We start from the raw sequence: 138,777 nt of genomic DNA, 5'->3' as shown, positions 1-138,777 counted from the left end.
CCCCCGCCCCCGGTGAGAGCTTTCACAGTCCCTTTTCTCAGCACACACCCCCACCAGGAGATTCTGGGGCTCCCTCTCCTTTGCTGCCCCTCATCTCTGCTGTTGCACCTCCACCTGTGGTGTCTCTCCATGGGGCACAGCCCCCCATCACCATGGAGCCCTGACACAGGAGAGCAGCTCCCCTATATCTGGAGATGGGTGTCCAGTATTTGCCACAGAGCATTTGACGAAGGCTTTTGACTTGGTCAGCAGGGATGGTCTGTTCAAACTGCTGCACAAGACAGGCTGTCCTCCACGGTTACTCCAGATGATCCAGTCGTTCCACGAAAACATGAGAGGAACCATCCAATATGACGGCGCATTATCGGATGCTTTCAGAATCAGGAGTGGCGTCAAACAAGGATGCGTGCTTGCTCTGACATTGTTCGGGATCTTCTTCACACTCCTTCTGAAGCATGCCTTTGGATCTTCAACAGAGGGCATCTTGCTGCACACAGGATCTGATGGGAAACTGTTTAACCTTGCAAGGCTGAGAGCTAAGACTAAGGTGCGAGAAGTCCTCATCAGAGACATGCTGTTCGCAGACGATGCTGCTGTAGTGTCTCACACAGAAGACCAGCTTCAAAAACTGCTGGATCGGTTTTCCAAAGCGTGCAAGGACTTTGGGCTTACCATCAGCCTAAAGAAGACAAATGTACTTGGTCAAGATGTTGCTGAATCCCCATCAATCAGCATTGACAAGTATACGTTAGAGGTTGTCCACGAGTACGTTTACCTCGGGTCCACCATCACTAACACCCTGTCGTTGGACACTGAGCTGAACAGGAGGATCGGAAAAGCGGCCACAACTCTGTCCAGACTCAGCAAGAGAGTGTGGAATAACAACAAGCTGTACACTCACACCAAAATGCAAGTCTACAGAGCCTGCATCCTCATCACCCTCCTTTATGGCAGCGAGACTTGGACCCTGTATGACCGCCAGGAAAAGAGGCTGAACTTCTTCCACTTGCGCTGCCTCAGGCGCATCCTTGGAATATCATGGAAGGACAGAGTGACCAACACTGCCGTCCTCGAGCAAGCTGGAATCCCAACCATGCACACCCCCCTCAAGCAGCGTCGGCTCCGCTGGCTTGGCCACGTCCACAGGATGAACGATGGAAGGATTCCAAAAGACATGCTGTATGGTGAGCTAGCCTCTGGCAAAAGAGCCCCCGGACGCCCCCAGTTGTGCTACAAAGATGTCTGCAAGAGAGACCTCAAAGAGGTAGACATTGAGCTGGACAACTGGGAAGAACTAGCAGATGACCGCGGCAGATGGAGGCAGGGGTTACACAAGGGCCTTCAGAAGGGCGAGTTGAAGATCAGACAGCTAGCGAAGGAGAAGCGAGCACACAGAAAGCACAATAAGGACTTGCCAGACACCCACTACATCTGCAAGAGATGCAGCAAGGACTGTCACTCTCGTGTGGGTCTTTATAGTCACAATAGATGCTGTAAATGAAGTCTTACATTGAAACTTTAAAGGGTGCGATCCATAGTCTGTGCAGACTGAAGGATGCCTACTGCTACTGCTGCTTGGGCCAATGCATGGGGCTCTGCAGCTGGGAACTGTCAGTGACTTTTCTGAGATGTGTTGGTCCTTTCTGTAGCCCCCACTGTGGGAGGGCTTTGCCTGGTCCTGGGCTGGGTTCTTTTCTGGGGCTTCCAGAAGCTCTGCCCCTGCCAGTTGAATGTTTCTTGGTCACAGACACAGGCTTCGTCCTGTGCCTGGGGTGGGCCCTGACACTGCTGGACGAGTGTGATGAAGCCAAAGTGCTGTGAGCTCAGTCTGAACCAAGTGGCCTTTGTGTGTTAGATTCCTGAGCCCCCTGGCTTTGGGCCTGGTTCTCCTGCCCAGCACAGGCCACTGTGAGCAGGGCCCTGCATATCTGTGATGTACAGTACCCTTGTGTGTTCAATGGGAACAGAACCCTGAGCTTTGCAGGCAGGGAACTGATCTCAGCTGAAGGATAGGTTTGCTCAGTGCTGGTACATTGGCAGAGGAAAATGATAAGTGTTTAAATCTATTTCAAAAATCCAGGGAAAACCCCAAATGGACTGGAGATGAAGATCTATTTCCCTTAAGACAACCATCTGTGAAGGAGCACCTGGGACTTTTTCAGCTGCAGTCAAATGCTCCACCACGAAGCTGTACTCTATACCAGTGGAAAACGGAGAAAGTTTGGTTATGCTGTAGAGGCAAGTGTGATGGAGTGGGAGGAGTGCATGTGTGAGACTCAGGCTGGATGTGTGTGAGAGAAGCAGAGCAACTCCCAGCAACTAAGGATGACCCTGGGGCTATAACCTAGGCTGGCAGGTAACACCTCTGCCCTGAACAAAGAGGAGGGAAGAGCTGATCTGGCTTTGAATCGGAGGGGGCAGTTAGAAGCTGGAGGGGAGAGGGAGCTTGAAGCCAGCCAGCCGGGCAAGGGGGAAGCTACACCACAGAGAGGAACCCCTCAGGCTTCTTTCCCTAGGATGAGATGGAATGACTTTCTCTGATTGCTGCACTGACTCTTTTGTGAGAAACTGGACCTCTGTCACCTAATAAACTTCCTACTCTACCGGCTGAGTGAAAGTCACTTCTGCCTACGGCCAGGGTGCAGTGCATGGGGACCCCTGAACCCCATCACAGCAACTCTACGTTTCTCAGAAGGAATGCATGTATGCCAGTATCAATAGCCAAGGTAAGCAGGGTGCCAACCTCCAAAGAATCACAGGAGCCCAGAAATTGTTTATCTGCAGGTCCCATGGCGTAATGGCAGTGTTCAGAGCTCTGCATTCTGCAATCTGATTTCAAATCTGTGGGTTTTGCTATAAATCTCTGTCCCTCCAAGGCCTTTCTTCTCCACAGGTACACCTGAGTTGGAGCTTTTTCCTCCTAGTGGATGAGTGAGGCCCTCTGGAGCTCCATCAACAGTATTTTAACTTTAGGGGAACCTTACAGAAAATGGCCTACATTCCCTAACTGCTTCAAAGCCCTCCCTGTGGACCAAGCACAAATCTCGTGCTGCATTTTGTTGGCTGGAAAAATATGCAAGGGGTTGTGGACTTTGTTGTCACTCCACCATTTCCTGTTTGTCAGACCTCTTTCCCTTTTTCAGCCACCCACTTGCCTGGCCACTCTTTCCTCATCCAGCAGCTTAAAGCTGGAAACTAAGAAAAGCGAGTCCTTAAAGGCTTCTCGGCCCACCACCTCAAAGGGTGTCTCAAGTGGGGAGAGGCAATCTCACATCTCAGGGAAGATGAGCGAGCTCAGCAACTTCTGAGTTGGCTGCTTCTTATTGCCTCAAAGAGAAGAAATCAACAGCATACAGGCACCTAAGTGCAGCAAAGGGGACAGCTACTGTTGGTGGATGTTTTTTGTTTCACTAATTACAAAAGTGTTCCCATGTCTCATTGAAAGGTACTGCAGGCTGTCTGATTGCTGGCAGTCGCAGGGGCAGGGAATGCCCGGCTCCAGGCCAGCCATAGAAGCAGGAACACATGCCAGGACACAAATGACATACTGTGTTTTTTGCTGATTTCAGCTTGGAAAGTTCTGTGATTACCAGTGCACCAGAGAATCTCCGCTGTGTTCCTCTGACCCTTCCCTGCAATGCCATCCACCAGTGTGGCATTTGCTGCGACACCTGGATTGGCCAACCTGGAGAAAGTGGTGGTGAGAGGGCCTCAGAGCTGCGTTTCACTCCCTCATCAGGTTGAGCAGTGGACTTTTGGGAACACTCAGCAAGATCTGTGAAGTTGCCTGGATCATAATGGGCACAATGGGGTCTTTTTTCCTCCCCTTGCTGAGGAAGAGCAAGAGAAGAAAGGAAGAGCACGCTAGTGCCTTGGTGTCCCAGAAGGGCTGACAACATCCTTTCCAGGAGCATTTGCCAGCAGTAAGGCACCAAGCAGTCACTAATTGCTCTCTGGCCAAAGTTCAGAAAAGCTCTGCTGAAGCTTGGGATTGAACCAAGGACCTTTAGATCTTCAGTCTAACGCTCTCCCAACTGAGCTACTTCAGCAGCTGTTCACGAGGTTTTCAGGTCATCACCTCAATATTGGAGATGTTTTTCTCAGCTATTGCTGTGATAGCAAGTGTCCTTGGGAGGCAGGAGGAACGTTGGCAGCTTCCTGAGTCAGAAGATTCTGCAGGTGTTTGTCTCTGTCGGAGGGGTTGGAGCAAATGCGGTTATATCTTAATGCTGGGCTGTAGACAATGGATCGTGTGGTGTGTCTGGGATGGAAGCTGGAGGTATGAAGGTAGGCGTATTGGAGATGTTTTTCTCCAATCACAAGGCCTTTTACAGAAGATACTTTACCTACAGCCTGAGTCTCACACATGCACCCACCCCCCCACACACTATCACAATCTGTTTCATTTTTTCACCCCCCATGTGTTACCTGTGGGGGCGCTGAGTGGGTGGGGGAGGGGGCAATGTGTGTGTGTGATGGGAGGCAAGGTCAGGAGCATGGACTTGAAGGCTTTGCCCTCACTGATGTCACTGGCTGGGAATCACAGAGCTATCTTTGCCCCTCAGCCAAAAGAAGCTGTGCCAGGCAAGTGCCCCTGCCCTATCCCACATGTTCAGTCCCAGCCAGACCCAGCCAAAGCCTGCTCCTGAACCTGCCTCCCATCGGCCCCTCACAGACTGACCTGGCAGAGAAGGGGCCAATCCAGCTGGAGCTGCTGTGCTTTCAGAGCAGCTGGAAAGGAGCAGAGCGTGACAGGAGGAGACACAAAGGCTGCAGACCCTGCCCATGGCCCTGCTCTGTACCCACCCAGCAGGGACACATGGGCTGAGCTGTGCTGCTCCCAGGGCAGGGCACCACAGTCCCCTGCTCACCCCAGGAAGCAGATCTGCAGGGGACATGAGTGATCACAGCCCTGTTGGGCCAAACCTGCCCTTCCTGTGTCCCCGGCCAGCCAGTGAGTGGCAGAAAGGTTCCTGCCAGGGTTGAAGTTGGGACATATGAAAAAGTTCCAGGCGTGTTGGGTGAGGCGCCGAGTGGTGAAGGGGATGGACGGCTAATCCATTGTGCTCTGCAGGGCTTGAATTAGTGTGATGGGGTTCTGGGGTCCCCCAAGCTCTGCACCCTGTCCGCAGGCAGGAGAGTCTCTCACTTAGCAGGAGAACAGCGGGTTTATTAGCCGACAGGACACAGCATCGTACAGAGGAGTCAGTGCAGCAGGCAGAGACAGCCAGTCCCATCCATGTTGGGGAGAGGAGGCCCCGAGGGGCCCCCAGAGCCAGGGCCTTGCCCCCTCCTTTGTGTCTCTCTCCCTCAGCCCAGACTCACTGCTTCCCACTCCCAGTTCCAATTCAAACCCCTCAGGCTCCACCTTCTCCTTTGTCTGCAGTACAAAGGTGTTACCTGGTTGTCAGGGTTACGCTCAGCAGGAGCCCCCCACACCCTCTCTGAGCCACACACACACACAGGTATCCCCCACTCCATCACAGTTGGGTGAGGTGCCGAGTGGTGAAGGTGATGGACGGCTAATCCATTGTGCTCTGCAGAGCTTGAATCCCATCCTCACTGAACCTTTATAGGCACCATCCTGCTGAGCTTTGTTGAGTTCCAGTCCTATTGTGTGATGCTATTTCTAGCACAGCTGAGCCTGCTGCCTCCCAGCCCCTGTGCTGGGCAGACTCCAAGCACAGGCCAACACTGTTGTTCACTAGTGTGGGGTGTCTCTGCAGAGGCAGGTCTGGGGCAGGAGAGGGCCAGGAGACAATACACACTGTGAATGGGATTCCCCAGTGCTCAGTGGCCCAGGCCTTAATGCTGAGCCCTTGGCTGCATAGACCTGTGGGTCCGGTCTCAGCGTCTCACTCAGGTCTATGCTGGAAGGGAGTTTAGCCCATGAAAACAGCCCAAGGGCAGGGAAGTGTTTCCCTGGACTCTCTGGCATATCAGTGGGTCTGGCTGCGTTGGAGCCCGGGGGCTCAGGAGCCTCACACAGAAATGCCCTTGGTGCAGGCTGACACACCTAGGCCGTGTCACACTGAGCCAGCAGCAACAGGGACTGACGCAGGCCCAGGAACAAGCGTGTGGCTCTGAGCAGTAAATAGTCACCAGGCAGGGGGCAGAGCTGGGCAGAGGGCCAGGCAGAGTCCTACCACAGAGGGAGCTGCAGAAAGGACCAATGCAGCAGAGAAACAAAGAAACATAACTGCCGAGTCTCACACATTGGCTCAGAGCTACCGAAGCAAGAGACGAGTGAGCCAGGCTGATGCCAGCCCCACAGCCATGGGTCAGCAATTCGCCCTGAGACTGAAGGGGAGAGAGGTCCCGGGAGTGACTCCTTCCCCCAAAAGGCTCATTTGTGAGTTTACCTCTGGGCACCCAGAGGGAACAGACCCCTTGGGGCACAGCCCATGCACAGCACAGTTTAGTAAGCATGAGAAGAAGCACAAAAATCTACCCCACGAGCCCCAGTTTGAACTCTTATTGCCAGAGACAACGACATCTCCACTGCGGCTGCTCTCAGAAAATGGAGCATCCACCAAAATGCTCGCAAGTGGCAAAGTTGTGCAGTTGACGCAACCAGCCCTGTTGCATGTATCTCACCTGCATGGGGCTTTAAACCAAGTACATTGCACGTGTGAAGCAAATATAACAGCCACAAAGCTACAGAAGTTCTATGTGGGTTGGGTTCCCCTCCCATTACGTCCATCCACAAGTCACTGCTTACCCTGGCCCATGTGGGGAGCCCTTCAAAGGCTCAGCTGCCAGAGCAGAGGATGGCAGCTGCACCCAGGAACTGTGACTCCAGCTTTAAGAGTATCATGACCAGTAATCCCTATCACCTTCCTCTGTGTGTCAGTGTGATCTGGGATAAAAAGCAACCGAGAGAGACGGCAGGGGAAGGTTAGGATGTGCTAAAAGCCATCTTTTTGGAATACTGTGTCACAGCCCCCTTTTATTGAAAACATGCTGACATTTTCACTAGGTATGACATATGAGGCTTTTTAAAACTTCCTATGTACTCTTGGTGTAAACTGTTCTGAAACTCAGGAAATGTCAAGAGAGGTTGATGCTCGCGTAGGGTGCCTTTTGTAGGTAGTGTGGCCGAGCGGTCTAAGGCGCTGGCTTTAGGCTCCAGTCTCATTGAAGATGTAGGTTCAAATCCCACCACTGCCATCTCTTTATGAACTGGAAGATGGATAGAAAGCTGCATTGATGGCCAGACCCCAACTGTTGCAACTGACATCTCTGTTTGGAGATGGGTTTCAAGTATCATGTCCTCATGATCAGTTCTCTGTCTTGCAAGGTTCAACATCTTTATTGAAAAGCTGGATGAGGGGCAGGACTACACCCTTAGCAAATTTGCAGATGACCCTAAACTAGGGGAAGAGGTAGATCTGCTGGAGGGTAGGGATAGGCTCCTGAGTGACTTGGATAAATTGCAGGGTGGGGTCAAAAGAAATGTGATGAGGATCAATAAGGACAAATGGGCTGTGGCCACATTTGGCCAAAACCTCAAAATAGCCATGCTAATGGCCAGCTACTCTGCTGATAGGAATAGGGGGATTTCAAAGTCTGCGGGGTCCTTTGGAAACCTGCCTGTGCACCAAAAGGAGATGATGCCAACACCCAACCCCATTGGATGACTTCACCGTAGTTGCCAACACAACAAGATATTGCATCAGGAACTGGATTTGAGAGAAGGTCTGCCAGATCCAAACGACCACCTGTCGAGACTAGAGACCATGTTATGTCGTATTTACAGTGTTTTCGATGTAGGATTTCTGCCAACAGTATAGTGGCTTATTCCATATTTGTTGCTGTAGTTAGATCAGTTTTATTTTAAAATGAAGAGGGCTTCTCAAGAGGGGAGGGAATGTGGTGCTTTAGGTGTAAGACTGCTTGTAACTACTAGAACTGTGAATCCAGGCTGCTGGCAGTCTGGAAACACAGAGAACATGAAGAAGAAGTTAGAAGATTCGCAGGGGCCTTACAGAGAGCTACAAAATGGTGCAGCAGCTTTGTCAAGAGGTCTCACTTTTGGAAATAAAGTGTGTGGAAGTTTGTTAGCGCCTTGCTTGTACGGTACCACAGGCTGGTGGGAGCAGGTCCCTCACAATCCTGGGTGTCCCTGAGGAGCGTCACACTCAGCTTAGAAGATTGAAAAGCTGAGTTCCCTTGTTCCTGCTCTGCCCTGTTTGTGTGCAAAAGGACACTTGCCTCCTCTGTCTGCCTCCACATCAGCTCCAGTAGCTCCGCACCACAGCAGTGGTTCACAATCCGTGACCTGTTTGCAGCTCATTCAGCACCCACTTGTGACATCCTCACAAACACACAGGTAGTATTGGACACAGCCCACATTATGCACTGTGGTTTCATATGCAGCCTACAGTAGTGAACAAGTTGAGAACCATTGTGCTCGAGATGCTCAGAAGAGCCAAGTTTGGGTTAAAATTCCCCTCTGGCTGGTTCACCACCCATTCAGCCCAGCCCAGACTCTGGGAATGGGAAAGAAAGTAACTTCTGGAGGACATGAAATACCCTCAACAAGTTCAGCAGCTCCAGATCAACCAAGAGATTATCAGAGTGAGAATCGGGTGCCAGATAGAGGGGTCTGTAACTGTACCCGCTGAGCCCCAGGGGAGGGAAACCAGCATTCGTTGCTTCTGTGAACTCCAGCACAGACAGAGAACTGCTGCCTGGTTCTTCTTTCCCCTGCAAGTTGTGTAGGGACAGAGGTCATCAATGGCCTTGGAAAGAAGCTGTAACATTTGTAAGTTCTCCTTGGTTGTTTACACAGCTTTTCATTCCTGTGCTGGCTAAAGTAGGGCCAGCCAGCCAGTCAGCTGCTCTGGGACTGTCAATAGGGCTGCAGGGAGTTGCCTCATCAGAGACCTTGGCTTCATTACTTGCTTGCCAGAGGGTGGTCTGGAGGGTTGTTACTCATTTAAACCCTGACAGTCTGACATTGGGATTTCTGAGTGCCCCAGAACACACCTTACTGTCTCCTCTTCACTAGCAAGTAGCCCCTTTTTGCTTTTTTGTCACATGGCTGTCAGTGTGAAGAGGCACAGCTAGGTGAAGTGCAAGTACGGTCCCCCACCCTGCTCATGAACTCTCTGCAGGGAGACACCAGCTAATCTCCTGCTTCTCAGAAATTTTCTTCTTCCTGTAAAGAATGTGCCAAAAGGAGCTTTGTACTGCTGAAGGATTTGGGGAATGTGTCCTCAAATGTAAAGGTGCGCCCATGTAATGCCTTGAAAACAAAGCCTGATGGGAGCAAGTGAAGCAAAGCGTTTTCCTCTCTTGTAAATAGCTTGTTGTTGGAAAGTCACATTTTATGACTTTACCCAATGTAAGAACTGAGGAATCTCACCAGTGCTTGAAGTTGTTGTGGGCTACAGGGCGCTCATGACTGCTGTGTAAGATATGGATTACAGAGGGATCCCTTCATGGAAACATTATGAAGTGAGAAAGGGTAGGACTAGTGGTTGATTCAGCTTGCTGGAAGCCTTTGGGCTATACAGCGGTAAAACTGGTTTGACTATTTCTTCCTCCCGCTGTTAGAAGGTGGACCTAAAAATGGGTCAATAACTATTCTGCTAGAATTCATCCTGGTGAATACGGAGATGCTGTACCTCGATGCAGAGCTGAATGCCACTGTGAACTGAAATCCCCTATGAGCTGGTAGCTGAAGCCCTGGAGTGCTTCAAACACAGGGTTCTGTCTATTGCAAAACCCACAAGACAGGAGAGGGACATCTGGTGTGAGATGCAGCCAGCAGGTGTGAGCAGCAGGTGGGCAGCTGGCAGGGGAAGCAGAACACCAGTGCAGCACAAAGGTTGCATTACCTCCAGTTCAGTGAGGGAATGCAGCAAGGGCCACGTCTACACTAGCCTGTTCCTTTCGGAAGGGGCATGGTAATGAGTGAGGTCGGAAGATGATAATGAGGTGATGCCATCAACGTGCAGTGCCTCATAAGCATAATGGAGCACAAGGAGATTGAAAAGTGCCACTTTCGAATCTTGTACCATTTGTTTGGGGGGGCGGGGCCTGTCGAAAGAACCACCTATTATTCAAATGTCCCTTCTTCCTGTTTCGTTTTATGAAGGGGCGAGTGTAGACAAGTCGAAAGTGATGTGTCAGGGAGTGCAGGGACTGGGAAGACTTGGAAGTGGGGCATTTGAAGTGGATAGGGAGAAAGCTTGGGTGTGTGGATTGGCTCTTTCCAGTATAGGACGGCTGAGCCTGAGAGGCAAAGGGCACGGCTCCATCTACTTGAGCTGGGATACTTACTTGAGGCTTGGTTGTGAACTCTGGGTGTGGTATTTTCCCCAGCTTATGCCATATGACTTTTCTGCCTCTTTCATTAAAAGCTTATTTTCTACACTCAGACTCTGTGCTTGTGAGTGGGGAAGCATTGCCCCTGCGAGGCACCCAGGGCTGTGCAAATTTCCCAGGCTTCTGGGTGGGGGCTCCAGCCGGTTCTATGTGAAATGGATGAAAAGGGACCCCTCAATGTTGAAACAGACCCTGGTTGCTGCCGACTCATTCTGACAAAAGGCTTACATTACACAGCTGTAGACCCTCTTATCAGACTGAGCTCCTTCATGAGTCCCTCAGTAAATCAAAGGGGTGACTATCCTCCAGTCTCTTTCATAGAGTACTAGAAGTGGAAGGGACCTCACGAGGTCAACAAGCCCAGTTCCCTGCACGTTTCCTCGCACAGAGTCCCCAAATGTCAATCAAAACTCCAGTAGCTGAGATTTATTCCCCACAAAAAGATCAGTTGCATGTGTTTCGAGGTGATATTGGTGCAGGAGTCCAGAACTGTTACAAGAGAAAGAAAAGAGAAATTCCGGTCTAATTCCTAAAAGTGCTCATGCTGAGCCAGATTGGAAGGTTTCCCTTCCTCACAACTTCTAGCAGTTTGTGCTTCCTGGGATGCTTTTCTGATTAGGCCACGTCAAAGGCTTCTTTGTCTTTCCAATATTGTTGCTGCCTTCATTGTAGGTACAGGAGGAGAGGAGAAATGATCATGACAATGTCCCTTTCTTTACACGCTCCTCTGGGTGCCAGAAAGATCCTCGGTGTGTCTCAGAGCCAAGCAGCTCATGGTGTCCAGCCCATTGAGCAGCTGCCTTTCATGGCCATTGTGAACCTGTCACCTACATGTCCCTCCCTAGTGAATGACCAGGGATGGTAACTTAACGTCTAGCTGGGTGTGGGTCACTGCTTTGTTGCTACTGCAGAGTTAGTCTCTGGGCGTTTCTCAGATTCTGAACAAAGAAAGAACAAACACAAAGAAAGAGCAAATGTTTTGTCTTCCAAGGTAAGAAACGTACGTTTTTGAGAGAGAAATTTATCCCTTATTGCTTCTACCTACCTGAGTGGCCTAATGGATAAGGCGTGGGCCTCTGAAGCCAAGGATTCTGGGTGCAAATCCTAGCTGGGGTAAAGCCCTTTTTCCTGACTGTCAATCTCAAGATAAATGAAAATGTGGGCTTTTAAAATCAGACAGGGTCACTTCAGCAATTGTGCATCACTGGTGCTCTTGAAGTGCCTGAGGTTGACTTCATGTGAATGAGTTGCTGTATATTCATATCACTGCCTCATTTGTATCTGTCATGGGGTTCAGGCTTCCCCAAGCTCTGCACCCCATCTGCAGGCAGGAGTGACTCTTACTCAGCAGGAGAACAGCAGGTTTATTAGCTGACAGGACACAGCATCTTACAGAAGAGTCAGTACAGCAGGCAGAGGCAGCCAGTCCAATCCATGCTGGTGAGAGGAGGCCCTGAGGGCCCCCAGAACTGGGGCCTTGCCCCCTCCTTTATCTCTCTCCCTCCCAGCCCTGACTAACTGCTTCCCACCTCCCAGTTTCAATGTAAACTCCTTGGGCTCGACCTCCCCCTTTGTCTGCAGTACAAAGGTGTTACCTGGTTGCCAACTTACCCCCAGCAGGAGCCCCACACCCTCTGTGAGACATTCATATAAACACACACACATACCCCCCACATCACAGCATCTTCTGAAGTGGCGCACTCCCATAGCCCCTGCAAAAGAGAGGCTAAAGTGGCCCCACATCCTGCATGTATCAGACAGAAGCTGGGCTGTGGAGAAGGAGAAAGGGGTTGCTTGAGAAGAAGCAGATCCTGAAAATAGGCCACTGTGGGAAAGGAAGAGACTCAAAGCTGTGGGTACCCAAAAGGCTCCTGTTACCACCTGCCTTCAGCCTGAGGAGACGGATGGAGTGAGCTCTCTCCTGCTGGCAGCACAAGCACTCTCCTCTTCCTGCCCTGGGCTTTGCCGTTCCTCTGCATGCAAGTGACAGACACTCTCTTTTGAGTCATTGATCTTCAGACCCCTGCAGGACAAACCCGGCTTCCCCAGCTCCTTTTCCTCCCCACGTCCAGAGTGGTTTTACAAATGGAGTTTAATTAAACTTTCTCTCTTTGGAACAAAAAAAGCAGTAAAGTAGCACTTTAAAGACTAACAAAATAATTTATTAGGTGAGCTTTCATGGGACAGACCCACTTCTTCAGACCAGAGCCATAGCAGAACTCACTCAATATTTAAGGCACAGAGAACCAAAAATAGTCATCAAGGTTGACAAATCAGAAAAAAATCATTATCAACGTCGGCAAATCAGAGAGAAGAGGGCGGAACGGAGGGGGGGGGGGAGTCAAGAATTAGATGAAGCCAAGTATGCAAAAGAGCCCCTAGAGTATCTCAGAAAATTTGCATCCTGAGTGAAACCACATGTTAATGTGTCGAATTTGAATATGAAAGAGTTCATCACGAGCATGGAAATTCTTTCCCAGAACGGCCATTCCCATTGCATGGAGCACCAGTGCTCCACAGAGCAGCCTGGGAATGACTGGCTGAGAATCAGCACACAGGATCATTTCCAGGGCAGAAGGCAATATGCCGCCTCTGTGATAGACCCAACCTGGAAAGCAGCCTATGGAAACTGGAAACACAGAAATGATCGGGGCGCACGGACAGCACAGACAGAATGCCTGTCCACACTGGAGCTGGGGACAGGAGGTGGCTGGCTTATGTCGGTGCACAGCAGCAGCCTGGAGCTGTTTGCTGCCTTTTGACTCTGTGCAGACGAGAAAGGACAACTTGTTTCCAGCCACAGTGGAGGGTGGGGAGAAAAGAAGAGCTCTGCAAAGACGAGGGCCAAGTTATCCCTCCCACCCACCCCATATGCTGTGGCTGGAAGCAGCTCCTGTCCCTTTCCTCCCACACACATTACAAAAATTGCTGCTGGGCACATTCTGATGGGAACCCTGACAGAAATCTGGGCTGGGCGTGTGACCCTGCAGGCTGCGTTCTGCTGGAATCCAACTGAACTTGCTCAAACTTGAGGAATTTTATGGGTGTCCTGTATTCAGCAAACGGAAACATGGTCACTCTCGGAAAAGTGCTGCCTTGGATTGTGGAAGAGACTCCTTGACAAGAACCCAGCCTTGTCTCTTGCAACAGTGTAAGATCTTCTCCAGCTCTAGCAGGGCTGGGTACAGGCACCTGACCCATTGTCATTGCCTCTACAAATACACATCTACATCCTTAGCCGTGCACAGCCTTGCCCTCCGCTTTGGAGCCAAAATCAACAAGCCATAGAACTGTACTGCAAAATCCTGGCCTCCATCTACATAATCTTACAGTCCTTCACCCAGTCCCACTTTCTCCCTCTTCTGCGTACGGCACCTCTGACAGCTGTGCAAAGTGGATCATCATTGCAGTGACTCCTCGGTCAGGGCACAGTCACCGCAGTGGTGTTGCCGTTTTGCACAGGAAGGCAGCCAGAACTTGATTGGCCCTGCACCAAAACATGAGTAAGTAGCAAACCAAACCAAACCGAACAACCCGCTCACCTGAGAGGAGGAGTAACAAATAGACAAATAAGGTCTGGCGTATTGGAGCACTTTCTGTTTTGTCACCTGATAGCAGCAGAGTTATTTCCCCGGATGTATCATTCCATAACCCCAGCTGTGAGCAGGCAGGGAACTCAGGGCTCTGACATCCCCACTCCCACCACATGAATTGTGTTCCATTGACTGGAGGCCTGAGAGCCATGGGATGGCCTGGTGGCACTCAGGGGCTGGCTGACATCTGGTCTCTGGAGGAGCACCTCATGGTATGGCTGCTGCCTGCATGGTCTCAGCTTCCTGATTCAGGGTTTCCAGGTCCTTGCAGCTTTAAGAGCTGATTCCTGCCATGGCAGACCGCACAACTTCCAAGTGGAGGGCTGCAGAATGTCTACACCACTCCTCCTTGTACTGTCTTTGTTTGTACTAGAGCCAAGGAGAAGAACACACATTTCCTGCCAGAGGCCGGGACAACAGTGAAAACTGTCGGGTCAGCTGAGAACAGTAGTGCAAGAATGGAAGCGCCCAGCATGGGGCTTGAACCCATGACCCTGAGATTAAGAGTCTCATGCTCTGCCAACTGAGCTAGCCGGGCCACAAACAAAGCACTCCATACAGCCTATCACAGAGTAGAAAGAGTCAAATGTGCCTGTCACATGGGCAAAAGTCAAACGTGTGTGGCAAAGTGCTCACAAGGGCCGGACTCCAGTCTTTGTTATCTGGGCTGCAGGAGGTGAGATGCAAAGAAAACAGACTGTTGGAGTGAATCTTGGCCAAGCCTCTCACTGGTGCTGCTACATCTCCCGAACACCTCACACACCTATGGCAATTTGTGCCCAACAAATGAATGCTGGCACCATTGATCTCAGCGCAGAGCTGGTGCAGTCAGGAGAACACGTGTCTTTTTCATAAAGACTGAACACGCATTTGAAGAGAGTTTCCTGTGGTAAATTGCCTGTTAGTGACTCTCCAGAGCAAGGGGCATTCGTGGCTCACAGACTGTTGTGCTTTACAACAATGGGCGATGGGACGAGAAAGCAGGACCCTGATTCATTCACTCTTCAGTTCCACTGGGGAGGGCAGCACCTTAACCGAGTGTTTTCCCTGCCTTCAATTTGCTCAGCATCAGCTGGGTCAGGCTCTGACCCGCCCCAGGTGAACGTCGGTCGTCCAGCGCAGTTAGTCAAGAGGGAAGGAGAACGGGACAAAGAGGCTCCTTCTCATGCTCATTTTCCTCACCCTGGTCCCTCTCCAGCCTCATGGGCAGAGCGGAGGAAGGAGACTCCCTGTGGGGAAGCCCCGGGGGTGTCTGAGATGGCCCCAGCCCTGCAGCCTGTCCCACATGGCTGGTGTCAGGGACTCTCTATGAGGTCATCACCTTCCAACTTCTTTTAACCAATCAGCTGAGGTGCTGTAAAAGGCCCTTGTGATGTCACTCCCACACCTGCCCCTGGCCAGCAGGGCTCATGTCCTGCCCCTGGCAGCCCCTTTGCATGGCTGAGCTGCTACCCCTGTGTCACCCCCACTCTCTCAGGGACATTCTGGGGCTCGAGCCGGCTGCACATGGGAACACCAGAGGCTGCTCTGTGCCACAGGCTCTTTGCAGAGATCATCTCATCTGACACCCCTGCAGATCACAGGCCTCCTGTATGGTGCAGTAGGGAGTGTGGCACCAAAGCGCACACCAGACAGGCACTTGGTCTGCACTGGGAGGCGCCCAGGGCTAGAGAAAGCCCCACACCCCCGGGGTGTTTGGAGGACATTAATGCAGTGACAGGAAGGGAAAGGACCCAAAGTCCACACTTCTGGGTCTGTATCATAATTCACATGCAGAACATCTCTGTGCTCAGGTCTGCAGATTTCACAATTTTATTTCTCTCTCAAGCTTAAATTTAATTCTTTGAGCAGTGAGTTCTGAAATTCCTAATCTAGCCAGAGTAATGACCAATAGATAGACAGTTAGATAGATTCCAAACATCAATCAATCAATCTATCGAACTGGGAATACAGCTACAAATCATAAAATTCCTTCCCTTTAATTTTACTTAAATTGAATTCCCCTTTAATTGCAGCAAAGGAGGTTGGACATTAGGAAATATTTCCTGTCAGGGCAGTTCTGGCATCTCCAGGGCCTCTCTGTTCCCTGGCAGCATGGCCCACACAGCACAGAAGGAACACAGGGCTGAGGCTGGGGTCTCAGGTGCCCAGCTCCCATTGCAATGAATGGAATGAAATGGGAAATGCTGAGGTGCCCTATGCAGCTGTGCAGTCAGCATTTGGGTAATCAAGGCCCTGCCACCATCTATTTTGCTGGCAGGGAGCAATCTTGAGCCCTGATGGGAGGAGATTCCAGCATGCACATGTGGTGAGGCTGGCCAGCCTGTTGGGAAGGGGCTTTAGCCATCTCCATCCCTCCTCTCGCTTGGCTACTTACTTCACCTGACTGAGAAGAACTTGGGCCCTGGACACAGCCTGGCCAGCCTTTCCCCACCCCAGGAGATGATGTTGATCACAAGGTTCTTGTCCTGTCCCCACTCTGTTGACCTGACGGCCAAATTCTTGCTGTCCAAAAACACCCTACCAGAGACAGGGTCTCCAGTCCATGTGGCAGAGGAAGGCTTTATGGTCACTACCTCTAAATAAGGGACAGGCTTCCTAGTGGGTCTAGACCAGGTGAGGCTGGGGCTTGCCTGGACCCAGACTCCCAAAGCACAAAGCCAGCCCCCCAGAAGCTCGCACTGCACCACACACCTCCCACACGAAAGAGCAGTAGGAGCACCTGCCAAGTGGCACCTGCCCTCCACAGCAGCTTCATTTTCTCCCCAGTTCTGCTGGCCTCAAAGCTCTAGGAATCAGGGAAGTGATAAACACAGGAGACCACTGCCCCTGCCAATCATGGCCCCCAGCACTTCCGCAGAGTTGTTGTGGAACTCTGCAAATCCTCTTCAGTGACATTCAAGTGTCTAAGTGTCTGGCTGTTCTACACAAGTGGTTCAGAGACGTTCAGGGTGGTGGGACTTCATTCTCCTGCTGGTGTGGGTTGATCAGCAGTAACTACAAATCTTGTGAATGACTTTGGGTTGCAACCTTTCCTCAAGATGTGAGACTGAGTCTTCCCCCCCGACACTCCCTTCCTTCCCTTGGAGGTGGTGGGACTAGAAACCTTCCAGGGCTCTGCTTTCTGAGTTTTCAGCTCTAAGCTACTGCATGAGGAAGAGAGCGGCCAGGCCGGTGGGTTGCTGAACCAGGGGACAGGACAGACCAGCAGGAACTGGTGGAGTGACAACAAAGTCCACAACTAGCTTAATTGTTTTCCAGCCAACAAAGCCCAGTGCAGGTTTGTCATGTCACTGGTGGCGGAAGATGGTGGAGCTTCGGAGGGGCCCCGTCCCCCTAGTAAAACAGTGGCTGGCTCAATGGGAGGAGAAGACGGGAGGGTTTCAGCCACAGCAGTGGCCTCCCTTAGAGCAAATCAGGTGTACATAGAAGCAAGGCCCCTTTGGCTTCATGAAAGGGGAGGGCTTTGGATCAGTGGGGGATGCAGGCCAATTACTGGGAGGGTCCCTAAAAAGTGAGATAATGGAGGAGGCATTCTGGTGGGACTGATTTATCCAGCATGAGGAAAAAGCCCTCACTCAGGTGCACCTGCGGAAAAGAAAACCAAGACCCTGGAGAAAGAGAGATTTCCAGCAAACCTCTGTGCTACCAGGAGGTCCCACATTGACTTGAACTGAGATGAAAAGATTCAGAGTTCTAAATGCTGTCCACTTCACCCTGAGACCTGACATTTGAATCTTTTCTGGGCACCTGTGACTCTTCATTGACTGGTACCCTGCACTCCTTAGCTAGCCAGATTGTCATGTGCTCATTCTTTCTGAGAAAAATAGAGTTGCCTTCACAGAGTAACAAATCTCTCAGAGGTGGAGCGTTTGACTTCAGCTGAAGAGGTGCCACATTTCAGGTGGTTTTCTTCAGGAAAATATATTTTCACCTCCATCTCCAGAACATTCAGGTTTTGCCATGGATGTCTGAAATGGACTTCAATTCTTAAAATTTTCCTCTGCAAATGTACCAGCACTGAGGCAATCTGTCCCTCAGCTGAGATCAGTTCCCAGCCTGCAAGGCTCAGGTTTCTGTTCCATCGAACACACAAGTGGTGGCTGAAGAAAGGACCAACACAGCAGAGAAAAGGCCCTGACAGTTCCCAGCTGCAGAGCACCATGCATTGGCCCAGAGCCTCCAAAGCAAGACATGAATGAGCCAGGTTAACCCCAGACCCACAGCCAGGGGTCAGGAACTTTCCTTGAGAATGAAAGAATGAGCAGTCCATGCAGTGACTCCTGCCCCAAAAGACTCATTTATGAGTAAACCCCGGGGTTCCCACAGAGGCCCGAGTGTAGAGGATGAGGGGTTTCTAACCTGGAACAGCTGCCTGGCATGTCCCCTGCTGCTCAGATAGACCACAAAATAGAACCTAGATCAAGAACAAACACTGAGAGCAAAAAACCACATGAAGAGACCACAAAAACTTTCAGTCCTCAGAATGCACCAAACCAATCCTCCCAACACAGGCTTGCAAGGATGAAGGTGGCCAGCGAGGCTGAATCACTGCCTAGGCTGCACCTGCAGGAAGAGGCTGGGAGCAGAGATTGTCAGCAGGAGCAGAAGGGGCTATAAGTCAGGGATGGAAGCTGGTAACATGAAGGCTGCAGGTAAAGGGCAGCCCCTTGCAGGGCTGAGAGTTCATAGACAGCAGAGCCAAATGAAGGGGAGTTGTAGGAAGCAGTCCAGGAAAGGAGAAGGGAAAGCTGAGAAGGGAAAGCCCAGAAGTGCCAGATGTGGAGTCCATGCTGAGCTGCAACCAGAAGGAGGGATTCCTCCAACAGTCACAGAGGTGTGGCATAGATCTGGCTTGTGGCAGGGAACAAGAGGACTGCCTGGGTCACTGTGGGAGTGACAGTGAATTAAAGGACTGTAGCCCAGAAAGGGGGAAATACCAAGTCATCCAGAAAAAGGCAGAGGCAGAAGCTGGACGTTTGTGGCTTCTGCCAGCAGGTTGTGCTGTCCCAATGACCAGGAGGGACATAGATGTTGGGAGCACATCTTGACAGAGTAATGCCTGAGCTGAGCCATCCAGTAGCAAAAGGCTGCTTCATTGTACTGAGCAAATGAACAGAGGGAAAACATGCAAAGAGACAGCAGTCCCCCCAAATGTCTGGGTAAGATATCAGAGAAAGGCAGAAGAAGGGCTTGAGCCCAGGAGCTCTCCCACCCCTAGAACAACAAGCCACCAACAGCCAGTGCTCTGAGAAGTACTGCACCTAACTTCACCTTTCCAAGGTCATTTCCAAGCTTTCTTCACAGCCCTGAAGCAAGAAACCAACTTCCCACTCGGAACAGGTCACAAACCACTCTGTCAAAACAAAAGTCAGTCAAGTAGCACTTTAAGGAATTGCAAAATAATTCCTGAGGTGAGCTTTCGTGGGACAGACCCACTTCTTCAGAACACAGCCAAACCAGAACAGACTCGATATGTCAGGCAAACAGAACCAAAAACAGTAGTCAAGGAGGACAAATCAGAAAAACATGTTCAAGGTGAGCAAATCAGAGAGTAGAAGAGTATGGGGGGGCAGGGAGGTCAAGAATTAGATTAAGCCAAGTATGCAAACGAGCCCCTTTAGTGACTCAGAAAATATCCATCCCGGTTCAAACCACGTGTTAATGGGCCAAATTCGAATATTAAAGACAACTCAGCTGTTTCCTTTTGAATAGAGGTGCGAAAAATTTTTTTCAGTAACATGCATACTCTTAAGTCATTAATAGAATTGTCCACCACATTAAAAGGTTGACGAACTGGTTTGTGGATCCGGAGTGTTTTGATCTTTGTTTTGTGCCCATTAACCCTTTGTCTAAGGGACTTAGAAGTCTGTCCAATATGCAAGGCATCTGGGCAATGTTGGCGCATGTTGGTAAGAGAAACACAGGGAACACAAAGTCAGGGAGAGCAGCAAACACACTCTGTGGCGGGAGCATCAGGGAGTTCAGCTCAAGACTTCTTGCTCCCTGAGCAACACTCAGCCTTGCAAAACTCATCTTTGGAGGAAAAGCAAACATCACATATCACAGTATTAGACAAAAACAAAACCAACCAACCCCCGCCACACAAACCCCAGCTGCACTTGACTTCTCCTTGCCAAAGCCTTCCCCACCCTTCCTCCTGCCTGGAGGGAGATTCAGCTGGTGCTGCTGGGCTCAGTCATTCACAGCTCTGCCTGGTCTGCGTGACCCCACTCAGCACAAGCTGAGCTTCCTTCTTATAAGGAGATCCTTCCTTATAAGATCCAAATGCCACCAAAGCTGGGCAGCCCAAAGTGTTGGGGCTGGCAGGGAGTCAGGTGTGGGCACATAGCAGAGCTTTATCTGATATTTTGAGGAAAGAAGTAGAAAGAGTAGTGGTACGACTATAGAAAAATAAATGCTCGAGAAATGATAAGATCATGCGAGAGATGATCAAATACACCAGAGAAAGTACGTGTCAGGCAATACATTGACTATGTGAGATTGCATGGAAGGAAGGAAAGTCCACTAAGGAACGGACAACAAACGCGCTACTGACAATACACAAGAAAGGAAGTGCACAGAAGGATTGCCCTAACAAGTCATCTCGGCAAGCTACTGCTGATGATACTGTTGGAGAGACTGAGATAAAAATAAAAGAACATCTAACAGGCAAGCAAGTGGGATTCGGGAAAGATAAAAGGACCATACAGCATATATAGAAACTAAGATTAACATCACAGAAAGCTTGCTGAAAGAACAAGGACATCTGCAACTGTGTCATTGATTGGGAAGGAGTTCTTGAAGAGTTCCATAAGGATTTCAACAGTTTCCACCCCACCATCAACCTTAGTCTGGATGAGTCCACAAAAGAGATCTACCTCCTGAACACTATTGTGCAGAAGATAAGGGATGGTCACATAAATACCACCCTATACTGAAAACCCACAGACCTCTTTGTTGATCTACACACCACCAGATTCCATCCAGAGGAGACTACATGATCCACTGTAGACAGCCTGGCAAGAAGGTACAACCAGATTTGCTCTGTTCCATCAGAGACAAACATGTACAAGACCTTTACTAAGCTTTCCTCAAACTACAATAGCCACCGAAGGAAGTGAGGAAACAGATTGACAGAGCCAGACGGGTACCCAGAAGCCACCTGCTACAAGACAGGTCTCGCAAGGAAAACAAGAGAACACCACTGGCCATCACAAAGAGCCACTACCTAAGGCCTCTCCAACACATCATCCGTGATCTGCAAACCATCCTGGACAATGATCCTTCACTCTCACAGCCCTGGAGAGGCAGGCCTGTCCTCGCCTACAGACAGCCTGCCAACCTGAAACAACTCCTCACCACCAACTAAAGATCACAACACAGTAACTCCAAACTGGGAACCAAGCCCTGCAACAAACCTTGCTGCCAGTTCTTCTCGCATATCTACACCACGAATATCCTCACAGGACCTGAAAGCAACCACACCATAAGGAGCTCCTTTACATGCACATCTACTAATATAATACATGCCATCATGCACCAGCAATACCCCACGGCAATTTACATTGGCCAAACTGGACGGTCTCTATGTAAAAAAGTAAATGGACATAAATCAGAAATGAGAAAGGGTAAATTAAACAAATGTGTGGGAGAGCACTTCAATCTCCCTGGACACTCAGTAACAGATTTAAAAGTTGCAGTCCTACAACAAAGACATTTTAAAAATCAAATCAAGAGAGAAATCTCTGAGCTGCAGTTTATTTGCAAATTTAACTCCATCAACCAAGGATTAAACAGAGACTGGGAGTGGCTGGCTCCTAAAAAAAGCAGCTTCTCTGCCCTGGGTGTGAACAGCTCCATCTCAGACTCTGACAATGGGCCACATCCCCCTGTGTGATCTGACTTGGTTTTTCCTCTTTTGATACAAACTACTGATCATGGGCCATTTCCACCTGGACAGATTAGACCATGTCAGCTCTGCCCCTCCCTTTTACTGGGACCCCACTCTTGGTGTTAGGAGAATCATATTCACACCAACTGAGCGAGCCAGCCTGCACAGTGACAGCTCACAAGGGCCCTTTCAGAAAGGAGCAAGAGGCAGCTGCAGGGTCCCTGGGGCCTCTGGAATTGGCTTGTTACACCTCCCCCACTGCTCAGAATCCCCACAGCAGGTGGGAGAGAAGATGGTCCAAGTGCTCTTTTGTGCCCTTGCACACAGCTGAGCACAGGCACCTCCAAATGGCCCCTCTGCATGGAGAGCTTCCTGGGGAGCAGCCAAGAAGAAGGAAGTGGGGAGGGGTCTCCCATTACCTTGGAAGAAAGGCCAGCAATGGAGAATGTGGGTATCGATCCCACTACCTCTTACATGCTAAGCAAGCACTCTACCATTTGAGCTAATTCCCCCCTGGGGAAGTGAATGTTCTGCCCCAGCCACCTCATTGTTGAGTCCATAGGTCCCTGCAGCTCCCCAGACTCCTTTCCTAACATGACACTTGTAAAACCAGTTCCAACCAGCTGGCTGAGCGGTTTCGACAGTGGTGCTGATAATGTCACAGTGACGGTTTCAAGATCCAGGTGAGACTTTGGGGCCTCTTGACTAAGTGGCCTGGCTGCTGTGGATGGGGAGGTTCCAGCACGCACAGGGAGCCTTGTGGGAGGGCTCTATGGGAATCCCTGCCTGCATCACAATGCCACCGTCACCATGGCATAATTAGCAGCTGTGTCTAAAGAGCTCAGCCAGCCAGCTGGTAGGAACTGGGCTAACAAGGGTCATCTTTGGACAGGAGCCGGGGAGCTGCAGGGACGTATGGAGTCAGCAATGAGGTGACTGGGGCAGAACATCCCATTTTCTAGAGGGTGTTCGCTCAAATAGTAGAGTGCTTGCTCAGCCTGCACAAAGTAGTGGGATCAATACCCGCATTCTCCCATAAAACTGCTGTCCTTGTAACTTCCTGCCCAAGGAATCAAGGGGAGCTGCTTTTGCGGCCCACCCGCCGGAAGCTCACAATGTACAGGGGGTTTGGGTCTGTCTGTGTTCCTATTGGTGTTACTGGGGGGGGTGGGCAGGCATAGCCTGCCCACGGCTAAAAGGCCCCTCTCACACTGAGGGGGGGCCCACTAAAAACACCCAGTCACCAAGTGAATACGGGGGACAACAAAGGAAAAAAAACAGGGACGGGAGTGAGGGTCAAAGGTTTAGAACGAGGGAGCCGGAAGGGGATACCGAGCAGAGCGCCCCGGCCAGCGCCCACCGCTCCTCGAAGGTGTCCAGGGAGTCGGTGGACACCGCCCAGAGGAACTCTGCCCGGATTCGTGAGCGAAGGGAGAAACGGAAGTAGGCCCCACAGTCGCAGGTCGCCCCCTCTGCCAGCCTCCTCTCCCTGGTTTTATAGATGGTCAGTTTGGCCATGGCCAGGAGGAGGCAGACGAGGAGGTCCCGCGACTTTGTGGGGCCGCGGATAGGGTGTGACAGGATAAGGAGGTGCGGGGAAAAGTGCAGCCAGAACCTCAAGAGGAGGTTCTGGAGGAGCCGGAAGAGGGGCTGCAGCCTGGCGCACTCAACGTAGATGTGCGCCAGGTTCTCCCTCATGCCGCAGAAGGTGCAGGTGTCTGGGATGGGGGTGAACCGCGCCAGGTACACGCCCGTGCTCACCGCTCCGTGGAGGATTCTCCAGCTGATGTCCCCGGCGGGCCGCGGGACCAGAGTGGAATAGAGGCTGGCCCACCGGGGCTCCCCACCCTGCGCTGGCGGCAAGAGGTCCCGCCACTTGTGGTCGGGGCGGGACACGAGGGTGGGGAAGTGGAGCGTGTGAAGCACGAGCGCGTACAGAAGATGTCTAGGCGCGGTTCGGAAGGGGACCGGCTGCAAGGTATGCAGCCGGCTGAGGTGGTGGGGGGGAGGGGGGCGGGCAGGATCGCGAAGCCGGGGGCCCACGGAGAGGTCCGGAGGGCTAGGAGTGAGAGGGGGGCGGGGTGCACCCTCTCGCAGGACCCGGCCGAGGTAGACGTGAGCAGTGGGCGGCAGGGCGGCCTTCACCTCCTCGAGTACGCGACGGGGGGAGCGTAGGCTGGAGAGCCCCATGCGCTGGGCGAGCGCCGGGGCCTCCATCCAGTCTCCCCGGTCGTAGTCCAGGAGGTCTCCGACCCTGGTGATTCCACCTAGGACCAACCTCCGGCGCACCACGGGGGACTCCGCCGCCTGCACACGAAGGTGGGGGTTGTGGAGCAGGGGCTCCGCGAGGAGGTCTTCCCCCACGGTGGCCCCCAAGGACCTGGAGGCTGCGAGCAGCCGCCAAGTGCGGAGGAGGTCCTGGTAGAAGGCCGGCAGCTCCGAGAGGCCTCGCGGACGGTCTCTCCAGGATAAATAAAAGAGCTGCCGGTCGTATCGGAGCCCTCGGTGACGGCGGAGGAAAGCGTGCGCCAGCGTACTCCATGCCGGACTATCTGCACTGTTGGCGTCGGTGTTGAGGAGTCCCTGCAGGGCCCGGAGGCGGAAGACATGGACCTGAGTGCGCATGCAAGTCAGGCCCTGTCCTCCCTCCTCCGGGGGGAGGTGGAGTACCCCTGCAGAGACCCAGTGCAGTCCTGGCCAGAAAAACCCCAGGATTGACCTCTGGAGCTGGTCCAGGAACCCAGGGGGTGGGACCAGGGTGCTGAGGCGGTACCAGAGCATGGAAAGGACGAGTTGGTTCAGCACCAGTGCTCTCCCGCGTAGGGAGAGACACTGGAGCAGCCCCGTCCACCTCCGTAACCGCTCAGCGACCCTGCCCTCTAAACCCTGCCAGTTTTCCGGCGGAGAGGGATGCGTGGCGGATAGGAAGACGCCGAGATAGAGCAGCGGACCCGCGCTCCACCGGATGGCCTGAAGCGCGGGCGGGAGGCGGCTCGTCTGCCAGCCAGTCCCGACCACCAGGCCAGAGCTCTTGACCCAGTTGACCCGGGCGGAGGAGGCTGCCGAGTAGGTAGCTTGGCAAGCCTCCAGACGCGCCAGGTCTCCCGGGTCCTGAACCACGAGGAGCACGTCGTCGGCGTACGCCGACAGGACTAGCCGCAGCCCTGCCTCTGGAAGCACCAACCCCATCAACCGCCGACGAAGGAGACAGAGGAAGGGCTCGATGGCCAGAGCGTACAGCTGTCCTGAGAGCGGGCAGCCTTGTCGTACTCCCCGTCCGAAGCTGACCGGAGCGGTCAGGGTCCAGTTGAGCTTGACCATGCACTCCGAGGCAGCGTACAGCACCCGGAGAAACCCGACGAAGCGGGGTCCGAAGCCGAAGGCCTGCAGGGTGCCCAGGAGATACCCGTGGTCCACCCTGTCGAACGCCTTCTCCTGATCCAAGGACAGGAGGGCGAACGACAGGCCGTCCCTACACCCAAGCTCGAGGAGATCCCGGACCAAGGACAGATTATGGAGGATGGTGCGGCCCGGGACGGTGTAGGTCTGGTCGGGGTGGACCACGTCCTGCAGCACGGACCCCAAGCGACGGGAGATGGCTTTAGCAATGATCTTGTAGTCCGTGCTGAGGAGCGAGATGGGACGCCAATTCCTGAGGTCGCGGGGGTCCCCCTTCTTAGGCAGCAGGGTGAGGACCGCACGCCTGCATGACAGGGGGAGGACCCCGCTTTGCAAGGCTTCGGCCCAGACGCTGAGCAGGTCTGGGCCGAGGACGTCCCAAAACACGCGGTAAAACTCCACGGTCAGCCCGTCCATGCCCGGGGATTTGTTGGTGGGCATGAGGCGGAGGGCTTCCGAGAGCTCGGCCAGAGTGAGAGGGAGCTCTAGCCGGTCCCGGTCGCCCGTGCTGACCGACGGCAGTTGGTCCCAGAGCACCCCGCAGGCGTCAGCGTCGGTCGGATCCGGGGAGAAAAGGGTGGCGTAGAAGGCGCGGGCCCTCTCGCGCATCTCCACCGGATCCGTAAGAGGGGTGCCATCCTCCGCAAGAAGGCAGAGGATGTGTTTTTCGGCACCCCTCTTTTTCTCCAGGGCATAGAAGAAGCGGGAGCCGCGGTCCATCTCCCGGAGGAGTTGGATTCGCGACCTCACCAAGGCCCCCTGTGCCCGGAGGGCGTCGAGGGCCCTGAGCTCGTCCCTCTTCTCCCGGTACGTGCCGCAGAGGGATGGATCACTGGGGCTGGTGGCTAGACGCCTCTCCAGCTCAAGGACCTCCCGTTCCAGCTGCCCTATCAGCGCATCCCGCCGCCGGCTGGCCCCCCGAGTATAGTCGCGGCAGAAGAGCCGCGCGCGTACCTTTCCCAGATCCCACCACCGCCGTGCCGAGGGAAAGGCGCGCCGTTGCTCGCGCCAGGCCAGCCAGAACTCCCGGAAGGACGCCACGAAGCCCACGTCCTCCAGCAGGCTGTTATTGAAGTGCCAGTAGGCCGACCCCCGCTTCCCCAACGAGAGGGAAGCCTTCACGGCCACCAGGTGGTGGTCCGAGAAGGGGGCCGGCCGCACGCTGGAGGCGTGGGCCCGGAAGAGGTGGTACCGTGAGATGTAGATGCGGTCCAACCGGGAGTGTACAGATTCATGGCCCACCACTCGGACGCGGGTGAAGCCAGCGTCCTCGTCCGAGTGGTGGCTGCGCCAGACGTCCACCAGGGAGCGACGGATGAGAAGCTCCCTGAGGACGCCCGCAGCGGCCTGGCACTGCTCGGTCCCCGTGCGGTCCCGCTCCTCGAGGGTGCAGTTGAAATCCCCGCCGAGGACCAGGCACTCGCGAGGATCGATGGTGTCGAGGAAGGCTGCCGCCTGCCGGAAGAAGGGGGGTCTCTCCGGGCGGCGTGCCGGGGCATAGACATTGACGAGATGGAGAGGCAGCCCCTCCACCCGCACCCGGAGATACAGCAGGCGGCCGGGCACAACCTCGACGCTCCCCAGCACCTCGGGCCGCAGGTCTGGGGAGAACAGGGTCGCCACCCCGGCCCGGTGGGCCGAAAGGTGACTGAAGTGGACCCCGTCTCCCCACTCCAGCCGCCACTTAGCTTCGGCGGCTGGGGTAGTGTGGGTCTCCTGTAGGAAGGTGACCGAGTACCCCCCCTCCCGAAGGAAGGAGAGCACTCGGCACCTACGGAGACCCGACCCGCAGCCCCCGGCATTCAGAGTGGCAAGGATGATCGGCGCCATGCGGAGGGCTGGGGAGGATCCTCGCCGGAGGGAGTACCGACGGTTCCCGTGGGGCCACGCAGCAAACCGTGACCAACCCCGAAGGTGACGAGGGCGTCACGGAAGCTGCGGGCCCGTTGGTAAGCCGTGGCGTCCCTCCTCCCGGTCCCCGTGCCCTCCTTGAGAAGGGCCCTCACGGATCCCAGGATGGTATGAAAGTCCCCCCAGCGCTGGAGGGCGAGAGCAACCTTGTTCTTGGAGCCACGAATGTCCTCCAAGAACTGGCGCATCTCTCCCACCAGCGCAAGGGGTGCCGAGGCCTCGGGGTCTCCAGTACCCGTCGGCCTTATGTTGCTTTGGGCCCCACGGCCAGAGAAAGGGTTGGGGTGGGGACTGGGGTCTGGTTTTGGGGGGGATGTGGGCGGCAGAGGGAGAGCAGCCCCGGAAGTGCTGGGAGAGGGCGATATAGGGGGGGCCTCCTGAGGGACTATGGTCTCGGGGGCAGGTGTGAGTGGGCAGGGATCAAGGGGAGGGGTGGGAGGAGGAGGGGTGGGGGTGAGGGCAGGGGGGATGAGACTCATCAGAGGAGGGGGAGGTTCATGAGGGGGAGGGGGAGGAGGCAGAGGAGGGAGGGGAGGGTCTGGAGGGGGCAGGGTTGCAAATTCTGTGGCGGGGCGTTGGCTAGGAGAAGGTACGGAAATGATGGCAGGTGATGGGGCTAAGATGGGAGCAGGGGCGGGGGTATGGAGAGAAGGTGTCTCGGGAGGAGGGGCTTCCTCGGACGGTGGGGCGGGGGAGGGGGGCATGGGCGAAGTGCCAACATGCTCGGCAGGAAGTGCCAACTGGTCGAGGGGGTAGGTGTTGGGGTCTTCGGTTCCGGGGCCAAAGGCGGGGGACATGGGGAACTCTGCTTCCCCCAGGGTGCCCAGGGGCTGGCCGGCTCCCGTGGGGAGGTCATCCCTAATTAAGGGGGGGGTCGCCTCCTGGGACGTCCCAAGGCAGAGGGGGGTGGTAATCAAAGGGTCGCTGGTAGATGGGGAGGGGGGGAGTGGAGACAGTGGGGGTGAGTGGATGGACGGCCCACAGACCTCCAGTAGGAGGCTGTCCATGTCCAGGGCCACCGGCGTGAGGCCTAGGGCCTCGACCTCCTGTGAGAGGAAGGCGAGGCCGGGGCTCACCTCCTCCGGATGCTCCGCAGCAGTAGTCTGGGTCGCGGCCGGAGGGGTGTCGGGGGAGGGCGCGGGTGCACAAAAAACCCTCTCGGCTTCCTGAGGCTCTGGCTCCGGGGCAGAGAGGATGTCGCCTTTCTCAGCCGCCACCGCGGCAGCCCCCGTCGCCCCCGGCAGATGATCGGTAGCCGGGGGTTCGGCAGGTGGGCCCGGGCTGGTGGCTCTTTTTAGCGCTTTGCGCGGCGCCTCCACCTCGTCCTCCGACAGGGTGGGGGGCCGGGTGCGCGCATTTTTCTTCTTTCGTTTCCCCCCCACCAGCACCCAGCCCTCCGAGGGGGCGGGCTGGGCAGTAGAGGAGGAGGGGCCAGGGGACAGGGCCGACGAGGAGGGAGGCAGGTAAGAGGGGGGCGGGGCGGCAAGGGGGAGGGACGACCCGCCCCGGGACGGGCCCCCTTCTGGTCCTGCCGCCGGCCCCTCCTCCCTCTCCTCCGCAGGCCCGGCTCTTGTGCCCGCTCGGGCGCCAGCGCCTGCTTCTTCTTGCCCGGCACCATGCGTCCGGGCATCCTCCGACGCCCGAGCGGCGATGGATCCGTCCGGGACGAGAGGAGGAGGGTCGGTCCCGGGGCCTGTCGCGGTCGGGGCGCCGCCGATCCCGTGGCTGACGCCCCCCGGGTCGGAGGAGGTCCCGGGCTCCCCTTCGTGCCGGGCCAGGGGGCAGTCCCTCCGGACGTGCCCCGCCGCCCGGCACATAAAGCACCGGGCCTCCCCCAGGGTATAAAAGACCCGGTACTGGGCCCCTTGATAGGGCACCAGTATAGTCCCCTCCTGGGCCACCCCGCCCAGTGCTGCCGCCGGCGGCAGTTGGACCCGGGCCTGCCGGCGGAAGGAGAGCACGTGCCGTAGGGCGGGGTCTCTACAGCCTAGGGGGAGGGGACTCAGGACCGTCAAAGGCCGGCCCAGGGCGGTGAGGAAGGGCAGAAGGGCAGAGTTGGGAAGGAAGGGTGGAACAGAAGAAAAAACCACCCGCACGCCCAGGTCTTCCAGCGGCTCCAGGGGCACGTGCACGCCCCCAACCGCCAGGCCCCTCTCCACCGCCTCCTGGGCGGCGGCCTCCGAAGCCAGGAAGAAAACGATCTTCCCGAACATCCGGGAGGCCGCCACCACGGCCGCGGGCCCCACCACCCGTGCCAACGCCCGCACGTAGGTCTCCACGTGGGGCGAGGCAGCCACCAGGAGGCAGCGGACTCCGTGCCTCCTGGTGAGCGCGGGGAAGGGGCCGCGACCGTTGGGGATGGTAGTCCCGGCGGAGGCGGCAGGAGTAGGGTGCGAGGCGGCGGCCGCCGCCTGGGCGTATGACCTGGGGGCCGAGAGATCGGGGCCCCCAGGAGCGGTGGAGGGAGCGGGGGGAAGGGAAGAAGGGGAGGCTGCACTCGGTGTTTGGGCAGCCTGGGGGAGAGTCCCCGCCACGGGAGGTTTGGCCTTCCGGGCGGGGCTCTTGCCCTTTCTTTTCCCCTGGCCCCTCCTGCCCTTTTGGGGGGAGGGTTTGGGGCTGGGTCGCCAGGGGGCGCCGCGGCGGAGGCAGTAGGAGCCCCGGAGCCTGCGCCCGCACCCGCAGCCGGCATGGTGGTAGTAGAGTCCTGGGCAGCCCTGGACGAGTGGGCCGCCGTTTCGGGGATAGGAGGGGTCACCCTGGAGGGGAGAGGGAGGGAGGGGTCACCGGATGACCCTCCAGTGGGCGTGGGGGCCATATTGGTGGGTCTTGAGAGGGATAAAGTTTATTGGGGGTGGGGGCCTTTAAGAGAGAGCGGGGGAGGGGGAGGAGAGTGGAAGGGAAGGAAGGAGTGAGGCGTGGCTGCCCCTCCCCCACCGGCCGGGCTGAGGGCCCAGTCAGATGGGGGAAGGGCAGGGCAAGGGCAGTGAGGTCAGGGAAAGGGAGACACAAAAGAAAGGCCACAACTCCCAGCACAAGGTGGTGAGATGGCTCCTGTTTCTGCACCGGGATGTGGAGGGAAGCAAAGTTTGTGTGTGTGTGTGGGTTGGGGGGGGCTCAGGCGCTTAAGTAAACAAAAAGGGGGGGTGGGAGGGGGCGTGGGCACGTGGGGGGGCGGAGGAGGAGGCGCAGCTAACTTAAGGGGGTCGGGGGGGGGCGTTAATGGGGGGAGGGGTGTGCCCACGTGCGCCTGAGGGGTGGGCCCGTAGCAGCTGCTGCTGCAGAGCCTCGAGATGGCAGGGGAGAAGGCAGGGGCAGCTGATTAGAGGGGCCCAGGTGGAGGGGGCCCCAGCGGCGGCTGGGTGTGGGGGGGGGCAGTAGGGGAGGGGGTGGCTGCAGGGGTGGGGCAGGGGCCGCGCCCTAACACCCCACCCCTGGCTATGCAGCCCCCCCCCGGAGCCCCGGTGGAGAGGGGCCTTGCCCAAACTCACCCCTCCCCAAGCCACTCCACAGGAGGCTGTGTGGAGGGAGCCCAACCGCCGCCCTAAGAGAGCCCCCTACCTTCTCCAGGTGGTGAGGATGCAGCAGCTGCTCGCTGGAAGGTGGGCCCAAATGGGGGCCAGTAGTTTCTCCCCCAGAAGATGGAAAAAGCAGGGGGGGGGCCCCCTGCTGTAGGGCAGGGGGCAAGAGGCCCCCACCCTCCACCCACTCAGCAGTTCCTAAAAGAACTGGGTGAGGGTTGGGGGGAGAAAGATAGACCCTGCCTGCCCGAGGCAGGAGGGGGGCTGACCCCAGAAGTGGGGGGGCAGGAAAGGCAGCCCTGGGGGGGCTTCAGGCAGCCAAGGCCGGCCAGCCCCCGGCAGCTCGCCTTCCAACCGTGGGAGGGGGGTCCCACCGGGCTCTCTGTGTTGACTGCTGTGTGCACTGGCACAAGAGAGCACTATCATCATCTTGTCTCCCAGCTGGTGGGAAGAGGAAGTGCTCTCACGTGCAGGCTGGATTTGAAAGAGGAAGTCAGGGCCATGGGCTGCCTCAGGTGAGAGAAAGTGGTGATGCACAGGTGAGCCATGTCCTGATGAGGGAGATACCCCTGGAGCAGGTAGGAACAAGTTGCAGGTGGGTCATTTTGGTGGGCAGGTTTAGCACTGCACATGCAGAAGGTTCTGGAGTTGGGGTGACAGCTGTGGGGTCTGCTCCTGTGGGCTCTGTGTCTGTGGTAGGAGAGCAGCCAGGGCAGCTGCTGCTCCAAGGCCATGTGCTCTGGGTGAGCTGGGAGCAGCTGAGCTCAGGAGCAGGCAGCAGACTGGGGTCCCTCCAAAGGAAGCACATTGCAGCAGGTGGTGATGTTGTTCCCCCTCTGCCAGGGAACATGGGCCATGTTCATGTCGTGCTCAGGGGAAGAGAGGGAGGGGACAGGCAGGGTCCGAGGGGAAAACTGGCAGGGGCCTAGGACAGTGGGTGAGGGGCAGCAGGGTCTGAGGGAATTCCGAGCCAGGCCTCAGGGCAGTGGGGAATGGGAGACAGAGTCTGAGGGGGAGATTCCAGGTTGGGGTTCAGGGTGGTGGGGGAGGGGCTGTGGGGATGCCTGGGTGGGATGCTGAGCAGTGGGGGAGGGACAACAATCTCGCACGAGGAACCACACTGCACCTACAGCTGCCTGTTGCTCCTTTCTGAAAGGGCCCTTGTGAGCTGTTTCTCTGTAGCTTGGATAGTTGAGGTGGGTAGCGCATGGTGCCCATAAAACCAAGGGGTCGAGCCCTTGCTAGGCAGTAGACAAGTGCAGGGTGTTCCTCTGTTACCCTTTGCTGGACTGCTATAGGCAGCAATGTCCAAAGACATGAAGGAAGCTAAGTGGCTTCTGGAGACCTGACCAGAGTCTTGCTCAGGAGGCTTCACTCTGCTTTGCAGGGAGGAGCCCTGTCCTTTAATCCTTTCACTCCATTACCCTTCCTAATGCCTCTTCACTGGGGTGCTGATGAGTGACAACCTGACCTGCAGGGCTTGTTATCTTCTGAGCAGCTGCTGCTGTGCCTGTCACAGCCCTGGATTTATAAGGGGGTTCTACACAACAAAGTTATTTCAAAAAAACTATCCCAGCCTCTGCACAAGCCAACCGCTGATTTGAAATAATTCAGAAATAAATAGGGGACGGCTTATTTTGAAATGGGTAAACCTCCTTGTACAAGTACAAGTAACAGCAGCTGTGTGGAAACGGGCTGCAAAGACAGGGGTAAAACCAAGTTTGAAATAAGCCATAGTGTGTCCATTGGCTGCATCTGAAATTAGCTTCCTGTGTGTAGATGCAGTATTAGGAAATCTTGGTCTTGCCACTCACTGATGCTGCAGTTCTCCCAAACACTTAAAGCAACCAGAGTAATATTACCTAGAGTAAACCTCCTTTAACCAATCGTCTGGATCGGACTCTGACCCTCCCCACACAGACGCTGCCGTCCAGCGCAGTTAGTCGTGGGAAAGGAGAAAGGGCCAAAGAGGATCCTCCTTGCGCTCACGTTCCTCACCATGAATTCTCTCTCCAGTCTCCGGGGCAGAGCTCTCAAGAAGGAGACTCCCTGAGGCAAAGCCCTGCGGGGGGGTCTCTGAGATGGCCCCGGCCCTGCAGCCTGTCCCACCTGGCCATTGTGCTGGACTGTCTGTGAGGTCACCACCTCCCCACCTCCTTTAGCCAATCATCTGAGGTTCTTCCAAAGGCCCTTGTGATGTCACAGACACACCCACCAGTGCCCTGCAGGGCTCATGTCCTGCCCCTGGCAGCCCCCTCTGCAAACGCACCCCAAGGGTCTGCAACAAAAAAGACACATAACAAACACGAAAACCTGAACTCCTCCCATCCTCAGTGTCCTGTGGGATCCTGGCACTGGGGCAGGTGGGGAGAGAGGAGGGGAGACTGGTGGATTCTGACCTGTACACTGCAGAGGGCACAATAAGTGAAAGGAGCATTTTAACTCCTCCCGTCCTCAATGTCCGTTGGGCAGCAACTCCAGCTTCCCGCCGGCACAATGTCTGTGCTGGGGAATGGGAAGGTGGTGTTGTGGGCAGTCCAGCTGTGTGGGTTGGCCCCACAAAAACACATTTTTTTCAAGTGCTACAGGGCTGGTTTTTGGTTTAAGATACAGACTAACACAGTTACCTTCCTATCAGCAAGCTGCAGTTTAACAAGGTGGTTCTTGTGGCTTAGCTGGGTAACATATCTGCTTAAGAACCAGGAGATCACAGGGTAACTCCCAGTGGCTCCCTTTTGTGTGTCTTCCCTAATGTTTCCCTATGTCTGGCTGGGGAGCAGAGAAGACCTCCCTTGGCAATCTCTCTCCCTGCTGGGGAAGGTAAAGGCTGATGGAAAACGAGTGTTGGAAAGAATCTAGTCACAGCCTGGAGCTCGGGAAAAGGCTGTTGTGATGGGTGTGGGGAAGGTGCTGCTGTGGCTGCCAGAAAACAGTCTGTGCCTCACAGCTTTGTGGTTCTGGGGGCTGCCTGTGCCAGCCAGCTCCTCCAGCACGTTTGTAACACAGACACAATTCCCTGTCGGCAGGAGCTCTGTTCTGCCCTGTCTGCGGGAGCAGCTCCTGCCCTCGACCTGCCGCTGCAGAGACACCCCCCAGCCCTGTCCCTGCACACCATGTGCACACACTAGTGAGTGACTGGGGGCATCTCACTCCCAGGCACGCCCAGCTCTGCCCCCACCCCAGTGTTAATTAACCTCTCACCCCAGCTGTCCCCAGTGCTGACCTGACACACCTGAGATCCCTCTTGTAGCTTCCTTTTGCTTCCTCACCAACATTTCCTAACCCTGCTGGGAAGCAAAACCCCTGCAGTGGACATGAATTGTGCAGGTGGGAGACGTTCTGACACAGCCCCTGGGCAGGGCCCAAGGTTTCAGCTGGTGACTGTGCAGTGCAGAGGGAGGAGGAGTTTGGCTGCCAGGGGGGAGAGGTGGCAGGTGTGAAGGGGAACCCGGGCAGGGCTTGTGGCTGAGGGAGGAGGGGAAAAGGGCAGTGGAGGGGTCGGCAGGGTCTGAGGGGACAAGGGGATCAGGGCACTGGGGAGGGGTGGGAGAGACAGGATCTGAGGGACGCACTGCAGGGCCCAGGACAGCTGGCAAGGGGCAGCCGGGGCTGGGGGAACTCCAAGCTGGGCTCAGAGCAGTGGGGGATGGGTGAGAGAGTCTGAAAGGGGAGGCCAGGCTGGTGGGGGAGGGGAGGAAATCTCAGTCCAGTGGCCCCTGCAGCTGCCTGTTGCTCATTTCCAAAAAGGCCCCTTGTGGTATCTTCTGTAATTGGCCGGCTAGCTCAGTTGGTCAGAGCGTGGTGCTAATAACGCCAAGGTCATGGGTTCAAGCCCCATGCTGGCCATGGGCAGGTCTTTTCTGCTTTCCTTCTTGTGGCTGCTCTGGGCAGGAGGCCGAAAGAGCTGAAGGAACCAGGCTGAGAGGCTGGCAGGGAGCAAGTGGGAGTCACCACCCCAGGCAGAGGGAGGGGCTGCAGGGTGGGCCTGGGGGAGGTGAGGATCCCCAGATTCCCAGCTCTGCAACACACACCTCCCACAGGAAGGAGCAGCAGGAGCCCTCTGCCAAGGGCACCAGCCCCTACAGCAGCTCCATTGGCTTTCTCTGCTCCCCATCTCTCCACAAAAGCCTTTGGGCCTCACAGGCTCCCTCCCTGGACACCTGCTACTGCAGCACCACAGGCCCAGGTAACTCACCAGTGGTGCCAGTCCCTGCCTGCCCTGCTCCTCTTCCTGCCTGAGTTCTGCTTCTTCACTCAGGTCCCCCAGCTGCTGCTCTGGTGGGCAGAGGGCTGGGGAAGGCAGAGGAAGGGCCCTTGGGGGTGGGGTGCAGAAGCACAAGGAGCAGGCCCTGGAGGAAGTCCATGATGAGCAGCTTTGGCCATGGGAGCTCAGGTGAGGGGCAGAGAGGTAGAGGTGACAGGGTGGGTGTGGGGGTCTCTGCAGAGATGGGGTTGGCTGGCAGCCCTTGGGGAATGGGGAGAGGCCTGTGGGGAGGGGACGAGAGAGCAGCAGGCTGCTGGGGGCAGAGCTGAGGGGAAGAGGCAGAGCTGGGATAGGAAGAGGTGAAATGGGAGGAGGAGCACAGGTGGCCTCAGAGGGAACAGGCCAAGCAAACCAGATCCCCTCCCACTCCTCAGGACCTTCCAGCACTGGCACCAGCCTCCCCAGTGCAGCTGTCACAGGCCACAGTGGACATTCTGGTGCTTTACGTGATGCCGACAGGCCCTGACCAGAGAGGTGCAGAGTTATTTCAGAAGAGTTTATTCCAGAATTATTCCTCCAAAATAATCTAGTTCACAATAACGCCTTCACGCCACAAGGCAGCCCTGAAATAAACAAAACATGTTTCCAAATGGCACCTCCATGCACAGCAGAGCCTGTTTGTGAGTAGAGACCCTGGAGGCCATGCTGGGGATATCACTGCACAGCAGAGTAGTTTTGGAACACGCTATTCTTGAATAACTGATTTTTTAATAACTCCAATTACCTGCCTATACAGCCCCATTCCAAAATCTCTGTTTTGGAATCTGCACTATCGCGAGGAGAATGAGGTTTCGCAACTTGCAAAAATCTGTCTGCTATTTCTGAATTATTTCAGGAACCTGCCCAGCTCTGTCAGGGTTAGGACCTTATTTGGAAGTTTCAGGGTTTGAGTCCCAGACTGGGAAAGCTGCATTCACCTTGCCTTGTGCATCAGGAACCCAAGAACCCTTCCCATGCCTGGGGCCATGTGCTGCGTCCCAGACTGTCAGGTGAAACCTGAGAAAGTAAAAAAGCCCAATACTGGCTTCTCTAGCTTGCTGTGATCATACAGAGGTTCATACTCTGCATTGTGGCTACAGCAACCTGGTTTCAAATCCAAGTTACAACAGTAATAGTCCCGTGTTTGGGTAGTGCTGCTTTTATTTCACCAGGAGGCTGGTGAAACACTGCAATGCTTTACCTAGAGAGGTGGTGCAATCTTCATCCCTAGAAGTTTTCCAGTCCTGGCTTGAACAGGCCCTGACTGGGATGATTTAGTTGGGGTTGGTCCTGCTTTAGGCTGGGAGCTGGACTGGATGACCTCCTGAAGTCCCTCCAAGACCTAGGATTCTATGATTCTTCCTCGAGTGTCCCCGTGGGTGCTCCACGATAGGTGTCGGGCTCGCCTCAGCGCCGCAGATCGGAAACTTTCCAGCAGTTTCTGCTGGACCGCGCATGTGCTGGCGCGCGCCGCTCCCTTGCGCACCCCCAGCCACGTGCGCGATCTGGTCCCTTCCAGTTCCTTCTTAACCGCCATCGGCTGCAGACGGAATCCGGCCAGGCTGTGGCCAGAGTCAGCGTACTTCGAGTTTTTAGTTAGATTGTTGGTTTCTTTTCTTGCAAAAAAAAAAAAATAATAAAAATAATATATGTAGAAAGATTAGTAAAAGAGAGGGAGGAGCGGTGACAACGCGGGGACGTGAAGGCCAGTAGGCCTCCTGCCGCGGCAGGGTGGGGTCCGTGAGGGGGAACAGACACAGAGACAGTGCTAAGTACCCTATTAACAACTTGAAAGATTCACCGCGATGTCCTCTTCAGGAATCAAAAAGTGTGAATCCTGCCGCGAAGCTATGCCGGCCTCCGATGGGCATAGTCAATGCATTAGGTGCCGGGGGGATCACAAGTTACCCAGAAGTGTTCCTTCTGTGCAAAGCTCACAGCCTTTCCCTTGATGCCATGAGAAATTTCTGAGCTACAGTTCATCTGCAAATTCGACGCCCTCAGCTCCGGCTTAAACAAAGACTGCGAATGGCTGGCTAAATACAGAAGCAGCTTCCCCTCCCTTGGTGTTCACACCTCCAGATCAACTGCTGGTCGTAGGCCTCACCCTTGCTGACTGAGCGAACCTTGTTATCCCCACCCTTGCTCTGGCTTATTTATACCTGGCCCTGCAGATTTCCAAGACCAGCATCTGATGAAGTGAGTCTGCGCTCACGAAAGCTCATGCTCAAAACTTTTCTGTTCGTCCATAAGGTGCCACAGGACCCTTCGTTGCTGTTACCATGACCTCAGTGGCAGCTGGGGGAACCTAGGCCCATTCTCCCTCTGCTTCCAGCCCAGGAGGGACCCTACACGCAGCAGAACTGGGCTTTCCCCTCCCAGCTCTCACTGCTCCTCCCTGGACTGCTTCCTACACCTCCCTCTCCAGTTGGCTGCACTGGCTCTGAACCCTCAGCCACTCCAGGGTCACTCTGTGAATGTCTCATCCCTTTACTCTCCGGACCTCCTTCTGACCCATGGCAGTGGTGCTGGTGTTAGCCTGCCTCACTCATGGCTTGATTTAGGGGGCTCTGGGCCAATGCATGCAGCCAATGCAAGCCCAGCTTCCCCGACACACTCACTGCCATGTGGTGTGTGTGCGCCCAGGGACAGGATTGGAGTCTGGGGTGTCTTTGATATTACTGTAAATTGTTGTAGAGGGACAGTGGAGCTGCACAGGCCAGAGCCCAGATGAGGCCAATTCTCTCTCCCTGTAGTCGGTTGCCCGACAGCACCCGAGGCAGAGGCCCAGGCCAGGCAGCCGCAGGGACATAAGCTCAGCACAGGTGCCCACTGAGTGTGTTTCTACAGGACAGGGTGAGCCCAGGGGAGGAGCAAACAAGTGCACAATAGCACAGGGGGGCTCTTTAAACAGCCACACGTGCCCCTCGGGTGTCCCCAGCCAGCCAAGGAGTGGCAGAAAGGTTCCTGGCAGTGCTCACCTTGGGATGTTTCAAAAGCCCAGGCACCACTCAGGTGAGGTGGCTGAGGGGAAAAGGAGAAGGATTGCGAATGTGTTGTACTCTGCACACCGCATTCAAATCCCATTATTGTTTGGCCTCTCTGGTTCCTTTCCTACTGACGTCTCTTCTGTGGCTCCTGCTTTGTGCACACCCCATCCCTGACCCTGCTGGGTTCCAGCTCCTCTGCTGGGCAGACTCCAAGCACAAGGTAACTGCATGAGGCTGGAGGGGGATGCTTTAATTTTCCATGGCAGGGCCCAACCTATCTCTGATGTCAGCTCAAAAGTGCCACACTCCCCCCTGCTAAGCAGGGCCCCAAACACACCTGGGGAATGTGATGCCTCAGTCAGGCAGAGGGGAAAGGACAGCTGTGACTCAGCTGCAGACAAGGGCATAGGAATCTGCCTGGGAGGGAAGGCCCTTTCCCCAAGGCTGACTCAGGGGCTCTGGTTTCTCCCAGCTGCTGGGCTGGGCTGGGCTGGGCTGTGCAGAGCTGGGAAAGGGGCAGACATTTGCCCTGGGGCAACGAATGTGGCACTCCCCTCTCTCTGGCCTTGACAGCAATCCATCTATTTGCAGCACCTGCCACAGGTCCTCCCAAATTCCCAAAAGGGCTGCTGTGTTCCAGAGACCCAACTTATTGCAGGTATATTAGTGAACCAGCCCAAGAAGAGACCTAGCACCAGGGGGCCTTATTCATCAACCAGGAGGAAAAAGTCCTCACTCACATGCATAAAGAATCCCGCTTGATTTACAGATCAGGAAGAGATTTCCAGTGAACAACCAGAAGGCCCCACTGAGATTTGAACTCAGACCACAAGATTCAGAGTCCTGAGAGCTGCCCATTACACCATAGGACATGCCATTTTTTTTTTTCTGTTCCTCAGCTCCTGTAACTCTTTTTAGGCTGGCACCTTGCAGCACTTGCCACCCTCCAGCTGTTTTGCCACTCAGGACACTGCTTCCTGCCCCATCTCTGCTGCTGTCCTCCCCCAGACATCAATCCCTGCCCTTCTTTCTGCTAATTCCAGAGAGACTAGACAGGTTCATTATTCTTTTAAAGTAACCAGCCTGGAGAGAACTAATGGAGAAGCAGAGACTGGAAAGGCTGGTGGTGATTGTCGAGGAATATCTGGGTGAGGGAGGATACAATAACCCTGGCTCTGAATTCACACACATTTAAAAGTGCGCAGATACATCTGACTGAGTGTGATACATTTTATAGACTCCCAGTGAGCACCTTTTGTTCATATCACTCTCTCTTGTCAGCTGAGGGAAGGGTTTACTAGGGTTATATGCATTGGCAGTAGCAAATGTTGAGGGTTCATCTCCATATGACAAACACACATAGAATAGAAATGCAGAATGTGATGGGAAAGGGAGGTCTTTAGATTTGAACAAAAATCTCTTAAACTGTATATACACAGTCTACCACTGAACTAGACCACCACACAAAGAGTGCCCCTTGGATTCCTTCATCTTCAGCCCCCTGCAGGGCAAACACTGTTTCCCCCAGCTTCCGTCCCTTCCCCAGCTCACAGTGGTTTTACAAATGGGGTTTGATTAAACTTTGTCTGTCCATGCACATGCTACAGCTCATCCCCTGCTTCTCTGGCTTCTCCCACTAACAGAGCTACAGCCGCTTAGGGAGACAGATTACCAGCATGTGTGGGGCAGCTCTCTCTCATCTGCTGGGAGCATCATCAATGATTACAAAAAGAACCTGCTGAAGGACACCCACCAATCAATCAGATGCGGCTGGGTTTGCAATCAGTGGCAGTAACTTCTCTGTCTGGCACTTTTGATGATCCTGCAGCTTGTTTGGGGTTCCTGAATAAAGGAGCTTCTACTGTGCTAAAATGTCAGACCTAGTGACAATGGAAATCTGTTTTCAGAAGGAGGGTGCTGTGACCTGTTGGATAGTCCCCAGGAGAGTTCCAGTGAAATGTAACCCATTAGTCCATTCAGAGTTTGGACTTAAATACTGCAGTGATCAACTGAGGAAGAACTTTGTTCATGAAAGTTTAGGGGTGGTAAAGCCTGCACCCCCCCAACCCCTTATCTAATGAACCAGGAGCAAGCCTCTGGGAAAATCTACCAAACAAGGTAATGTTAGCATTGAGAGTTAACATTAACTGCAACTTCTTGAACCTGTCAGTGTCTGTCACTTCTTCCTCCAGAATGATGGCAGCTGCCTCCTGCAGCTCTCTGAACTCTCCAGCACAGCCCAGAGGTGCTGCAAGGCAGGTGAGAGGCGGCCAGAAAGATTTGTCCAGTCACCACTGGGTGCTGCTTTCCTAATCTCCCCTTACCTGGGAGGTCCATGGCCAGGGGAGCCACAGCGCCTCTCTGGGACTTTTCTCCTAACTTGTTTGGAGTTTGTCAGTGTCAAACAAAGGGATGTGAGAAGAGAGTAACTCTCCCTCTCCTGCCCTGCCCCACCTGGAGAGGTTGCACTGTCACCCTCTGTGCACAGACAGCCCCAGAGCTGGAAGAATCAGATTCTGTTCTTGCAGGCAGAGGCACCACCTTCCCAACACCAGTTACAGCTGTGTTTTCCTGAGCCCTGCTCTGTACCTGAATGTTTCCAGTGCTCCTCTACCATCAGCCTTCACCTTCCCGAGCAATGGCTGGGATTGCCAGGGGAGGGCTCTTCAGTTCCCCAGACACATGTGGGAAAATGTTGTCAAAGGCTTTCCATAAGGCACCACTGGGAGTTGAACCCAGGATCTCCTGTTTACTAGACAGGGGCTTTAGCCAGCTAAGCCATGGTGCCCTCCTTGTTTGTAGTGTGACTCCTGACAGAGAGGTATCTGTGTTAGTCTGTGTCTTCAACCAAAAAGCCGTCCTGCAGCACTTTGAAGGTTGCCAACCTAATTTACCAAGTGATGAACTTTCATGCAGCTGAAACACTGTGATGGATGCCCACAGCAACCCCTTCCCAATGCCCAGCACAGACATTGTGCCCGACGGAAGCCGGAGTTGCACCGAGAGGACAGTGAGGATGAGGGAACAAAAAGGCCCCTTTCACTTACTGTCCCCTCTGCAGTGTGTGGGTCGGACTCCACCAATCTGCCCTCCTCTCTCCCCACCTGCCCCAGTGCCAGGGTCCCACCAGCAGAGCCTGGAGTCCTGCCCCTCCTTTGCTCCCTCAGCCTGACTCCCCCCCTCACTTTCACTCTGTGCTCCCCACACCCTCCTTTCTCCCTGGTCACACCCCAGGGGTGGGGCGAGGAGGGCCCAGCTGTGGGGCAGAGTTATCTCCTGTCTCTCACGGAGTGGGGGATGGGCTGCGCTGCCCCAGCTGGAGCTTTTCAGGGTGAGTGTTTGATGCAGTGTAACTGGAAGAAGATTTTGCCTTTCTGTCTCCTGCCCTTCAGTCCCACTTGTGACCCTCCACACAACCCCTTTGGTTTATTACCAGCCCAGTGCAAATCCCCTGGGGGTGGGGCTGACTTCCCAGCTTTCCCTGTGTGAAACCTTTGAGCAGGGCCAGGGGCTTGGCAGCCAATCAATGGTCTCCCCTGGGCTCTTGGCTTTTCCAGGAGATCCCACCTAGGGCCCGGTACCAGACTCCTCTTACAGGGACCAGCTGCCCTTTGGACCCGCCACACGACAGTCCCTCACCTGCAGGCAGTGTGGAGCTGTGTAGATAGAAGTGGCATTGGGAGCCCAGCTCGAAAGCGCCCTCAGGCCAAGTCTTTCAGTGTCCTTCACCCCGAGGAGAGGCGATATCTGCCCCTTCCCCACCCGCCTGGTGCTTCGGTGTCACCTCAGTCTGATGGTGCAGGAGTGGGGGTGCACAAGGGCTTGTGCACAGGAGACAGGTGGGTGGACGCCCAGCTGGTGCTCCGGGAATGGAGGTCTATGAGGATTCCCCCTGCCTTGTTGCTGGACCCCTCCTCTGCCGTCCCGAGGGGTGGCTCCTTGGGTGGGCCCTGGGGTGCTGGGCTGGCCTCCGGGGTGGACTCCAGCTCCAAGACCTGCTGGGATTCCTCTGCTGCTGTTTTCAATGTACCCTGGGGGCAGCAGGTGTCTCGGGGCCCAGGATGGCCCTGAGCTTCCTGTAACAGAGGCAAGCAATGGGGGCAGCCCCAGACTGGCTGGCCAAGTCCTGGGTCCAGGCATAACCCTTCCACAACTGCTTCACCTTGCTATGGACATGATCCGGCATGCGGGCAGGGTGACTCCAGGTGGCCAGGCCCTCGGCCAGTCAGGTGAATGCTTCTGCTTTCCGCTCCATGCTCCCCATCACATGGAGCACGTCCTCCTCACCCCAGAGCCCCAGCAGGTCTCAGAGCTCGACCTCCAACCAGGAGGTGTCCCACCTCTTTTTGTCCCCCGCTTGGCTGCTGGGGGTCCCTGGGTCCCCTCATGGGGGCAGCCTGGGGGCACTCAGGGGGCTGGATCAATGCCATGGTGCTGGGTGGTTGGGTCGAGGTTGGTGGAGGGCTTGCAGGGCTAGCATGTGCGTGTGCTGCTGCCTGCATGCTCTCAGCTTCCTGCCACAGGAAATCCGGGTCCGTGGTGCTTAAAGGGCTGCTGCGCGCAGTAATCATAGAGCTGCACAGGGGCTGGACAGCACATCTCAACCCCTCAGCTGATTGCTGCCATGGAGGACCCTGCTATTTCGAAGTAACAGGATGTGGATCGTCTACACACGCCCGACTTTGACGTTCAACATTGAAGTAGGGCGCGATTCCCATCTTTGGATGAGAATAGTGATTTCGATGTCTTGCCACCTCACTTACATTTCAACGTCGAAATAGCAGATGGTGCATAGAATCACAACACTTAGACACAACACACTATTTTAACATTTTGCCTGTTTCTTTTACGTTGCCAGCTAGTGTAGACACACTCTGAGGGTGATAGAAATATGAATTACTCCTCTCTGGAGCTGAGGACAAGAAGACACTTTTCCTGCCTAGGGCCAGGAGCTCAAAGGAGAGAGAGAGAGAGAGAGCAGAGCCTTGGCTGGGCATCTCTTTGCATCATGATTCTAGCTCGTTCAAATCGCTCTTTTGAAGCAGGGGCTTCGGAACAGGCTCCTTTGTTTATAGCTGCTGAATGTCGAAATAGCAGAGCAGTATTTCCAAATTAATGTTGTGTGTTACTGAGCTATATTGGAATCAGCTACTGTGGAATACCTCGTCTGCAATTGCTTATTCAGGAGTAAAGCTGCTGTGCAGACAAAGCCTTTAGGTCCCTTAGGAAGAGCCATGAGCAGTCATGGGGATTTTGTGGCCTCTGGAATGAGATTGGTGGATTAGAAAGTATTCCTTTCGCAGAGGAATTTGCTCGAATGGTAGAGCGCTTGCTTTATAAGCAGGAAGAAGCGGGATCAATACCCTCATTCTCCACAAGCACTTGCATTTCTTTTCCAAGACAGGGTCAGATGAGAAGCTAACCTTCACCTGTGTCCCCTTCTTCTTCCTACCCAATAGCCCCCTGTAAAAAGAGGAGCCCATTTGGGTTAGAAAGCTGCTGGACCCCAGCCTCCTTGTCCTTACATATTTCTGTTTAAAACACAGGTTAACCTCCTGGTAATAAAGCAAAGGGGTTGTGTGGAGGGTCACAAGTGGGACTGAAGGGCAGGAGACAGAAAGGCAAAATCTTATTCTTCTAGTTACACTGCATCAAACACTCACCCTGAAAATCTCCAGCTGGGGCAGCGCAGCCCATCCCCCACTCCGTGAGAGACAGGAGAAAACTCTGCCCCACAGCTGGGCCCTCCTCGCCCCACCCCTGGGGTGTGAAGAGGGAGAAAGGAGGGTGTGGGGAGCACAGAGTGAAAGTGAGGGGGGGAGTCAGGCTGAGGGAGCAAAGGAGGGGCAGGACTCCAGGCTCTGCTGGTGGGACCCTGGCACTGGGGCAGGTGGGGAGAGAGGAGGGTAGATTGGTGGAGTCCGACCCACACACTGCAGAGGGGACAGTAAGTGAAAGGGGCCTTTTTGTTCCCTCATCCTCACTGTCCTCTCGGTGCAACTCCAGCTTCCGTCGGGCACAATGTCTGTGCTGGGCATTGGGAAGGGGTTGCTGTGGGCATCCAGCACAGTGTTTCAGCTGCATGAAAGTTCATCACTTGATAAATTAGGTTGGCAACCTTCAAAGTGCTGCAGGGCTGCTTTTTGGTTGAAGACACAGACTAACACAGATACCTCTATGTCAGGAGCCACAACCTACACAAGGGGGGGCACCATGGCTTAGTTGGCTAAAGCCCCTGTCTAGTAAACAGGAGATCCTGGGTTCAACTCCCAGTGGTGCCTTATGGAAAGCCTTTGACAATGTTTTCCAACATGTGTCTGGGGAACTGAAGAGCCCTCCCCTGGCAATCCCAGCCATTGCTGGGGAAGGTGAAGGCTGATGGTAGAGGAGCACTGGAAAGCATCCAGGTACAGAGTAGAGCTCAGGAAAACACAGCTGTAACTGGTGTGGGGAAGGTGGTGCCTCTGCCTGCAAGAACAGAATCTGATTCTTCCAGCTCTGGGGCTGTCTGTGCACAGAGGGTGACAGTGCAACCTCTCCAGGTGGGGCAGGGCAGGAGAGGGAGAGTTACTCTCTTCTCACATCCCTTTGTTTGACACTGACAAACTCCAAACAAGTTAGGAGAAAAGTCCCAGAGAGGCACTGTGGGTCCCCTGGCCATGGACCTCCCAGGTGCATGGGGATTAGGAAAGCAGCACCCAGTGGTGCCTGGCCAAATATTTCTGGCTGCCTCTCACCTGCTTTGCAGCCCCACTGGGCTCTGCTGGAGAGTTCAGAGAGCTGCAGGAGGCAGCTGCCATCATTCTGGAGGAAGAAGTAACAGACACTGACAGGTCTAACATTATCTTGTTTGGTAGATTTTCCCAGAGGCTTGCTCCTGGTTCATTAGATAAGGGGTTGGGGGGTGCAGGCTTTACCACCCCTAAACTTTCATGAACAAAGTTCTTCCTCAGTTGATCACTGCAGTATTTAAGTCCAAACTCTGAATGGACTAATGGGTTCCATTTCACTGGAACTCTCCTGGGGACTATCCAACAGGTCACAGCACTCTCCTTCTGAAAACAGATTTACATTGTCACTAGGTCTGACATTTTAGCACAGTAGAAGCTCCTTTATTCAGCCACCCCAAGCAAGCTACAGGATCATCAAAAGTGCCAGACAGAGAAGTTACTGCCACTGATTGCAAACCCAGCCGCATCTGATTGATTGGTGGGTGTCCTTCAGTAGGTTCTTTTTGTAATCATTGATGATGCTCCAAGCAGATGAGAGAGAGCTGCCCCACACATGCTGGTAATCTGTCTCTCTAAGTGGCTGTAGCTCTCTTAGTGGGAGAAGCCAGAAAAGCAGGGGATGAGCTGTAGTATGTGCATGGACAGACAAAGTTTAATCAAACCCCATTTGTAAAACCACTGTGGGCCGGGGAAGGGACAGAAGCTGGGGGAAACAGTGTTTGCCCTGCAGGGGGCTGAAGATGAAGGAATCCAAGGGGCACTCTTTGTGTGGTGGTCTAGTTCAGTGGTAGACTGTCTAAATACAGTTTAAGAGATTTTTGTTCAAATCTAAACACCTCCCTTTCCCATCACATTCTGCATTTCTATTCTATGTGTGTTTGTCATATGGAGATGAACCTTGAACATTTGCTACTGCCAATGCATATAACCCTAGCAAGCCCTTCCCTCAGCTGACATTAGAGTGATATGAACAAAGAGGTGCTCACTGGGAGTCTATAAAATGTATCACATTCAGTCAGATGTATCTGCGCACTTTTAAATGTGTGTGAATTCAGAGCCAGGCTTATTGTATCCTCCCTCACCCAGATATTCCTCGACAATCACCACCAGCCTTTCTAGTCTCTGCTTCTCTGTTAGTTCTCTCCAGGCTGGTTACTTAAAAGAATAATGAACCTGTCTAGTGTCTCTGGAATTAGCAGAAAGAAGGGCAGGGATTGATGTCTGGGGGAGGACAGCAGCAGAGATGGGGCAGGAAGCAGTGTCCTAAGTGGCGAAACAGCTGGAGGGTGGCAAGCGCTGCAAGGTGCCAGCCTAAAAAGAGTTACAGGAGCTGAGGAACAAAAAAAAAGTGGCAGGTCCTATGGTGTAATGGTCAGCACTCAGGACTCTGAATCCTGTGATCTGAGTTCAAATCTCAGTGGGACCTTCTGGCTTTTCACTGGAAATCTCTTCCATGTCTGTAAATCAAGGGGGATTCTTCATGCATGTGAGTGAGGATGACTTCCTCTTGGTTGATGAATGAGGTCCTGTGGAGCTCTGTCTCCTGTTGGGCTGGTTCACTAATATACCTGCAATAAGTTGGGCCTCTAGAACACAGCAGCCCTTTTAGGAATTCAGGAGGATCTGTGGCAGGTGCTGCAACTAGATGGATTGCTGTCAAGGCCAGAGAGAGGGGAGTGCCACATTCATTTCCCCAGGGCAAATGTCTGCCCCTTTCCCAGCTCTGCACAGCCCAGCCCAGCAGCTGGGAGAAACCAGAGCCCCTAAGTCAGCCTTGGGGAAAGGGCCTTTCCTCCCAGGCAGATTCCTATGCCCCTGTCTGCAGCTGAGTCACAGCTGTCCTTTCCCCTCTGCCTGGCTGAGGCATCACATTCCCCAGGTGTGTTTGGGGCCCTGCTTAGCAGGGGGGAGTGCGGCACTTTTGAGCTGACATCAGAGATAGGTTGGGCCCTGCCATGGAAAATTAAAGCTTCCCCCTCCAGCCTCATGCAGTTACCTTGTGCTTGGAGTCTGCCCAGCAGAGGAGCTGGAAGCCAGCAGGGTCAGGGATGGGGTGTGCACAAAGCAGGAGGCACAGAAGAGACTTCAGTAGGAAAGGAAGCAGAAAGGCCAAACAATAACAGGATTTGAATGCAGTGTGCAGAGTACAACACATTAGCAATCCTTTTCCTTTTCCCCTCAGCCACCTCACCTGAGTGGTGCCTGGGCTTTTGAAACATCCCAAGGTGAGCACTGCCAGGAACCTTTCTGCCACTCCTTGGCTGGCTGGGGACACAGGAGGGGCGGGTGTGGCTGTTTAAAAAGGCTCCCGGTGCTATTGTGCACTTGTTTGCTCCTCCCCTGGGCTCACCTTGTCCCACAGACACACACTCAGTGGGCACCTGTGCTGAGCTTTTGTCCCTGAAGCTGCCTGGCCTGGGCCTCTGCCTCGGGTGCTGTAGGGCAACCGACAACAGGGAGAGAGAATTGGCCTCATCTGGGCTCTGGCCTGTGCAGCTCCACTGTCCCTCTACAACCATTTACAGTAATATCATTGACACCCCAGACTCCAATCCTGTCCCTGAGCGCACACACACCACATGGCAGTGAGTGTGCCAGGGAAGCTGGGCTTGCATTGGCTGCATGCATTGGCCCGGAACCCCCTAAATCAAGACATGAGTGAGGCAGGCTAACACCAGCACCACTGCCATGGGTCAGAAGGAGGTCCGGAGAGTAAAGGGATGAGACACTCACAGAGTGACACTGGAGCTGAACTGAGATCTTTGGGAGCTGGGTGGAAGAAGTGTCTGGGAAATCCCAAAGCAGTAGTGCTGTGACATGGAGCCTCTCATCAGGAGCAGGTGCGTCCACCCTGGTGTGTGAGGGTTGCGACCTGGCACTAAGGGATGTGACCTTGAGACAGATTAAAGATCTCAGGATGTGGAAGTTGGTGTTAAGCAGAAGTGCGTTGCATCTAATGGTGGGCAGTCTGGAGTCCCCAGAGATGTAGCACAGGGAAACTGGGACATTGCAGAAAAGGAAGTCGAGAGTAACCACTCTGCTTTGTGGCAAACACCAGACACCAACCTCTGGACATAGCTTAGAAGGCCAGACCGCTTTCCATTGCACCCCACACCTCTGGCACACAGAGGCTAGGGACACCCAGCGTATGAGCTCCCCTCTCTCACTCTCCTGGCTAAGAACCATCCATGTCCCTCTCCCTTTATGTACTGGGACAGAGTTGTGCCCCTCACTCCACAGTGACACACCTCTGGGCCCCAGAATTCAAGGAAACAGTTCCAGAACTATGAGAAAGATCCCTGCAGGGCAGAACATTTTGAAGAGAGACACAGACGGACAGTCAGACAGACAGAGAGACAGACAGATTATTTGGGTTCTTTTTTATGTACCTCTTTTGTTCCAGAGCCTTCGGGTGTGTTCACCCAAGGGGCCGCCGGGGTCAGGACATGAGCCCTGCAGAGCAGGGGTGGGTGTGGCAGTGACATCACAAGGGCCTTTTGCAGAGCAGTCACTGATTGGTTAAAGGAGGTGGGGAGGTGGTGACCTCACAGACAGTGCAGAACAATGGCCAGGTGGGACAGGCTGCAGGACAGGGGCCTTCTCAGAGTCCCCCCCAGGGCTTTGCTGCAGGGAGTCTTTTTCTTGAGAGCTCTGCCCTGGAGGCTGGGGAGAGAATTCAGGGTGAGGAAGATGAGCGTGAGGAGAAGCCTCTTTGGTGTGTTCTCCTTCCCCACCACTAACTGCGCTGGATGGCAGACGTCCCTGTGGGGAAGGTCGAGTCTGATCCAGCTGGTGCTGGGCAAATTGAAGGCAGGAAAACAACAGCTTAAGGTTCTGCAATCCCCAATGGAACCGCACAGTAAATGAATCAGGATTCTCCTTCCAGCTCCCTTGGCCCAGAGCTGGAAAGCGCAACAGTCTGTGAGCCACTAATGCCTTTTTCTCTGCAGCAGGGCTACCAGGCCATCTGCCACAGAAAAGTCTCTTGTAATGTGCAGTGCAGCTGTACATGAAAAAGAGACCTGTTCTACCGACTGCACTGGCTCCGCGCTGAGGTCAATTTTGTCAGCCTTAATTTGTTGTGTCGATATTGCGGGAGGTGTAGGAAGTGTTGGGGACAGCTGCAGCACCAGTGAGCGGCAAGATCAAGATTTCCAAATACAGCGTCTACGCACAGGAAGCCTATTTCAGATGCAGCCATTGGACGCACTACGGCTGATTTCAAAATGGGCTCCAGTCCCTGTCTTAGCAGCCCCTGTTCCCCAGAGCTGCTCTTACTCGTACAATGAGGTTTACGCCTTTCAAAATAAGCCAACCCCAATTTATTTCTGAATTATTTCAAAGCAGCGGTTGCCTTGTGTAGACGCTGGGATAGTTATTTTGAAATAGCTTTGCTGTGTAGAACCCCCTTATGAACCCAGGGCTGTGACAGGCACAGCAGCAGCTGCTCAGAAGACACCCAGCACTGCAAGTCACGTTGTCACTCACCAGCATCCCAGCGACAGGGGATTTGGAATGGTAACTGAGTGAGGGGAATACAGGGCAGAGCCTCCCCCACACCCAGCAAAGCATCTGCATCCTGCCACCTCCTCTCAGGTGGACTCTGGCCTGCTCCCTACAAGCCACTCAACACCTTTCCTTGATCTTTGGCCCTTGCTATCTCTAGCAGTCAAGCAAACGGGAACAGACCAGCACCCTGAAGCTGTCTAGGAGGTAGCAAAGGGCTTAGTGTTAACCAAACAAGCCAGCCAACCCACAGAGGACCAGGCTTCTCCGAGGTGCTTTCAGAAAGGAGCAACTGGCAGTTGCAAGGACAGTATTACCCCTGCAGTGAGATCGCTGTCCCTCCCCCCCAGCTCAGCATCCCACCTGCGCATTCCCAAACCCCCTCCCCCCACCATCCTGAGCCCCAACCTGGCTCCTCCCCCCCCCCGCCCCAGTCTGTGTCTCCCATTCCCCACTGCCCTGAGCCCTGGCTAGGAATTCCCTCAGACCCAGCTGCACCTCACCCCCTGTCCTAGGCCCCTGCCGGGTGTTTCCTCAGACCCTGCCTATCCCCTACCCCCACTGCCCCGAGAACGACACTAACAAGGCCCATGTTCCCTGGCAGAGGGGTCACAGCATCACCACCTGCTGCAACGTGCTTCCAACGGAGGCACCCCAGTCTGCTGCGTGCTCCTGAGCTCAGCTGCTGCCAGCTCACCCAGAGCACAGGGCCCTAGACCAGCAGCTGCCCTGTCTGTTCTCCTACCACAGACACAGAGCCCACAGGAGCAGACCCCACAGCTGTCACCCCAACCCCAGAACCTCTGTGTATGCAGCACTGAGCCTGCCCACCAAATGCCACACCTGCAACTCGTTCCTACCTGCTGCAGGGGTATCTCCGCATGAGGTAAATGGCTCACTTGTGTATCACCACTTTCTCTCAGCCGAGGCAGTCCATGGCCACGGCCTCCTCTGTCAAATCCAGCCTCCACATCAAACGTGTGTCTGTGCCCACCAGGTGGGAGAGGAGATGCTCAAAGTGCTCTCTTGAGCCCTTGCACACAGCTCAGCTCAGCGAGCTACAGATCCCCCCTGTACATCGAGAGCTTTCTGGGGGGCAACCGAGAAGGAGGAGGAAGGAGGCACTGCTCTCACATTGCCTTGGAAGAAAAGTGGGGGAAAGGAAGGAGTCACTGGAGAATGTGGGTATCGATCCCACTACCTCTTGCATGCAAAGCAAGCGCTCTACCACTTGAGCTAACTCCCCTGGCTGTGAGCACAGTTTGTGCCCCAGCCCCCTCACTGTTGAGTCCCTATGTCCCTGCAGCTCCCTGGCTCCTTTCCTAAGACGCCACTTGTAAGACCCGTTCCTACCAGCTGGCTGGCTGAGCTGTTCAGACAGTGCTGCTAATAATGCCAAAATGACGGTTTCCAGCTCGAGGGCTACGTCTACACGTGCACCCAACTTCGAAATAGCGTATTTCGATGTTGCGACATCGAAATAGGCTATTTCGATGAATAACTTCTACACGTCCTCCAGGGCTGGCAACGTCGATGTTCAACTTCGACGTTGCTCAGCCCAACATCGAAATAGGCACAGCGAGGGAACGTCTACACGCCAAAGTAGCACACATCGAAATAAGGGAGCCAGGCACAGCTGCAGACAGGGTCACGGGGCGGACTCAACAGCAAGTCGCTCCCTTAAAGGGCCCCTCTCAGACACACTTTCATTAAACAGTGCAAGATACACAGAGCCAACAACTAGTTGCAGACCCTGTATATGCAGCACGGACCCCCAGCTGCAGCAGCAGCAGCCAGAAGCCCTGGGCTAAGGGCTGCTGCCCACGGTGACCACAGAGCCCCGCAAGGGCTGGAGAGAGAGTATCTCTCAACCCCCCAGCTGATGGCCGCCATGGAGGACCCCGCTATTTCGATGTTGCGGGACGCGGATCGTCTACACTGTCCCTACTTCGACGTTGAACGTCGAAGTAGGGCGCTATTCCCATCCGCTCATGGGGTTAGCGACTTCGACGTCTCGCCGCCTAACGTCGATTTCAACTTCGAAATAGCGCCCAACACGTGTAGACGTGACGGGCGCTATTTCGAAGTTACTGCCGCTACTTCGAAGTAGCGTGCACGTGTAGACGCAGCCTAGGTGAGCCCTTGCGGCATCTTGACTTAGTGGCCAGGCTGCTCTGGATAGGGAGGTTCCTGTGGCTTTGTAGTGCCTGGTGTCCTCTGCACATGTTCTGGGAGCTGTGTCAACTCCCTGGACTCAGCTTGATTAAGCTCCCTGGGCAGGTGAGGTACATGTAACGGGTGACTCTGTGAACTGCAGGGGTCTGTAGCATGCGGTGCTTTGGCAGATGCTTCATTTCTGAGAGCAGCTGCAGTGGAGAGTTAGTGGTCTGTGGGAGGAGGGGTTTCCTCTGGGGCATATTTTTAAGCTTTTACTGAATAACCATGTCTGTGATTTATTTCTCAAGCCTTTTTCAGAGTGTCCCATCTGGGTGTGTTTAACAGCTGGAGCTGGTAGAATGGGTGATCAAATAGAGGTTCTGAAATGGGGAGTTAATATTCTTTTTAGAATGACATCATATGAAATAATCATCAGAAGCATTGCTCCTTGTCAGTTATCAGCTGCTTAAATCTGATTGTCTTCCCTACCTATGAGCTGTTCCAAATATGTATTTATGGCAAGGATGTTTATCTGTACCCATGAGGCAAATCTACACATGACCCCAGCATTGGTGTTACCCATAAAAAATTCTTTCCGCCCCAAAGGAAATTCCACCAGCCCGAGGATGGGCAATGTATGAGGGAACACAGATGTGGCCTTGGTTCTCTGGTGGCTGACAAAGGAAGGGATGAGGGCTGCACAGGTTGAGGCTCGTGGGCTGCTGCCCTCCCCCAGTGGCCAGACCACTGGACGGATGCAGTACAGAAGCTGTTATTCTGGATAGTTCTGCAGAAACCTTTTCCTCCCTGCCCTGGAATTGAATGGGGGGAGGAAGGTGTGGACTGTTTGATGTTACACCACTGCGGGGAAGGTGCAGACTGTTTGATGTTACACCACTGAAGGGGACAATGCTACTCCTTTTGCTTGACACCTCTCAGATATTCATGTGATTTTTCTGGCCAAGTTTAGGAAACTGATTTATTCAGCCTGGTGCACTCCCCTGTGGGAACAAGAGCCCCCAGAGTGCAGGTGGGCGCCTCCACTTTGGTCTTCATTCCAACTCCTCTCTTGTGGAACCTCTCTGCTAAGAAGTGAGCCCAAAAGGCCTTCTGAGCCACGCTCAGAGAGGAGGAGGTGGTTAGAGTCTTGTTTTAGCCAGCTGGCAGTTTACTCTGCAGCTCTTCAAGCCTGCACCAGATCTTTGCAATTGGGCTCTGTAATTTCATGGCTCTCACCATTTGACTGTCAACATTTTCTCCCTTTCTTATATCTGAAGAAAGCTTTCGAATTTAGATTATACAGTATTGGCACAGTCTGCTTTTTTGGGTAAGAAGCTGAGAGGGAAGGCTGCTTCCAGTAATAAGGAAACCCAGACAAAGGTAGTCAGTAGCAGACTCTTAACAGCATCGTCCCTGGGTGGGCTTGAATCACCATCTTTCCAGTTAATAGCTACAGGATTAGCACATGGCTGCAAAGCCACTCGCCAGTAGGACACTCGCCCTCTGCAAGTATCAGTGCAGGATACTCACCAGACTGCATGCTGGGTAAAGCCTTCACAGCTGAGTGGTGTGGTGTAGCAGAAGTGTGCTGTGCCCATAACCCAGTGGTCAAGGGATGAAAATGGTTCTCTGCCAGCTGTAGAGACTTTGAAGATACCAGCCTGCCCCACTTCTGCTGCAAGTCTGCATCAAAAACTTTGTGGCTGGGGTGTGCAATTTGATTGTTTTGGCAATTTTACCCTCCACCTCGTCTTTCTTTTAATTAATAAATGCAAAAGGATTGGCCCAGTGGGCTCTTTTGGGTAAGACCTTCTGGGTACCTTGACCTGGGGCTGTGGCAGGTCGTTTGGAACTGGAAGAACCTGGGTGGATTTGGTGAGATTGGTTTACGTCTGTGTGAGGAGGATACGGGCTGTGGCACAAGGGAAGTTGGGGTGTGCAAGAAAACTGCTTGTGTGACTTCTTGGTGGCCACGCTGGCAACAGATGTGCTCTTTGTGACTGATTTGGTGCCATATGGGGAGAACACCCAGTGCTGGGCTGTAAGCAGCCCTGTGTAGCAAAGGGGTGTTGCACCCCCATCCCCAGAAAAAGGGGATGCCTGCTAGAGGCCTCAGTGGGTGAGCCCAGAACACTTGAGCCCAGCCCACAGAGACTGACACAGGAGACAGGACATGCTGATGGCAGGACCCAGGGCTTATTAAAAGGGTGGCCTCTACGCCAAGCAGAGGAGCCTAGCTGAGGTCCTGGAATCAGGAGCCAAAGACCATATACCCAGGTGGCTGATTGGCCAGAAGGTCCCACCTGCTGCTTTGACATGACCCCAGAGGTGGAGATGACCCTCCTGCTTACCTGCTACTCAGAGGTCCTGGACTGACCTGAGCTCTCTGCCCCTCTATGAAATCACTCTCGGGAAGGTCCTGATCTGCTGTCTGCCAGCTACCTGTGCATCCCAGACCGACCCAGGGGTCCAGGACCATCCTGAGCCTACAGCTCTGCTGTCACTGCACTAGCCCAATGACGTAGGCATGCCCGACTTTCCAGACCCGATGGCGGCGACTTACCCAGACGACAAAGAACTGCCCAACCTCCCAGATAACAGGGCGTGGGACCTTGAGACAAGGGAGCTGGAGGTCGGAAGCAGCCGGGGGAACGCCCCATCAGAGCCCATGTCGATGTGTTTTGGGGGATCCCCACTGAGCAGAGCTGGTGTGGCTGTGCCCCCTCCCCATCTCCTTTGCCTCTCCCAACCCAGAGTGCCTTGGTGGTGTGCTTGGGGCTGTACCCTGCTTCAGGGGAAACCCACTGGCAAACTGTTTGAACCGCTCCGCCCTGCCCCTGGCCCAGGGCTCTTATATTGTTTGGACTGCCCCGCCCTGCTAACAAGCTGCTGAGGCTGATTAAGCGCCGCCCAGCCCTGCCCCAGGCCCAGGGCTTCTACACAGACTGGCTGTGTAGAGGCTGAGTCTGACTAAGGGACTGCCCTAGGGCTGGGGCTTCTAACTTGACTGCCCACCTGCAGCCCTGTTAAATGGGACTGGGTCCCATGGAGACTGCTGTCTGCCCAGAACCAGGCAGTGCCTTGGTTTGGAGAGGTCTTGTGGCCTGCTCCACCCCAGAGGGGGCGCACATGCCTGACCCACACCTCTACACCCGGTTTGAAGCAATTTGCCCTGGTTAGGCTCTCTCAGCTGTGCCCAGAGTATCCTCCTGTCTTACAGACACATGAAGAGAGAGAGAGATCCAGTGTATGGAGAGGTTTCTGGCCCCCCTATCCCAGTGACCCCTGCCTGCCTTGGGGACAGGGGCTTCTCGGCCCAGGTTAGGGAGTGTCGGCTGGGAAATCTCGGCACAGCTAATTCAACACACTGCATGAGTCCAGGAAAGGTGGTATCATTGCACGTGGGCTGTCCATGGGCCCTCTTCTCTGCAACAGTGAGGTCCTGGGTGTCCTCCTCACCCCGGCTGCCACCCTCAGCCACCCCCTCCCAGACAGCCACCCACCCAAAGCTCCTCCTTCACAGGCCAGCTCTGCGCCTTGGCTGTGCGGGGAGGAACCAATGGTCACATGGCAGCTCCACCCGGGTGCAGCCAGTGGCTCCCAGGACAGGACAGAGCAGGCCCGGCTCAGGCAGTGCTGCTGCGTTAGCTCAGTGGGTTTATTGAGGACACAGGCACAGCTGACAGCAGGGTCACTGGAATAGCCTGGCCCAGAGCTCCTGGTGCAGGGCTGGGAGCGTCTCACCAGGGAAGAACTTCCCCTTCCCAGTTCCCAAAGGCCCCATTGTCCTTCTCGCAGAGCGTGGAGAGCACGTGCAGCATCCCTCGGACACTCGCCTCCGCCGTCAGTAGAGCCTGCGGGGGGAAGCAGAGTTAGGGGGGAGCCTGCCCTGGGACTGACTCAGGACACCAGGGGCCCACAGGCAGGGTCCAGCTGGCATTCCCTTGAATTGTCCCACACCTGAGTGTCATGAATTTTCTTATGTGTGTCGAGGTGAGGGGGTGCAACACGCAGCTGACGTGTGACTCCTCCCCTTCACCCTGGTGCACATAGCACAATTCATGTGGTGGGAGTGCGGCCAAGGTGTCTGAGTGGGGGATGGGCTCTGGGCTGGGACAGAGGGTTGGGGTGCAGAAGTGTGAGGGCTCTGGCTGGGAGTTTGGGTTTTAGGGAGGTTCTGGAAGTTAGGGATTTTGGCTGCCGGAGGGGAGCTCTGGGTGTGGAAGGATCTCAGGACTGTGTGTGGGTGTGAGGATGGGGGTCCAGGCTCTGAGGTGGGGTGCTGGAGTGGGTTTAGGCTCTGGGTAGGGAGTGGGCTGTAGAAGGGGTCCAGGGTCCCAGCTGGGAGTTGGGCTTTTGGGTACATGAGGATACTGGGTGGAGATCACAGATATCACCCCCATGGAAGTACCTGCGAGCTGGTGCGCATGACGACCAGCTCCCCCTCTCCTGCTCCTCACAGCAGCAGCTCCGCTCACTTTCACTCTGGGATGCCAGCAGCTTGAGGAACCAAGCAAGCGGCAGCAGGAGGTTGGATGCCCAGGGCACAGCACTGAATCCCTGAGGGCATCTGAGTGGGACGCGATCCCTCCGTGCAGGGCAGAGGTGGAGGGCAGGATGGGTTCCAGCGTAACCATTACCCCTACAATGAATATCTGCCCCAACATGTGGCTACCACTGGCCTCTCCCAGCGAGATCGCTAACTGGTCAGAGCCGGAATTCCCCATGTGTGTCTGCACAGCACCAGCGTCTCCGCTATACCCCAAGGCCAGGCACTTGGTGAGCATGTTCAGAGCAGCCTGTGGGCCAGATGCCATGAGCAGAGACAGCAGAGTGTGGGGGAGGGAATGAACCCTGTAGGAAATGACTTGCCCTTCTGAGGGGAGGGACGGGAAAGGCTGACAAGGAAGTGAGGCGGCATTAATTTTAATTTTGTCTTTCCATGTGCAGAACAAATTTTATGTCCACTGAGACATGTGTGGACGGGCACCGCCAATAAAAACACATGCTGCTGGCTGTGGGTGCTCTTCTAATCAGCTGGGCAGCATTTGGATTTCTCCTGGATGGCCACTCCAGCACTCAGCTTCTGGGAAGCACTCGTGAGAACAAAACACTCCTGTGGGCTGCACTCTCTCATGCTCTCAATGATGACAGCAACCCACACAGATGCGGGTATAGCTTCCCTTTGATAAGCCACTGATGCTGAGGCCTCCAGTGAGCTGTGACAGGTGAGCACACCTGAGAGCCGTGCTGAGGCTGCTCTCGGTTATGCAGGGTCTGGTTGGTTTGGGAAAAGTGGAAATGTGACATTGATGCTCCTTTTGGTTTTCCCATAACTTTTCCGGATGCAGTGAGGATCTGGCCCCCCTTCAGTTGAACTGCGGATGGTCTGTAAATGGGGTATGCCCACCCTTAGAAAGGGGTAGAATTAACAGCTCCTCAGTGACCCTTCCCTGAGCTAACACTGGCTCGACTGGCGCTGAGCTGCACCTGGCCCATCACTGCATGGGGATTTCTCTGGCGGGAGACAGGCCCAACAGAAAGTTCCTCACCGGATGCGAACTCTGATCTAAAGCTGTGAGCTTCCACGGCTGTAAGTGATGTTGTACGCAAGGGAGGGAGAAAATGGCAGTGGGTGAAATAAGACTATCATACTTCCCCTTTATAAAGCTATGGTATCCCCACATCTTGAGTAGTGTGTGCAGATGTGGTCTCCTCACCTCAGAAAAGATATATTGGCATTAGAAAAGGTTCAGAAAAGGGCAAATAAAATGATTAAGGTTTTGGAAGGGGTCCTGGGACTTTTCAGTCTAGAAAAGAGGAGAGTGAGGGGTGATATGATAGAGGTATATACAATCATGAATGGAGTGGAGAAAGTGGACACAGAAAAGTTATTTACTTGTTCCCATACTTAAAGAAGTAGAGGACACCAAATGAAATTAATGGGTAGCAGGTTCAAAACTAAGAAAAGAAAGGTTTTCTTCACACAGAGCACAGTCAACCTGTGGAACTCCTTTCCAGAGGAGGCTGTGAAGGCCAGGACTCGAACAGAGTTTAAAAAAGAGCTCGATAAATATTTGGAGGTTAGGTCCATAGATGGCTTTTAGCAAGGGGTAAAGTATGGTGCTGAGCCTTTTGTTGAAGGCGGGAGATGGATGGAAGGAGACAAATCGCTTCACCATTGTCTTCGGTTCACCTCCTCTGGGGCACCCGGCACTGGCTACTGTTAGCAGACAGGATAGTGGGTGAGATGGACCTTTGCTCTGACCCAGTATGGCCGTCCTTATGTTCACCTTATAGACTGGGTAAGGGTAGCGATGTTCTTATGTTATTTCTTAACAGCCTTTCTGAGGGCACTGCTGAGCAGGGACCCCAGGGGCTTCAGGGTGGCACAGCCACATGGACACCTGCCTCAGGCCCTGTGGCTGGTGCTGCAGACTGATCTATTGCTCTCAATGTCAGAGAGAGGGGAGTGTGACATTCAACCCCACAGGCAAGTGTCTGCCCCTTTCCCAGCTGTGCACAGCCCAGCTCATCCCAGCTGCTGGGAGAGACCAGAGCCCCTGAGCCAGCCTTAGGGACAGGCCCTTCTCTCAGAGGTAGCTGCCCATGTGAGTGGCTGCAGCTGAGCCAGGGGTGCCCCCAACCTTTTCCCCATGTGTGGCTGGGGCACTGCACCCCAGCTGTGTTTGGGGCCCTGCTCACCCCAGGAAGCCACACTGCAGGGAACAGGAGTGAGAGTAGCACTGCTGGGCCAAATCTGCCCATCCTGTGTCCCTGGCACACCAGTGAGTTGCAGAAAGGTTCCTGGCAGGGTTGACTTTGAGGCATATGAAAAAACTCATGATAGGAGAAGATGAGGTGGCCGAGTGGTTAAGGCGATGGGCTGCTAATCCATTGTGCTCTGCACGCATGGGTTCAAATCCCATTCCCATTCTCATCGCATCTTTCTTTGTTGATCCCCAGCCCTCTTGTGGGATGCGACTTCCACCACAGCTGAGCCTGCTGCCTCCCAACTCCTGTGCTGGGCAGACTCTAAGCACAGGACACCCCTGTGAGGCTGCGCTGAGCTCCAGCTGGCAGAGGTCGGGGTGGGATGATTTCATTTGCCCTGCAAGTGCCAATGCCTGACTCCAGTGTCGGCTCCACCCACCTCTGCCCCCTGCAGTGCTGCTGCCTGGAGCTAAGCAGGGTCCCAAACACAGTCAGGGGTGTAGTTCCCTGGCTAGAAAGGGGAAGCCCAGACTCAGCTGAGGTCAGGCACAGGTGCAGCTGCCTCTGAGTGAAGGGCTGGTTCCCCAAGGCTTGATGCAGTGCTCTGGTCTCTCCCAGCTCCTTGGCTGGGCAGTGCACATCTGGGAAAAGAGCAGATACTTGCCAAGGGGGCAGGAATGTTTCTCTTCCCCTGACAGCAATAGATCCAGCCACAGGGCCTGGGGCAGGTCTCCATTCAACTGTCCCCCCCTGAGCAAGCCCTAGAGTTCTTCTGTGCTTCTCAGCAGCTGGGGAAAAGCCTCTTTGGGACATATCTCCTGCTCCACAGCTGAAAGGAGCACACAGGAGCTGCTGGGTTCAGTTCCCAGGGGTACCGGGCTGCTACCTTCTGCAGCACCTGATGTTGGCCCTGAGAGTACATGGGGCTGGAGGGACCTTTGTTCTGACCCACAATGGATGTTCTGAAGGTTCACATGCTGGTGACAGGCCAGTGCTTCAGGCCCCCTGGATACTCCTGTCCTTCTGGGAAAGGAGCAGCTCTGGGCTCTCAGGTCAAACTGCACATGGCGGCTGCCACACTGTGGGGTGGCTCTTGCAGTGCTGCTGAGGGCGGCTTTGTGTGCTGTGTCTGAGACTGGAACCCCCAAGCCCCTTTGGGGTAACGACTGCAGCAGGACAGGTCAGTGTCCGGGCTCCAAAGCAGCCAGACCCACTGAAATGCCGGAGAGTCCAGGGAAACACTTCTCTGCCCCTGGGCCGTTTTCACCAGCTTTTTTCCCAACGCTTTACTCGCGCCAACTGGCCAGAGGGGAACATTTCTCTGAAGCCCCCAGAGCTCATTTTTCTTTTCTTTGCTTTTCCAGTTACCAGTCTGGAAAGAAGTCATGGAGATGCAAAGATTGGCAAGCTTGGTGGTGACTGAGTGGGAATATCTGGCTGAGGGAGGCCACAACAGCCTTGGTTGGGAGTTCACAGAGGCTCTGGCCACACTAGCCTCTTGTTTGAGAGGCGCTGTGGAAATGAGCCACCTCGCCAGATGCTAATGAGGCACTGCCGTGAATGTGCAGCACCTCATTAACATAATGGCAGCCACTCTTGCTTTGAAAGTGCTGCTTTCAGAATACACACTGTGAGTGTAATAGGGGACCCTTCGTAACACTCCCCTGGATTTCAAAAGCCCCTTCTTCCCAAACAGCAACTGGTACAGTAGAGGAAGCTTGAACTCAGAACGTTTCTTTGCAATATTGGCCCCAAGCCATTGCACTACTGAAACACGAGCAGCTCACCGCTTTGTACACCTCAGAGCTCAGCTCAGTCACCGCCAAGGCTGGTTTCAACAGCTCAGAGGCCCTCACCGCTGTATGGTATTTTTGGGGGTGGCAGCCACATAGGAAGAGGAAAACACTGAGCACCTATGGTTAGACTGCAGGTGTATCTCAAAGTAACTGGTGCAATTTGTGCATTGCCAATTGCATGGATGATTTGGAAATACCTTATTTGAAATGTGGGCCAATTGCAAAGGTTCCATTCGCCCTCTCTGCAGGAGGGGGAGCAGAACCAGAACAGAGCACTGAAATGTCTGTACCTCTGTGTTCCTAAATAGCAGCCGCAATCTAACCATCCCCAAAGCGTCACAGCTGGCACATCCTTGGAAAAGAAGGAATCTATCCCACTGCTGCTCACCTGCTCAGCAACTGTTCTACCCCCGGAGCTAATGACCCTCGGAATAAGCCAATGTCCTGACCCACGCATCTCACTCCAGAGGCCCCAGACTCTCTGCAGGTGCCCATGGCTCCTTTCTCCCCAGGGCCGGCGAGTTGAACTGGTTGTTGTGCGCCTGCGAATGCTCTGATGCGGGGTTCAAGTCCTGTGATACCTATTCGCTCACCTTTGCTCGGTGTCCTGGCTGTGATGGACAAATCGGCTCTCCTATGCCCAGGGGACTATGCAGGGATCGGCCGGGGAGTGGGGTTTCTGGGTGTCGCTTTTGGCATCACCATAAGTGTAACCCTTCTATTAATGCCAGATGCCTGCCAGAAGGGCCGGGTTCAGCTCCTGGGGGGTTTCCTGTCAAGGATACAACCAACCGGCTCGAGCCCCCACCCAGTGGCCTGGGACAATTTCACCCCCGTGCTGGGTGCCTGTAGGGCAGTTCTCCCCCATCCTTGCAAGCACAGCAACTGAAATAGAAATGTTTAATTGTTTAGTGACCATAACCTACCCCAAGGTTACAGCGACAGATGCAGTATATTTAAGCAAAGAAGAGACAAACCCCCTTCACCCAGATCCCATCCCCATATGCAGTAGAACCCAGTCTCTTGCTGGGGCTCTTGGCCCTTTACCCCACACACAGTTACAGGGTGAACCTTCTGCGGTGCAGTCCCAAACCCAAAGCCCGCAGATACATCACCAGGGCAGTATTAGCTGTCCACTTGTCTGCAGCCTCCCCTTGCTGCCACCAGCCATCTCCCAGCACTCCTCCTACCAGCCGCCCGCCTCTATCATTCCTCCCCACCCCACTGCTTGGGATCACCCTTAGGCAGAACCCTGTGATTTCAGCTCTGCATGGCCTCAGCTACCACTCTGTAATTTCAGCTCTTGCTATCTCTTATATGGGGTTTCATAAACGCCCTAGTATCCAGCTCTACTTTGGAACAAGTGGGGAAGGTTAATCAAGCCAGGCTTCTAGCTACATAGAAAAGCCACAGACAGGACCATGACACTCAGCAAACACACTCAACCAGTACCCCTCCCTTTTTTTCCTGCAGTACTTTAAACCAGGGAGCCCTGTGTAATCAATGTCTTTCGGAGCTATGGCGACTTCCCTGTCCCCCACAACAACCCAGAGCATTGGTGAGATCTCACAACTCCCACATTAAGTGTCAGCTTAAATTGTGATTTTACAACTACATGTTTACAAAAGACCAAATCTCATGGCTGACTTGCTACCCATTAGGCTTTGCCTGAAACGGTTTCACACATGCACACCTTTGCATTCTCATGCAAATGATCACTGGGAGACACATTCCTCCCAGCCTCAGTATCACACCTGCCGCCTTTTGCGTTCTCATGCAGATGACCCCTGGCAGACACATTCCTTCCAGCCTTCAGCAGCATTGCGTTCTCCTTCTGCCCCATTCCCCGCACTGGAGAGGAGCCAGTGGAGGGTCACTGAAGTAATTCGGGGGCTGGAGCTGATGACTTATGAAGAAAGGTTGAGGGAACTGGGACTGTTTAGTCTGCAGAAGAGAAGACTGAGGGGGAACTTGATAACAGCCTTCAACTTACTGAAGGGAGGCTGCAAGGAGGCTGGAGAGAGGCTGTTCACAGTGGTCACGATTGGCAGAACAGGGAACAATGGTCTCAAGCTGTGGCTGGGAAGGTCCCGATTGAACATGAGAAAAACTTTTTCACTCGGAGGAAGGTGCCGCATTGGAATGGTCGACCCACAGAAGTAGTGGAGTCTCCATCCCCGGAGGTGTTGAAGTCTCGCCTTGACAAAGCCCTGGCTGGGCTGATCTGATGGGTTTGGTCCTGCTTAGAGCAGCGGGCCGGACTTAATGGCTTTTTTTTGGTCTCTTCCAACTCTATTGTCCTATGATTCTATGATACTAAGAATGGTGCAGGTGGGTGCGGGACAGGATTCCCCCTGGCAGGTGCTGCACCCACAGGCTGTCTGTGTTCTCACCCAGCCCCTGGTCAGGGCCCAAGGTTTCAGCTGGTGACTGTACAGTGCAGAGGGAGGGGGAGGCCGGCTGCCAGCTGGGACGGGTGGCAGGTGTGAGGGGAACCCCGTTAGGGCTTGTGGCTGAGGGAGGAGGGGAAAAGGGCAGTGGGGGGGGGTTGGCAGGGTCAGAGAGGACAAGGGGATCAGGGCACTGGGGGGTGGGAGAGACAGGATCTGATGGGACACACTGCAGGGGCCCAGGACAGGGGGCAGGGGGCAGCCGGGGCTGAGGGAACCCCCAGCTGGGCTCCGAGCAGTGGGGAATGGGTGACAGAGACTGAAAGGGGAGGCCAGGCTGGTGGGGGAGGGGAAGAAATCTCATTCCAGTGGCCCTGCAGCTGCCTGTTGCTCGTTTCCAAAAAGGCTCCTTGTGCAATTGTTCTGTACAGGCCGGCGAGCTCAGCTGGCCAGAGGCTGGCACCACACTCATGGGTTCCAGCCCCACGCTGGCCATTAGAAGGCGTTGCCCTTTTTCCTTCACCTGCCTGCTCTGTGCAGGAGGCCAAAAGAGCTGAAGGAACCAGGCTGAGAGGCTGGCAGGGAGCAGGCCAGTCACCACCCCAGGCTTAGTGAGGGGCTTCAGGGTGGGCCTGGGCCAGGTGAGGATCCCCAAGTTCCCAGTACTGCAACACACCTCACCTTGGAAGGGGGAGCAGGAGCACCAGCACCCTGCCAAGGGCACCAACCCTCTACAGCAGCACAGTTGGCTTTCTCTGGTCCCCTTTCCCTCCCCAGTCCTTCTGCCCTCCCAGGCTCCCTCCCTGCACAGCTGGTGCAGCAGCACCACAGGCCCAGGTAACTCAGCACTGGTGCAAGTCCCTGCCTGCATTGCTCCTCTTCCCACACTTGTCCTGCCTCTTCCCTCAGGTCCCCCAGTCGCTGCTGGAGGTGGAATGCAGGGGCAAAAGGAGCAGGCACCAGAGGAAGGTCAATGATGAGCAGCATTGGCCATGGGAGCTCAGGAGAGGGGCAGAGAGGTGCATGGGATGGGATGGGATGAGCGGGTCTCTGCACAGGGGGAGTTGTCTGGCAGTCCCTGGGGAGGGGGGAAGAGCCGTGAGCAGCAGGTGGGGAGGCCTGTGGGGAGGAGAGGAGAGAGCAGCAGGCTGCTGGGGGCAGAGGTCAGGGGAAGAGGCAGAGCTGAGATAGCAAGAGGTGTAATGGGAGCAGGAGGAGCACAGGTGGCCTCAGAGGGAGCAGGTGAAGCAAACCAGGGCCCCTTCCACTCCTAGGGAGCTTCCAGCGCTGGCACCAGCCTCCCCGTTGCAGCTGTCACAGGCCACCTGTGTGCTGAGTCTGCACTGCCCAACTACCTCCACCACCAGCAGTGCCGTGGGAAAAGCTGTCTGGTTGGCAGCGCACTGTCTGCACCAGGGGTAGGTCAGTGTCCCTCTTACTCAGGAGGGGGTGTGGGTTTTACAGCTCTGACTCACACAGTGACACTGACCTGGTTCTCTAGGCTGTGCAATGAGTCACCCCCCTTTGGGAGTAAAACTGCTCCAGCCTCTGCCTGACAGGATCCAAACACCACTGAAGCCAGGCAGGCCCTGGGGTGGGCTGGCAGCAGTCAGGTGCGGGCAGGTGGCAGAGCTTAACTAGAGCAGGCACCATGGCCTGGTTGGTAAAGAACCTGCCTAGTAAAGGGGAGATCCTTTGTTCAACTCCCAGTGGTACCTGCCTGCTGGCTTCAGGAACACGTGGTGTTGCCCCTCCCAGAGGACAGGACACTGGGCCAGACAGACCTTTGGCCTGACCCACAATGGACATTTGGATGCTTTACATGATGCTGACAGGCACTGACCATAGAGGTGCCTGTCTCCATTGCAGCGTGAGTGCCCTGGGGTGGCACACTGTGCTCCAAGCACCACCCAGAGTCACCACTGCCACGTGGCATGAGACGTGTGACCTGGGCTTCCCAATGTGCTGGAAGCTCCCAGCAAACCTCTGGCAAGGACCAAGGGCTGAGAGCAGAAGCCTGGCACTGCAAGCAAGGGGTTTGGGGTGAGTTTGAGGGACAAAGACACCGGGGGGATTGCCCTGTGTAGGTTCATATCCTGCCAGCTACAGAAATGCTGTTTGCCTGGTGGCCACCACTTGGGTGCTGAGCAGGTTTGTTACCAAACAAAGCCCCAGGTTGTCTTGTTATTACCTTCTTGATACTTAAATGCTCCAGTCTCACTGCACTTCTTCAAGGAGTTCCCTCACGCACCACCTGGGATTTGCTGAGAGCCACCCATCCCATCCCTTGCACCTCTCTGCCTGGGCACATGGGGATGGGGGAACTGCGGGCGAGATGCCATGAGCAGAGATAGCAGAGTGTGCGGGAGGGAATGAGCCCTGCAGGAAATGACCCACACTCCTGAAGGGAGGGATGGGAGAGACAGACAAAGGGGTGAGAGCAGCGTTCCTTTTAATTTCATCTTTCCATGTGCAGAATGAATTGTATGTGCACCAAAGCATTTGCGGATGGACACCACCAATAAAAAACACTCGCTACCAGCTGTGGGTGCTCTGCTAATCAGCTGGGCAGCATTTGAGGTGTCTGCTCCATGACCACTAAAGCACTCTGCTTATCAGAAGCACTCGTGAGAAGAAAACGCTCCTGGGAGCTGCACTCTCTCATGCTCTCAGAGATGACAGCAACCCACAGAGATGTGGGTGGAGCTGCACTTTGATGAGACATGGATCCTGAGATGCTTCCAGTGAGCTGTGACAGGTGAGCACACCTGAGAGCCGTGCTGAGGCTGCTCTCGGTTATGCAGGATCTGGGCCGATATGGAAAAGTGAGAATGTGACATTGTTGCTCCTTTTGGTTCTCCCACAATTTTATTCGGCACAGTTAGGATCTGGCCTCCTGGAGTTGAGCTGGTAGGATGGTCTCCAAAAGGGGTATGTCCCCCACTACGAGTGGGTAGGATGAAGAGGTCTTCAGGGGCGCTTCCCTTAGCTAAGACTGGCTAGACTGGGGCTGAGCTGTCCCAGCCCATCTCAGCGTGGGGATTTCTCCGGCGGGATACAGGCACAACAGAAAGTTCCTCACCGGATGGGAACTCTGATCTAAAGCCCAGGTGAATTGCAGGCAGACAAAATCTGCCGGCCCTGCCCAACACAGTGCTGGAGGCTGGAATGATGACAGCAGGATGGGGAACAAGGGGAACACAGCGAGTGACAGGGATTTGTGCAATTAGCAAACCCAGGCAGCAGTCCGGCCCTGCTGGGTGTGCCCTGTACCTTGCTGCAGCGATAGGAGATGACTTGTCCCAGATGCCAGAGGTAGAGATTCCGGATGGAGCCAGCCTCGCTGGACATGTTGACGATGGCCGCCTTGCTGCAGCTCAGCCCTGTCTGGGGGCTTCCCTGGGCAGCCTGCTTCAGCAAGGGCAGGAAGGCCTGGGCAGTGGGGAGATCAGAGCAGCCGTGAGGTCAGAAAAGTTACCAGCCTCGTGCTCGTGAGACAAGCCACCAGAATGCGGTGGGTCTCTGCTCTTCCCCCTGAAACTCAACCCCCGGCCAAGCCAGAAGAAGGAGCCCCACACAGGCAGGTGTGGGGAGCTGTGGACCCTGCTCATGCCCAGGTAGGAGCCCAGAATGACCCAACTCATGTTCCCGCCTTCAGAGTCCCCATCCAGGGCAGAGAGATGGGGGGTCTGCGGCACCCCACAGCTGCCCACATGGCTCTGAGCATGGCCCAGCTGCAGCTCCTCAGCTGTGAGTCTTTGCTGGGCCAGGCTGCAAGCCAGAGCCAGGGTAGGGGAAGAGTCATGTGGACACCTGTGGGAACCCCCCCTATATCCTGACCAAGAGGCCCCTGGATCAGGGACTCAGGCTGGATGTTGCTCCCCCACCTGCCTACCCTGGGCAGGTAAATGGTTTGAGTTGCCCAGCCAGGCTACAGCTTGTGGCTTGGCCAGGAGCCAGGGTGTGTGGGGAGAGGAGTGGAAGGGTGAGGACCAGGGAGGGCACAGAGCCTCCCCACAGCCCTGCCGGGGTTGGAAGAATCTCTTTCCCCTGCTCTGAGGCATCTCCCCACCACCTGCCCTTGGCATGAAGCTGACTGGTCTGTGCCGGCTCCGGAGCAGGTGCCTGAACCCCCCAGCCTCTGGCCACACAAGCCCTGACTCCCTGGCCTGTGCCAGACTCGGTCTCTGTACACAGGCCAGTGACAGACCCACCCAGTGTGGAGCCCTCCGAGCCTGTCCTGCCCCCCCGCAGCCCGTAGTGCTCCCCCACACGCAGGGTCAGCAGGCCTGCTGCTTTCAAGGCAGCCGAGGTGATCCCAGCCGGGGGCCATCACTCTGCTGAGCACCCAGCACTGAGATCGGTTCGAAGTGAACACACGGGGCAGCTCATTTTCTGGGCTTTCGAGTTAGAGCCAGTTCCTGGTGCGAGTGACTCAAAAGTTCCCTCAGGCTGGGGATGAAGTGGGGGTGGGGCTGAGTGTGGGTGCAGTGTGGGTGGGGCATCAGGGGAACAGGCTGAGTGGGGGCAGGGCGTGGGGTGGAGCAGGCACCAGTGGCCCCTCCTTCACCCAGACACCTGCCAGCGCTCGGACCCAGACCCCCATTTGTGAGCCTCATGAGCTGCCCAGGGGGTCCAGGGGCTTTAGACAGATGCTCACAAGCACTCGGTGCCTTTGGTGTGCAGAGCCAGGGCCATGCAGGGATCTGGGGGTGAGTCTTCATTTCTGAGAGGTTCAAGTCCCATGATGCACCTGCAGCCTTTGTGCTCCCAGCCAAGGTCCCACATTGATCCAGTTACCCAAACCCAGGGAAGGGAGGACTCCTGGCCCAAGCACAATCAAACCCTGGTGCATCTGGCCACGTGCTCTCTGTCAGGGCCCTTACCTGGCTCACCAGCAAGGGCCCCGTCACATTGGTCGCGTACACCAGGGCCATGTCCTCTGGTGTCTCCGACTCCAGTGTGTTCAACTTCGCCATCCCAGCATTGTTTATCAGCAGATTGACCCCCGAGCCTTTCAGGTGTGTCTCAACTCTGGCTGCCGCCGCCTTGATGCTGGCTGGGTCAGTGACATCTACAGCGTCAGAGCAGGGGATCAAGTGCAAGATTCCTCCTCCCCGATGTCACCCCCACCAGGGTACGGCCCCCGGGGCCACAGGGCTTCTTCCATTGGGCTCAGAAGTGGGAGAGGGGTTGGGGAAGGGAGGTGGGGGGTGGGGACTGCTGCTGGGTCCAGGCATGAGGAGCTGTGCTGGAGCAACAAGAGGAAAGACCAGTTCAGAGACACAATTATGATCATTTCCTTGGACAATCTGAGTAGCCTAGAAAATGGAAATGTGCTGGAGTTAGTGGTTAGTTCATACGCGCGGAGTTGATCTCACTTAGACAAAGGAAGTGGATGATTTAGAATTGCTTGTGATGCATTGTAGGTGAGAGAAGTCCCCAGCTGGACGTGCAGGGCTCCATCCTTGAAGTGGGAACGCTGGACAGAGCTGCCCTTATGTGATTTTCACAGGAGCAACCTGCCACACGGTGGTCCTGGGGCTTTCCAGCCTCTCCAGAGCCAACCAACCCTGCCAGAATTTCCACTCACACCTGCCTCCTCTGGGTCTGGTGAAGGTATCAATGAGATCTCAGCAATTACTGACTCTGGTCCTGTTCTCCTCACTGGGATTGGGTGAACCTGGGAGGGGGGATGCAGAGGGGGATAGGAACAGGAAGAACATGCTGCAGGGAGATGGAACCTCAGCTCTGGGCCTGGGGCCGGGCACCCACCCAGCGCAACGATCACCAGGTTCGGATGTTTGGCCTCCAGCTTCTGCAATTCCTGAAAAAGAACAAAGTAAATGGTTATTGACATTGGGCCCACGCCCAATGCCAGGCTAGGCAGGATCCAGATCCCCACTGACCCTGGGAACCGAGTTAATGTCTTAATTGCTTTTCTCCACCAAGCCTCCTTGTGCAACAACCTGCCCTGGGTTCTGCAGCAGTAGGAGGCTTCTAATTGCCCCTGAGCATTTCCAGTGCCATTGTCTAACTCAGTGTGATGGAGTCTGGGACACAAATCACTTCCCCATCATTCATGGGGACTGGGAGGAGGCTTTTGGAGGGCAGTTCCCCCAGGGGAGGTAAGTGGGGTTCCCCCCAGCCGCTGGGATCTGGCAGTGTCTCAAGTTCTCAGGAGTTGGTTGTGAGTGGGGATTTTGTCAGCTGTGGAAGGAGCTGGTGCCATGACCCAGAAGTTACTCAGAATCTGCAGTTCTCCAGGATGGGTGTAGGAGCAGAGCTGAGAAGACAGAGGACCTGAGGTAGTGGCAGACAAGGGAGGTGTCAGACTCATGAATTAGGCTCACTGGAGGCTGGTGGGACTGGGTATTGCTGTGCTATAGTCATTATTCACCTATGCTGGGCAAGACGGTCCACAGCCCCTGGGTAGGTGCCCCAGGCTCACCAAATGCTGCCACATTCTCACTGCTCTGGGACCTGAGCTGCCAGGTGTAGAGGGTTTAGGGTGCAGCTCTGCACCTTCGAGCTGGATCAGGGACTGCAGTCATTTCCTGCTCCATTGTGTGGGTCTCAGCCCCAAGTGCTGCCACACTGGAAGCCCCTTGGGCAGCTTCTGCTTCCCCCTCCAGCTACTGCTACCTCCACCCCCCTTGCCCTGTTCTCACCTGCATTTGCTCCCCTGCTGGGTCCTGGCAGGTGGCAAAGACCCACTCTGGTGGGTTGGAGTTCCCCAGAAGCTGCTTGATAAGTTCCAGGCTGATTTCTTGATTGGCCCCGGTCACCAGAACACTGCGGAGATTCAAACCAGCCATGGTCCCTCCCTGCCTCTGCTCAGTGAGAGCTGCACTAGTCAGAGCCCTGAGTTCCCTGCCTGCTCACACTTGGGCTTATGGAATGATACATCCAGGGAAATAACTCTGCTGCTATCAGGTGACAAAACACAAAGCGCTCCAATACGCCAGACCTTATTTGTCTATTTGTTACTCCTCCTCTCAGGTGAGCAGGTTGGTCGGTTTGGTTTGGTTTGCTACTTCCTCATGTTTTGGTGCAGGGCCAATCAAGTTCTGGCTGCCTTCCTGTGCAAAACGGCAACACCGCTGCGGTGACCGTGCCATGACCGAGGAGTCACTGCAATGATGATCCATTTTCCACAGCTATCAGAGGTGCTGTATGCAGAAGAGGGAGAAAGTGGGAATGGGTGAAGGACTGTAAGATTATGGAGATGGAGGCCAGGATTTTGCGGTAGAGTTCTGTGGCTTGTTGATTTTGGCTCCAAAGCGGAGGGCAAGGCTGTGCACGGCTAAGGATGTAGATGTGTATTTGTAGAGGTAATGACAATGGGTCAGGTGCCTGTACCCAGCCCCGCTAGAGCTGGAGGAGATCTTACACTGTTGCAAGAGACAAGGTCGGGTTCTTGTCAAGGAGTCTCTTCCACAATCCAAGGCAGCACTTTCCCGAGAGTGACCATGTTTCCGTTTGCTGAATATGGGACACCTGTAAAATTCCTCAAGTTTGAGCAAGTTCAGTTGGATTCCAGCAGAACGCAGCCTACAGGGTCACACGCCCGCCCCAGATTTCCGTCAGGGTTCCCATCAGAATGTGCCTAGCAGCAATTTTTGTAATGTGTGTGGGAGGAGAGGGACAGGAGCTGCTTCCAGCCACAGCATATGGGGTGGGTGGGAGGGATGACTTGGCCCATGTCCTTGCAAAGCTCGTCTTTTCTCCCCACCCTCCACTGTGGCTGAAACAAGTTGTCCTTTCTCGTCTGCACAGAGTCAAAAGGCAGCAAACAGCTCCAGGCTGCTGCTGTCCACCGACATAAGCCAGCCAGCTCACGTCCTCAGCTCCAGTGTGGACAGGCATTCTGTCTGTACTGTCCGTGCGCCTGGATCATTTCTGTGTTTCCAGTTTCCATAGGCTGCTTTCCAGGTTGGGTCTATCATAGAGGGGGCATATTGCGCCTTCTGCACTGGAAATGATCCCGTGTGCTGATTCTCAGCCAGTCACTCCCAGGCTGTTCTGTGGAGCACTGGTGCTCCATGCAATGGGAATGGCCGTTCTGGGAAAGAATTTCCATGCTCGTGATATTTTTCCTTCTCAAATATTAACTAAGAAGTGACGTGTCTCTAAAAACCCTGGTGGGTTTGAATAGTATTTCGGAGGGCCGGGACCAGCAGCTTTCTGCCCTGCGTGGGCTTGTTTTGGTGGGGGGCTACCAAGTGGGAAGAGGAAGGAGGCACTAGAAGCACTTAGCCCCTGGCCTGACACTGCCTTGGAGAAGAGGGAATAAAAACACACCTCCCCCTGGAGAACGTGGGCATCAGTGCTACTGTCTCTCTCATGCTGAGCAAGCGCTCTACCACTTGAGCCAATTCCCCTCGGGCTGAATGAGCTCTTCTGACCCACTGAACTCATTCCAGAGGCGACAGCGTTCCTGCAGCTGCCTCATGACTGGGGCTCGGGCACACAAAGTTACGTCTGCACAGTGGTAGTCCTGAAGTTTGACATAGGACTTATCAGTAGGACTGACGAAACCCACGGAAGCATCTGCTCCTAAATAGCTGCTCGTCTGTGAGGCGCCAAAGGACTTCTTGTTGTTTTTATCAGCTACTGGCTCTTTGCTGAAACGTGGTCCTGAAGAGCCCCCAGAGCTTCTTTTCTGAGGGTGGTCTCAGGGTGCGCTTCTTGCTCAGGATGAGAAAGCTCCAGGGTTCCAAAGCCCAAACTAGCCCTTCCACTGCCTTTCTCTGACAGTGAGTCAGGACAAGTGGGGGCTGGTGTCCTTGTGTGTGTTTTTCTTCCCTTCAATTGCTCAAGATGTGGCCCCTGCTGTGACAACACCTGTCCTGTTTGCTGTGGCAGCACCTCTCACTGGCAGAAGCTGCAAAGGTCCAGCTTTTGATTCAGCACTTGTCTGGATAACTTGGCATTTCCCCCCTCCTGGGACCAAGTCCTTCAATTCTCTGTCACTCCCACAGTGGCCCTGCAGTCTTCTCATTCCCTGCCACAGGCCTGGTCCACACCATGACCTCAGTGGCAGCTGGGGGAACCTAGGCCCATCCCCCCTCTGGTTCCAGCCCCGGAGGGACCCTACTCCCAGCACAACTGGGCTTTCCCCTGCCAGCTCTCACTGCTCCTCCCTGGACTCCTTCCTACACCTCCCCCTTCAGTTGGCTGCACTGGCTCTGAACCCTCAGCCACTCAAGTGTCACTCTGTGAATGTCTTGTCTCTTCACTCTCAAGGCCACCTTCTGACCCATGGCAGTGGTGCTGGTGTTAGCCTGCCTCACTCATGGCTTGATTTAGGGGGCTCTGGGCCAATGCATGCAGCCAATGCAAGCCCAGCTTCCCCGACACACTCACTGCCATGTCGTGTGTGTGCGCCCAGGGACAGGATTGGAGTCTGCGGTGTTAATGATACGACTTTAAATGGTTGTACAGGGACAGTGGAGCTTCACAGGCCAGAGCCCAGATGAGGCCAATTCTCTCTCTCTCTAATGGGTTGCCCTACAGCACCCGAGGCAGAGGCCCAGGCCAGGCAGCTGCAGGGACATTAGCTCAGCAAAGGTGCCCACTGAGTGTGTTTCTACAGGACAAGGTGAGCCCAGGGGAGGAGCAAACAAGTTCACAATAGCACAGGAGGCCTCTTTAAACAGCCACACCTGCCCCTCGGGTGTCCCCAGCCAGCCAGGGAGTGGCAGAAAGGTTCCTGGCAGTGCTCACCTTGGGATGTTTCAAAAGCCCAGGCACCACTCAGGTGAGGTGGCTGAGGGGAAAAGGAAAAGGATTGCTAATGTGTTGTACTCTGCACACTGCATTCAAATCCTGTTATTGTTTGGCCTTTCTGCTTCCTTTCCTACTGAAGTCTCTTCTGTGCCTCCTGCTTTCTGCACACCCCGTCCCCGACCCTGCTGGGTTCCAGCTCCTCTGCTGGGCAGACTCCAAGCACAAGGTAACTGCATGAGGCTGGAGGGGGATGCTTTAATTTTCCATGGCAGGGCCCAATCTATCTCCTATGCCAGCCCCACAGTGCCACACTCCGCCCTGCTAAGCAGGGCCCCAAACACACCTGGGGAATGTGATGTCTCAGCCAGGCAGAGGGGAAAGGACAGCTGTGACTCAGCTGCAGACAAGGGCATGGGAATCTGCCTGGGAGGGAAGGCCCTTTCCCCAAGGCTGCCTCAGGGGCTCTGGTTTCTCCCAGCTGCTGGGCTGGGCAAGGGGCAGACCTTTGCCCTGGGGAAATGAATGTGGCACTCCCCTCTCTCTGGCCTTGACAGCAATGCATCTCTTTGCAGCACCTGCCACAGATCCTCCTGAATTCCTAGAAGGGCTGCTGTGTTCTTGAGGCTGAACTTATTGCAGGTATATTAGTGAACCAGCCCAACAAGAGACCCAGCTCCAGGAAGCCTCATTCCTCAACCAAGAGGAAGAAATTGTCACTCACATGCATGAAGAGTCCCCCTTGATTTACAGACCAGGAAGAGATTTACACTGAACAAACAGAAGGTCCCACTGAGATTTGAACTCAGATCACAGGATTCAGAGTCCTGAGTGCTGCCCATTACACCATAGGACCTGTCCCTTGGTTTTTTTCTCAGCGCCTATAACTCTTTTTAGGCTGGCACCCTGCAGCGTTTGCCACCCTTCAGCTGTTTCGCCGCTCAGGACACTGCTTCCTGCCCCATCTCTGCTGCTGTCCTCCCCCAGACATCAATCCCTGCCCTTCTCTCTGCTAATTCCAGAGAGACTAGACAGGTTCATTATTCTTTTCAAGTAACCAGCCTGGAGAGAACTAACGGAGAAGCAGAGACTGGAAAGGCTGGGGGTGATTGTTGAGGAATATCTGGGTGAGGGAGGATACAATAACCCTGGCTCAGAATTCACACACATTTAAAAGTGCGCAGATACATGTGGCTGAATGTGATACATTTTATAGACTCTTAGTGAGCACCTCTTTGTTCACATCACTCTCTCTTGTCAGCTGACAGAAGGGTTTGCTAGGGTTATATGCATTGGCAGTAGCAAATGTTGAGGGTTCATCTCCATATGAGAAATAGACGTAGAATAGAAATGCAGAATGTGATGGGAAAAAGGAGGTCTTTAGATTTGAACAAAAATCTCTTAAACTGTATTTAGACAGCCTACCACTGAACTGTACCACCACACAAAGAGTGCTCCTTGGATTCCTTCATCTTCACCCTCCTGCAGGACAAACACTGTTTCCCCCAGCTTCTGTCCCTTCCCCGGCTCACAGTGGTTTTCCAAAGGGGGTTTGATTAAACTTTGTTTCTTGATGCACATATTACAGCTCATCCCCTGCTTCTCTGGTTTCTCCCACTAAGAGAGCTACAGCCACTTAGGGAGACAGATTACCAGCATGTGTGGGGCACCTCTCTCTCATCTGCTTGGAGCATCATCAATCACTGCAAAAAGAACCTGCTGAAGGACACCCACCAATCAATCAGATGCTGCTGAGTTTGCAGTCAGTGGCAGTAATTTTTCTATCTGGCACTTTTGATGATCCTGCAGCTTGCTTCCTGGGGATGGTTAGACTGCAGCTGCTATTTAGGGACACAGAGGTACAGACATTTCAGTGCTCTGTTCTGGTTCTGCTCCCCCTCCTGCAGAGAGGGCGAATGGAACCTTTGCAATTGGCCCACATTTCAAATAAGGTATTTCCAGATGAACCATGCAATTGGCAAGGCACAAACTGCGCCAGTTACTTTGAGATACACCTGCAGTCTAACCATAGGTGCTCAGTGTCTTTCCTCTTCCTTTTTGGCTGCCACCCCCAAAAAAGCCATGCAGTGGTGAGGGCCTCTGAGCTGTTGATCCAGCCTTGGCTGTGATTGAGCTGAGCTCTGAGGTGTACAAAGCGGTGAGCTGCTCGTCTTTCAGTAGTGCAATGGCTTGGGGCCAAGATTGCAAAGAAACGTTCTGAGTTCAAGTTTCCTCTACTGTACCAGATGCTGTTTGGGAAGAAGGGGCTTTTGAAATCCAGGGGAGTGTTTCGAAGGGTCCCCTATTACACTCACAGCGTGTATTCTGAAAGCAGCACTTTCAAAGCAAGAGTGGCTGCCATTCTGTTAATGGGGTGCTGCACATTCACGGCAGTGCCTCATTAGCATCTGGCGACGTGGCTCATTACCACAGCCCTGCTCAAACAAGAGGCTAGTGTGGCCAGAGCCTCTGTGACCTCCCAACCAAGGCTGTTGTGGCCTCCCTCAGCCAGATATTCCCACCCAATCACCACCGAGCTTGCCAATCTTTGTATCTCCATGACTTCTTTCAAGACTGGTAACTGGAAAAGAAGAATGAGCTCTGGGGGCTTCAGACAAATGTTCCCCTCTGGCCAGTTGGTGCGAGTAACAACAAGGGTTGGGAGCGGTGCCTGGGAGTGGGCAGGGGAAGATGGGGCAGGAAGGAGCACTCAAGGAAAGTGACTCCCCTGGCATTTTACAGCCCTGCAGCATAAGCCAAACCCAGCTGTCCCAGCTCTGAGAGCAGCACCTGGATGTGCTGGTGGCTGAGTGCCCTGGGCTGGGGCTGGGAAGTGGCCGTGTCAGCGTCTCACTCAGGTCAATGCTGGAAGGGAGTTTAGCCGGTAAAAATAGACCAGGGGCAGAGAAGTGTTTCCCTGGACCCTCCGGCATTTCAGTGGGTCTGGCTGCTTTGGAGCCAGGACACTGACCAGTCCTGCCGCAGTCGTTACCCCAAAGGGGCTTGGGGGTTCCAGTCTCAGACACAGCACACAAAGCCGCCCTCAGCAGCACTGCAAGAGCCACCCCACAGTGTGGCAGCCGCCATGTGCAGTTTGACCTGAAAGCCCAGAGCTGCTCCTTTCCCACAAGGGCAGGAGTGTCCAGGAGGGCCTGGAGCACTGGCCTGTCACCAGCATGTGAACCTCCAGACCATCCATTGTGGGTCAGAACAAAGGTCCCTCCAGCCCCATGTCCTGTCAGGGCCAATACCTGGTGCTGCAGAAGGTAGCAGCCCGGCACCCCTGGCAGCTGAACCCAGTAGCTCCTGTGTGCTCCTTTCAGCTGTGGAGCAGGAGGTATGTCCCAAAGAGGCTTTTCCCCAGCTGCTGAGAAGCACAGAAGAACTCAGGGCTTGCTCGGGGGGGACAGTTGAAAGGAGACCTGCCCCAGGCCCTGTGGCTGGATCTATTGCTGTCAGGGGCAGAAAAACATTCTGCCCCGGGCAAGTATCCGCTCTTTTCCCAGATGTGCACTGCCCAGCCCAGGAGCTGGGAGAGACCAGAGCACTGCATCAAGCCTTGGGGAACCAGCCCTTCACTCAGAGGCAGCTGCACCTGTGCCTGACCTCAGCTGAGTCAGGGCTGCCCCCTCCTTGCCAGGTAACTACAGCCCTGGCTGTGTTTGGGGCCCTGCTTAGCTCCAGGCAGCAGCACTGCAGGGGGCAGAGGTGAGTGGAGCTGACACTGGAGTCAGGCTTGGCACTTTCAGGGCAAATGAAATCATGCCACCGCCACATCTGCCAGCTGGAGCTCAGCCCAGCCTCACAGAGGCGTCCTGTGCTTGCAGGCAGCAGGCTCAGCTGTGGTGGAAGTAGCATCCCAATATAAGGCTGGAAATCAACAAAGAAAGAGGCGATGAGGATGGGATTTGAACCCATGCGTGCAGAGCACAATGGATTAGCAGTCCATCGCCTTAACCACTCAACCACCTCATCTTCTCCTGTTACAAGTTTTTCATATGTGCCAAAGTCAACCCTACCAGGAACCCTTCTGCAACTCACTGGTTGGCCAGGGACACAGGATGGGCAGATTTGGCCCGGCAGTGCTACTCTCACTCCTGTTCCCTGCAGTGCGGCTTCCTGGGGTGATCAGGGCCCCAAACACAGCCGGGGTGCAGCACCCCAGCCAGACATGGGGACAAGGTTGGGGGCAGCCCTGGCTCAGCTGCAGCCACTGACATGGGCAGCTACCTCTGAGAGAAGGGCCTGTCCCTCAGGCTGGCTCAGGGGCTCTGGTCTCTCCCAGCAGCTGGGATGAGCTGGGCTGTGCACAGCTGGGAAAGGGGCAGACACTTGCCTGTGGGGTTGAATGTCACACTCCCCTCTCTCTGACACTGAGAGCAATAGATCAGTCTGCAGCACCAGTCACAGGGCCTGAGGCAGGTGACCCTGTGGCTGTCCCACCCTGGAGCCCCTGGGGTCCCTGCTCAGCAGTGCCCACAGAAAGTCTGTTTAGAAATAGCATAAGAACATAGCTGCCCTTACCCAGTCTATAAGGTGAACATAAGAACGGCCATACTGGGTCAGAGCAAAGGTCCATCTAGCCCAGTATCCTGTCTGCCGACAGTAGCCAGTGCCGGGTGCCCCAGAGGAGGTGAACCGAAGACAATGGTCAAGCGATTTGTCTCTTGCCATCCGTCTCCCGCCTTCAACAAAAGGCCAAACACCATCCCTTACCCCTTGCTAATAGCCATCTATGGACCTCACCTCCAAACATTTATTGAGCTCTTTTTTAAACTTTATTCAAGTCCTGGCCTTCACAGCCTCCTCTGGAAAGGAGTTCCACAGGTTGACTGTGCCCTTTCTTTTATTAGTTTTGAACCTGCTACCCATTAATTTCATTTGATGTCCTCTACTTCTTATACTATGGGAACAGGTAAATAACTTTTCTGTATCCACTTTCTCCACTCCATTCATGATTGTATCTACCTCTATCATATCACCCCTCACTCTCCTCTTTTCTAGACTGAAAAGTCCCAGTCTCTGTCGCCTCTCCTCATGTGGGACCCCTTCCAAACCCTTCATCATTTTAGTTGCCCTTTTCTGAACCTTTTCCAATGCCAATATATCTTTTCTGAGGTGAGGAGACCACATCTGCACACAGTACTCAAGACGTGGGGATACCATAGCTTTATAAGGGCAAGTATGATAGTCTTATTTCACCCACTGCCATTTTCTCCCTCCCCTGCGTACAACACCACTTACAGCCCTGGAAGCTCACAGCTTTAGATCAGAGCTCCCATCCGGTGAGGAACTTTCTGTTGTGCCTGTCTGCCACCAGAGAAATCCCCATGCAGTGATGGGCCGGGTTCAGCTCAGCGCCAGTCGAGCCAGTGTCAGCTCAGGGAAGGGTCACTGAGGAGCTGTTAATTCTACCCCTTTCTAAGGGTGGACATACCCCATTTACAGACCATCCCCAGTTCAACTGAAGGGGGACCAGATCCTCACTGCATCTAGAAAAGTTATGGGAAAACCAAAAGGAGCATCAGTGTCACATTTCCTCTTTTCCCTAACCAACCAGATCCTGCATAACCGAGAGCAGCCTCAGCACGGCTCTCAGGTGTGCTCACCTGTCACAGCTCACTGGAGGCCTCAGCATCAGTGGCTTATCAAAGGGCAGCTATACTCGCATCTCTGTGGGTTGCTGTCATCATTGAGAGCATGAGAGAGTGCAGCCCACAGGAGTGTTTTGTTCTCACGAGTGCTTCCCATAAGCTGAGTGCTGGAGTGGCCATCCAGGAGAAATTCAAATGCTGCCCAGCTGATTAGCAGAGCACCCACAGCCGGCAGCATGTGTTTTTCTTGGCGGTGCCCATCCACACATGTCTCAGTGGACATAACATTTGTTCTGCACATGGAAAGACAAAATTAAAATTAATGCCGCCTCACTTCCTTGTCAGCCTTTCCCGTCCCTCCCCTCGGAAGGGCAAGTCATTTCCTACAGGGCTCATTCCCTCCCCCACACTCTGCTGTCTCTGCTCATGGCATCTCGCCCACAGGCTGCTCTCAATATGCTCACCAAGTGCCAGGCCTTGGGGTACAGCGGAGACGGGATCCTGAGTGTCGCTGTCCACCCTGGTGCTGTGCAGACACACATGGGGAATTCCGGCTCTGACCAGTTAGCGATCTCGCTGGGAGAGGCCAGTGGTAGCCACATGTTGTGGCCGATATTCATTGTAGTTGTAATGGTTATGCTGGAACCCATCCTGCCCTCCACCTCCGCCCTGCATGGAGGGATCGCATCCCACTCAGATGCCCTCAGGGATTCAGTGCTGTGGCCTGGGCTTCCAACCTCCTGCTGCTGCTTGCTTGGTTCCTCAAGCTGCTGGCATCCCAGAGTGAAGGTGAGCAGAGCTGCTGCTGTGAGGAGCTGGAGAGGGGGAGCTGGTCGTCATGCGCACCAGCTCGCAGGTACTTCCATGGGGGTGATATCTGTGATCTCCACCCAGTATCCTCATGTACCCAAAAGCCCAACTCCCAGCCGGGACCCTGGACCCCTTCTACACCCCACTCCGTACCCAGAGCCTAAACCCACTCCAGCACCCCACCTCAGAGCCTGGGCCCCCATCCTCACACCCACCCCAGTCCTGAGCATCTTCCACACTCAGAGCTCCCCTCTGGCAGCCCAAATCCCTAATTTCCAGAACCTCCCTAAAGCCCAAACTCCCAGCCAGAGCCCTCACACTTCTGTACCCCAACCCTCTGTCCCAGCCCGGAGCCCCGCCCCCACTCAGACCCCTTGGCCGCACTCCCACCACATGAATTGTGTTATGTGCACCAGGGTGAAGGGGAGGAGTCACACGTAAGCTGCGTGTTGCACCCCCTCACCTCGACACACATAAGAAAATTCATGCCACTCGGGTGTGGGACAATTCAAGGGAATGCCAGCTGGACCCTGCCTGTGGGCCCCTGGTGTCCTGAGTCAGTCCCAGGGCAGGCTCCCCCCTAACTCTGCTTCCCCCCGCAGGCTCTACTGACGGTGGAGGCGAGTGTCCGAGGGATGCTGCACGTGCTCTCCACGCTCTGCGAGAAGGACAATGGGGCCTTTGGGAACTGGGAAGGGGAAGTTCTTCCCTGGTGAGACGTTCCCAGCCCTGCACCAGGAGCTCTGGGCCAGGCTGTTCCAGTGACCCTGCTGTCAGCTGTGCCTGTGTCCTCAATAAACCCACTGAGCTAACGCAGCAGCACTGCCTGAGCCGGGCCTGCTCTGTCCTGTCCTGGGAGACACTGGCTGCGCCTGGGTGGAGCTGCCATGTGACCTTTGGTTCCTCCCCGCACAGCCAAAGCCCAGAGCTGGCCTGTGAAGGAGGAGCTTTGGGTGGGTGGCTGTCTGGGAGGGGGTGGCTGAGGGTGGCAGCCGGGGTGAGGAGGACACCCAGGACCTCACTGTTGCAGAGAAGAGGGCCCAGGGAGAGCCCACGTGCAATGATACCACCTTCCCTGGACTCATGCAGTGTATTGAATTAGCTGTGCCGAGATATCCCAGCCGACACTCCCTAACCTGGGCCGAGAAGCCCCTGTCCCCAAGGCAGGCAGGGGTCACTGGGATAGGGTGGCCAGAAACCTCTCCATACACTGGATCTCTCTCTCTCTTCATGTGTCTGGAAGACAGGAGGATACTCTGGGCACAGCCGAAAGAGCCAAATCAGGGCAAATTGCTTCAAACTGGGTGTAGAGGTTGGGTCAGGCATGTGCGCCCCCTCTGGGGTGGAGCAGGCCACAAGAGCTCTCCAAATCAAGGCACTGCCTGGTTCTGGGCAGACAGCAGTCTCCATGGGCCCCAGTCCCATTTAACAGGGCTGCAGGTGGGCAGTCAAGGTAGAAGCCCCAGCCCTAGGGCAGTCCATTAGTCAGCCTCAGCCTCTACACAGCCAGTCTGTGTAGAAGCCCTGGGCCTGGGGCAGGGCTGGGCAGCCGTTAATCAGCCTCAGCAGCTTGTTCGCAGGGTGGGGCAGTCCAAACAATATAAGAGCCCTGGGCCAGGGGCAGGGCGGAGCGGTTCAAACAGTTTGCCAGTGGGTTTTCCCTGAGGCAGGGTACAGCCCCAAGCACACCACCAAGGCACTCTGGGTTGGGAGAGGCAAAGGAGATGGGGAGGGGGCACAGGCACACCAGCTCTGGTCAGCGGGGATCCCCCAAAACACATCGACATGGGCTCTGATGGGGCGTTCCCCCGGCTGCTTCCGACCTCCAGCTCCCTTGTCTCAAGGTCCCACTCCATGTTATCTGGGAGGCTGGGCAGTTCTTTGTCGTCTGGGTAAGTCGCCGCCATCAGGTCTGGAAAGTCGGGCATGCCTACGTCATTGGGCTAGTGCAGTGACAGTAGAGCTGTAGGCTCAGGATGGTTCTGGACCCCTGGGTCGGTCTGGGATGCACAGGTAGCTGGCAGCCAACAGATCAGGACCTTCCCTGGAGTGATTTCATAGAGGGGCAGAGAGCTCAGGTCAGTCCAGGACCTCTGAGTAGCAGGTAAGCAGGAGGGTCATCTCCACCTCTGGGGTCATGTCAAAGCAGCAGGAGGGCCCTTCTGGCCAATCAGCCACCTGGGTGTATGGTCTTTGTCTCCTGATTCCAGGACCTCAGCCAGGCTCCTCTGCTTGGCGTAGAGGCCACCCTTTTAGTGAGCCCTGGGTCCTGCCATGAGCATGTCCTGTCTCCTGTGTCAGTCTCTGTGGGGCTGGGCACAGGTGTTCTGGGCTCACCCACTGAGGCCTCCAGCAGGCTTCCCCTTCTTCTGGGGATGGGGATGCAACACCCCTTTGCTACACAGGGCTGCTTACAGCCCAGCACTGGGTGTTCTCCCCATATGGCACCAAATCAGTCACAAAGAGCACATCTGTTGCCAGCCTGACCAGCAAGAAGTCACACAAGCAGTTTTCTTGCACACCCCAGCTTCCCTTGTGCCTCAGCCCGTATCCTCCTCACACAGACGGAAACCAATCTCACCAAATCCACCCAGGTTCTTCCAGTTCCAAAGGACCTGCCACAGCCCCAGGTCAAGGTACCCAGAAGATCTTACCCAAAAGAGCCCACTGGGCCAATCCTTTTGCGTTTATTAAAAAAAAAGAAAGATGAGGATGAGGGTAAAATTGCCAAAACAATCAAATAGTTGCAAAGTTTTTGATGCAGACTTGCAGCAGAAGTGGGGCAGGCTGGTATCTTCAAAATCTCTACAGCTGGCAGAGAACCATTTTCATCCCTTGACCACTGGGTTATGGGCACAGCACACTTCTGCTACTCCACACCACTCAGCTGTGAAGGTTTTACCCAGCATGCAGTCTGGTGAGTATCCTGCACTGACGCTGGCAGAGGGCGAGTGTTCTGCTGGCGAGTGGCTTTGCAGCCATGTGGTGGTCCTGTGGCTGTTAACCGGAAAGATGGTGATTCAAGCCCACCCAGGGACAGTGCTGTTAAGAGTCTGCTACTGACTACCTTTGTGTGAGTTTCTTTATTACTGGAAGCAGCCTTCCCTCTCAGCTTCTTACCCAAAAGGGCAGACTGTGCCAATACTGTATAATCTAAATTCGAAAGCTTTCTTCAGAAATAAGAAAGGGAGAAAATGTTGACAGTCAAATGGTGAGAGCCATCAAATTTCAGAGCCCAATTGCAAAGATTTGGTGCAGGCTTGAAGAGCTGCAGAGTAAACTGCCAGCTGGCTAAAACAAGACTCTAACCACCTCCTCCTACTCTCTGAGCGTGGCTCAGAAGGCCTTTTGGGCTCACTTCTTAGCAGAGAGGTTCAACAAGAGAGGAGTTGGAATGAAGACCAAAGTGGAGGCGCCCACCTGCATTCTGGGGGCTCTTGGTCCCACAGGGGAGTGCACCAGGCTGAAGAAATCAGTTTCCCAAACTTGGCCAGAAAAATCACATGAATATCTGAGAGGTGTCAAGCAAAAGGAGTAGCATTGTCCCCTTCAGTGGTGTAACATCAAACAGTCTGAACCTTCCCCGCAGTGGTGTAACATCAAACAGTCCACACCTTCCTCCCCCCATTCAATTCCAGGGCAGGGACGAAAAGGTTTCTGCAGAACTATCCAGAATAACAGCTTCTGTACTGCATCCGTCCAGTGGTCTGGCCATTGGGGGAGGGCAGCAGCCCACGAGCCTCAACCTCTGCAGCCCTCATCCCTTCCTTTGTCAGCCACCAGAGAACCAAGGCCACATCTGTGTTCCCTTGGACATTGCCCATCCTCGGGCCGGTGGAATTTCCTTTGGGGCGGAAAGAATTTTTTATGGGTAACACCAATGCTGGGCTCATGTGTAGATTTGCCTCATGGGTACAAATAAACATCCTTGCTATAAATACATATTTGGAACAGCTCATAGGTATGGAAGACAATCAGATTTAAGCAGCTGATAACTGAGAAGGAGCAATGCTTCTGATGATTATTTCATATGACGTCATTCTAAAAAGAATATTAACGCCCCATTTCAGAACCTCTGTTTAATCACCCATTCTAACAGCTCCAGCTGTTAAACACACCCAGATGGGACACTCTGAAAATGGCTTGAGAAATAAATCACAGACATGGCTATTCAGTAAAAGCTTAAAAATATGCCCCAGTGGAAACCCCTCCTCCCACAGACCACTAACTCTCCACTGCAGCTGCTCTCAGAAATGAAGCATCTGCCAAAGCACCTCATGCTACAGACCCCTGCAGTTCACACAGTCACCCATTACATGTACCTCACCTGCCCACGGAGCTTAATCAAGCTGAGTCCAGGGAGTTGACACAGCTAGTAGAACCTGTGCAGAGGACACCAGGCACTGCAAAGCCACTGGAACCTCCCTGTCTAGAGCAGCCAGGCCACTTAGTCAAGATGCCCCAAGGGCTCATGTAGAGCTGGAAACTGTCATTTTGGCATTATTAGCAGCACTGTCTGAACAGCTCAGCCAGCCAGCTGGTAGGAACGGGTCTTACAAGTGTCGTCTTAGGAAAGGAGCCAGGGAGCTGCAGGGACATAGGGACTCAACAGTGATGGGGCTGTGGCAGAAGTTGGCCATATAGTCAGGGCAATTAGCTCAAATGGTGGAGCACTTGCTTCGCATGCAAGAGGTAGTGGGATCGATACCCACATTCTCCAATAACTACTTCATTCTCCTCACTTTTCTTCCAAGGCAGTGTGAGAGCAGTGCCTCCTTCCTCCTCCTTCTCGGTTACCCCCAGAAAGCTCTTGATGTACAGGGGGGGGATCTGTAGCTCGCTGAGCTGAGCTGTGTGCAAGGGCTCAAGAGAGCACTTTGAGCATCTCCTCTCCCACCTGGTGGGAACAGACACACGTTTGATGTGGAGGCTGGATTTGAAAGAGGAGGCCGTGGCCATGGACTGCCTCTGCTGAGAGAAAGTGGTGATGCGCACGTGAGCCATTTACCTCAGAGGGAGATACCCCTGCAGCAGGTAGGAACGAGTTGCGGGTGTGTCATTTGGTGGGCAGGCTGAGTGCTGCATACACAGAGGTTCTGGAGTTGGGGTGACAGCTGTGGGCTCTGCTCCTGTGGGCTCTGTGTCTGTGGGTAGGAGAGCAGCCAGGGCAGCTGCTGCTCCAAGGCCCTGTGCTCTGGGTGAGCTGGGAGCAGCTGAGCTCAGCAGCAGGCAGCAGGCTGGGGTGCCTCCGTTGGAAGCACGTTGCAGCAGGTGGTGATGTTGTTACCCCTCTGGCAGGGAACATGGGCCTTGTTAGTGTCGTTCTCAGGGCAGTGGGGGTAGGGGATAGGCAGGGTCTGAGTAAACACCCGGCAGGGGCCTAGGACAGCGGGTGAGGGGCAGCTGGGTCTGAGGGAATTTCTAGCCAGGGCTCAGGGCAGTGGGGAATGGGAGACACAGTTTGGGGCAGGGGGGGTGGAGCCAGGTTGGGGCTCAGGATGGTGGTGGGAGGGGGTTTGGGAATGCCCAGGTGGGATGCTGAGCTGTGGGGGAGGGACAGCGATCTCACTGCAGGGGTAATACTGTCCTTGCAACTGCCAGTTGCTCCTTTCTGAAAGCACCTCGGAGAAGCCTGGTCCTCTGTGGGTTGGCTGGCTTGTTTGGTTAACACTGAGCCCTTTGCTACCTCGGAGACAGCTTCAGGGTGCTGGTCTGTTCCCCTTTGCTTGACTGCTAGAGACAGCAAGGGCCAAAGATCAAGGAAAGGCGTTGAGTGGCTTGTAGGGAGCAGGCCAGAGTCCTGCTGAGAGGAGGTGGCAGGATGCAGATGCTTTGCTGGGTGTGGGGGAGGCTCTGCCCTTTACTCCCCTCACTCAGTTACCATTCCAGATCCCCTGTCCCTGGGGTGCTGGTGAGTGACAACCTCACTTGCAGTGCTGGGTGTCTTCTGAGCAGCTGCTGCTGTGCCTGTCACAGCCCTGGGTTCATAAGGGGGTTCTACACAGCAAAGCTATTTCAAAATAACTATCCCAGCATCTGCACAAGGCAACCGCTGCTTTGAAATAATTCAGAAATAAATCGGGGTTGGCTTATTTTGAAAGACGTAAACCTCCTTGTACGAGTAAGAGCAGCTCTTGGGAACAGGGGCTGCTAAGACAGGGACTGGAGCCCATTTTGAAATCAACCATAGCGTGTCCAATGGCTGCATCTGAAATAGGCTTCCTGTGTGTACACGCGGTATTTGGAAATCTTGATCTTGCCACTCACTGGTGCTGCAGCTCTCCCCAACACTTCCTACACCTCCCGCAATATCGACACAACAAATTAAGGCTGACAAAATTGACCTCAGCGCGGAGCCAGTGCAGTCGGTAGAACAGGTCTCTTTTTCATGTACAGCTGCACTGCACATTACAAGAGACTTTTCTGTGGCAGATGACCTGGTAGCCCTGCGCCAGAGAAAAAGGCATTAGTGGCTCCCAGACTGTTGTGCTTTCCAGCTCTGGGCCAAGGGAGCTGGAAGGAGAATCCTGATTCATTTACTGTGCGGTTCCATTGGGGATTGCAGAACCTTAAGCTGTTGTTTTCCTGCCTTCCATTTGCCCAGCACCAGCTGGATCAGACTCGACCTTCCCCACAGGGACGTCTGCCATCCAGCGCAGTTAGTGGTGGGGAAGGAGAACACACCAAAGAGGCTTCTCCTCACGCTCATCTTCCTCACCCTGAATTCTCTCCCCAGCCTCCAGGGCAGAGCTCTCAAGAAAAAGACTCCCTGCAGCAAAGCCCTGGGGGGGACTCTGAGATGGCCCCTGTCCTGCAGCCTGTCCCACCTGGCCATTGTTCTGCACTGTCTGTGAGGTCACCACTTCCCACCTCCTTTAACCAATCAGCGACTGCTCTGCAAAAGGCCCTTGTGATGTCACTGCCACACCCACCCCTGCTCTGCAGGGCTCACGTCCTGCCCCCGGCAGCCCCTTGGGTGAACACACAAAAAGGCTCTGGAGCAAAACAGACCACATAAAAAAGAACCCAAATAATCTGTCTGTCTCTGTCCGTCTGTCTGCCTGTCCGTCTGTGTCTCTCTTCAAAATGTTCTGCCCTGCAGGGATCTTTCTCATAGTTCTGGAATTGTTTCCTTGAATTCTGGGGCCCAGAGGTGTGTCACTGTGGAGTGAAGGGCACAACTCTGTCCCAGTACATAAAGGGAGAGGGACATGGATGGTTCTTAGCCAGGAGAGTGAGAGAGGGGAGTTCATATGCTGGGTGCCCCTAGTCTCTGTGTGCCAGAGGTGTGTGGTGCAATGGAAAACGTTCTGGCCTTCTAAGCTGTCGTGATCACCTTGAGCTGAAGCTCATCACCAAATAGATTGTCTTGTTAGTCTTTAAAGTGCTTCATTTGTGCAGTTTTGTGTTGTTTGGTTACCTTCAGTTAAGGCCAGTCATCCAAAGGGTGTGAGTTCAAATGCTGCCAGACTCACTTTGCTGTGCATTACCTGTTGGGAGGGCTGGTGAAGATGGCAGAGCAGGGACTTCAAACAGCCGGGATCTACGCTTCAGAGACCTCAGCTCTGTTTTCTCTTGTCCTACGCCACAACTGAGTGAGGCAGCTTCTGCTGCAGGGAATCTCCTCCATGGGACAGCTGCCCCTTTCCCCAGCATGGCAGCCCCACTGCCAGGAACCCCTGCTGCATTTCCTGACCCCCCGCCCCCGGTGAGAGCTTTCACAGCCCCTTTTCTCAGCACACACCCCCACCAGGAGATTCTGGGGCTCCCTCTCCTTTGCTGCCCCTCATCTCTGCTGTTGCACCTCCACCTGTGGTGTCTCTCCATGGGGCACAGCCCCCCATCACCATGGAGCCCTGACACAGGAGAGCAGCTCCCCTATATCTGGAGATGGGTGTCCAGTATTTGCCACAGAGCATTTGACGAAGGCTTTTGACTTGGTCAGCAGGGATGGTCTGTTCAAACTGCTGCACAAGATAGGCTGTCCTCCACGGTTACTCCAGATGATCAAGTCGTTCCACGAAAACATGAGAGGAACCATCCAATATGACGGCGCATTATCGGATGCTTTCAGAATCAGGAGCGGCGTCAAACAAGGATGCGTGCTCCCTCTGACATTGTTCGGGATCTTCTTCGCACTCCTCCTGAAGCATGCCTTTGGATCTTCAACAGAGGGCATCTTGCTGCACACAGGATCTGATGGGAAACTGTTTAACCTTGCAAGGCTGAAGGCTAAGACTAAGGTGCGAGAAGTCCTCATCAGAGACATGCTGTTCGCAGACGATGCTGCTGTAGTGTCTCACACAGAAGACCAGCTTCAAAAACTGCTGGATCTGTTCTACAAAGCGTGCAAGAACTTTGGGCTCACCATCAGCCTAAAGAAGACAAATGTACTTGGTCAAGATGTTGCTGAATCCCCATCAATCAGCATTGACAAGTATACGTTAGAGGTTGTCCACGAGTACGTTTACCTCGGGTCCACCATCACTAACACCCTGTCGTTGGACACTGAGCTGAACAGGAGGATCGGAAAAGTGGCCACAACTCTGTCCAGACTCAGCAAGAGAGTGTGGAATAACAACGAGCTGTACACTCACACCAAAATGCAAGTCTACAGAGCCTGCATCATCAGCACCCTCCTTTATGGCAGCGAGACTTGGACCCTGTATGACCGCCAGGAAAAGAGGCTGAACTTCTTCCACTTGCGCTGCCTCAGGCGCATCCTTGGAATATCATGGAAGGAGAGAGTGACCAACACTGCCGTCCTCGAGCAAGCTGGAATCCCAACCATGCACACCCTCCTCAGGCAGCGTCGACTCCGCTGGCTTGGCCACGTCCACGGGATGAACGATGGAAGGATTCCAAAAGACATCATGTATGGTGAGCTAGCCTCTAGCAAAAGAGCCCCCGGACGCCCCCAGTTGCATTACAAAGATGTCTGCAAGAGAGACCTCAAAGAGGTAGACATCGAACTGGACAACTGGGAAGAACTAGCAGATGACCGCGGCAGATGGAGGCACGGGTTACACAAGGGCCTTCAGAAGGGCGAGTTGAAGATCAGACAGCTAGCAAAGGAGAAGCGAGCACACAGAAAGCACAATAAGGACTTGCCAGACACCCACTACATCTGCAAGAGATGCAGCAAGGACTGTCACTCTCGTGTGGGTCTTTATAGTCACAACAGACGCTGTAAATGAAGTCTTACATTGAAACTTTAAAGGGCGCGATCCATAGTCTGTGCAGACTGAGGGATGCCTACTGCTACTGCTGCTTGGGCCAATGCATGGGGCTCTGCAGCTGGGAACTGTCAGTGACTTTTCTGAGATGTGTTGGTCCTTTCTGCAGCCCCCACTGTGGGAGGGCTTTGCCTGGTCCTGGGCTGGGTTCTTTTCTGGGGCTTCCGGAAGCTCTGCTCCTGCCAGTTGAATGTATCTTGGTCAGAGACACAGGCTTCTTCCTGTGCCTGGGGTGGGCCCTGGCACTGCTGGACGAGTGTGATGAAGCCAAAGTGCTGTGAGCTCAGTCTGAACCAAGTGGCCTTTGTGTGTTAGATTCCTGAGCCCCCCGGCTTTGGGCCTGGTTCTCCTGCCCAGCACAGGCCACTGTGAGCAGGGCCCTGCATATCTGTGATGTACAGTACCCTCGTGTGTTCAATGGAACAGAACCCTGAGCTTTGCAGGCAGGGAACTGATCTCAGCTGAAGGATAGGTTTGCTCAGTGCTGGTACATTGGCAGAGGAAAATGATAAGTGTTTAAATGTATTTCAAAAATCCAGGGAAAACCCCAAATGGACTGGAGATGAAGATCTATTTCCCTTAAGACAACCATCTGTGAAGGAGCACCTGGGACTTTTTCAGCTGCAGTCAAATGCTCCACCACGAAGCTGTACTCTATACCAGTGGAAAATGGTGGAAGTTTGGTTATGCTGTAGAGGCAACTGTGATGGAGTGGGAGGAGTGCATGTGTGAGACTCAGGCTGGATGTGTGTGAGACAAGCAGAGCAACTCCCAGCAGCTAAGGATGACCCTGGGGCTATAACCTAGGCTGGCAGGTAACACCTCTGCCCTGAACAAAGAGGAGGGAAGAGGTGATCTGGCTTTGAATCGGAGGGGGCAGTTAGAAGCTGGAGGGGAGAGGGAGCTTGAAGCCAGCCAGCCGGGCAAGGGTGAAGCTACACCTCAGAGAGGAACCCCTCAGGCTTCTTTCCCTAGGATGAGATGGAATGACTTTCTCTGATTGTTGCACTGACTCTTCTGTGAGAAACTGGACCTCTGTCACCTAATAAACTTCCTACTCTACCTGCTGAGTGAGAGTCACTCCTGCCTACGGCCAGGGTGCAGTGCATGGGGACCCCTGAACCCCACCACAGCAACTCTACCTTTCTCAGAAGGAATGCATGTATGCCAGTATCAATAACCAAGGTAAGCAGGGTGCCAACCTCCAAAGAATCACAGGTGCCCAGAAATTGTTTATCTGCAGGTCCCATGGCGTAATGGCAGTGTTCAGAGTTCTGCAATCTGGTTTCAAATCTGTGGGGTTTGCTCTAAATCTCTGTCTCTCCAAGGCCTTTCTTCTCCACGGGTACACCTGAGTTGGGGCTTTTTCCTCCTAGTGGATGAGTGAGGCCCTCTGGAGCTCCATCAACAGTATTTTAACTTTAGGGGAACCTCCCAGAAAATGGCCTACGTTCCCTACTGCTTCAAATCCCTCCCTGTGGACCAAGCACAAATCTGGTGCTGCACTTAGTTGGCTGGAAAAATATGCAAGGGGTTGTGGACTTTGTTGTCACTCCACCATTTCCTGTTTGTCAGACCTCCTTCCCTTTTTCAGCCACCCACTTGCCTGGCCACTCTTTCCTCATCCAGCAGCTTAAAGCTGGAAACCAAGAAAAGAGAGGCCTTAAAGGCTTCTCGGCCCACCACCTCAAAGGGTGTCTCAAGTGGAGAGAGGCAATCTCACATCTCAAGGAAGATGGGCGAGCTCAGTAACTTCTGAGCTGGCTGCTTCTTATCGCCTCAAAGAGAAGAAATCAACAGCATACAGGCACCTAAGTGCAGCAAAGGGGACAACTACTGTTGGTGGATGTTTTTTGTTTCACTAATTGCAAAAGTATTCCCATGTCTCATTGAAAGGTACCACAGGCTGTCTGATTGCTGGCACTCACAGGGGCAGGGAATGCCCGGCTCCAGGCCAGCCATAGAAGCATAAAAACAGGCCAGGACACAAATGACATACTGTGTTTTTTGCTGATTTCAGCTTGGAAAGTTTTGTGATTACCAGTGCACCACAGAATCTCGGCTGCATTCCTCTGACCCTCCCCTGCAATGCCATCCACCTGTGTGGCATTTGCCATGACACCTGGATGGGCCAACTTGGAGAAAGGGGTGGTGAGAGGGCCTAACAGCTGCCTTTCACTTGCTCAGCGGGTTGAGCAGTGGACTTTTGGGAACACTCAGCAAGATTTGTGAAGTTGCCTGGATCATCGTGGGCACAATTGGGTCTTTTTTTTGCTCCCCTTGCTGAGGAAGCATAAGAGAAGAAAGGAAGAGCATGCTAGCGCCTTGGTGTCCCACTAGTGCTGACAATATCCTTTCCAGGAGCATTTGCCAGCAACAATGCCCAATGCAGTCACTAATTGCTCTGTGGCCAAAGTTCAGAAAAGCTCTGCTGAAGTCTGGGATTGAACCAAGGACCTTTAGATTTTCAGTCTAATGCTCTCCCAACTGAGCTACTTCAGCAACTGCTTATAAAGCTTTCAGGCCATCACCTCAATATTGGAGATGTTTTTCTCAGCTGTTGCTCTGATCACAAGTGTCCTTGGGAGGCAATTTTGGCAGCTTCCTTCAGCTTGAGTTCCTCTTTTGCCCCATTTCTGCCTTACTTCCTGGGTTCACCCAGGGACCCAGGGGACTGCAGGATACTGATGGCAAGGAAGGAGATGGGATTTGACTCTTTTGCTACAATAGTATCTTTCCACATTTTTTTTAAAGATGCTTCTTTCATATTTTGAAATAAATTTATTGCAAGCATAGGGTTCACTCTACAAATACCTCTATGTTTGTAATATTTGTTAATTTTAACAGCAATTGCTTGTTCTGAAGTATGGTAGAAAAACTGGGAATCCTTGAAACATTTCAGTTTGGGTTAAACTTGGGGCTTTTTTCCCCCCGAATGTTCCTGAGTTACTAGAAAGTGTGACTGATAGGCTGTTTCTGCACAGGTCACTTCCTTTGGAAGTGGCATGCTAATACACGGAGCGAAAGATGCTAATGAGGTATGGAAGCAAATTCCCTGTGCCTCATTAGCATTACATCACCTTCCGGACTCCAAAATGCCATGTAGAAGCGTGGCCCAGGGAGCCCTTCCAGAAGCCCCTTCTTCCCAAAAATTTTCAGGGGCCCAGCTTCTACATGATGTTCAGGAGTCTGGAAGAGCATCTTCTGGACTCCAAATCACGTGGCCTTATGCTAATGAGGTATAGGAAATTTGTCGGAAACCCTTGCTGGGTTCTGGGCAGTCTCAGACCAACCCTGGACCAGCCTGGCAGCCCTGTTTACCCTGATTCATGTTAGACAGTCACAGGGTCAAGTTACCACCTGTAGCTCTTTCTGAGCCCCTTGAGGCTATTGCCACACCCACCACAGTTCCCATCCCCTGTGTGAGTGGTGTAGGGCAGGACTGAGCACCTTTCCCTTTCTCCCACAAGGGCACCACAAGCACCACGGACAGGTGTGTGGCTCCCTCCCTCTCGCATGGCATCATTCTGGCCACAGGCTGAGACTAAACAGCTATCACAGGGCACAACCGCAAGGTGGGGAAGTGACCTACATGGGCAATATCTCCTTTGGCTTATTGCAAACCTGGCATTCTTGTAGTTCTCAGAGCAGAAAATAGGTGCCCAGTACAGGTGCTGGCTACATGACTGGGTGCCTGCAGTGCAGAAATGAGAGGATCTCCATCACTTTTCGATGAAGTTAGTGTCTGAATTGTGCCTCAGTCGTGCCACTCGTCTAACAGAAACCCATAGCGAGGGCTGGTACAATGTTAGCAGAGACATTGATACAAGGCCAGCTGAGCATGCAGAGAATAGAACTGATGTTAAGAGTGGGATTTCAACCCACACCTCCCTTTGGAGACCAGAATACCAAAATATGGGACAGACAGTACCTTGAGTTTGGAGTCATAGCCCACTCGGGCAGTGGTGAAAAAGGGGAACTCTCAGTCCAAGTTATCTGTAATGTTTGATGAATTGCTCAGGCACACCACAGTAGCACGTCTTTTTCAACACCAAACTGCTGTTCTCCAGCACAGCTGGTTTTCATAAAGAATCACCCTCACCTAACATTTGGAGGTGCTTTGTCATTAGCTAAAAAGTTTAGGACAAAGTGGGAACTGCCGGCTTGCGGAACTCAGGGCTGGAATTCTTCTATGCAAATATTTGCTAAATAGGGGGTTGATGTGAGCTCTGATGGGCCGTGTCTACACTTACACAAAACTTTGAAATGGACATTCCCACCAGCTTCTCTTCCCCACTTACAGCTGTGAGCTAAGTAAGAACATAGAACTCTTAGTCTACCAGGTATACCAAGTAAACTTAAACCCACCAACTTGTTGTTATTACAATAAGCAGCCAAACAGCTTAGCTAGCCAGACCACCTGAAAAATGCCTTGGAAGTGGCCCTTCCAGAAATGATTCAGGAGCAGAGAGAGGCTCATTATGGGCTCAGGAACAAGGTGAGTGGGTTAAGAGTTGCTCCTCGGCACAGGAGTTAGTTCAAGTGGCAGAGCGCTGAAACCCTTGTCCTTGTTGAAGTGAATAACACAAATTCAGAGTAAAACTGGTGTTTAACCATATGTATGTTCTGTAGTTGTTAAAAGAATTCTGGTATTCTGTTATGCACACACATATTTCTTTGTTATAAGTTGTCACAATTGTTTAGGCTGGAGCCTGGCTCTGCTTTACTACTTCTCTCCCCACAGCTATGTCTGCACTAGAGATTTTTTTTTTTTAAAAAGGTCGCAGCTCTTTCAAAAAGTCCTGTGGAGCATCTACACAGGAAGGCTGTGGCTACACTGCCCAGCCCTTTTGGAAGTGGCATGGAAATGTGGCCAATAGAAAATGCAAATGAGTTGCAGACTTAAATATTGCATGTCTTCTTTGCATAACCGGTCAGGACCTCAATTCTGGAAGAGTTGATATTGAAAGTCCCAGTTGTGAGTGCAGCTGCTTTCCTCTCCTCGAGCAGCTGAGCCGGTAAAGGACTCCCCTCAATTTCTGTAAGGTCCCCCATCCACATGTGGCAGGGCAAGCAGTGGCTTGAGGATGCAGTTTAGGGGAGGCCAAGGTAAGATAAAATAGAGCTTCTGTAGTGTAGTGGTTATCACCTTTGCCTAACACGCAAAAGGTCCCTGGTTCAAAACCAGGCAGAAGCATAAATGCCTCTGTTTGTGGGGCTCACTCTTATGCCCAGAAGGGCTCATTTCTTTCTCCTATAACCTCTCTTACAGATAAGCCCAGCACCCATGTGACAAGAAGAAGTTGAACCAGACCCTGTTGTACAGCAGGAGAGCCCAGCACATGCATAGCTGCTAGTGCACAGAAACTCTGTCCCAGCATGTACTTGAAGGCTTTTCCCTCACTGGTGTCACTGGCTGGGAATCACAGAGCTATCTTTGCCCCTCAGCCAAAAGAAGCTGTGCCAGGCAAGTGCCCCTGCCCTATCCCACATGTTCAGTCCCAGCCAGACCCAGCCACAGCCTGCTCCTGAACCTGCCTCCCATCAGCCCCTGACAGACTGACCTGGCAGAGAAGGGGCCAATCCAGCTGGAGCTGCTGTGCTAACAGAGCAGCTGGAAAGGAGCAGAGCGTGACAGGAGGAGACACAAAGGCTGCAGACCCTGCCCATGGCCCTGCTCTGGACCCACCCAGCAGGGACACATGGGCTGAGCTGTGCTGCTCCCAGGGCAGGGCACCACAGTCCCCTGCTCACCCCAGGAAGCAGCTCTGCAGGGGACATGAGTGATCATAGCTCTGTTGGGCCAAACCTGCCCATCCTGTATCCCTGGCCAGCCAGTGAGTGGCAGAAAGGTTCCTCGCAGGGTTGAAGTTGGGACATATGAAAAAGTTCCAGGCACGTTGGGTGAGGTGCCGAGTGGTGAAGGCGATGGACGGCTAATCCATTGTGCTGTGCAGGGTTTGAATCCCATCCTCACTGAGCCTTTATAGGCACCATCCTGCTGAGCTTTGTTGAGTTCCAGTCCTATTGTGCGATGCTACTTCTAGCACAGCTGAGCCTGCTGCCCCCCCAGCTCCTGTGCTGGGCAGACTCCAAGCACAGGCCAACTCTGTCGCTCACTAGTGTGGGGGGTGTCTCTGCAGAGGCAGGTCTGGGGCAGGAGAGGGCCAGGAGACAATACACACTGTGAATGGGATTCCCTAGTGCTCAGTGGCCCAGAACCTAATGCTGAGCCCTTGGCTCCATAGACCTGTTGGTGAATAACAAGAATCAAGGGCATCACCTCCCTGCCTTAGTAACAGACAAAGGGCTTTGGGGTTCCTCCCATGCTGCCCACACCCACTCTACAGCCACCTCAGTTCCCATGTTCCCCAGGCCCACTCTGCAGCCACCTCAGCTGTCCACCTGTCAGAGTCTGTTACTTCTTCCTCCAGAAGGACGGCAGCCGCCTCCTGCAGCTCTCTGAACTCTCCAGCACAGCCCAGAGGTGCTGCAAAGCAGGTGAGAGGCAGCCAGAAAGATTTGTCCAGTCACCACTGGGTGCTGCTTTCCTAATCTCCCCTTACCTGGGAGGTCCATGGGCAGGGGAGCCACAGAGCCTCTGGGACTTTTCTCCTAACTCGTTTGGGTTTTGTCAGTGACAAACAAAGGGATGTGAGAGGAGAGTAACTCTCCCTCTCCTGCCCTGCCCCACCTGGAGAGGTTGCGCTGTCACCCTCTGTGCACAGACAGCCCCAGAGCTGGAAGAATCAGATTCTGTTCTTGCAGGCAGAGGCACCACCTTCCCCACACCAGTTACAGCTGTGTTTTCCTGAGCTCTGCTCTGTACCTGAATGTTTCCAGGGCTCCTCTACCATCAGCCTTCACCTTCAGCCTTCAGCCGGCTGCACATGGGAACACCAGAGGCTGCTCTGTGCCACAGGCTGTTTGCAGAAGTCATCTCATCTGACGCCCCTGCAGATCACAGGCCTCCTGTATGGTGCAGTCGGGAGTGTGGCACCAAAGCGCACACCAGAGAGGCACTTGGTCTGCACTGGAAGGCGCCCAGGGCTAGAGAAAGCCCCACACCCCGGGGGTGTTTGGAGGACATTAATGCAGTGACTGGAAGGGAAAGGACCCAAAATCCACACTTTTGGGTCTGTATCATAATTCACGTGCAGAACATCTCTGTGCTCAAGTCTGCACATTTCACAATTTTATTTCTCTCTCAAGTTTAAATTTAATTCTTTGAGCAGTGAGTTCTCCAATCCCTAATCTGGCCAGTGTAATGACCAATAGATAGATAGATAGATAGGTACCAAACATCAATCAATCAATCTATCCAATTGGGAATACAGCTACAAATCATAAAATTCCTTCCCTTTAATTTTAGTTAACTTGAATTCCCCTTTAATTGCAGCAAGAGAGGTTGGAGATTAGGAGATATTTCCTGTCAGGGCAGTTAAGCGCTGGAATAAATTGCCTCGGGTAAGGGCAAAGTCTCCATCTTTGGAGATATTTTAGAATTTGGCTAAATATAAAGAAGGAAACTTTTTACATTGGTCCCCACTTTTCATCCCTGAAATTAGCAGCTCCCCCAGAACCTGTCTCATGTGATCAGAAGCTGCAGAAATTTAAGTGATGTTCATATATATAAAAATCCCATTTGGGCGCGTGGAAGAAAATAAGTCTGCAGAAAGGAAAAACTGAGAAGCAGTAACAGATTTCATCATTTTTAATGAGGTGGATGAGCCTGACACCCAGCAGCTGACTGGGCTCTGCCCCCCTTATTTAGTTTCATAAGACTTAAGACTTTGGATCTTCTGTGCCCTGCTTCTTGGCCTTGGAGTCTCAACTATTCTCTTTAGTGGCCGACACATCCCCTGCAGCCCCTGGGGGAGGTAGTGAAGGGAGAAATCACATATGCAGGAATCATCCCTCTGTTTCCCATTGGCCAGGAAGGGGGAACCACAGCCAATAGGAAGTGGTGGGTGGTGTGTTCAAAATATCACAATGTGCATGGAGCCACTTTCACCTCGCCCCCAGGAGATGCTGCTAGTGGGAGGTGAACCTGCTTTACCGCACTGCACCACCCCATTGCTGCACCAGAGTTTGATATGCCCCAAATCTATGCTGCTGCACAAGGGATACTCCTGCTACCCAAAGCCCTGCAGCCCCTGGAGGATTTGCTGGAGGCACAGGACTGTCTATGCAGAATCTCTGAGCCTGTATATCAGTTCTGGCATCTCCAGGGCCTCTCTGTTCCCTGGCAGCCCGGCCCAAACAGCACAGAAGGAACACAGGGCTGGGACTGGGGACTCATCTGCCCAGCTCCCATTGCAATGAATGCAATGAACTGGGAAATGCTGAGGTGCCCTATGCAGCTGTGCAGTCAGCATATGGGTAAGGACGGCCCTGCCACTGTGTACTTCGCTGGCAGGGAGCAATCTAGAGCCCTGATGGGAAGAGATTCCAGCATGCACATGTGGTGAGGCTGGCCAGCCTGTTGGAAAGGGGCTTTGGCCATTTCCATCCCTCCTCTCGCTTGGCTACTTACTTCACCTGACTGAGAAGGACTTGGGCCCTGGACACAGCCTGGCCAGCCTTTACCCATCCCAGGAGATGTTCTTCATCACAGGGGTCTTGTCCTGTCCTCATTGTGTTGACCTGATGGCCAAAATCCTTACTGTCCATATACACCCAACCAGGGGCAGGGTCTCCAGCCCATGTGGCAGAAGAAGGCTTAATAGTCACTACCTTTACATAAGGGACAGGCTTCCTCATGGGTCTGGAAAAGGTGAGGCTGGGGCTTGCCTGGACCCAGCCTCCCAAAGCACAAAGCCAGCCCCACAGAAGCTCGCACTGCTCTACACACCTCCCACAGGAAGGTGCAGCAGGAGCACCATGCCAGTGGCACCTGCCCTCCACAGCAGTTCCAGTGGTTTTCTTTAATCTCCGTTTCCTCCCCAGTTCTGCTGGCCTCAAAGCTCCAGGAATCAGGGAACTGATAAATACAGGAGACCACTGCCCCAGCCAGCCATGGTCCCCAGCACTTCTGCAGAGGTTGTTGTGGAACTCTGGAAATCCTCTTCAGTGACATTCAAGTGTCTAAGTGTCTGGCTGAATCACTGGCCAGGCTGCACCTGCAGGAAGAGGCTGGCAGCAGAGATTGTCAGCAGGAGCAGATGGGACTAGAAATCAGGGATGGAAGCTGGTAAGACAGAGGCTTCAGGTAAAGGGCAGCCCCTTGTAGGGCTGAGGGTTCATAACCAGCACAGCCAAATGAAGGGATGTTGTAGGAAGCAGTCCAGGGAAGGAGAAGTGAAAGCTGAGGAGGGAAAGCGCAGAAGTGCCAGATGTGGAGTCCATGCTGAGCTGCAGCCAGAAGGAGGGATTCCCCCAACAGCCACTGAGGGTGTGGCATAGATGTGGCTTGTGGCAGGGAACAAGAGGAGTGCCTGGGTCACTGTGGGAGTGACAGGGAATTAAAGGACTGTAGCCTAGAAAGGGGGAAATGCCAAGTTATCCAGGAAAAAAGTAAAGCTGGAAGCTGGACATTTGCTGCTTCCACCAGCAAGTGGTGCTGCCCCAGTGACAAGGAGGGACATAAACACTGGGAGGACAACATCTTAACAGAGCTAATGCCTGAGCTGAGCCATCCAGTAGCAAAAGGCTGCTTCATTATATTGACCAATGAACAGAGGAAAAACATGTAAAGAGACATCAGTCCCCCCAGATGTCTGGGTAAGATATGAGAGAAAGGCAGAAGAAGGGCTTGTCTGGGACTTGAGCCCCGGAGCTCTCCCACCCCTTGAGCAACAAGCCACCATCAGAATGGAGGCACTGGGCATACTCCAGAACCAGTCTGGAACACACAGCCAGTGCTCTGAGAAGTACTGCACCTAACTTCACCTTTCCAAGGTCATTTCCAAGCTCTCTTCACAGTCCTGAAGGAAGAAACCAACTTCCCACTTGAAGAGGTCACAAACCACTCTGTCAAAACAAAAATCAGTAAAGTAGCGCTTTAAGGAGAAGCAAAAGAATTTAGGAGGCAAACTTGGATGGGACAGACCCACTTCTGCAGACCACAGCCATTCCAGAATAGACTCGATATTAAAGGCACAGAGACCCTAAAACAGTAATCAAGGAGGACAATTCAGAAAAAAATGATCAAGGTGAGCAAATCACAGAGCAGAGGGGTGGAAGCCGGGGCGGGGGGAAGGTCAAGAATTAGATTAAGCCAAGTATGCAAATAAGCCCCTTTAGTGAATCAGAAAATCCCCATCCCAGTTCAAACGATGTGTTAATGTGCCGAAATTAAGTATAAAAGACAGCTCAGCTGTTTCCCTTTGAATAGGGGTGGGAATTTTTTTTTTCAGTAACATGCATACTCTTAAGTCATTAATAGAATGGTCACTCCATTAAAATGTTGACAAACTGTTTTGTGGATCTGGAGTGTTTTGATGCTTGTTTTGTGCCCATTAACCCTTTGTTGAAGGGAATTAGAAGTCTGTCCAATACACAAAGCATCTGGGCATTGTTGGCGTATGATGGTAAGAGAAACGTAGGGAACACAAAGTCAGGGAGAGCAGCAAACACACTCTGTGGCGGGAGCATCAGGGAGTTCAACTCAAGACTTCTTGCTCCCTGAGCAACACTCGGCCTTGCAAAACTCATCTTTGGAGGAAAAACAAACATTACATATCACAGTTTTAGAGAAAAGCAAAACCAACCCCCTCCCACCTCCCCTCAACATACACCAGCTGCACTTGACTTCTCCTTGCCAAAGCCTTCCCCACACTTCCTCCTGTCTGGAGGCAGATTCAGCTGGTGCTGCTGGGCTCAGTCATTCACAGCTCTGCCTGGTGAGTGTGACTCCACCCAGCACAAGTTGAGCTTCTTCTGGTGCCTTTTTTGATCCAAACACCGTCAAAGCTGGGCAGCCCCAAGTGTTGGCGCTGGCAGGGAGTCAGGCGTGGGCACATAGCAGAGCTTTCTCTGATATTCTGAGGAAAGAAGTAGAAAGAATTGTGGTATGACTATAGAAAAACAAATGCTCGAGAAATGATAAGATCATGAGAGAGATGATCAAATACAGCAGAGAAAGTACATGTCAGGAAATACACCGACAATATAAGATTACATAGAAGGAAGGAAAGTCCACTGAGGAATGGACAACAACTGCGCTAGTGACAATACACAAGAAAGGCAGTGCACAGAAGGATTGCCCGAACAAGTCATCTAGGCAAGCTACTGCTGATGATACTGATAGAGAGATTGAGATCAAAAAGAAAAGAACATCTAACAGGCAAGCAAGTGGGATTTGGGAAAGATAAAAGGACCATACGGCAAATTTAGACACTAAGATTAATAGCAGAGAAAGCTCGCTGAAAGAGCAAGGACATCTGCAACTGCTTCATTGATTGGGAAGGAGGCTCTTGAAGAATTCCACCAGAATTTCAAGTTTCTACCCCACCACCAACCTTAGTCTGGACCAGTCCACAAAAGTGATCCACTTCCTGCACACTTCTACAACTGTGCAGATAAGCGATGGTCACTTAAATACCACCCTATACTGAAAACCCACAGACCTCTTTGCTTATCTATACGCCTCCAGATTCCATCCAGAGGAGACTACATGATCCATTGTATACAGCAAGGCACTAAGGCACAACCATATTTGCTCTGCTCCATCAGAGACAAACATCGACAAGACCTTTACCAAGCTTTCCTCAAACTACAATATCCACTGAAGGAAGTGAGGAAACAGATTGACAGAGCCAGAAGGGTTCCCAGAAGGCACCTGCTGCAAGTGGTCTCACAAGGAAAACAAGAGAACACCACTGGCCATCTCACGTACAGCCACTACTTTAGACCTCTCCAACGCATCATCCATGATCTGCAAACCATCCTGGACAATGACTCTTCACTCTCACAGCCCTTGAGAGGCAGGTCTGTCCTCGCCAACAGACAGCCTGCCAACCTCAAACAAATCCTCACCACCAACTAAAGATCACAACATAGTAACACTAAATAGGGAACCAAGCCCTGCAACAAACCTTGCTGCCAGTTCTTCTCGCATATCTACACCACGAATATCCTCACAGGACCTAACAGCAACCATACCATCAGGGGATGCTTTACCTGCACATCTCCTAATATAATACATGCCATCGTGCACCAGCAATACCCCACTGCAATTTACATTGGCCAAACTGGACAGTCTCTATCTGAAAAACTGAATGGACATAAACCAGACATCAGAAAGGGTCATGGAGACAAACCTGTGGGAGAGCACTTCAATCTCCCTGGACACTCAGTAACAGATTTAAAAGTAGCAGTCCTACAACAAAGACATTTTAAAAATCAAATCGAGAGAGATATCTCTGAGCTGCAATTTATTTGCAAATTTAACTCCATCAACCAAGGATTCAAACAGAGACTGGGAGTGGCTGCCTCCTTCCAAAAGCAGCTTCTCTGCCCTGGGTGTGAACAGCTCCACATTAGACTCTGACAATGGGTCACATCCCCCTGTGTGATCTGACTTGTTTTTAACTCTTTTGATACCAACTACTGATCATGGGCCATTTCCACGTGGACAGAATAGACCTTGTCCGCTCTGGCCCTCCCTTTTACTGGGACCCCACTCTTGGTGATAGGAGAATCATACTCTCACCAACTGAGCGAGCCAGCCTGCACAGTGACAGCTCACAAGGGCCCTTTCAGAAAGGAGCAAGAGGCAGCTGCAGGGTCCCTGGGGCCTCTGGAATTAGCTGGCTACCCCTCCCCCACTGCTCACAATCCCCACAGCAGGTGGGAGAGAAGATGGTCAAAATGCTCTTTTGTGCCCTTTCACACAGCTGAGCACAGACACCTCCAAATGCCCCTGTCGATGGAGAGCTTCCTGGGGAGCAGCCAAGAAGAAGTAAGTGGGGAGGGGTCTCCTGTTGCCTTGGGGGAAAAAACTCTGCAGTGGAGAATGTGGGTATTGATCCCACTACCTCTTGCATGTTAAGCAAGCGCTCTACCACTTGAGCTAATTCCCCTCTGAGCAAGGAAAAGTTCTGCCCCAGCCACCTCATTGTTGAGTCCATATGTCCCTGCAGCTCCCCTGACTCCTTTCCTAAGATGACACTTGTAAAACCAGTTCCTGTCAGCTGGCTGAGCGGTTCCAACAGTGGTGATAATAATGTCATGCTGACGGTTTCAAGCTCCAGGTGAGCCCTTGGGGCATCTTGACTAAGTGGCCTGGCTGCTGTGGATGGGGAGGTTCCAGCACGCACAGGGAGCTGTGCAGGTCCAGCCTTGTGGGAGGGCTCTATGGGAATCCCTGCCTGCATCACAATGCCACTGCCGGGGGGTGCTGGCGGGTGCTTTCTAACAGCTCTGGCTAGTAAACGCACCCAGATGGGGCACTCTGAAAACAGCTCTAGAAATAAATCACACACATGGCCAGTAATTAAAAGCATAAAAATATGCCCCAGAGCCCCATTGTGAACCCCTCCTCCCACAGACACTGACTGTCCATGATCTCCTCTGCAGCTGCTCTCAGAAGTGAAGCATCTGCCAAAGCACCACATGCTCCAGACCTCTGCAGCTCACAGAGCCACCCCTGCTGCGTGTATATCACCTGCCCATGTAGATCAGTGAAACTCTGAGCCCAGGGAAGCGACACAGGCAGAGTAACCTGTTCAGAGGACACCAGGCAGTGCAGAGCCAGGCTGCCAGGCACCAGCACCCCCAGGCAGTGATAGTGTGACACAGGCTGTGATGCCCATAGACCCCTCCCACAAGGCTGGCACTGCACAGCTCCCTGCGGGTGGGACAGCAGACAGAGCAGCTGCTGCTCCAAGGCCATGTGCTCTGGGTGAGCTGGGAGCAGCTGAGCTCAGGAGTAGGCAGCAGATTGGGGTCCCTCCAACGGAAGCACATTGCAGCAGGGGCTGATGTTGTTACCTCTCTGCCAGGGAACATGGGCCATGTTAATGTCATACTCAGGGGAAGAGAGGGAGGGGACAGGCAGGGTCTGAGGGGACACCTGGCAGGGTCCTAGGACAGCAGGTGAGGGGCAGCAGGGTCTGAGGGAATTCCTAGCCAGGGCTCAGGGCAGTGGGGAAAGGGAGACAGAGTCTGAGAGGGGGATTCCAGGTGGGGGTTCAGGGTGGTGGGGGAGGGGCTGAGGGGATGCCTGGGTGAGATGCTGAGCAGTGGGGGAGGGACAGCAATCTCACTCCAGGAACCACACTGTACCTACAGCTGCCTGTTGCTCCTTTCCGAAAGGGCCCTTGTGAGCTGTTTCTCTGTAGCTTGGATAGTTTAGGTGAGTTGCGCACGGTTCTCACAAAACCAAGGGGTCGAGCCCTTGCTAGCCAGTAGACAAGTGCAGGGTGTTCCTCTGTTACCCTTTGCTGGACTGCTATAGGCAGCAATGTCCAAAGACATGAAGGAAGCTGAGTGGCTTCTGGAGACCTGACCAGAGTCTTGCTCAGGAGGCTTCACTCTGCTTTGCTGGCAGAAGCCCTGACCTTTATTCCCTTTACTCCATTACCATTCCGAATGCCTGCTCACTGGAGTGCTAAAGAGTGGGATGCTGGGATGCTGATGAGCTGACCTGCAGGGCTTGTTATCTTCTGAGCAGCTGCTGCTGTGCCTGTCACAGCCCTGGATTTATTAGGAGGTTCTACACAACAAAGTTATTTCAAAATAACTATCGCAGCCTCTGCACAAGGCAACAGGTGCTTTGAAATAATGCAGAAATAAATAGGGGACGGCTTCTTTGGAAATAAGCAAACCTCCTTGTAAAAGTACAAGTACAAGTAATAGCAGCTATTTGGAAACAGGGGCTGCTAAGACAGGGGCTAGAGCCTAATTTGAAATAAGCCATAGTGTGTCCATTGGCTGCATCTGAAATTAGCTTCCTGTGTGTAGATGAGGTATTAGGAAATCTTGGTCTTGCCACTCACTGGTGCTGCAGCTCCCCAAACACTTCATGCACCCACAGTTATATTGGCACAACACATTAAGGCTGACACAATTTAGCACTGACGAGGGCAGAACCTTAACCGGGTGTTTTTCCTGTCTCTGTTCGGCCCCCACCAGCTGGATCAGACTCTGACCCTCCCCACACAGACGCTGCCGTCCAGCGCAGTTAGTCGTGGGAAAGGAGAATGGGCCAAAGAGGATCCTCCTTGCGCTCACATTCCTCACCATGAATTCTCTCCCCAGCCGCCGGGGCAGAGCTCTCAAGAAGGAGACTCCCTGAGGCAAAGCCCTGGGGGGTCTCTGCGATGGCCCCGGCCCTGCAGCCTGTCCCACCTGGCCATTGTGCTGGACTGTCTGTGAGGTCACCACCTCCCCACCTCCTTTAACCAATCATCTGAGGTTCTTCCAAAGGCCCTTGTGATGTCACAGACACACCCACCAGTACCCTGCAGGGCTCATGTCCTGCCCCTGGCAGCCCCCTCTGCAAACGCACCCCAAGGGTCTGCAACAAAAAAGGCACATAAAAACCACAAAACCCCTAACTCCTCCCATCCTCAGTGTCCTGTGGGATCCTGGCACTGGGGCAGGTGGGGAGAGAGGAGGGGAGACTGGTGGTTTCTGACCTGTCCACTCCAGAGGGCACAAAAAGTGAAAGGAGCATTTTAACTCTCCCCATCCTCAATGTCCTCTGGGCAGCAACTCCAGCTTCCCTCCGGCACAATGTCTGTGCTGGGGAATGGGAAGGTGGTGTTGTGGGCAGTCCAGCCGTGTGGGTTGGCCCCACGAAAACACATTTCTTTCAAGTGCTACAGGGCTGTTTTTTGGTTTAAGACACAGACGAACACATTTACCTCCCTATCAGGAAGCAGTAACATAACAAGGAGACGATTGTGGCTTAGCTGGCTAACATACCTGCCCCATAAACAGGAGATGACCAGTGGTGCCCTGTTGTATGTCCTCCCTTGGCAATGTCTCTCCCTGCTGGGGAAGGTAAAGGCTGATGGAAAAGGAGCGTTGGAAAGAATCTAGTCACAGCCTGGAGCTCGGGAAAAGGCAGTTGTGATGGGTGTGGGGAAGGTGCTGCTGTGGCTGCCAGAAGAGAGTCTGTGCCTCACAGCTTTGTGGTTCTGGGGGCTGCCTGTGCCAGCCAGCTCCTCCAGCACGTTTGTAACACAGACACAATTCCCTGTTGGCAGGAGCTCTGTTCTGCCCTGTCTGCGGGAGCAGCTCCTGCCCCAGCCCTGCCGCTGCACAGACACCCCCAGCCCTGTCTGTGCACACACTAATGTGTGACAGGGAGCGTCTCACTCCCAGGCACACCCAGCTCTGCCCCCTCCCTAGTGGTAATTCACCTCTCACCCCAGCTGTCCCCAGTGCTGACCTGACACACCTGAGATCCCTCTTGTAGCTTCCTTCTGCATCCTCACCAACATTTCCTAACCTTGCTGGGAAGCAAACCCCCTGCAGTGGACATGAATTGTGCAGGTGGGAGACGTTCTGACACAGCCCCTGGGCAGGGCCCAAGGTTTCAGCTGGTTACTCTGCAGTGCAGAGGGAGGGGGAGGCCGGGTGCCAGGGGAGAGGCGGGAGGTGTGAAGGGGAACCCGGGCAGGGCTTGTGGGTGAGGGAGGAGGGGAAAAGGGCAGTGGGGGGGGTTGGCAGGGTCTAAGGGGACAAGGGGATCAGGGCAGTGGGAAGGGGTGGGAGAGACAGGATCTGAGGGACCCACTGCAGGACCCAGGACAGCTGGCAAGGGGCAGCCGGGGCTGGGGGAACTCCAAGCTGGGCTCAGAGCAGTGGGGGATGGGTGAGAGAGTCTGAAAGGGGAGGCCAGGCTGGTGGGGGAGGGGAGAAAATCCCTGTTCAGTGGCCCAGCAGCTGCCTGTTGCTCCTTTCCAAAAAGGCCCCTTGTGAGTGACTTTTTGCAGTTGGCCGGCTAGTTCAGTTGGTCAGAGCGTGGTGCTAATAACGCCAAGGTCGTGGGTTCAAGCCCCATGCTGGCCATGGGCAGGTCTTTTCTGCTTTCCTTCTTGCGGCTGCTCTGGGCAGGAGGCCCAAAGAGCTGAAGGAACCAGGCTCAGAGGCTGGCAGGGAGCAACTGGGAGTCACCACCCCAGGCAGAGGGAAGGGCTGCAGAGTGGGCCTGGGGGAGGTGAGGATCCCCAGATTCCCAACTCTGCAACACACCTCCCACAGGAAGGAGCAGCAGGAGCCCTCTGCCAAGGGCAGCAGCTACAGCAGCTCCATGAGCTTTCTCTGCTCCCCATCTCCCCACAAAGGCCTTCTGGCCTCCCAGGCTCCCTCCCTGGACACCTGCTACTGCAGCACCACAGGCCCAGGTAACTCACCAGTGGTGCCAGTCCCTGCCTGCCCTGCTCCTCTTCCCGCCTGAGTTCTGCTTCTTCACTCAGGTCCCCCAGCTGCTGCTCTGGTGGGCAGAGGGCTGGGGAAGGCACAGGAAGGGCCCTTGGGGGTGAGGTGCAGAAGCACAAGAAGCAGGCCCTGGAGGAAGTCCATGATGAGCAGCTTTGCCCATGGGAGCTCAGGAGAGGGGCAGAGAGGTAGAGGTGACAGGGTGGTTCTCTGCAGAGGTGGGGTTGGCTGACAGTCCTGGGGGAACGCACCCTCTCCGGATGCTGTTTCCCTGCTGCCTCCGTGTCTGGGCAGCCCCTGATGCTGTCCCATCTATGTGGTGCTGAGTGCCGCGCATCATCCCCCTGAGAGCCCGGGGAACAGAGCTGTCCAGGGTCCACATGCACCTGGACTGGTGGCCCTGTGGGATGCCTGTGGCCACCCCAGTTCGGACCTGACACTCCCTCCCTGAGCACTAGGGAGGCTGGTGTTCATGGCACCTACCTAGTGGTCCCTCCAGGAAGGCAGGGGAGGCACAGTCAGACAGGACCCAGCTGGATGGCCTGGATGGGAGATCAATGACGAGAGCCCCTTCACTTGAGCCCTTGTCATCGCTGGTGGGGTCGAGTGGCTGTGCTGTCCGTGGTCGCCTGGTGCTGGCGAACGACCCCGGATGCTCCTCGCCCTCGGTCGCTGTCTCTGGCTCAGTGTCCCTGACAGATGTGTTGAGGAAGATGGTGGGAGGTCCAGCCTACTTCGGCCCCAGGAGGCAGTGGAGCTCTTTGTAGAAGGGGCAGCTTGTGGGGGCTGCCCCCGCCCTCCCGGCTGCGTCCCAGGCCTTGCAATACCCCTGCCGCGGTTCTTTTCATTTGACCGGACCTGGTCCAGTGTGCAGGTGGGGTGGCTGTGGCCAAGCAGCCCCTTTGCCAGCCGCTGAAAGGTGACCGCATTGCGGCAAAGGACCCCCCTTTGTTAGAGGACCTCCTCATCCTTCCAGAGGGAGAGGAGGTCCGGGATCTTGGCTTCTGTCCAGGAGGGGGTTCGATGATTCAGGGCCTGGGCCGCCTCCTGGGAGAACTCCCCGCTGTCTTTGGAGGGCCCCTGGGGTGGGTGGGAGTCTGGGTGGCTGGCCATAGGTCTGGGTGGTGTGGGGGACTGGCTGTCGGTCGTGGTGGCTGGTGAGCTGGAGAGCAGTGTGGCCTCACTGCTGGCTCTACGCTCTCAGCTTCCTGCCTGAGGGTTTCTGGGAGCCTGCGTCCTCTTAAGCGTGGTCGGACACTAGACCCATAGAGCTCTGTCTGTGCTCTGAGCGGTGCTGCCGCCTGCCGGCTGATTGCCGCCGTGGAGGACTCTCCCTTTCGAATGAGCGGGCCGCGGAGCGTCTACACTTGATCTCTTTTGAAATTGTCTTTCGAAGGAGGCCGCTCTTCCCATCCTGGGAACGGAGGACCGACTTCGAAAGAACACGGGAGTTCTTTCAAACTTACTTTCGAAAGGGCGCAGGGTGAGTGTGGACGCTCCGCGAGTTCTTTTGAAAGAGCTCGGTCTTCCAGTTCTAATTTCGAATGTACTTGCTAGTGTAGACGCGACCTTAGGGGCAGCGTGGAGCGAGAGCAGGCAGGGAGCCTCTTTTATGCCCGTTGTGCTGCTGAGTGGGAACTGTCTCGAGATATTCACCTCCAGGCTGTTTGCACCACAAACATGCAGGATCCACAGCAACCCCTGGACAAGAGCTTAAGACCTTCTGCACACACTCCCAAGCCCCTCTCCAACACCTGTCCCTTTGTGCAAGGGGCTGCTCTATGGATTGTCTGCTAAGCCACCTCTCTGGCTGAGTCATCTGAACCCCACCCACTCAGGCCCTCTGGACCCTGCTGAACACTGCAGCCTTCGGTTTCAATCCCTGCCTGCCCTCACTGTGTCTGGGAACAGGAGGTGGCTGGCTAATGTTGGTGGCCAGGAACAGCCTGCAGCTGTTAGCTGTCTTTTATTCTGGGCAGGCAACAAAAAACTACTTATTTCCAGCTACAGAGGAGGGTGAGGAGAAAAGAAATCCCTGCCTGACCTTTTGCTTCCTTGAGCAGCCTTCCCCTGTGTGACTCATAGGGGGAGGGCCTGAGAGAGGCTAGCAGGCTTTCACAGCCAGAGGCAGGAGCGACCAGGGGAGCAAAGCGGACAGGGAGCTGCTGACAGGGGGAGATTAGGAGGGGGTGGAGGATTGTCTGACCCTCAGACTACTATCCCATGCTTCTCATCCATGTGGGCACTCATGATACTGTGAGGTGCAATGCTGAGCAGGTCAAGAGTGACTACAGAGCTCTGGGGGCACGGGTGAAGGGGTTTGAGGTGCAGGTGGTGGTCTCTTCAATCCTTCCTGTTGTGGGTAGGGGCCCGGGCAGAGACAGGTGCATCCTAGAGGTGAATGCCTGGCTGCGTGGATGGTGTCGCCAGGAAGGCTTCGGTTTCTTCGACCACGGGATGCTATTTCAGGAAGGACTGCTAGGCAGAGATGGCGTTCACCTTTCAAGGAGGGGAAAGACTATATTCGGACACAGACTTGCTAACCTGGTGAGGAGGGCTTTAAACTAGGTTTGCTGGGGACAGGGGAGCAAAGCCCGCAGGTAAGTGGAGAACATGGAAACCTGGGAGATGGGTCGGAAGTAGGAGGGTGCATGGGCAACAATGTCAGAGTAAAAAGAGGGCCAGGAAAAAACTGGGGGGCAAGTTCAAATCAATATCTAAGATGCCTATATACCAATGCAAGAAGTATGGGTAATAAGCAGGAAGAACTGGAAGCGCTAATAAATAAATACAACTATGATATCATTGGCATCACAGAAACTTGGTGGGATAATACATATGATTGGAATGTTGGTATTGAAGGCTACAGCCTGGTTAGGAAAGAGAGACAGGGAAAAAAGCGGGGAGGTGTTGCCCTATATATAAAAAATGTACACACTTGGACTGAGGTGGAGATGGACATAGGAGATGGACGTGTTGAGAGTCTGTGGGTTAGTTTAAGAGGGGTAAAAAACAAGGGTGATGTCCTGTTAGACGTCTACTACAGGCCACCTAACCAGGTGGAAGAGGTGGATGATGCTTTTTTTAAGCATCTAACAAAATCATCCAGAGCCCAGGATTTGGTGGTGATGGGGGACTTTAACTATCCAGATATATGCTGGGACACTATCGGGGCACAGACTATCCAATAAGTTCTTCGACTGCATTGGAGACACTTTTTATTCCAAAAAGTTGAAAAAGCCACCAGGGGAGAAACTATTCTGGATTTGATTTTGACAAATAAGGAGGACTTGGTCGAGAATTTGAAGGTGGGAGGCTGTTTGGGTGAAAGTGATCATGATGAAATCATAGAATTCACAATTCTAAGGACTGGTAGGAGAGAAAATAGCAAAATAGAGATGATGGATTTCAGGAAGGCAGATTTTGGTAAACTCAGAGAGCTGGTAGGTAAGATCGCATGGGAGGAAAAACTGAGGGGAAAAACAACTGAGGAGAGTTGGCAGTTTTTCAAAGAGACATTATTAAGGGCCCAAAAACAAGCTATTCCCCTATGTAGGAAAGATAGTAAATATGGGCAAAGACCGCCTTGGCTTAGCAAGGAGATCCTGCATGATCTCAAACTAAAAAAGGAATCCTATAAAAAATGGAAACTGGGACAAATTACAAAGAATGAACACAGGCAAATAACACAGGAATGCAGGAGTAAAATTAGAAGGGCTAAGGCACAAAATGAGCTCCAACTAGCTCCAGGCATAAAGGGTAACAAGAAGGCCTTTTACAAATATATTAGAAACAAGAGGAAGACCAAGGACAGGGTAGGGCCATTGCTCAGTGAGGAGGGAGAAACAGTAATGGGGAACTTGGAAATGGCAGAGATGCTTAATGTCTTCTTTGTTTCGGTCTTCACAGAGAAATCTGAAGGAATGCCTGACATAGTGAATGCTGGTGGAAAAGGGGTAGAGTTAGTTTTTGAAATAAAAAAAGAACAAGTTTAAAACCATTTGGAAAAATTAGATGTCTGCAAGTCACCAGGGACTGATGAAATGCATCCTAGAATCCTCAAGGAGCTGATAGAAGAGGGAGCTGAGCTGTTAGCTCTCATTTTTGGAAAGTCATGGGAGACAGGAGAGATTCCAGAAGACTGGGCAAATATAGTGCCCATCTACAAAAAGGGGAATAAGAACAACCCAGGAAATTACAGGCCAGTAAGCTTAACTTCTGTGCCAGGAAAGAAAATGGAGCAGGTAGTTAAGGAAGTCATCTGCAAGCACTTGGAAGGTAGTAAAGTGATAGGGAACAGCCAGCATGGTTTTGTAAAAAACAAATCATGTCAAACCAACCAGATAGCTTTTTTTGAGATGATTACGAGACTCGTAGATAAGGGAGAAGCAGTGGATGTGGTATACCTAGACTTTAGTAAAGCATTTGATACGGTCTCGCATAATATTCTTATCGACAAACTAGGCAAGTCCAACTTAAATCGTGCTGCAATAAGGTGGGTGCATAACTGGCTGGCTAATCGCACCCAGAGAGTAGTTGTTAATGGTGCTCAATCCTGCTGGAAAAGCATAACAAGTGGGGTCCCGCAGGGGTCTGTTTTGGGACCAGTTCTGTTCAATATCTTCATTAATGATTTGGATATTGGCATAGAAAGTACGCTTATTAAGTTTGCAGATGATACCAAGCTGGGAGGGGTTGCAACTACCTTGGAGGATAGGGTCATAATTCAGAATGATCTAGATAAATTAGAGAAATGGTCTGAAGTAAACAGGATGAAGTTTAATAAAGATAAATGTAAGGTGCTGCACTTAGGAAGGAATAATCTGTTTCACACATACAGAATGGGAAAAGACTGTCTAGGAAGGAGTACAGCAGAAAGGGAACTAGGGGTTCTAGTAGATCACAAGTTAAATATGAGTCAACAGTGTGATGCTGTTGCAAAAAAACAAAAAGCAAACATGATTCTGGGATGCATTAGCAGGTGTGTTGTGAGCAAGACACGAGAAATCATGGAAGAGGACATGAGCCCCAAAACCATCTGTATCAGCTATTAGACAATGGTAGAACAAGGGCTTGTCTGGGATTTGAACCCAGGACCTCTCCCACCCAAAGGGAGAATCATACCCCTAGACCAACAAGCCCTGCTTGAAACAAAAATACTGGGCACAGAATCAGGTTTCAATAAACCCTCAGTGCTCTGATAAATCCTACACTTAACTTCACCTTTCCAAGGTCATTCTACCGCTCTACTCTGTGCTGGTTAGAACTCAGCTGGAATATTGTGTCCAGTTCTGGGCACCCCAATTCGAGAAAGATGTGGAGAAATTAGAGAAGGTCCAGAGAAGAGCAACTAGAATGATGAAAGGTCTGGAGAACATGACTTTTGAAGAAAGGCTGAAAGAATTGGGCTTGTTTAGCTTGGACAAAAGAAGATTGAGGGGGGACATGATAGCGGTTTTCAGATATCTTAAAGGATGTCATAAGGAGGAGGGAGAAAACTTGTTCTTCTTGGCCTCTGAGGAGAGAACAAGAGGCAATGGACTTAAGCTGCAGCAAGGGAAGTTTAGGTTGGACATTAGGAAAAAGTTCCTAACTGTCAGGGTGGTCAAGTACTGGAATAAGTTGCCAAGGGAGGTTGTGGAATCTCCCTCGCTGGAGATATTTAAGAACAGATTAGATAGATGTCTATCAGGGATGGTGTAGATAGTGGTCGATCCTGCCGTCGGGGCAGGGGACTGGACTCGATGGCCTCTCAAGGTCCTAGTGTTCTATGATTCTATGATTCTATGAAAAGCTCTGCAAAGACATAGGCCAAGTCATCCCTCCAACCCACCCCATATGCTGTGGCCTGAAGCAGCTCCCGTCATTTCCTCCCACACAAATTACAAAATTTGCTGCTGGGCACATTCTGTTGGGAACCCTGACAGATATCTGGGGTGGGCGTGTGACCCTGCAGGCTGCGGTCTCCTGGATTGCTCGTGAGCTTGCTCAGACCTGAGTAATTTTACCATATGTCCTGCATGCAGCAAATGGAAATAAGGTCATGCAAGGGAAAGTGCTGCCTTGCATTGTGTAAGAGACCCCTTGTGGAGAACTCGACCTTGCGTCTTCTAACAGTGTAGGAACCTCTCCAGCTCTAGCAGGGCTGGGTACAGGCACCTGACTGATTCTCACTACCTCGACAATTGCACATCTACATCCTTAGCTGTGCAGAGTTTTGCCCTCCGCTTTGGTGCCAAAATTAACAAGCCATAGAACTCTACAGGAAAATCCTGACCTCCTGATCTCTGAGTGTGTTTTGTGGCTCTGAGTGTTTAGCTCTTGATCTAGGATCTTTTTCGTGGCCAGTCTGAGCAGCCGGGGACATGTCAGGCCTCAGTTCCAGGTAAGAAACCCCTCATCCTCCAGACTCTGGCCTCTGTGGGAGCCCCAAGGTTAACTCGTAAATGAGCCTTTTGGGGCAGAAGTCACTCCATGGACCTCTCATCCTTTCATTCTCAAGGCAAGTTGTTATGATCATGAGGGTTAGCCAGCAGCCTGGGAGTAAAAGGATTAACCTCCTGAGCCAGGTGGGGTTGGCCTATAGGAATGTTGGTAAGAATTAAATTTTGGCTCCTCCTTCTCTGTTCTCTGTCTTTTTCCTTCTTCTTCTTTCCAGCCATGAGGGAGAGAGACACAGAATGTCTCCCTCCAGGAACAGGCCCTCCCATCTTCTGTGAGTCGGGTAAAGTTTACATAGATCCATTAGGCTTTATTGCTTTCTGGTTTGGGAAGTGGGGTCTGATGTCTGTGCACTTTTTAGAAATGTTCTTTTCCTCTCCTTGTAACTAAGTTCTAGGCCCATGGTGGAGACTCCCCATGTGTTTTACTTTGTGACTCTTCCATCTCGTCATGAGGTTTGCAACACAAATATTGTTGTAATAACAAAAGTTCTTCCTTTTTCTTTTTATTAACCTGGTATTGGTTAATGTTTGTGTCCTGGTTTTTACTTTTGGGGCTGAGATTTCCCAAGTCGTCTCTCCCCAGTTTCCTTATTATTATTGGCTGGTGGCAGTTAATTTTATCCCCAAAGTCTAAGGTTTTTGGATTTTTGGAGGGAAGTTCATACCAAAACCTGGTAGATAAGGTCTTGGAGGTACTTTTGCTGGCCCCCACATCTGCATTTATCTTGCTAGAGTGGGGAAGGAGCCATGACAGAAGTTTGTAACCCCTGGCTGTGGGGTTGGTGTTAGCGTGGCTCACTCATGTCTCACTTTGGGGGCTTTGGGCCAAGGCCTGGGGCTCTGCAGCTGGGAACTGTCAGTGACTTTTCTGAGATGTGTTGGTCCTTTCTGCAGCCCCCACTGTGGGAGGGCTTTGCCTGGTCCTGGGCTGGGTTCTTTTCTGGGGCTTCCAGCAGCTCTGCCCCTGCCATTTGAATGTTTCTTGGTCAGAGACACAGGCTTCTTCCTGTGCCTGCGGTGGGCTCTGACGCTGCTGGACGAGCGTGATGAAGCCAAAGTGCTGTGAGCTCAGTCTGAACCAAGTGGCCTTTGTGTGTTAGATTCCTGAGCCCCCCGGCTTTGGGCCTGGTTCTCCTGCCCAGCACAGGCCACTGTGAGCAGGGCCCTGCATATCTGTGATGTACAGTACCCTCGTGTGTTCAATGGAACAGAACCCTGAGCTTTGCAGGCTGGGAACTGATCTCCGCTGAAGGATAGGTTTGCTCAGTGCTGGTACATTTGCAAAGGAAGATGGCAAGTGTTTAAATGTATTTCAAACATCCAGGGAAAACCCCAAATGGACTGGAGATGAAGATCTATTTCCCTTAAGACAACCATCTGTGAAGGAGCACCTGGGACTTCTTCAGCTGCAGTCAAATGCTCCACCACGAAGCTGTACTCTATACCAGCGGCAAATGGTGAAAGTTTGGTTTTGCTGTGGAGGCAACTGTGATGGAGTGGGAGGAGTGCATGTGTGAGACTCAGGCTGGATGTGTGTGAGAGAAGCAGAGCACCTCCCAGCAGCTAAGGATGACCCTGGGGCTATAACCTAGGCTGGCAGGTAACACCTCTGCCCTGAACAAAGAGGAGGGAGGAGCCCAGCTGGGTTTCAATCGGAGGGGGCAGTTAGAAGCTGAAGGGGAGAGGGAGATGGAAGGCAGACAGCCGGGCAAGGGGGAAGCTGCACCTCAGAGGGGCATCCCTCAGGCTCCTCTCCCCAGGACGGGATGGAATGACTTTCTCTGATTGCTGCACTGACTCTTCTGTGACAAACTGGGCCTCTGTCGCCTAATAAACTTCCTATTCTACCTGCTGAGTGAGAGTCACTCCTGCCTACGGCCAGGGTGCAGTGCATGGGGACCCCTGAACCCCACCACAGCAACTCTACCTTTCTCAGAAGGAATGCATGTATGCCAGTATCAATAGCCAAGGTAAGCAGGGTGCCAACCTCCAAAGAATCACAGGTGCCCAGAAATTGTTTATCTGCAGGTCCCATGGCGTAATGGCAGTGTTCAGAGCTCTGCATTCTGCAATCTGATTTCAAATCTGTGGGGTTTGCTCTAAATCTCTGTCTCTCCAAGGCCTTTCTTCTCCACAGATACACCTGAGTTGGGGCTTTTTCCTCCTAGTGAATGAGTGAGGCCCTCTGGAGCTCCATCAACAGTATTTTACCTTTAGGGGAACCTCCCAGAATATGCCCTATGTTCCCTACTGCTTCAAATCCCTCCCTGTGGACCAAGCACAAATCTGGTGCTGCACTTAGTTGGCTGGAAAAATATGCAAGGGGTTGTGGACTTTGTTGTCACTCCACCATTTCCTGTTTGTCAGACCTCCTTCCCTTTTTCAGCCACCCACTTGCCTGGCCACTCTTTCCTCATCCAGCAGCTTACAGCTGGAAACTAAGAAAAGCGAGTCCTTAAAAGCTTCTCGGCCCACCAACTCAAAGGGTGTCTCAAGTGGAGGGGGGAAATCTCACATCTCAAGGAAGATGGGCGAGCTCAGCAACTTCTGAGCCGGCTGCTTCTTATTGCCTCAAAGAGAAGAAATCAACAGCATACAGGCACGTAAGTGCAGCAAAGGGGACAACTACTGTTGGTGGATGTTTTATGTTTCACTAATTACAAAAGTGTTCCCATGTCTCATTGAAAGGTACCGCAGGCTGTCTGATTGCTGGCACTCATAGGGGCAGGGAATGCCTGGCTCCAGGCCAGCCATAGAAGCAGAAAAACAGGCCAGGACACAAATGACATACTGTGTTTTCTGCTGATTTCAGCTTGGAAAGTTTTTTGATTACCAGTGCACCACAGAATCTCAGCTGTGTTCCTCTGACCCTCCCCTGCAATGCCATCCACCTGTGTGGCATTTGCCGTGACACCTGGATGGGCCAACCTGGAGAAAGTGGTGGTGAGAGGGCCTAAGAGCTGCCTTTCACTCACTCATCGGGTTGAGCAGTGGACTTTTGGGAACACTCAGCAAGATCTGTGAAGTTGCCTGGATCATAATGGGCACAATGGGGTCTTTTTTCCTCCCCTTGCTGAGGAAGAGCAAAAGAAGAAAGGAAGAGCCCGCTAGTGCCTTGGTGTCCCAATAGCGCCGACAATATCCTTTCCAGGAGCATTTGCCAGCAGCAAGGCCCCACACAGTCACTAATTGCTCTCTGGCCAAAGTTTGGAAAAGCTCTGTTGAAGCTTGGGATTAAGCCAAGGAACTTTAAATCTTCAGTCTAATGCGCTCCCAACTGAGCTATTTCAGCAGCTGTTTATGAGGCTTTCAGGCGATCACCTCAATATTGGAGATGTTTTTCTCAGCTATTGCTGTGATCGCAAGTGTCCTTGGGAGGCAGGAGGAATGTTGGCAGCTTCCTTGAGCTTGAGTTCCTCTTTTGCCCCATTTCTGCCTTACTTCCTGGGTTCACCCAGTGACCGCAGGGGACTGCAGGATACTGATGGCAAGGAAGGAGATGGGATTTGACTCTTTTGCCACAAGAGTCTCTTTCCACACCCTAGCCCCTTGGCCCCAGGATCATTGTGTAACTGGATGGTGCCCAAGCTTTTGGTGAGGGGCAAGAAGGAGGCAGGGCCACTCATTTGTAAAGGCCAAGAGTTACAAAGACAAAGCAACCCCAGGAAGAGTATTTGAAGAAGTGATCCCGAGGGATGAAGCATCTAGAGGTCCTCGGGTGCTCTCGGCCATACTCCTTGTTGAAGGAAAAGGTCCAGGATCATTGAAGATAAATATGTGGTTTTGCAGAGAGCTATGTTTTCTTCAACCATGGGATTCTGTTCTGGGCATACACATTGTGAGGCTGAGATGGCATGACTGAAAAAAGAGAAGATTCTGTGTTTCTATGACCCTCTTGTGTAACTCTATAAGGGGAGTTCAGAGAGAGTTAAAAGACTATTTATAAACAAGCCACAGACCTGGTCTTGAGAACCAACAGCACCTCAGCTCAAGAGAGTTTCTCTTGAAAAGAGAACTGGCTCCACAACCCTGAAGTTTTTATACCATTTTAACTCTTTGTTCAAAAAAAAGTCTGTAATTATCAGGTTGATTAACCCACCACCCCTCCCTATTGTTCTCCTTTTCTGAAGGGAAGGGGAGTGGGGTGTGGGGGTAGGTAAGATGCCTGCACAACTGGGCTTTTTTCTTTGGGCTATTTTTTTCATTTTGGCTTAAAGTCCATTTTTTTCCTGTTTCATTGGAAATTAGAGCCCTGTCTAACCTTCTTATAGGATTATAAAGTAAATCACTACACTTAACAGTCCTTAAAATGTTGTGTCCGTAACTGAGCTGCTTTTGGGGTTTTAGCCCCTCTTAGTTTAAAATCCATTCTGTTTTCTGTGTTTCAGTGGGAACCAGAGCCTTGTAGGACTTCTTAGAGTATTTAACAGTAAATCATCATGCACAACAATACTTAAAGGCAATGGGAACTTGTCTGGATTGAGGACCCTTTGCAAATATCAAAGTTTTTTTTTTTTTAAAAGATGCTTCTTTCATATTTTGAAATAAATCTATTGCAAGCATAGGGTGCACTCTACAAATACCTCTATGTTTGTAATATTTGTTAATTTTAACAGCAATTGCTTGTTCTGAAGTATGGTAGAAAAACTGGGAATCCTTGAAACATTTCAGTTTGGGTTAAACTTGGGGCTTTTTCCCCCCTAATGTTCCTGAGTTACTAGAAAGGGTGACTCATAGGCTGTTTCTACACAGGTCACTTCCTTCAGCAGTGGCATGCTAATACACGGAGCGAAAGATGCTAATGAGGTATGGATGCAAATTCCCTGTGCCTCATTAGCATTACATCACCTTCTGGACTCCAAAATGCCATGTAGAAGCGTGGCCCAGGGAGCCCTACCAGAGGCCCCTTCTTCCCAAAAATTTTCAGGGGCCCAGCTTCTACCTGATGTTCAGGAGTCTGGAAGAGCATCTTCTGGACTCCAAATCATGTGACCTTATGCTAATGAGGTGTAGGAAATTTGTAGGAAACCCTTGCTGGGTTCTGGGCAGTCTCAGACCAACCCTGGACCAGCCTGGCAGCCGTGTTTACCCGAATTCATGTTCAACAGTGATAGGGTCAAGTTACCACCTGTAGCTCTTTCTGAGCCCCTTGAGGCTATTGCCACTCCCACCACAGTTCCCCTCCCCTGTGTGAGTGGTGTGGGGCAGGACTGAGCATCTTTCCCTTTCTCACATGAGGGCACCACAAGCACCACAGACAGGTGTGTGGCTCCCTCCCTCTCTCATGGCATTGTTCTGGCCACAGGCTGAGACCAAACAGCTATCTTAGGGCACAACCGCAAGGTGGGGAAGTGACCTACAGGGGCAAAATCTCCTTTGGTGTATTACAAACCTGGCATTCTTGTAGTTCTCAGAGCAGAAAATAGGTGACTGGTACAGGTGCTGGCTACATGACTGGGCGGCTGCAGTGGGAGTTTCTACATCACTTTCCCATGAAGTTCCTGTCTGAATTATGCCTCAGTTGTACCATTTGTCTAACAGAAACCCATAGCAAGGGCTGGCGCAATGTTAGCAGAGACATTGAAACGAAGCCAACTGAGCATGCAGAGAATAGAATTGATGTTAGGAGTGGGATTTGAACCCACACCCCCCTTTGGAGACCAGAATACCGAAATAAGGGACAGACAGAACCTTGAGTTTGGAATCATAGACCACTTGGGCAGTGGTGAAAAAGGGGAACTCTCAGTCCTAGCTATCTTTAATGTTTGATGAATTGCTCAGGCAGACCACAGTAGCACGTCTTTTTCAACACCAAACTGGTGTTCTCCAGCACAGCTGGTTTTCATAAAGAATCACCCTCACCTAACATTTGGAGGTGCTTTGTCATTAGCTAAAAAGTTTTGGACAAAGTGGGAACTGCCGGCTTGCGGAACTCAGGGCTGGAATTCTTCTATGCAAATATTTGCTAAATAGGGGGTTGATGGGAGTTCTGATGGGCCGTGTCTACACTTACACAAAACTTTGAAATGGATTTTCCCACCAGCTTCTCTTCCCCACTTACAGCTGTGAGCTAAGTAAGAACATAGAACTCTTAGTCTACCAGGTATACCAAGTAAACTTAAACCCACCAACTTCTTGTTATTACAACAAGAAGCCAAACAGCTAAGCTAGCCAGCCCACCTGAAAAATGCCTTGGAAGTGGCCCTTTCAGAAATGATTCAGAAGGCAGAGAAAGGCCCGTTCGGGGTTCAGGAACAAGGTGAGTGGGTTAAGAGTTGCTCCTAGGTAGAGGTGTTAGTTCAAGTGGCAGAGCACTCAAACCCTTGTCCTTGTGTAAGTGAATAACACAAATTCAGAGTAAAACTGGTGTTTGAACATTTGTTTGTTCTGTAGTTGTTAAAAGAATTGTTGTGTTCTGTTATGCACACACACATTTCTTTGTTATAAGCTGTTGCAATTGTTTTGGCTGCAGCCTGGCTCTCCTTTACTACTTCTTTCCCCATGGCTATGTCTGTACTAGAGAGTTTTATTTCAGAAAAGCCACAGTTCTTTCAAAAAGTCCCGTGGAGCAGCTACACAGCAAGGCTGTGGCTACAGTGCCCAGCCCTTTTGGAAGTGGCGTGGAAATGTGGCCGATAGGAAATGCAAATGAGGTGCAGACTTAAATATTGCATGTCCTATTTGCATAACCGGTCAGGACCTCAATTCTGGAAGAGCTGATATTGAAAGTCCCAGTTGTGAGTGCAGCTGCTTCCCTCTCCTTGAGCAGCTGAGCCAGTAAAATACTTCCCTCAATTTCTATAAGGTCCCCCATCCACATGTGGCAGGGCAAGCCGTGGCTTGAGGATGCAATTTAGGGGAGGGCAAGAGGCAAAAAAGTAGAGCTCCTGTAGTGTAGTGGTTATCACATTTGCCTAACATGCAAAAGGTTCCTGGTTCAAAACCAGGCAGAAGCATGAATGCCTCTGTTTGTGGGGCTCACTCTTATGCCCAGAAGGGCTCATCTCTTTCTCCTATAACCTCTCTTACAGATAAGCCCAGCACCCATGTGACAAGAAGAAGTTGAACCAGACCCTGTTGTACAGCAGGAGAGCCCAGCAGATGCGTTGCTGCTAGTGCACAGAAACTCTGTCCCAGCATGTACTTGAAGGCTTTTCCCTCACTGCTGTCGCTGGCTGGGAATCACAGAGCTATCTTTGCCCCGCAGCCAAAAGAAGCTGTGCCAGGCAAGTGCCCCTGCCTGATCCCACATGTTCAGTCCCAGCCAGACCCAGCCAACGCCTGCTCCTGAACCTGCCTCCCATCGGCCCCTCACAGACTGACCTGGCAGAGAAGGGGCCAATCCAGCTGGAGCTCCTGTGCTAACAGAGCAGCTGGAAAGGAGCAGAGCATGACAGGAGGAGACGCAAAGGCTGCAGACCCTGCCCATGGCCCTGCTCTGGACCCACCCAGCAGGGACACATGGGCTGAGCTGTGCTGCTCCCAGGGCAGGGCACCACAGTCCCCTGCTCACCCCAGGAAGCAGCTCTGCAGGGGACATGAGTGATCATAGCCCTGTTGGGCCAAACCTGCCCTTCCTGTGTCCCCGGCCAGCCAGTGAGTGGCAGAAAGGTTCCTGGCAGGGTTGAAGGCACCACTGGGAGTTGAACCCAGGATCTCCTGTTTACAAAGCAGGCGCTTTTACCAGTTAAGCCTTGGTGCCCCCCTTGCTTGAGCTGTGGGTCCTGACAGGGAGGTATCTGTGTTCGTCTGTGTCTTCAGCCAAAAAGCCGTCCTGCAGCACTTTAACGACAACCAAACGAATTTATCAAGTGATGAGCTTTTGTGGGGCCGACCCACTCTGGTGGGCTGCCCACAACAACCCCTTCCCATTGCCCAGCACAGACATTGTGCCCGACGGAAGCTGGAGTTGCTGCCAAGAGGACATTGAGGGTGAGAGGAATGAAAAACCCCCTTTCACTTCCTGTCCCCTCTGCCGTGTGCAGATCAGACTCCACCAATCTACCCTCCTCCCACTCCACCTGCCCCAGTGCCAGGATCCCACCAGCAGAGCCTGGAGTCCTGCCCCCCTTTGCTCCCTCAGCCTGACTTTCACTCTGTGCTCCCCACACCCTCCTTTCTCCCTCTTCACACCCCAGGGGTGGGGCGAGGAGGGCCCAGCTCCGGGGCAGAGTTATCTCCTGTCTCTCACGGAGTGGGGGATGGGCTGTGCTGCCCCGGCTGGAGCTTTTCAGGGTGAGCATTTGCTGCGGTGTAACTAGCAGAACATTTTGCCTTTCTGTCTCCTTCTGCCCTTCAGTCCCACTTGTGACCCTCCACACAACCCCTTTGGTTTATTACCAGCCCAGTGCAAATCACTGTGCCCTGGGGGCGGGGCTGACTTCCCAGCTTTCCCTGTGTGAAACCTTCGAGCAGGGCCTGGGGCTGTTACTGTGCAGTTGCAGGTCGGGGTCCGCTGGGGGTGTGGGGCTCCCAGTCATGTCTGGTGCCCTCGCCCCATGTCACAGAGGTGTGTGCCGTGTGGGGTACATACCTGACCGTCCATTGCCGCAGGTGGGGGTACCCTTGCGTGGGCAAATCCTCCTTGCTGAACAGCTGCAGGTGGGCCATGGCAAGACCCAAGTGGGCATCAGTGGGGAGCCACAGACCCCCCCAATCTGCCCTGGATGAAGACTGTGAATGCAGGGACATGAGTTGGGGATCACTGTTGGCCTCTACAGGGTATGAGTAGGATCCATGGCTCCGCACACCTTCCTGGGTGAGGCTCCTGCTTCTGGGCTGGCTGGGGGCTGGGCATCAGTGGGAAGAGCAGAGACCCACTCTCCATTCTGGTGCCCAGCCTCACGAGCAGAACTCTGGTTCCTTTTCTGACCCCACGGCTGCTCTGCTCTCCCCTCTGCCCAGGCCTTCCTACCCTTGCTGAATCAGGCTGCCCAGGGAAGCCCCCAGAGAGGGCTGAGCTGCAGCAAGGCGGCCATCGTCAACATGTCCAGCATGGCTGGCTCCATCCAGAATGTCTGTGGCTGGGAAATGGTCCAAATCATCTCCTATCACTGCAGCAAGGTACAGGGCACAGCCAGCAGGGCCTGACTGCTGCCTGGGTTTGCTACTTGCACAAATCCCTGTCACTCGGTGTATTCCCCTTGTTCCCCATCCTGCTGTCATCATTCCAGCCTCCAGCGCTGTGCTGGGCAGGGCCGTCAGGTTTTGTCTACCTGCAATTCACTTGGGCTTTAGATCAGACTTCCCATCCGGTAAGGAACTTTCTGTTGTGCCTGTATCCCGCCGGAGAAATCCCCACGCTGAGATGGGCTGGGGACAAACCTCTGACCATTTTCCAGTGATAGAGAGCCTGGCTCAGTGGTGGAACACTTGACTGCAGATGAAGCTATACCAGATGCCCCTGTTTGGATGGTTTTCTTAATGGAAATCCATTTTCACCTCTGGCTCCAGTATGTTTTGGGGTTGCACTGGATGCTTGACATGGATTTAAACACTTCACACTTTCTTCTACAAACGTACAAAAACTGAGCGAACCCGTCCCTCAGCTGCCTCAGTTCCCAGCCTCTGAGGCTCAGGTTTCTGTTCCCATCCATCACACAAAGGTGCAGTACGATGCACATGCACAGGGCTCTGCTTGCCATGGGCTGCACTGGGCAGGAGAACCAAACCCACAGCCAGGGGGCTCAGGAGTGTGACACAGAAATGCCCTTGGTGCAGGCTGACACACCTAGGCCGTGTCACACTCAACCAGCAGCAACATAGACTGACCCAGGCCCAGGAACAAGCGTGTGGCTCTGAGCAGTAAATAGTCACCAGGCAGGGGGCAGAGCTAGGCACAGGGCCAGGCAGAGCCCTCCCACAGAGGGAGCTGCAGAAAGGACCAATGCAGCAGAGAAACAAAGAGACATAACTGCCGAGTCTCACACATTGGCTCAGAGCTACCGAAGCAAGATACGAGTGAGCCAGGCTGATGCCAGCCCCACAGCCATGGGTCAGTAATTCGCCCTGAGACTGAAGGGGAGAGGTCCCGGGAGTGACTCCTTCCCCCAAAAGGCTCATTTGTGAGTTTACCTCTGGGCACCCAGAGGGAACAGACCCCTTGGGGCACAGCCCATGCAGAGCACAGTTTAGTAAGCATGAAAGGAAGCACAAAAATCTACCCCACGAGCCCCAGTTTGAACTCTTATTGCCAGAGACAACGACATCTCCACTGCGGCTGCTCTCAGAACATGGAGCACCCACCAAAATGCTCGCAAGTGGCAGACTTGTGCGGTTGACACAACCAGCCCTGTTGCATGTATCTCACCTGCCCAAGTAGCTCAGCAAATCTGTGTGACCAGGCAGGTGACAGGCACAGAAACACAGAGGATGCCAAGAACAGTAACAGCAGGTTACTGCCAGTCACCAGCACCCCTGGACAGAGGCATTTGGAATTCTTTTGGTGATGCCAACAGTGACACCCAGCAACCCCCCACCCTCCAGGCTGACCCCTGCACAGCCCCCTGGGCATCATAGAGCCTATTTGTCCATCACAGCCAGGACAACAAGCAAAGGTGAGCTAAAAGGTACAGCAGGACTTGAACCCCTCATGGGAGCATTAGGAGACTCACAATAACCAGTTCATCTCACCAGCCTCAGTGGAAAGGAGCCATGGGCAGCTGCAGAGAGTTTGTGGTCTCTGGAATGAGCTGTGCGGGTCAGGACATTTGCTTATTCTGAGGGTCATGCGCTCCAGGGGTAGAACATTTACTAGTGCTCGTGGGTGAGTGCCCAGGGCTGGGGCTGGGAAGTGGCCATGTCAGTGTCTCACTCAGATCAATGCTGGAAGGGAGTTTAGCCGGTGAAAACAGCCCAGGGGCAGGGAAGTGTTTCCCTGGACTCTCCAGCATTTCAGTGGGTCTGGCTACTTTGGGGCCAGGACACTGACCTGTCCTGCTGCAGTCGTTACCCCAGAGGGGCTTGGGGTTTCCAGTCTCAGACACAGCACACAAAGCCGCCCTCAGCAGCACTGCAAGAGCCACCCCACAGTGTGGCAGCCGCCATGTGCAGTTTGACCTGAAAGCCCAGAGCTGCTCCTTTCCCACAAGGGCAGGAGTGTCCAGGGGGCCTGAAGCACTGGCCTGTCACCAGCATGTGAACCTTCAGAACATCCATTGTGGGTCAGAACAAAGGTCCCTCCAGCCCCATGTCCTCTCAGGGCCAACACCACGTGCTGCAGAAGGTAGCAGCCCGGCACCCCTGGGAGCTGAACCCAGCAGCTCCTGTGTGCTCCTTTCAGCTGTGGGGCAGGAGATATGTCCCAAAGAGGCTTTTCCCCAGCTGCTGAGAAGCACAGAAGAACTCAGGACTTGCCCAGGGTGAGACAGTTGAATGGAGACCTGCCCCAGGCCCTGTGGCTGGATCTATTGCTGTCAGGGGCAGAGAAACATTCCTTCCCCCTGCGGAAGTATCTGCTCTTTTCCCAGATGTGCACTGCCCAGCCCAGGAGCTGGGAGAGACCAGAGCACTGCATCAAGCCTTGGGGAACCAGCTCTTCACTCAGAGGCAGCTGCACCTGTGCCTGACCTCAGCTGAGTCAGGGCTGCCCCCTCCTTGCCAGGGAACTACACCCCTGGCTGTGTTTGGGGCCCTGCTTAGCCCCACACAGCAGCCCTGAAGGGGGCAGAGCTGAGTGGAGCTGACACTTCAGTCAGGCTTGGCACTTTCAGGGCAAATGAAATCATCCCACCCCCAACCTCTGTCAGCCAGAGCTCAGCTCAGCCTCACAGAGGTGTCCTGTGCTTGGAGTCTGCCCAACACAGGAGCTGGGAGGCAGCAAACTCAGGTGTGCTGGAAGTTGCAAACAATGGGGCTGGAAATCAACAAAGAAAGCTGCAATGAGGGTGGGATTTGAACCCATGAAGGCAGAGCACAATGGATTAGCAGTCAATTACCTTCACTACCTCATCTTCATGTGCTGCAAGTTTTTCATCCTTCCCAAAGTCAATCCTGCCAGGAACCTTTCTGCACCTCGCTGGTTGGCCAGGGAAACAGGATGGGCAGATTTGGCCCAACAGTTCTACTCTCACTCCTGTCCCCTGCAGTGCGGCTTCCTGGGATGAGCAGGGCCCCAAAAACAGCTGGGGTGCAGTGCCCCGGCCAGACATGGGGACGAGGTGGGGGAAGCCCTGGTTCAGCTGCAGCCACTGACATGGGCAGCTGCCTGTGAGAGAAGGGCCTGTCCCCAAGGCTGGCTCAGGGGCTCTGGTCTCTCCCAGCAGCTGGGATGAGCTGGGCTGTGCACAGCTGGGAAAGGGGCAGACACTTGCCTGTGGGGTTGAATGTCAAACTCCCCTCTCTCTGACACTGAGAGCAATAGATCAGCCTGCAGCACCAGCCACAGGGCCTGAGGCAGGTGTCCGTGTGACTGTCCCGCCCGGGAGCCCCTGGGGTCCTGTAACCAGACACAATCCCCCTGCTCTGCTCCATCTTGCCCCTTTTCGGTGCCTCTGAGCACACAGCACAAAGGAACAGCACAGTCTTAGAGCGTTTGAAAGCACAGACGCGCCTATCTGAAGCCCAGCGTTTAGATGCTTCAGAACACAGATGTGCAGTGTCAGCATGACCCTGGACTGAAGCGTACAGACAAGGGGGCTAACAGGCTAGATGTTGACCACAGGGCCTCAAATTGCCCTCGGCTGCTACCGGTAATTGAGACGCCCACACTTCATGCAAAACCGAGCTGCTGAGCCTTCAGCTGTACCCCTCGCTTTCCCAATGAGCCAACAAGACAGCAGGGGCTACAGGATGGGACATGAAGCAGGCGAGGCAGCGTATTGCCCAATCGTCTGCGAGTGTGACCCAGAAACCTACCACACGCTCTGTAGCACAGACAGACAGACGGACAGACACATCCTGCACCCAGCTACAAAGGCTGTTCACACACAGAAAAGAGGTTCTGATATTTGACAGCTAAACCATTTCCCTCAAATGTCATATTAAGTACATCTGCCCATCACACAGGCAGGTGGAGGGTTTGTGGTCCCAGTTGCTCACAACCGGACACATCCAAAGCCATGAACCACCAGCCTGGCTCAGTCACAAAGGGACAGTGGTCCCTGCTGCCCCAAGGCTGACAGAGAGCCCCTCAAGACCACCACTGCCCAGTCCACCCAGGACCTGCTCCTTACTCACTCAGACAGAGCTTTGCTTGTTTTCCTTCCACCCAGAATCCCACTTCTCTTCCTGGGTTACCAGGAGCCATTCCTGGAGCACCATTGGACAGGCACAGGATTCTGCCTCCCTGCAGCCAGCCTCACCTGCACAGGCTTTGGCAGGAGAAAGAGTGGTGCTCCATTAACTGCACTGAGGTGCTAAGCTGCTCTCCTGCCTGCCTCAGCTTTACTTCCTTCTTCTGCCCCGTTCCAGCCTCACTTCTTCCTTTAGCAAGTCACGCAAAGGAGGCCAGCAGGAGAGCCGGCCTCAGTAGGTCAATCCTCAAGGGCAGAGGAGGCCAAGACACAAGCCTCCTGAAAAAGACCGGCTGAACTTGTGTAGCTTCCCCAGTCTGAGAGCGACGTATATGCTCTGCTGATACCTCTACCCTTTTTCACACAGCAGTTGGGTTTACCCCGGAGACAGAATGAGACCAGCTCTTCTCAGCCCCAAAGGGGAGCAAAGCAACCAAAGCACTGCTGTTTTCATGGGGCTTTAAACAAGTACATTGCACGTGTAAAGCAAATGTAACAGCCACTCTGCTACAGAAGTTCTATCTGGGTTGGGTTCCCCTCCCATCACGTACATCCACAAGTCACTGCTCACCCTTGCCCACGTGGGGAGCCCTTCAAAGGCTCAGCTGCCAGAGCAGAGGATGGCAGCTGCACCCAGGAACTGTGACTCCAGCTTTAAGAGTATCATGACCAGTAATCCCTATCACCTTCCTCTGTGTGTCAGTGTGATCTGGGATAAAAAGCAGCCGAGAGAGACGTCAGGGGAAGGTTAGGATGTGCTAAAAGCCATCTTTTTGGAATACTGTGTCACAGCCCCCTTTTATTGAAAACATGCTGACATTTTCACTAGGTATGACATATGAGGCTTTTTAAAACTTCCTATGTACTCTTGGTGTAAACTGTTCTGAAACTCAGGAAATATCAAGAGAGGTTGATGCTCGCTGGAGGTGCCTTTTGTAGGCATTGTGGCCGAGTGGTCTAAGGTGCTGGATTTAGACTCCAGTCTCATTGGAGGCGTGGGTTCAAATCCCACCACTGCCATCTCTTCATGAACTGGAAGATGGATAGAAAGCTGCATTGATGGCCAGACCCCAAGTGTTGGAACTGACATCTCTGTTTGGAGATGGGTTTCAAATATAATGTCCTCATGATCAGTTCTCTGTCTTGCACGGTTCAACATCTTTATTGAAAAGCTGGATGAGGGGCAGGACTACACCCTTAGCAAACTTGCAGATGACCCTAAACTAGGGGAAGAGGTAGATCTGCTGGAGGGTAGGCATAAGGTCCTGAGTGACTTGGATAAATTGCAGGGTGGGGTCAAAAGAAATGTCATGGGGATCAATAAGGACAAATGGGCTGTGGCCACATTTGGCCAAAACCTCAAAATAACCATGCTAATGGCCAGCTGCTCTGCTGATAGGAATAGGGGGATTTCAAAGTCTGCGGGGTCCTTTGGAAACCTGCTTGTGCACCAAAAGGAGATGATGCCAACACCCAACCCCATTGGATGACTTCACCGTAGTTGCCAACACAACAAGATATTGCATCAGGAACTGGATTTGAGAGAAGGTCTGCCAGATCCAAACGACCACCTGTCTAGACTAGAGACCATGTTATGTCGTATTTCCAGTGCTTTCGATGTAGGATTTCTGCCAACAGTATAGTGGCTTATTCCATATTTGTTGCTGTAGTTAGAATCAGTTTTATTTTAAAATGAAGAGGCTTCTCAAGAGGGGAGGGAATGTGGTGCTTTAGGTGTAAGACTGCTTGTAACTACTAGAACTGTGAATCCAGGCTGCTGGCAGTCTGGAAACACAGAAAACATGAAGAAGAAGTTAGAAGATTCACAGGGGCCTTACAGAGAGCTACAAAATGGTGCAGCAGCTTTGTCAAGAGGTCTCACTTTTGGAAATAAAGTGTGTGGAAGTTTATTCGTGCCTTGCTTGTACGGTACCACAGGCTGGTGGGAGCAGGTCCCTCACAATCCTGGGTGTCCCTGAGGAGCGTCACACTCAGCTTAGAAGATTGAAAAGCTGAGTTCCCTTGTTCCTGCTCTGCCCTGTTTGTGTGCAAAAGGACACTTGCCTCCTCTGTCTGCCTCCACATCAGCTCCAGTAGCTCCGCACCACAGCAGTGGTTCACAATCCGTGACCTGTTTGCAGCTCAGTCAGCACCCACTTGTGACATCCTCACAAACACACAGGTAGTATTGGACACAGCCCACATTATGCACTGTGGTTTCATATGCAGCCTACAGTAGTGAACAAGTTGAGAACCATTGTGCTCGAGATGCTCAGAAGAGCCAAGTTTGGGTTAAAATTCCCCTCTGGCTGGTTCACCACCCATTCAGCCCAGCCCAGACTCTGGGAATGGGAAAGAAAGTAACTTCTGGAGGACATGAAATACCCTCAACAAGTTCAGCAGCTCCAGATCAACCAAGAGATTATCAGAGTGAGAATCGGGTGCTAGATAGAGGGGTCTGTAACTGTACCCGCTGAGCCCCAGGGGAGGGAAACCAGCATTCATTGCTTCTGTGAACTCCAGCACAGACAGAGAACTGCTGCCTGGTTCTTCTTTCCCCTGCAAGTTGTGTAGGGACAGAGGTCATCAATGGCCTTGGAAAGAAGCTGTAACATTTGTAAGTTCTCCCTGGTTGTTTACACAGCTTTTCATTCCTGTGCTGGCTAAAGTAGGGCCAGCCAGCCAGTCAGCTGCTCTGGGACTGTCAATAGGGCTGCAGGGAGTTGCCTCATCAGAGACCTTGGCTTCATTACCTGCTTGCCAGAGGGTGGTCTGGAGGGTTGTTACTCATTTAAACCCTGACAGTCTGACATTGGGATTTCTGAGTGCCCCAGAACACACCTTACTGTCTCCTCTTCACTAGCAAGTAGCCCCTTTTTGATTTTTTGTCACATGGCTGTCAGTGTGAAGAGGCACAGCGAGGTGAAGTGCATGCACGGTCCCCCGCCCTGCTCATGAACTCTCTGCAGGGAGACACCAGCTAATCTCCTGCTTCTCAGAAATTTTCTTCTTCCTGTAAAGAATGTGCCAACAGGAGCTTTGTACTGCTGAAGGATTTGGGGAATGTGTCCTCAAATGTAAAGGTGAGCCCATGTAATGCCTTGAAAACAAAGCCTGATGGGAGCAAGTGAAGCAAAGCGTTTTCATCTCTTGTAAATAGCTTGTTGTTGGAAAGTCACATTTTATGACTTTACCCAATGTAAGAACTGAGGAATCTCACCAGTGCTTGAAGTTGTTGTGGGCTACAGGGCACTCATGACTGCTGTGTCAGATATGGATTACAGAGGGATCCCTTCATGGAAACATTATGAAGTGAAAAAGGGTAGGACTAGTGGTTGATTCAGCTTGCTGGAAGCCTTTGGGCTATACAGCGGTAAAACTGGTTTGACTATTTCTTCCCCCCGCTGTTAGAAGGTGGACCTAAAAATGGGTCAATAACTATTCTGCTAGAATTCATCCTGGTGAATACCGAGATGCTGCACCTCGATGCAGAGCTGAATACCAGTGTGAATCGAAATCCCCTATGAGCTGGTAGCTGAAGCCCTGGAGTGCTTCAAACACAGGGTTCTGTCTATTGCAAAACCCACAAGACAGGAGAGGGACGTCTGGTGTGAGATGCAGCCAGCAGGTGTGAGCGGCGGGTGGGCAGCTGGCAGGGGATGCGGAACGCCGGTCCAGCACGAAGGTTGCGTTACCTCCAGTTCAGAGAGGGAATGCAGCAAGGGCCATGTCCACACTAGCCTGTTCCTTTCGGAAGGGGCATGGTGATGAGTGAGGTCGGAAGATGATAATGAGGTGCTGCCATCAACGTGCAGTGCCTCGTAAGCATAATGGAGCACAGGGCGATTGAAAAGTGCCACTTTCGAATCTTGTACCATTTGTTTGGGGGGGCCTGTCGAAAGGACCACCTATTATTCAAATGTCCCTTCTTCCTGTTTTGTTTTATGAAGGGGTGAGTGTAGACAAGTCGAAAGTGATGTGTCAGGGAGTGCAGGGACTGGGGAGACTTGGAAGTGGGGCATTTGAAGTGGATAGGGAGAAAGCTTGGGTGTGTGGATTGGCTCTTTCCAGTATAGGACGGCTGAGCCTGAGAGGGAAAGGGCACTGCTCCATCTGCTTGAGCTGGGATACTTACTTGAGGCTTGGTTGTGAACTCTGGGTGTGGTATTTTCCCCAGCTTATGCCATATGACTTTTCTGCCTCTTTCATTAAAAGCTCATTTTCTACACTCAGACTCTGTGCTTGTGAGTGGGGAAGCATTGCCCCTGCGAGGCACCCAGGGCTGTGCAAATTTCCCAGGCTTCTGGGTGGGGGCTCCAGCCGGTTCTATGTGAAATGGATGAAAAGGGACCCCTCGATGTTGAAACAGACCCTGGTTGCTGCCGACTCATTCTGACAAAAGGCTTACATTACACAGCTGTAGACCCTCTTATCAGACTGAGCTCCTTCATGAGTCCCTCAGTAAATCAAAGGGGTGACTATCCTCCAGTCTCTTTCACAGAGTACTAGAAGTGGAAGGGACCTCACGATTTCAACAAGCCCAGTTCCCTGCACGTTTCCTCGCACAGAGTCCCCAAATGTCAATCAAAACTCCAGTAGCTGAGATTTATTCCCCACAAAAAGATCATTTGCATGTATTTCGAGGTGATATTGGTGCAGGAGTCCAGAACTGTTACAAGAGAAAGAAAAGAGAAATTCCGGTCTAATTCCTAAATATGCTCATGCTGAGCCAGATTGGAAGGTTTCCCTTCCTCATAACTTCTAGCAGTTTGTGCTTCCTGGGATGCTTTTCTGATTAGGCCACGTCAAAGGCTTCTTTGTCTTTCCAATATTGTTGCTGCCTTCATTGTAGGTACAGGAGGAGAGGAGAAATGATCATGACAACGTCCCTTTCTTTACACGCTCCTCTGGGTGCCAGAAAGATCCTCGGTGTGTCTCAGAGCCAAGCAGCTCATGGTGTCCAGCCCATTGAGCAGCTGCCTTTCATGGCCATTGTGAACCTGTCACCTACATGTCCCTTCCTAGTGAATGACCAGGGATGGTAACTTAACATCTAGCTGAGTGTGGGTCACTGCTTTGTTGCTACTGCAGAGTTAATCTCTGGGCATTTCTCAGATTCTGAACAAAGAAAGAACAAACACAAAGAAAGAGCAAATGTTTTGTCTTCCAAGGTAAGAAACGTACGTTTTTGAGAGAGAAATTTATCCCTTATTGCTTCTACCTACCTGAGTGGCCTAATGGATAAGGCGTGGGCCTCTGAAGCCAAGGATTCTGTGTGCAAATCCTAGCTGGGGTAAAGCCCTTTTTCCTGACTGTCAATCTCAAGATAAATGAAAATGTGGGCTTTTAAAATCAGACAGGGTCACTTCAGCAATTGTGCATCACTGGTGCTCTTGAAGTGCCTGAGGTTGGCTTCATATGAATGAGTTGCTGCATATTCATATCACTGCCTCATTTGTATCTGTCATGGGGTTCAGGCTTCCCCAAACTCTGCACCCCATCTACAGGCAGGAGTGACTCTTACTCAGCAGGAGAACAGCAGGTTTATTAGCTGACAGGACACAGCATCTTACAGAGGAGTCAGTACAGCAGGCAGAGGCAGCCAGTCCAATCCATGCTGGTGAGAGGAGGCCCTGAGGGCCCCCAGAGCTGGGTCCTTCCCCCCTCCTTTGTCTCTCTCCCTCCCAGCCCAGACGAACTGCTTCCCACCTCCCAGTTTCAATTTAAACTCCTTGGGCTCGACCTCCCCCTTTGTCTGCAGTACAAAGGTGTTACCTGGTTGCCAACTTACCTCCAGCAGGAGCCCCACACCCTCTGTGAGCCACTCACATAAACACACACACATACCCCCCACATCACAGCATCTTCTGAAGTGGCACACTCCCATAGCCCCTGCAAAAGAGAGGCTAAAGTGGCCCCACATCCTGCATGTATCAGACAGAAGTTGGGCTGTGGAGAAGGAGAAAGGGGTTGCTTGAGAAGAAGCAGATCCTGAAAATAGGCCACTGTGGGAAAGGAAGACACTCAAAGCTGTGGGTACCCAAAAGGCTCCTGTTACCACCTGCCTTCAGCCTGAGGAGACGGATGGAGTGAGACCTCTCCTGCTGGCAGCACAAACACTCTCCTGTTCCTGCCCTGGGCTTTGCCGTTCCTCTGCATGCAAGTGACAAACACTCTCTTTTGAGTCATTGATCTTCAGACCCCTGCAGGACAAACCCGGCTTCCCCAGTTCCTTTTCCTCCCCACGTCCAGAGTGGTTTTACAAATGGAGTTTAATTAAACTTTCTCTCTCTGGAACAAAAAAAGCAGTAAAGTAGCACTTTAAAGACTAACAAAATAATTTATTAGGTGAGCTTTCGTGGGACAGACTCACTTCTTCAGACCAGAGCCATAGCAGAACACACTCAATATTTAAGGCACAGAGAACCAAAAATAGTCATCAAGGTTGAAAAATCAGAAAAAAATCATTATCAACGTCGGTAAATCAGAGAGAAGAGGGGCGGAACGGAGGGGGGGGGAGTCAAGAATTAGATGAAGCCAAGTATGCAAAAGAGCCCCTACAGTATCTCAGAAAATTTGCATCCTGAGTGAAACCACATGTTAATGTGTCGAATTTGAATATGAAAGAGTTCATCACGAGCATGGAAATTCTTTCCCAGAACAACCATTCCCATTGCATGGAGCACCAGTGCTCCACAGAGCAGCCTGGGAGTGACTGGCTGAGAATCAGCACACGGGATCATTTCCAGGGCAGAAGGCAATATGCTGCCTCTGTGATAGACCCAACCTGGAAAGCAGCCTATGGAAACTGGAAACACAGAAATGATCCAGGCGCACGGACAGGACAGACAGAATGCCTGTCCACACTGGAGCTGGGGACAGGAGGTGGCTGGCTTATGTCGGTGCACAGCAGCAGCCTGGAGCTCTTTGCTGCCTTTTGACTCTGTGCAGACGAGAAAGGACAACTTGTTTCCAGCCTCAGCGGAGGGTGGGGAGAAAAGAAGAGCTCTGCAAAGACAAGGGCCAAGTTATCCCTCCCACCCACCCCATATGCTGTGGCTGGAAGCAGCTCCTGTCCCTTTCCTCCCACACACATTACAAAAATTGCTGCTGGGCACATTGTGATGGGAACCCTGACAAAAATCTGGGCTGGGCGTGTGACCCTGCAGGCTGCGTTCTGCTGGAATCCAACTGAACTTGCTCAAACTTGAGGAATTTTACAGGTGTCCCATATTCAGCAAACGGAAACACGGTCACTCTCGGGAAAGTGCTGCCTTGGATTGTGGAAGAGACTCCTTGAGAAGAACCCGACCTTGTCTCTTGCAACAGTGTAAGATCTTCTCCAGCTCTAGCGGGGCTGGGTACAGGCACCTGACCCATTGTCATTGCCTCTACAAATACACGTCTACATCCTTAGCCGTGCACAGCCTTGCCCTCCGCTTTGGAGCCAAAATCAACAAGCCACAGAACTCTACTGCAAAATCCTGGCCTCCATCTACATAATCTTACAGTCCTTCACCCAGTCCCACTTTCTCCCTCTTCTGCGTACAGCACCTCTGACAGCTGTGGAAAATGGATCTTCATTGCAGTGACTCCTCGGTCACAGCACGGTCACCGCAGTGGTGTTGCCCTTCTGCACAGGAAGGCAGCCAGAAGTTGATTGGCCCTGCACCAAAACATGAGTAAGTAGCAAACCAAACCAAACCGACCAACCCGCTCACCTGAGAGGAGGAGTAACAAATAGACAAATAAGGTCTGGCGTATTGGAGCACTTTCTGTTTTGTCACCTGATAGCAGCAGAGTTATTTCCCTGGATGTATCATTCCATAACCCCAGCTGTGAGCAGGCAGGGAACTCAGGGCTCTGACTAGTGCAGCTCTCACTGAGTAGAGGCAGGGAGGTGCCATGGCTGGTTTAAATCTCCGCAGTGTTCTGGTGACAGGGGCCAATCAAGGAATCGGCCTGGAACTGATCAAGCAGCTTCTGGGGAACTCCAACCCACCAGAGTGGGTCTTTGCCACCTGCCAGGACCCAGCAGGGGAGCAAATGCAGGTGAGAACGGGGCAAGGGGGGTGGAGTTAGCAGTAGCTGGAGGGGGAAGCAGAAGCTGCGCAAGGGGCTTCCAGTGTTGCAGCACTTGGGGCTGAGACCCACACACTGGAGCAGGCAATGACTGCAGACCCTTCTCCAGCTCGAAGGTGCACAGTTGCACCCCAAACCCTCTACACCTGGCAGCTCAGGTCCCAGAGCAGTGAGGATGTGGCAGCATTTGGTGAGCCTGGGGCACCGACCCAGGGGCTGTGGATCGTCTTGCCCAGCATAGGTGAATAATGACTATAGCACAGCAATACCCAGTCCCACCAGCCTCCAGTGAGCCTAATTCATGAGTCTGACACCTCCCTTGTCTGCCACTACCTCAGGTCCTCTGTCTTCTCAGCTCTGCTCCCACACCCAGCCTGGAGAACTGCAGATTCTGAGTAACTTCTGGGTCATGGCACCAGCTCCTTCCACAGCTGACAAAATCCCCACTCACAACCAACTCCTGAGAACTTGAGACACTGCCAGATCCCAGCGGCTGGGGGGAACCCCCCTTACCTCCCCTGGGGGAACTGACCTCCAAAAGCCTCCTCCCAGTCCCCATGAATGATGGGGAAGTGATTTGTGTCCCAGACTCCATCACACTGAGTTAGACAATGGCACTGGAAATGCTCAGGGGCAATTAGAAGCCTCCTACTGGTACAGAAACCAGGGCAGGTTGTTGTACAAGGAGGCTTGGTGGAGAAAAGCAGTTAAGACATTGACTTGGTTCCCAGGGTCAGTGGGGATCTGGATCCTGCCCAGCATGGCCCTGGGCATGGGCCCAATGTCAATAACCATTTACTTCATTCTTTTTCAGGAATTGCGGAAGCTGGAGGCCAAACATCCGAACCTGGTGATCATTGCGCTGGGTGGGTGCCCGGCCCCAGGCCCAGAGCTGAGGTTCCATCTCCCTGCAGCATGTTCTTCCTGTTCCTATCCCCCTCTGCATCCCCCCTCCCAGGTTCACCCAGTCCCAGTGAGGAGAACAGGACCAGAGTCAATAATCGCTGAGAGCTCATTGATACCTTCACCAGCCCCAGAGGAGGCAGGTGTGAGTGGAAATTCTGGCAGGGTTGGTTGGCTCTGGAGAGGCTGGAAAGCCCCAGGACCACCATGTGGCAGGTTCCTCCTGTGAGAGTCACACATGGGCAGCTCTGTCTGGCATTCCCACCTCTGGGATGGAGCCCTGCACGTCCAGCTGGGGACTTCTCTCACCTACAATGCATCACAAGCAATTCTAAATCATCCACTTCCTTTGTCTAAGTGAGATCAACTCCGCGCGTATGAACTAATCACCAACTCCAGCACATTTCCATTTTCTGGGCTACTCAGATTGTCCAAGGAACTGATCATAATTGTCTCTCTGAACTAGCTTTTCCTCTTGTTGCTCCAGCACAGCTCCCCATGCCTGGACCCAGCAGCAGTCCCCAACCCCCACCTCCTTTCCCCAACCCCTCTCCCACCTCTGAGCCCAATGGAAGAAGCCCTCTGGCCCAGGGGGCTGTGCTCTGGTGGGGGTGACATCGGAGAGGAGGAATCATGCTCTTGACCCCCTGCTCTGTCGCTGTAGATGTCACAGAACCAGCCAGCATCAAGGCGGCGGCAGCCAGAGTTGAGACACACCTGAAAGGCTCGGGGCTCAATCTGCTGATAAACAACGCTGGGATAGTGAAGTTGAACACACTGGAGTCAGAGACACCAGAGGACATGGCCCTGGTGTACGCGACCAATGTGACGGGGCCCTTGCTGGTGAGCCAGGTAAGGGCCCTGACAGAGAGCACGTGGCCAGATGCACCAGGGTTTGACAGTGCTTGGGCCAGGAGTCCTCCCTTCCCTGGGTTTGGGTCACTGGGTCAATATGGGGCCTTGGCTGGGAACACAAAGGCTGCAAGTGTATTGAGGGACTTGAACCTCTCAGAAATGAAACCTCACCCCAGATCCCTGCATGGCCCTGGCTCTGCACACACACTGCTTCAATCCCTCACTTTTCACACCCAGAGCATCAGTGCAAGGACAGCATCATTCATGAAGCCCCAGTTCCCTTACTTGAGAGACCTCTGTCTCCCCAGTCCCACCACTATGTGTGGCCTTAAGAGGACTCTCTCCCCATCCCCTCAGATGTGGCCCAGCCGGCAGAGGGGCATCTGTCTGCTCCGGGGCTGAGGGTGACTGCAGCACGGAGCTGCGAGATGGTCTCTGGCTGGCCGGGCTGGGGCTCATGGACGTAGGTCCACAGCCAGGAACTACGGCCCTTCGAACTGTGAGGACAGAAACGTGTCCTTTCTCCTTGACAAATAGTCCCCAGTGGGATAAGCAGCAGGAAGGGGCTATCAGGGCTGGTTCCCTCTTTTACCAAAGGCACCGAGTGCTTGTGAGCATCTCTGTAAAGCCCCTGGACACCCTGGGCAGCCCATGAGGCTCACAAATGGGCACCTGGGTCTGAGTGGCGGCAGGAACTGGCACAAACTCGACAGCCCAAAAAATGAGCTTCCCCGTGTGTTCACTACACACCCATCTCTGCTGGTGCTCAGCAGACTGATGGCCCCAAGTGGGCTCACTCCAGGTGCCATACGAGCTGCAAGTGGCAGCGCACAAGGGGCTGGGGGGGGGCAGGACAGGCTCGGAGGGCTCCACGCTGGGTGGGTCTGTCACTGGCCTGTGTACAGAGACCGAGTGTGGAACAGGCCGGGGAGTCAGGGCTTGTGTGGCCAGAGGCGGGGGGTTCAGGCACCTGCTGCGGAGACGGCACAGACCAGTTAGCTTCACGCCAAGGGCAGCTGGTGGGGAGATGCCTCAGAGCAGAGGAAAGAGATTCTTCCAACCCCGGCAGGGCTGTGGGGAGGCTCTGTGCCCTCCCTGGTCCTCATCCTTCCACTCCTCTCCCCACACACCCTGGCTCCTGGCCAAGCCACAAGCTGTAGCCTGGCTGGGCAACTCAAACCATTGACCTGCCCAGGGTAGGCAGGTGGGGGAGCAACATCCAGCCTGAGTCCCTGATCCCGGGGCCTCCTGCTCAGGATATAGGGGGGGTTCCCAGAGATGTCCACATGACTCTTCCCCTGCCCTGGCTCTGGCTTGCAGCCTTGCCCAGCAAAGACTCACAGCTGAGGAGCTGCAGCTGGGCCATGCTCAGAGCCATGTGGGCAGCTGTGGGGAGCCGCAGACCCCCCATCTATCTGCCCTGGATGGGGACTCTGAAGGCGGGAACATGAGTTGGGTCATTCTGGGCTCCTACCTGGGCATGAGCAGGGTCCACAGCTCCCCACACCTGCCTGTGTGGGGCTCCTACTTCTGGCCTGGCCAGGGGCTGGGTTTCAGGGGAAAGAGCAGAGACCCACCGCATTCTAGTGGCTTGTCTCACGAGCACGAGGCTGGTTCCTTTTCTGACCTCACGGCTGCTCTGCTCTCCCCACTGCCCAGGCCATCCTGCCCTTGCTGAAGCAGGCTGCCCAGGGAAGCCCCCAGACAGGACTGAGCTGCAGCAAGGCGGCCATCGTCAACATGTCCAGCGAGGCTGGCTCCATCCGGAATCTCTACCTCTGGCATCTGGGACAAGTCATCTCCTATCGCTGCAGCAAGGTACAGGGCACACCCAGCAGGGCCGGACTGCTGCCTGGGTCTGCTACTTGCACAAACCCCTGTCAGTCGGTGTCTTCCCCTTGTTCCCCATCCTACTGCCACCACTCCAGCCTCCAGCGCTGTGCTGGGCAGGGCTGGCAGATTTTTGTCTGCCTGCAATTCACTTGGGCTTCAGATCAGAGTTCCCATCCGGTGAGGAACTTTCTGTTGTGCCTGTATCCCGCTGGAGAAATCCTCACACTCTGAGGGGCCAGGGCAGCTCAGCCCCCGTCCAGCCAGTCTCAGCTCAGGGAAGGTCACTGCGGAGCTATGAATTCTATCCCCCCTGGGGTGGACATACCCCATTTTGAGACCATCCCCAGTTCAACTCAAGGGGGTCAGATCCTTGCTGCGTCTGGCTCAAATGTCGGGTACCCCAAAGGAGCATCGATGTCACATTTCCACTTTCCTCTAACTGCCCAGATCCTGCATAACAGAGAGCGGCCTCAGCACAGCTCTCATGTGTGCTCACCTGTCACGGCTCACTGCAGGCCTGTCAGCATCAGTGGCTCATCAGAGTGCAGCCACACCTGCATCTCGGTGGCTTGCTGTCCTCATTGAGCCCATCAGAGACTGCAGCTCCCACGAGTGTTTTCTTCTCACTAGTGTTTCTGACAGGCTGAGTCCTTGGGCAGTCATCCTGGAAAAACTCACATGCCACCCAGGTGATCAGCAGAGCGCGCACAGCCGGCAGCGTGTGTTTTCATTGGTGGGTGCCATCCACACATGCTTCAGTGCACATAAAGTTTATTCTGCACATAGAAGGACAAAAACAAAAGGAGCTCTGCTCTCACACCTTTGTCTCTCTGTCTCTCCCATCCCTCCCTTCGGGAGGGTGGGTCGTTTCCTACAAGGCTCATTCCCTCCCACACACTCTGCTGTCTCTGCTCATGGTGTCTCACCTGCAGGCTGCTCTGAACATGCTCACCAAGTGCCAGGCCTTGGGGTATGGTGGAGACGGGATCCTGAGTGTCGCTGTCCATCCTGGCTGGGTGCAGACAGACATGGGGAATTCTGACTCCATCCAGGTAGGTGCCTCGCTCGGAGAGGACAGTGATTGCCAAGTGTTAGGAGCAGATGTTTATTGTAGGGGTAATGGCTGTGCTGGAACCCATCCTGCCCTCCGCCTCTGCCCTGCGTGGAGGGATCGTGTCCCACTCAGAGGCCCTCAGGGATTCCATGCTGTGCTCTGGGCTTCCAACCTCCTGCTGCCGCTTGCTTGGTTCCTCAAGCTGCTGGCATCCCAGAGTGAAGGTGAGCAGAGCTGCTGCTGCTGCTGCTCTGGGGTTTTTATGGGCACCAGCTCACAGGTACTTGCATGCAGTCATGTCTGTGCTCTCCACCCAGTATCTTCATTTACCCCCAAAGCCCAAAGCCCATCCTGGACTCTGGACAACTTCAACTTACCACTCTCTAGCCAAGAGCTGAAACCCACTCCAGCTCCCCAGCCCAGATCGGGGACCCCCATCCCCACACCCACCCCCCAGTCCTGAGCACCTTCCACATCTTCTGGTAGCCCAAATCCCTAATTTCCAGCATTTCCCTAAAGCCCAAACTCCCAGGCAGAGCCCTCACACTCCTGCATCCCAACCCTCTGTCCCAGCCCAGAGCCCCTCCCCCACTCACACCCCTTGGCCCCACTCCCACCTCATGAATTGTGTTACGTGCACCAGGGTGAAGGTCATGCATCACAACACAGCTGTGTTTTGCACACCCCCTGCCTTGGGACACACAAGAAAATTCATGCCACTCAGGGGAGGGACAGTTCAAGGGAACTCCAGCTGGGCCAAGGGCTCAACTTGGTCCTGTCTCTGGGCCCCTGGGGTCCTGGGATGCTCCCAAAGTCAGCTCCCCCACCTCACTCTGCTTCCCCCACCCACAGGCCCCAGTGACGGTGGAGGCGAGTGTCAGAGGGATGCTGCACGTGCTCTCCACGCTCTGCGAGAAGGACAATGGAGGCTTTGTGAACTGGGAAGGGAAAGTTCTTCCTTGGTGAGATGTTCCCAGCCCTGCGCCAAGAGCCCTGGGCCAGGCTTTTCCAGTGACCGTGCTGTCAGCTGTGCCTCTGGCCTCAATAAACCCACTGAGCTAACGCAGGGGCCCTGACTGAGCCTGGCCTGGTCTGTCCTGTCCTGGAAGCCACCGGCTGCACCTGGGTGGAGATGCCATGTGACCACTGGTTCCTCCCTCCTCAGCCAAAGCCCAGAGCTGGTCTGTGAGGCAGGAGCTTTGGGTGTCCAGCTGGGAGAGGGTGGCTGAGAGTGAGGAAAACACCCAGGACCTCACTGCTGCAGGGAAGAGGCCCAGGGAGAGCTCACAGGCAATGACACCCCTTCTCCCGCACTTGTGCAGTATATTGAATTAGCCACCCTGAGTTATCTTGGCCAATGCTACCTAACCTGGGCCAAGAAGCCCCTGCCCCCGAGGCAGCGCAGGGGGCACTGGGAGGGGGAGGCCAGGAGCCTCTGGATACACTGGGTGTCTCTCTTCATCAGTCTGTCATACAGGAGGATTGTCTGGGCACA

The 138,777-nt window shown here is 53.6% G+C and overlaps 2 protein-coding genes and 18 non-coding genes across 20 annotated transcripts; 9 read left to right on the top strand and 11 right to left on the bottom strand.

Annotated features, from left to right (window-relative positions):
- Window positions 1-3,976: 3,976 nt before the first annotated feature.
- TRNAF-GAA (transfer RNA phenylalanine (anticodon GAA)) lies at window positions 3,977-4,049 on the bottom strand. The gene has a single exon. It is a non-coding gene; the product is annotated as a tRNA-Phe (tRNA).
- A 10,344-nt stretch (window positions 4,050-14,393) lies between these two features.
- TRNAK-CUU (transfer RNA lysine (anticodon CUU)) lies at window positions 14,394-14,466 on the bottom strand. The gene has a single exon. It is a non-coding gene; the product is annotated as a tRNA-Lys (tRNA).
- A 19,956-nt stretch (window positions 14,467-34,422) lies between these two features.
- TRNAI-AAU (transfer RNA isoleucine (anticodon AAU)) lies at window positions 34,423-34,496 on the top strand. Its single transcript has one exon. It is a non-coding gene; the product is annotated as a tRNA-Ile (tRNA).
- A 6,101-nt stretch (window positions 34,497-40,597) lies between these two features.
- On the bottom strand, window positions 40,598-40,671 carry TRNAT-AGU (transfer RNA threonine (anticodon AGU)). The gene has a single exon. It is a non-coding gene; the product is annotated as a tRNA-Thr (tRNA).
- Window positions 40,672-44,090: 3,419 nt separating this feature from the next.
- TRNAT-AGU (transfer RNA threonine (anticodon AGU)) lies at window positions 44,091-44,164 on the top strand. The gene has a single exon. It is a non-coding gene; the product is annotated as a tRNA-Thr (tRNA).
- Window positions 44,165-45,968: 1,804 nt separating this feature from the next.
- TRNAQ-CUG (transfer RNA glutamine (anticodon CUG)) lies at window positions 45,969-46,040 on the top strand. The gene has a single exon. It is a non-coding gene; the product is annotated as a tRNA-Gln (tRNA).
- Window positions 46,041-50,293: 4,253 nt separating this feature from the next.
- On the bottom strand, window positions 50,294-50,366 carry TRNAA-UGC (transfer RNA alanine (anticodon UGC)). Its single transcript has one exon. It is a non-coding gene; the product is annotated as a tRNA-Ala (tRNA).
- A 4,651-nt stretch (window positions 50,367-55,017) lies between these two features.
- On the bottom strand, window positions 55,018-68,995 carry LOC142005149 (C-signal-like). The gene is made up of 7 exons (XM_074982838.1): window positions 68,849-68,995; window positions 67,953-68,004; window positions 67,064-67,251; window positions 65,451-65,609; window positions 55,982-56,076; window position 55,762; window positions 55,018-55,131 (listed from the first exon to the last, which is right to left on the bottom strand). The coding sequence occupies exons 1-7, from the start codon at window positions 68,993-68,995 to the stop codon at window positions 55,018-55,020; spliced, it is 756 nt and encodes a 251-aa protein (XP_074838939.1).
- On the top strand, window positions 58,133-58,220 carry TRNAS-GCU (transfer RNA serine (anticodon GCU)). The gene has a single exon. It is a non-coding gene; the product is annotated as a tRNA-Ser (tRNA).
- A 3,695-nt stretch (window positions 68,996-72,690) lies between the features above and the next one.
- Window positions 72,691-72,762, bottom strand: TRNAQ-CUG (transfer RNA glutamine (anticodon CUG)). The gene has a single exon. It is a non-coding gene; the product is annotated as a tRNA-Gln (tRNA).
- A 3,037-nt stretch (window positions 72,763-75,799) lies between these two features.
- On the bottom strand, window positions 75,800-75,881 carry TRNAS-GCU (transfer RNA serine (anticodon GCU)). Its single transcript has one exon. It is a non-coding gene; the product is annotated as a tRNA-Ser (tRNA).
- A 14,094-nt stretch (window positions 75,882-89,975) lies between these two features.
- TRNAF-GAA (transfer RNA phenylalanine (anticodon GAA)) lies at window positions 89,976-90,048 on the bottom strand. The gene has a single exon. It is a non-coding gene; the product is annotated as a tRNA-Phe (tRNA).
- A 2,622-nt stretch (window positions 90,049-92,670) lies between these two features.
- On the top strand, window positions 92,671-92,743 carry TRNAV-AAC (transfer RNA valine (anticodon AAC)). Its single transcript has one exon. It is a non-coding gene; the product is annotated as a tRNA-Val (tRNA).
- A 7,755-nt stretch (window positions 92,744-100,498) lies between these two features.
- TRNAV-AAC (transfer RNA valine (anticodon AAC)) lies at window positions 100,499-100,571 on the bottom strand. Its single transcript has one exon. It is a non-coding gene; the product is annotated as a tRNA-Val (tRNA).
- Window positions 100,572-104,437: 3,866 nt separating this feature from the next.
- On the top strand, window positions 104,438-104,511 carry TRNAI-AAU (transfer RNA isoleucine (anticodon AAU)). The gene has a single exon. It is a non-coding gene; the product is annotated as a tRNA-Ile (tRNA).
- A 5,438-nt stretch (window positions 104,512-109,949) lies between these two features.
- On the bottom strand, window positions 109,950-110,021 carry TRNAP-UGG (transfer RNA proline (anticodon UGG)). The gene has a single exon. It is a non-coding gene; the product is annotated as a tRNA-Pro (tRNA).
- An 8,185-nt stretch (window positions 110,022-118,206) lies between these two features.
- TRNAV-AAC (transfer RNA valine (anticodon AAC)) lies at window positions 118,207-118,279 on the top strand. The gene has a single exon. It is a non-coding gene; the product is annotated as a tRNA-Val (tRNA).
- A 672-nt stretch (window positions 118,280-118,951) lies between these two features.
- Window positions 118,952-119,025, bottom strand: TRNAT-UGU (transfer RNA threonine (anticodon UGU)). The gene has a single exon. It is a non-coding gene; the product is annotated as a tRNA-Thr (tRNA).
- A 6,468-nt stretch (window positions 119,026-125,493) lies between these two features.
- TRNAL-UAG (transfer RNA leucine (anticodon UAG)) lies at window positions 125,494-125,575 on the top strand. The gene has a single exon. It is a non-coding gene; the product is annotated as a tRNA-Leu (tRNA).
- Window positions 125,576-132,460: 6,885 nt separating this feature from the next.
- LOC142005150 (C-signal-like) lies at window positions 132,461-138,248 on the top strand. Its single transcript, XM_074982839.1, has 6 exons — window positions 132,461-132,607; window positions 133,452-133,503; window positions 134,205-134,392; window positions 136,055-136,213; window positions 137,161-137,280; window positions 138,135-138,248. Exons 1-6 carry the CDS (start codon window positions 132,461-132,463, stop codon window positions 138,246-138,248), a joined length of 780 nt encoding a protein of 259 aa, XP_074838940.1.
- The last annotated feature ends 529 nt before the right edge of the window (window positions 138,249-138,777 follow it).

Source organism: Carettochelys insculpta, chromosome 33 (genome assembly GCF_033958435.1).
Source record: "Carettochelys insculpta isolate YL-2023 chromosome 33, ASM3395843v1, whole genome shotgun sequence".
Classification (NCBI taxonomy): Eukaryota; Metazoa; Chordata; order Testudines; family Carettochelyidae; genus Carettochelys; species Carettochelys insculpta.
This window is presented reverse-complemented; position numbering and strand designations above follow the sequence as displayed.

Excerpts from the sequence above, each read along its gene's own strand:
- LOC142005149 (XM_074982838.1), bottom strand. The coding sequence starts at position 68,995 with ATGGCTGGTTTGAATCTCCGCAGTGTTCTGGTGACCGGGGCCAATCAA. Across the intron at positions 68,005-68,848 it reads CAGCAGGGGAGCAAATGCAG|GAATTGCAGAAGCTGGAGGC; the intron begins GTGAGAACAGGG and ends GTTCTTTTTCAG. Across the intron at positions 56,077-65,450 it reads TCTCCTATCGCTGCAGCAAG|GCTGCTCTGAACATGCTCAC; the intron begins GTACAGGGCACA and ends TCTGGCCCACAG.
- LOC142005150 (XM_074982839.1), top strand. The coding sequence starts at position 132,461 with ATGGCTGGTTTAAATCTCCGCAGTGTTCTGGTGACAGGGGCCAATCAA. Across the intron at positions 134,393-136,054 it reads GGCCCTTGCTGGTGAGCCAG|GCCATCCTGCCCTTGCTGAA; the intron begins GTAAGGGCCCTG and ends CCCACTGCCCAG. Across the intron at positions 136,214-137,160 it reads TCTCCTATCGCTGCAGCAAG|GCTGCTCTGAACATGCTCAC; the intron begins GTACAGGGCACA and ends TCTCACCTGCAG.